This window comes from Oryx dammah, unplaced genomic scaffold (assembly GCF_014754425.2).
Source record: "Oryx dammah isolate SB20612 unplaced genomic scaffold, SCBI_Odam_1.1 HiC_scaffold_6, whole genome shotgun sequence".
NCBI classification, from domain to species: Eukaryota; Metazoa; Chordata; class Mammalia; order Artiodactyla; family Bovidae; genus Oryx; species Oryx dammah.
Window position 1 is genome coordinate 17,653,118 of NW_024070190.1, and position 144,179 is coordinate 17,797,296.

A 144,179-nucleotide genomic window follows, 5' to 3' on the forward strand; every position below is an offset into this window, starting at 1 on the left:
CACAGGTTTTGAAGTCCATTTGGGGCTCAAATTCTAATTCATTGTTTATAGTTATGTGTCCTTGGGCAAACTATTTTAATTCTCAGAGCCTCACTTTCCTAATCTGTGAAATGGAGATGACACTCCTCATGTCCTTAGGTGTGTGCATATGGAATCATACATAAGGTGTATGTGATAAAAAGCCTCGACACACAGCTGACTCTGGTTAAAGCAAGTGGTCTCTGGTCCTGCACCTGTAGGACCTCTTGTCATCAGTTATTCCCATGCTCTTGAATGCAGTTTCTGCCACTTTAGGAATTCTCCATGCATTTGATCCCTTTATCCATTTCCCAGCTAGGTGACCTTACCCAATTCATTTAGCCTCTCTGAGATTTAATCATCTTTTGGAAAAACAGCAAAAAGGCATTGACTTCACAGGGCTAGTGAACCTAAGAGAGACGAGTGAAACTAAATGAAGGAGAGCGTCTCTCTACAGTGTCACCGCGAGAACTGCCTGGGTCCTGTGTCTGTTGCTTTTGTCTTTAAGGGCACAAATACTCCAAATATCCATCCAATCAGTATGCATTTAATGAGCATCTGTTATGAGACACAGTCTTGATCTGGGTGCTGGAGGTGCAGCACTGTGGCAGAAACTCTTGGGTTTTCACCCAAGAGACACATACTCCTTTTTTCCCTCATCTCAGGGTCTGATCCATATGAACCCTTGGCCCATGGACTTCTCACTTACTGGGGAGAGGTGCCTTCAGAGAAGGGTGGAGTGGGTCTTCTTGTCTAAGTCTGAGTGGGGGACTTCTTAGGAGTGGATAGATGGTGGCAGGAAGGACGGCACGGCACCCTGTCATGTATCTGAAAGATACTCAGGTTTTGGAAGGAGGAGCTAAGACAAGTGGCTGGAGAAGCAAGCAAGATGCCTCCTGGACCCTTTGGAGGCAGTCAGGTGAGTCAAGGCTACAGAGATGGATTCCAGCTAGGGGTTCAGGGATGGGCCGATCTGCAGAGCCTTTGCAGAACCACCACCGTAAGCAAGACGCAGAACTATTCCATCACTACAAAGATCTCCCTCATGCCACCCCTTTATAACCACTCACCTTATCCCTAACCTTTAGCCACCACTAACTTGACTTCCATCTCTATAATTTTGTCATTTCAAGAATGTCATATATGTAGAATCATACTATATGTGACTATTTGAAATTGGCTTTTCCCACTCAGCATAATGCCTTTGAGATTCTTAGGCATTTTTCAAGGATTTTTCCTTGCTCTAATGTGGATGAGTGAAATCTTAACAGAGATAATTGTAGAAGGGGATTACTGCTGAGTGCTAACATTGGTACCAAAAAAGGTGAATGCGGCGGTGACTTGAAGCAGACCAGCCCATACCTGGGCACCCGCGATCCCTGCTGCTGTCTGCTCTACTGCGAACCAGCCACAGGCCTGGAGCACTTCAGGTTCTCTTTCTGAGCCTCAGTTTCTTCAATTGTACATAGTTGACCCTAATAAATTACTAAATAAAAATTGCCTAGGGCTAGCTAAAATACAGATGCCCCTGGCTCTGTCCTATAGATTAGGGTTCAGCAGGTCTGGGGAGGTGTTGGGAGATCTACATTTCATCAAGTTCTAATTTAAATCTGATGAGTTGACAAATTTGGGAGAAACAGCACAAGGTGGTTGTACTATGCTTTACTAGCTAGTGTGGAAAATGAGTAGCCTTGAGCAGGAAAAAGATAAATTTTGTAAAACATTATGTAATATTTATTAGTTTTTTTTAGAGCAATAGAACACAAGGGGAAAAAAATCCCAGAAATGGACAATAATTTCCCTGAATGAGTAATAACTAATGACTAAATGATAACAATTCAAAACACCCCAGAGCAACCACTGTTAAGTTTCTAGTGATTCATTCTAGAGTGTGTATATATATATATATATGAATACATAATATATATAACATACATCAGTTCAGCTCAGTTGCTCAGTCGTGTCCGACTCTTTGTGACCCCATGGACTGCAGCATGCCAGGCTTCCCTGTCCATCACCAACTCCTGAAGCTTGCTCAAACTCATGTCTATTGAGTTGGTGATGCCACCCAGCCATCTCATCTCATAATGTAAACAGTACTATATAAAAATAATATATTTTATATTTATATATATTATGTACATATTTACAATAAGAGGAATAATACAGGCCTATTCCACACCTTTTGTTTTTTCAAAGATCTTGGCAAGTTTTGAATGCCAGTACATATAGATATACCTGCCTCCTTGACATTGCTGTGTAGTTGATTTTCCACTGTGTATGAACTGTAATTTATTTAGCTGTCCACTATTGATTGACACTTTGGTGGCTTTCAGTTTTTCACTATTACATAAAACATTGTGATGAGCATCCTTTTTTATAGGCTTGAGTGAACTTTTACAGAATGATTCATGAGGTTAGTTCCTTGCAGCTGTGTTTATGAATGACATGTGCATTTACAGTTTTAATAAATATCACTCAATGCCCCCACTAAGAGGTTGCACTAACCTATATTCCCACTCCTGGCATATGGGACTGCTCACCAGGCATGCCCTCACCTAGCCCTGGGTTTCATCTAATGTCATTTTTAAATGGTTTGGTCTTTATATGAAGAAAAATGCATGGTTTCCTTACCTTTACAGAGCTACTGTCACACTAATCCTTGCTGTTCCCCTCTGTCTACTGGCTCCTTTTTGAACGTTAAGTACCAGAGAGTGACGGAGAAGGCAGTGGCACCCACTCCAGTACTCTTCCCTGGAAAATCCCATGGACGGAGGAGCCTGGTAGGCTGCAGTCCATGGGGTCGCTAAGAGTTGGACACGACTGAGCGACTTCACTTTCCCTTTTCACTTTCATGCATTGGAGAAGGAAATGGCAACCCACTCCAGTGTTCTTGCCTAGAGAATCCCAGGGATGGGAGAGCCTGGTGGGCTGCCGTCTATGGGGTCGCACAGAGTCGGACACGACTGAAGTGACTTAGCGGCAGCAGCAGCAACCAGAGAGTGTGAGAATTCCTTTTCTCCAACTGTAGTCCTCCTTTAAAAAGAACAAACATTTTATTGAGGGCTGATTGACATACAAAGAGCAGTCTATATTTAACAAATACAACTGGAAGCATATAGAGATCATTATACACCCATGAAAACACCACCACAATCCATGCCATAACCACATCCATCATCTCCAAAGCTCCTCCTGTCCTGCTGTTATTATTATGATATGTGTGTATCTGATGAGCACAATCCCATTTCTCTTGCCTCCCAACTGGCAGCTCCAGGTTATTTCTCATTGTTCTTGCATGTTTCTCTGTTCTTTTGGTGCAGGTCCAAAGGGCATGGAGAATGGTGGAGTTAGTGAAACTAAGACTCCGTTCTTGGCCAGCCCCTGGTTCTTGGCAGGGCTCCATTTATTGACTGGACCAGGAGATAAGGTGACATCATGGTCAAAGCTCCCGCTGAGCCGCAATCCCATTGCCTTCAGTGGCATCTAATCCAGTTGAGCTCTTAGAGGCTCTCTCGGATCACCGGCTTTGAGGACACAGACTGCTGGGGTGGCTCTGCCTGCTAACAGGCCAGAGGCTGCACGGGGCTCAGGGCAGAGACCAAGCCGCCGGAAAGGGAAGGGCCCTTGTTGACTCACTTGCTGGGCCACCGAGTGCTTAGTAACAAACAGTAGACAAAGGCAGCAGCTCAGGCGACAAGCAGCTTACGGGAGAGACAACGTCCCTGCTCCTTGTTGGAGAGTGTCCACGATGAAGGCCTAGACCAGGTCACGGAGACTTTTTGGATGCAGCCTTTGACACGGGACACAGGTACTTCTTGACGTCATTTACTTTTCTCCTATCAGTCTGCATCAAGGGAAGGGTAAACCCATGGGGAGTAAGGAGAGCTCAGCAGGGCTAGGCCTTGTGTTAAAGGCTCTTTGCAGTATTGTTTGAAGTATAATTGTTTCAGGTTACTTGTATGGACTCATTCGAAAACAAGTGAAGGTACATTTGTTTCTAACAAATAAAGAGTGGGCTCAATGGAGAATTTAGTTTAGAGTCAGACCAACCCTTGTTTGAATCACCACTTTGCTATTCAACATCTGTTCAAACTGAAACAAACGCTTTAACTTTGCTGAGACTCGGTTTCCTTACCTGTTAACTGGTGATAATAGTACACACTTTGTTGCAATGTTGAAGATATGTGAGATGATATATAGGAGGCAGGTGCTTGGAGGAAAAGAGTAACCCAATATATGATAACTGTCCCTATCTTCTAGGAACGAGTGTTGCAGTTATTCCTTACAGAAGGTCAGTGGTTTAAGGTAAAGAGTCTCAAGTCATGTCTATATAAAGTCCAGGAAACAATGACCAAAAGAAAAAAAAGTCAATAATTCATCTAATACAATATGTATGTTTAAAGGAAAGAAAAACACTCAGTTTTGGGTTTTTGACACTTTAAACAACCTTTGTTGTTAAAGCAACAACTGAAATCAGAGATGAGTATCTCCTGGCTAAATCCCACAATATGCTATAGGCTATTAGCTGAAACTAAGCTATGACCTTCTCAATTTAAGAAGCACTTACTCGTGTCTCCTGGGTGCCATGCTAGGTTCTAGGGTATCGGGAATACCTCTCTCTCTGCTCGGAAGATCTTCCAGGTGAGTGGAGGAGCCAGCGAGGTTAACTGCACAATAGCTTGTGGTGGAAGCAGGTGCTGAAGAGGCGAGGGCTCCTGGAAGAGGTGCTGACTGAGTACTGTTTGAATTCTAGGTGAGAACTAGCAAGAGATGGGAGGGCAGGAGCTGGGGAAAGGCATCTTAGGCAAAGTAGAGCTCATGTAAAGGCCTGTGCGTGCATGCTAAGTAGCTTCAGTCGTGTCCAACTCTGTGTGACCCCACGGACTACATCCGCCAGGCTCCTCTGTCCACAGGATTCTCCAGGCAAGAATACTGGAGGGTGTTGCCATGCCCTCTTCCATGGGATCCTCCCTACCCAGGGATCAAACCATCGTCCTTACATCTCCTGCACTGGCAGGCAAGTGCTTTATCGCTAACGCCACCTGGGAAGCCGGAAGCTGATGTAAAATTCCAGTGGCAGGAATAAGTTAAGCACATTCTGGGAACAGCAAGCAGTTTGGAATAACTTGAGTAAAGTGTGAGTGTGGGCATCTGATAAGAGAGAAGCCTGCAGAGGTGAACAGGGCAGGTCAAGAAAGGCCTTGTGTAGCTTGTCTTTCATTCAGAAGGTCCTACAGAGTCGTCAGTGATTTTAATGACAGGGATGTCGTGACTGCATACAGATATTAGAAAGATTATTCTGGTAGTGATATGGGTATGGCAAGAGTGACCCTGGAATAATGATGGCTTCCCTTGTGGCTCAGCTGGTGAAGGATTCACCTGCAATGCTGGAGACCTGGGTTCGACCCCTGGGTTGGTAAGATCCCCTGGAGAAAGGAAAGGTTACCCACTCCAGTATTCTAGCCTGGAGAATTCCATGGACACGACTGAGTGACTTTCACTTTCACTTTCAGCCTAACCTAAGGAAACAAGAAAGGGGGTGTCGAGAACCTCCAAGCACGTGCTGCTCACACCGTGAAAAAACCAATCGTGCACATATATGTACATACGTATATGAATTCATTATAAACATCATTGATGTGAAGAATGTGTATTGCACAATTCACAAGCGATGAAATACACAATACTCTCTACTGCTAATTCAGCATAGCCCAGGAATTCACAAGGAATGTATTCACTGATTTTTGCTGAACTCTTGTATCCTTTGTCAGCTTATGTTTGCAATTGACCAAGGTGTGTAGTTTCAACATTAACTGATATTTTTGTTTACATTGACAAGTAAAAACAAAGTTAAGCAATGAAGGTGAATGTGTTGTTTCTACTCATTGTCAATGAGGTGAAGGACTTTTGTGCTGAATTGGACAACAATTTTGAATTCTGGAAGACTATTTCCCCAAATTTTGTTCTATTTTCAATATAATAGCTACAGACATGACATACTTTCAGCTTTAATATGCATTGTTAATTTTTTTTTGACACTTTCTTAAGTCTTGTTGACTGAAAAAAAAAAAGCACAACCAGAAGTTGAGACTTGTGTTTTGTCTGAGGGTATTATTTAGGACGGTCGCCTGGGAAGGCAGCCTCTCAGATAGCTCTAGGGGACCATGCCAAAGAGGTAAGGGAGGAGCCAGGACACATAGGAGTTTTTGCTAAAAAGGAAAAAAGAAACACCCACGTAATTGAGCATTGAAAGATTACTGCTAAACACAAAAATCAGACATCTCAAGTTAATGATTTTAGTGCCTTTCTATGTATGTGAAGATGCAAGATTCTGGGCTCCTTGAAATTATTCCTTTGATTTGCCTCTTAACTATCTAAAGTCAGTAGCCTGTTTTTCTCTATCTTGAATTCCCCTCTGTGGGGCCCGTTGTCGGGGTGCCTGCAGTGGTGGACAACATTCATTGTTTACTGGAATTTTATTTTTGTCAACAGTGTAGACAATCAACAGAACGACAAACCAAGTTCTGATTTGCGGCCTTTGTTAATTTCTTTGGTGTAAATACCCCCACTGTGGCCAATTCTAAGTTTACAATGTTGTATCTCTGGACAGAAAGTCGGAAGAGATATGTCCTAGTACACCATCATGTGTAATTTCTATCATATATGTGGAGGTGATTTAAATAAGCTCAGGAACAGAGACTGCAGTATGGTATATAGTAAAATAATTAGGAAATGGTGGGTTTGAGCGTATTATTAATATAATTTATTTAATTGGAAGTTCCTATAACTTAATTTTTTGTAATATAGCTATGTTTAACAACCAGCTTGCAAAATTTCTGGAGATTTAATAGCTGGCTCTCACTAGTCAGTAGGAACATTCTTCAGCACATCACAGGATCCAAGAAAGTTTTAAAGAGGAACTTGCCAGGTGGTCCAGTGGTTGAGAGTTTGCCTTTCAATGTGGGGGATGCAGGTTTGCTTCCTGGTCTGGAAGCTGAAGGAGATCAGTCCTGAATATTCACTGGAAGGACTGATGCTAAAGCTGAAACTCCAATACTTTGGCCACCTCATGCGAAGAATCGACTCATTGGAAAAGGCCCTGATGCTGGGAAAGACTGAAGGCAGGAGGCGATGGGGATGACAGAGGATGAGATGGTTGGACGGCATCACCGATGCGATGGACATGAGTTTGAGAAAACTCCGGGAGTTGGTGATGGACAGGGAGGCCTGGCATGCTGCGATTCATGGGGTTGCAAAGAGTCGGACACGACTGAGCGACTGAACTGAACTGGAAGCTAAGATCCCACATGCTTCCTGGCCTAAAAACAAAACATAAAACAGAAGCAATATTTTAACAAATTCAATGAAGACTTTAAAGGATCTACATCAAAAAAAATCTTAAAAGAGAATTTAAAATTTTTTTTAAAGGAAGTTTTAAAGAGGCACAGTCCATGGGGAGGGAAATATGATTAGTAGGGATAGAAGGGGAGACAAAGATAGGAATTAAGAAGATTACCTGCTTCTCTCTACGGGCAAATACATCACTCATCAAAATAGGAAATACAAGAATGGATTCGGGGGTGCAAGTCAAGGCTGAACTCTTTGTAAAGACCAATATGGAAAGAGGACTATGATTTCAATATAGATCAGAGAAGGATGGGGAATGTTTGCAGCCTTCAAGAAATGTCACTGGACTTCAGATGCCTAGAGACACGGTGCTAACTCCCCTGGTGGGATCCTATTCTTTGAATTCCCTGCATCTGAACCCCCAGATCTGGCTCATCATTCAGTGGAGTTTATTTGGCCAAGTTGTTGGGCATTAACCCTTTTATTTTTTAATGGGATGTTCACTTTGCCCTGCTCTAAAATGAATTAATGCTACTCTTGTTTTTAGCCTAAAAGTGCCTGGAAAGCAATGTAAACCTCCCTGGAAAGACTCTTGGACCGTCCATCACTCATGCTGCCTCTCTGTCAGTCTTGCTCATTGAAGTTAAGGTTATGGAGGAAGGAGAGGGCTGGCTTAGAAGGGCCTGCTGACCCGAGAAAGTGCTGCTGGTAGTCCAGGGAAGTGTGGGCAGGGCACACAGCCTGTATGGGAACATGAATGAAAGCAGCCCTGTTGACCACTTTTCCCCTTCTCAACCCCCCTAGTCTCTGGCCCTGGTGGTCACTCACCCCGCCCCCCACTATCCTTTCTCGAAGTCTCTTTTACCCATAGCTTTCGTGTTCAGAAGCCTGCCTTTTGTGTTCACAGAAGCCTAATTGACATTGAGCATCTGGTCCTGGTTTTTTGGCCTCAGCTTATCCTCTGATACGTCCTTCACCAAATTCCTTCTTTTTGATTTGAGAGAGTAGTTACCCAAGTCACCCAGAACATTGACAAGCCCTAGTTGGGGGTCTCTTTGGTTACTTAACACAGCAATTATACCTCCACATTTTAGTTGACTGCAGGCATTGCCTGCTTGTCACTGGTTCTTCCAAACAAGCTAATGGAACAAGCAGGGCTCCATAGCTTGTAATGTGCTGTGAACCTCCCAGTGATCTTCGATGATTTTGTTAAAATGCAAATTCTGACTCAGGAGACTAGAGGAGGGCCTGAGTCCATTTATAACAAGCTCCCCGTTGATGCCAGTATTGTTAATCTGAGAGACCATGCTTTGAGTGGCAAGGAATGGGGTGTACAGCTTAGGCCAATGGCACCTGTAGCCCCACTGATAGAGCTACGTCTGTTCTCAAGTGTTGATTTTGTGAGTTTGTCCATACTTTATCCCTTGCCATCAGTGTTTACTCACCATTAATAATATAAATAGCTACCATTTCTTGAGGCGATACTGTGTCAGACACAATAACCAATATCGCACAGCTTCCCAGGCGGCATCAGTGGTGAAGAACCCACCTGCCAGTGAAGGAAGCGTAAGAGACGTGGGTCAGGAAGATCCCCTGGAAGAGAGCATGGCAACCTACTCCAGTATTATTGCCTAGAGAATCCCATGGACAGAGGAGCCTGGAGGTTATAGTCCATAGGGTCACAAAGAGTCAGACATGACTGAAGCCACTTAGCATGCATGCACACACAGAGAACATTAACTGCCCAAGGTAGACAACAGTCAATCCAACTCTGACTTTTGAACCTGCCCTCTCAGCCACTGTGATTTGCTAATCCTGTTTTCCTTCTGAGTTTTTTTGGCCCTGAAGTTAGTGTTCTTAGTTGCTCTCGTCCTGGAACTCTTCTTCCTGAGACTGGCTGACTCTCCTTCCCCAGACTTGGTTTCCGTTTTATTCTCGGTTACAGGCAGCTGTATAGCTAATTGCCTTATTTTTCTTGCCTTGGTTGTAGAACTTCTGCTTATACTTCCTTGAGTTTTAATGGTTATAATAGCCTAACATTATTGGAAATAGAGTGGGTAGCGAATAGGTAGTAAAAGGAAGCAGAAAGGAGATTTATAGAATGTTGGAAAAGTATCAGTTCATAGTGGGTTGGTGTCATTCAAGGGGAAGATTTTGAGACCAAGCCATCAGAACTTACTCTTCCACAAGTTGTTGTTCAGTCGCTAAGTTTTGTCCGACTCTTTGTGACTCCATAGATGGAGGCACCCCAGGCTTCCCCATCCTTCGCTATTTCCCTGAATTTGCTCACATCCATTGTGTCAATGATGCTATCCAACCATCGCATCCTCTGTGGCCCTCTTCTCTTCCTGTCCTCAGTCTTTCTTAGCATCAAGATCTCTTCCAGTGAGTTGTCTCCCGCATCAGGTGGCCAAGTATTGGAGCTTCAGCTTCAGCATCAGTCCTTCCAGTGAATATTCAGGGTTGATTTCCTTTAGGATGGACTGGCTTGATCTCCTTGCAGTCCAAGGGACTCTCAAGAGTTAAGGACTGTGTCTTTTCCAGCTGTTATTTTTTAGAAATCTTTTGGCCACGCTGCATGGCATGTAGGATCGTAGTTCCCAAACCAGGGGTTGAACCCATGCCCCTGCACTGGTAGCAGAAAGTCTCAACCACTGGACCATCCGGGCTGTCCCTCTGGCTGTTATGGTATGTTCTGGATGGATAAATTTGGCTGAAGGATGTATCTTTACCCCTAAAAGAATATTTAAAACAAAGTATTCATTTTGCAGAGTTTGTGACAGAGTCAGCCTCCTCTCAGCTTAAGTTGGGAGCCCACTAAAGTCCCTGTTCTGCCTCAGTTCTGTCCATCAGAGGTTGATCTAGTTGTCATTTTGAGACAAGAGGGGACTAAGGTCTCTGTGAAGAGGGACCTTTCTAGACTTGTCTGGCTCCTGGACCCCTCTGGAGGCAGCAGACTCCATCTAGCTAGCTGGTGGAGATCATTGCCCCCCCAGCACACTTAACCTCTCTCTGTTTCACATTTTCCCTCTCCCCCGGAGGAACGCAATCAGCTGAAGGAATCACTCTTTGTCTTCGGTTGTCAGGCAGAAATGGTTGAGTTTAGATGTAAAGCCTTGTTCCTTTTTACGGACCAAAGTGAACATCTGGAGAATGAGGACCAGAAACCTGACTTGTTAATGCCCATTCCGAGAACTTTGTTGCAATATTTATTTTAGTTTATATTTTAAATTTAATTGAGTTTTATTTTATTTTAATAGACTTTCCTTTTGGAGTACTCAGCATAATGCCCGTGAGGCCCATCCATGTTGCTGCAGGTGTCAACAGACCGCGTTTCATTGCTGAACACTTTTCTGTGGTGTGGCCATACCACAATTTGTTTAACCATTCACCAGATGAAGGACATTATGGTTGCTGATACTTTTATTTTTTCTCTGCATCTTCACTAGCATTTAGTATTATCACTTTTTCCTCTACTAACAGGTAGATAGTGATATTTCGTTATAGTCTTAATTTTCCTTCCTCTTGTGGCTAATGATGTTGAACCAGTGATTTTTCCACGTGCTTATTCACTGTGTCTATATCTACTTCTTAAAGTGTCTCTTCTTGTCTGTTGCCCATTAAACTGGAGGATTCATGTCAATGTATGGCAAAACCAATACAATATTGTAAAGTAAAACAAATAAATAAAACTGGAAAAAATAGACTTTATTTTCTAGAGAAATTTTAGGTTCACATAAAACTGAGCAGAAGATACAAGAGATTTTCCATACACGTTCTGCCCTCACTCATGCAAGAAGTGAAAGTTTCTCAGTCGTGTCCAACTCTTTGAGACCCCATGGACTATACAGTCGATGGAATTCTCCAGGCCAGAATACTGGAGTGGGTAGCCTTTCCCTTCTCCAGGGGATCTTCCCAATCCAGGGATAGAACTCAGGTCTCCTGCATTGCAGGTGGATTCTTTACCAGCTGAGCCGCCAGGGAACCCACTCATGCACAGGCTTCCCCTTTATCAGCATTCCCTGCCAGAGTGGTAGATTTGTAACAACCAAGGAATATTCCTTGACTTATCATCACCCAAAGTCCATAGTATACCTGAGGAGTCACTTGGTGTTACACGCTCCATAGACTTGAACAGATGTGAAATGACATGTATCCACCATTACAATGTCATACAGTACAGTTTCACTGCCCTAAACATCATCTTTGTTCCACCTATTCATCCCACCCTCCTTCCTAATCCTTGGCAACCACCGATAGTTTTACTGTCTCCATTGTTTTGCCTTTTCCAGAATGTCATATAATTGGCATGACACTGTATGTAACCTCTTCAGATTTTTTTCCCACTTAGTTGAGCAGTATGTATTTGTTTCTTCCATGTATTTTAATGGTTTGATAGCTCACTTCTCCTTAGCCCTGAATAATACTCCAGTGTCGGGAAATACCATGGTTTATTTATCTACTCACCTACTGAAGGACATCTTGGTTGCTTCCAGGTTTTAGCAATAATAAATTAAGCTATTATAAATATTCGTGTGCTGGTTTTTATATTGGCGTAAGTTAAATACTTGCTGGGTCGTATAGTAAGAGTACGTTTCGTTTTGTAAGAAATCCCCAAACTGTCTTTCAAAGTGGCTGTACCGTTTTGCATTCCCATCAGCAATGAATGAGAGTTTCTGTTCCTCCGCATCTTTGTCCGTGTTTGGTGCTGTTAGCCTTCTGGATATTGGCCATTCTAATATCATTCTGAACGCTCCCTTCTGAAGTACATACATATTAAGGATGGTCATGTCTTCTCAGAATATTAACTCCTTTATTATAATACTACGTAATTCCTGGCATGGTAATTTCAAGAGCTCCCTCTTACCTGAGCCTGGTTCTATCACTTGCTTTATTTCTTCAGACTGATTTTTTTTTCTTGCTTTTATCTATGACTTGCGATTTTTTGTTGAAACCCAGACACGATGTATTGAGTAATAGGAACTGAGATACATAGGCCATTAGTGTGAACACTTACATTAATCTGGCCGGGATTTACATTGTTTTCACTACTTGGTGTAGCCATAGGTGTCTAAGGCTTCAACTTCTAGTATCTTTGCTTTTGTTTCCCTGGTTGTTTTTGGGTTTCTCTAAAAATGACTTCCTGAATACAAGCCTTTTGCCGCCACCTTCTGTTTTTGTACAGGAGTCCTGTTGATGTGGTGATGTGTGGTAGTAGTAGTTGCTCAGTCATATCTGACTCTTTGTGACCGCATAGACTGTATCCTGCCAGGCTCCTCTGTCCATGGACTTTTCCAAGCAAGTACACTGGAGTGGGCTGCCACTTCCTACTCCAGGGGACCTTCTTGACCCAGGGATGGACCCCACATCTCCTGTGCCCCCCGCATTGGCAGGCAGATTCTTTGTCACTAGTTCCAGCTGGGAAGCCCCGGTGGTGAAATGCAGAAGACAAGTCATGTTGTATAATCCCATGATTAGGTCTCAGTCTCTCAGTAACTTTGTTGGCTCATTGGGCTGGGATCTTCACACATTCTTCTTAGCTTCCTTCTCCCCTGTGGTGGGACAGGCAGGCTGGAGGCACTGGATTTGGGTATTTCCCTTCCCTTATCTTGGTTAGACTCTGGTAAAGTAGTTTTCCTTAAGGAGGAGATCAGAATGCTTTTGGCTTCTTTTTAAATGGTTATGTTTTTCCTTCTCCTGCTGGAAAGCATAAGAGGATTCCCTCATATTCCCCATGAGAATCTGGTGGGACTCCTGGAGATAAAACTCACAAAATGTGGGGTTCCTCTAAGATGGGGCTCTGCAGAATTTTTAACTGTCAAGATAGCTAGTCTACCCTAAGCCTGTGCAGCTTGTCAATTATAGTCCGTTTTCCTTCCTGGTACTGATTCCAGCCACTTTTTTTTTTTTCTTATTGTGAGAATGGGAGTGATGATTTCCAAGCTCGTCGCATGCTGGAGCAGAAACTGGAAGACTGCCTGTTGCATATTTTAGGACTTAATTCATGTAAATGCCATACCAAACCTTCATTTTTTAAAAAATGTAGTCCAATATATCACTCGTCTTTCATAGATTTTGAATTTTTTATCTTGTGTAAGAAAGATTTTCACCATTTCATTTATAAATTCAGTATTATTATATCCTAAATCTCTCCCTTCCTTCCCCTCTTTTCTCTTTCCTATATAAATATATAATATTTAGTACTTTAATTAATTTTAAATATTGTGTGTGATATGAAGTAGGAATCTGAATTTATTTTTTACCAAATGAACAATTATTGTCCTAATATTATTAATTAGCCGCTGAATAGTCAGTTCATTGGACTATAAAGAAAGCTGAGTGCAGAAGAATTGATGCATTTGAACTGTGGTGTTGGAGAAGACTCTTGAGAGTCCCTCGGACTGCAAGGAGATCCTACTAGTCCATCCTAAAGGAGATCAGTCCTGGGTGTTCATTGGAAGGACTGAGGCTGAAGCTGAAACTCCAATATTTTGGCCACCTGATGTGAAGAGCTGACTCATTTGAAAAGACCCTGATGTTGGGAAAGATTGAGAGCAGGAAGAGCAGGGGACGACAGAGGATGATATGGCTGGATGGCATCACCGACTCAATGGACATGGGTCTGGGTGGACTCCGGGCGTTGGTGATGGACAGGGAGGCCTGGCGAGCTGCGGTTCATGGGGTCGCAGAGAGTCGGACACAACTGAGTGGCTGAACTGAGTCAGTTCATTAGTCAGTGCGTCTTTCCTCGTTGATTGAAATGAGTAAATTTTCTTATTCAGCTTGGTTTATCTTTATTTTATATTTTGTTAGTCTGTTCATATGTGAATACCACACTCTTTTATTCAAAGGGGTTTTATAATACAACTATTCTTTGTTTTAACACTGAGTGAAAAGTCTCTGCAGCTCCTTCATTTGCACTTTCAGCTTCACCAGGGAGCCTAGCATTGTGGAGAACGTAGCAGGTTTGAAGCTGCTAAATCAGCCACTGTGAACTTAAAGGATAATATACCTGCAATATTTTAGCTTTAAAGAGAAGGTCTTTATATGTTGCTAAAGATTTTTCTTTAATTGTGGATTTTTCCCTTGATGACATCTGCGTTTGATCTTTGGTCCCTCCATTGCCCTTATTATTCTTCTCATCTTCACTTAGATTTTTCTTTGAACAAAAAACAATCAATTGTTCCAGCTAAATAACTTTCTTTTATTTTTACACTGTCTCTAATTGTGTGCAACAATGTTAATGCCCTTGACTGAGTAGCTCAAGGGATGTCCTATGTTCTTTAATTCTTAAAAATGCTTTAGAATTCCATGCTTTTTTTTTTATTGTTAAAACTTGTCTTCTCTTACACTTGCCAGAATAAATATGTCACAGCATGGTTCTGTGACACTTTCAAACTACTTTGCATGCTTAATGTTCAGCATTCAACATTTGGCTAATGTTGCACAAAGATCAGAGAAATCTCTGAGGTGGAATACTTCTGAAGCAGAGTAAAAGAACACGTGAGTGAAGACGAGGTATAGGAAATGAGAGGGGATAGGAGTTCCGTAGCCTATCAGCTTGCTGAATGCAGTTCTTTTACTTAATGTAGTTTGTTATTACTTGGCTGTATGAAATATCTCTAGGAAAAAGACTAGTGAAGTGTTTTTCAATCTTATTTCCATATTATATTGACTTTATTTCCCCAATTTACCAATCATGTTATTTTTATAATAGAGACGTGTTTGTTGATTGGTGTTTATTAGAAGAAATATGTTCATGTTATTGTCCATCTTCAATATTTTTATTATTTTATCTTAACAAATTTCTAAGAAAAATGTTATTATCTCTTCCTATGATTGTCAATTTCTAAATTTCTCTGCACAATTTTGTCAATTTTTTCTTTTTAGATTTTCGGGTTGTATTTTTGGTACATTTAAGTTCATGATTGGTATTTTTTTAAGGATTTTCTTGGTCATAAGTTTGACCAAACTTTGAGTTCTGTCCTTTATTAAGATTGCTATGCTATTAATAGCTTTATTTTGGTTGGTGGTTCCATGGAAGTACTATACTTAATTCTATCTTTTCCACTTTTCTATTTTAGATAGCTTCCTTTAAACAATTTTAGCAGAGTTTCCTTTCTCCTCTAATCTGATAAACTCAGTTTTTAGAAAAGCTTCTTTTTGATATTAAAGATATATAAAGTACAAAAATCATAAGTGCTCATCTTGATGAATTTTCACAACCTGAGCATACTTGAGTAACCAGCACCCAGATCAATAAATGAAGTGTTACCAGAACCCTTACTTGTGCCTCTTCCAACATTATCCCTATCCCAGGTAACCTCTATCCTGACCTCTCATGATTTTTTGTTATCCTGAATGAACTCTGACAGATGTATTCATTAATTTACCATTTTATTTGGAAAAACTCCAAATGCCTTTCCGTGGCCTGAGCATTCCTCTAGGACATGACCTCTGCTTATCACCTCAACCTCATCTTGTTCCATTCTACCTCTCCTTCATTGTACATTAGCCAAATTAGCCTTCTGCAGACAAAAGACAGCAAGCGTGACTGATTGCTTTTCTTTGAAAAGCCTGCTTACAAGTTTAGCCCTTGGCTGGTTTCTGGGAATTTAGTTTTCAGGAAAGTCTCCACCAGTCTAACTGATAACTGACCTCCCCTTACCCCTCTTGTAAAATAACTATAGATTGACTCAGATAATGTACTCTTGTGCATGGCTTATTTTGCTCACCATTCTATTTATAGGTACATTTAGTTGCAGTTTGTTAGTCTCTTTGCTGTTGAGTACTTTATTATGTGGTGTATACACTAAGATTTATCTGTCGTATTGCTTATAGGCATTTGAGTAATCCCCAGTTTGGTGGTACCATGGATAGTGTTGCTATGTCCATTCACTGAGCGCCTTTCGGACATGTATATATGAAGAGTAGAAATCTGACTTCATGGATATGTTTAGCTTTTGTGGATACTGCCAATAGTGTTTTTAAATTGTTGTACTAATATATGGGGTTTCCCTGGTGGCTCAGGGTAAAAAAAAACCTGCCTGCCAATACGGGAGATGTGGGTTAAGTCCCTGAACTGGGAAGATCCCCTGGAGAAAGAAATGGCAACCCACTCCAGTATTCTTGCCTGGGAAACCCCATGGACAGCGGAGCCTAGCCAGAGAGCTACAGTCCATGCGGTTGTAAAGAGTCAGACATAACTTAGCAACTGAGCACTCAGCACTAATTTATATCTCTGCCAATGAAGTATGAGAGTCCCAGTTCTTCTATATCTTCATCAACCCTGGCTACTTTATGTCTTTTTCACTTAATTTCTCTGACACTTGTATAGTGGTGTCTCATTGTGATTCTAATTGTAATTCTCAGATGATTGATAAAGTTGAGCATTTTTTAATATGTTTATTGGCCATTTTTATGTATCCTCTTTTGTGCATCCTGCTCAAGTTTTGTCCATTTTTTTTTCTATTCTGTTTTTTTAAAAACTGATTTGTGATAGTTTTGAAAATACATTCTGGATACAATTCCTTTTTTAAATATATGTATTCTAGATATCATCTCCCCCTCTGAATTATCATTTTACTCTTTAATGGTGTTTTTTGGCTAAACAGAGTAAATGTACCAGCCTTTTAGTAGGTACATTTAATCTTTTTACATATATTGATTTCTGATATATTATTGATGTATTTGCCCCTATTTTGTGTTTTATTTATCATTATTTATCCTGTTTTTTCCTTTTTCTGCTTTCTGTTGGATTGATAAACTTTTTTGTATTTTTTTAATAATCCTCTGCTATTTGAAAACTATTGATTGGATTTCTATTTTTGAGATGAGTACTCTAAAGTTTTTTTTTTTTAGCTTTAAATGCTACTGTTAAGATAATTTCTAGGGCGAGTATAATTGCTTTATAAATGATCTATCTTTATATCTGATAACAGAGACTTTGTCTTTGATGTTCTATAGTGTTGCTGCAATGTGTCTAGGTGTGATTTTATTTTGATTTATCCATTTGTGTCTAAGGACTCATATTTCTTAAACTCTGGACAACCTTCAGCAATTCTTTTATTTCTTCAAATAGTCCTCCTCTCTTCCGTTCTCTTCTGGAACTGAACACTAGAAAAATGCTGGAGCTTCCAATTGTACCGCATACCCTGCAGCTACTGTGATCTTTCAGAAGTATGAATTCTATTCTGTCGGTCATGTTTGCCACTGTCTGTGCTGGACGTTTTCCTAACCACCCTCTGGACTTCCTAGCTCTTCAATTACTTATACAGTCAATTTTTTGTATTAACTTTTCCCCTTTTGAAAAACCTAATTTTTTGTTATCCTGGATGATCTCTGACAGATGTACTCATTAATTTACCATTTTATTTGGAAAAATTCCAAATGCCTTACATGGCCTGAATACTCCTCTATGATGTGACCTCTGTTTACCTCCTCAGTCTCATCTTGTGTCATTCTAGCTCTGCTTTATTGTACGCTAGCCAGATTAGCCTCATGTACAGAAAAGACAACAAGCACGGCTGATTGCTATTCTTTGAAAAGCCTGCTTATAAGTTTAGCCCTTGACTGATGTCTGGGAATTTAGTTTTCAGGAAAGTCTCCACCACCCTAACTGATCAGAGTGGTTATCTGTGCTTAGATGATATAAACAATATGATTTGTGCTGAGTACATGCTTTCCTTTTGGGACTCTGGAATTTTGCTACCTACTATGTGGAGGGTGCATATGGGGTCATTCCCCGGTAAAAACCTTGGGTAATGAGCTTCTGTGGTTGACAATATTTCACTTATGTTATTACAACTCACTGTTGGCGAGCACATCCTTTCTAACAACTGGAAAAGGACTCTAAATTTTGTGTCTTTTTTCCCCCAGGATTTGCCTTATGTACCTTTTGTTTTCACTGATTTAGCTTTGTATTCTTTCTCTGCATTAAATAATAACATGGTGAGGACTATATACAGAGTCTTTGAATCCTCCTACTGAATCATGGAACCTAGGGATGGTCTTCGAAATACCATTCACACACATCTTAGAGATCTGTGAAGGAATATGATATTGCATAGTATTTTAAAGTCCATTTTTAAAATCTCTTGTATTATTTCCAAAATTTCACAAATATATTTCCAAGCACACTTAATTTCAAGTTTAGAAGTCATAGAGATTATAGACTAACTATAAATGCAAATAAATTCCTAAATTTCACAAAGACAAATGCTTTAATATACATTTTTACCTTTAAGAGCATCTTTGGCTATATATTTTTAATAGATATACAGACAGTGTAAAGCAGTCTTAGTGAATTAGTTATTCACTATAGTGAATCAGTTATTACAGGACTGGACATACCTATGTATTTATGTGAATTAGTTATTACAGGCCTGGACATACCTAACTTCCTCTTGCAAACACTGTTGTCAATTTTGGGTGAAACAAACATGCTTCTCTATGGCAAACCTTCAAACAACTGTGATTTAATTTCCAAGCATACATAGTTTCAAGGTTAGAAGTCACAGAGATTATAGACTAACTATAAAAGCAAATAAACAAGTACTTATTCAGAACTTCCCTTTTAATAAGCTATAGCATAAATATAAATTTAACTTCAATTTTGCAATACCTCATAGGTAAATCATTAATCTCCTCCCTTATCTTTCTAACCTCGAGATTTCAAACTCTGGGTCAACAATTTGTTTATCTGAAGTCTTTCATTAAGCGTCATTAACTTTATCATGATTTCAACAGAAATTTTTAGTAAGGTTGTATTAAGATATTATACCCCCCTCCTCCACAGTTCCAATTCATTACTGCCATAAGGTTTTATGTCAGCAATTCTCCTCTGCCATCTTTTCAAGGCTAACTTCTCTATTGTTGTTCAGACCTCAGTTTGAATATTACCTCCTTAGAGAAATGTCTCTCTAAAAAAACTAGCTGTTTACTCTCGTTCACGGTTTTATCTTTGCAGAACACTTACCAACCTCTATTTTTATAGTTTGTTGTTTCTTTAGTCATTTATTTAATTTTTCTTCCTCACTAGAACATAAACTTCATGAAGAAAGGAATCTACTGTATTCCCAGTGCCTTTCGTATAACTGGCATGTAATCAATGTTCATGGGCTGAATGAAACAATAATGCTAGATTTAAAATTCTCCTGATATTTTAATCACTTTTAATGCAAACATAACGTACTGTAAGCATGCCCATGTAACCACCATCCTGGTCAGCAGAGGACGTGAACAGTACTTCAGGATTCTCCCTTCCTTTGTTTTTCTTCCAAGTCAGTATGATCCTCTCCCTGAAAATAACCGTAATTTTGACTTCTAACACTTAGATTACTTTGTGAACTTTATGTAAATAGAATCTTGTATTATTTCCCACTCAGATTATTTCCTTTAAATATATCTATGATACTTATCCATGTTGTCGTATGCTGTGATGCTAAGTTGCTTCAGTCGTGTCCGACTCTTTGCGACTCCATGGACTGTAGCCCACCAGGCTCCTCTGTCCCTGGGATTCTCCGGGCGGGAACACTGGAGTGAGCTGCCATTTCCTTCTCCATGTTGTATGGTATAGAAATAGTTTATTTTCTTTGCTGCCTAGCATTTTATTGTTAGAGGTCACATTTGACCCACTGTATAGTTGATGGCTAACTGTATTGTTTCCATTTGGGGGTTGTTATAAATAAGGCTGCCATGGACATGCTTGTACACACGGTTTGGTACACACACATATATTTCAGATAAGTATCAGAAGGTCGTAGCACATATATTTATTTAGTAGATCATTAAAATAAATATTCTAATGTGATTGCACCAGTTTCCAGTAAATCAACATTCTCACCAATTCTGGGAATTATTTTTAATTTTTGCCATTCTCAAGTCCTTATTGTACCATTAGCTCTTTGATGTCTTCAAATATATTTTAAAACTGTTACCCAGTATTTTCAGTTATTTTGGTGGGGGGTTGGTTTAATACCGGATAGTCCTTTAATCTTCCTTCTATAATCCATCAGTTCTTCTTATTTTTTGATGCATTTTGGAGAAAGTTACAGACATTATATCTAAACACTTCAACATGCATATCATTAACTAGACTTCAATGACCTGATTTAAATGTAATTTTTTTTTCGTGTACCAACTGTGAGCATTTGAGCATGTTACTTCAGTTCTCTGAGCTTTGGATTCCTAATAGGAAAAAATGCTGATATTAATAACTACCTTATAGGGGCTTGCTAGGTGGGTTAAATGAAATTATAAATGCTTGAACATATATGTACAGGGCTTCCCAGGTGGTTCAGTGGTAAAGAATCTGCCTGCCAACGCAAGAGAGGCAGGAGACGTGGGTTTGATCCCTGGGTTGGGAAGATCCCCCGGAGAAGGAAAGGAAACCCACTCCAGGATTTTTGCCTGGAAAATCTCATAGACAGTAGCGCCTGGCAGGCTGCAGTCCATGGGGTTGCAAAGAGTTAGACACAACTGACCACACCCCCACATGCATGTATGCAGTGACTTATTGACAAATGTTTATGTGTGCATGTCTATTTATAATTCTTGCTACAGGGGTGATATGAGTAGCCATTATTATTGTTATTGTTAATCTGTGGCCTGGAGGACAAGAGTAAGTTATTGTCACTGACCCTCTTTCCTGCTCACCTACATCGAGCTCTCAACCAGGAGGGCAATGCTGACAGGGAGCTGCTGAGGGCAGAGGAATGGTGTTAACACAACTCTTTAAGTATCATAGCATGATCTGTCCTCCTTTCTCTGGAATATGTAACCATGACTATTAAAGGCACTGCATTTCTGTGGACAGAAATTCTAGACTTGAGCTGTCTCCTTCTGTTCAGTAAGTTGATTATGAGAGAGTCCACCAAAGCCAAATTTTATTTCATATGCTGTGAAATTGTCACAGAATATAAACAATTTCCAAATAAATAGAAGAAGGCACTTTCCAAAAAAAGTGCCAAAGTGCCATAAGGGCTGAGTTCAAACATGGCCTGACTGTGGTCCCATGGGGTCTTCTTATTCTCTTTGCTTTCACTTTGCGTGGCAGTGAATGTGCCCTGAGAAGCATAGGCCTGTTAGGACAAGGGTGGTCTGTTTGAATATTCTCAGCCACCTGCAGGAAATTTAAAAACTGTGGAGAAGTGGTTGATAAAATAGATACAGGCGATAGATAAGAAAGCTTTATAAAGATAGTATAGTGTTTTAATGGTGTAACTTGGATGATAAAGCACTTAATTAGAGTCAGAATGAGCCAGTGAGGAATCCAAATGATGCAATTAAACATCATGAAAAAGTGTTCACTTCCAGTTTTAAGAGGTTGTGTTGTAGGATAGAAAAGCCCCAAAGCTAAAAGTTCAGCCAGTTATTCTGCGAAACCTTGACACATGTTCTGTCTGTTTATAACTCATACATAAATTAAATATTTAGACCTAGTAGCCTTCACTGGGGAAGTAAAAAAACATTTGGAAAGACAAAGAGCATTAATATTTGTAATGTTGTGTTAGGGATAAGTCTTCTAATCATGAAGAAATATATTTATATATTTAAGATATTTGAAATATCTAAGAAAATATGATGTATAAGAGAACACTCAACAACCTTGGTTTAATATGAAATTATATGAATGTAACTAGTTAAGTTTATATATGGTGACTATGTGTGGAAATTTAAGGGAGACACAATTCAAAAATAGTCAACTGTTCTTTGATGATTAGAATTTGAAATTATAAACATAATATCAATTGCATCAGCAGCAAAAAATTATGAAATGTTTAAGAAAACTTGCTTTATTTGATAGTCTACCTATATTCATTACATTTATAGGATATATATATATATATATAAGACTTGGACTGATAGGTTTTTAAATTTACTTTGGCCTAATTAAAAATATTAAAGTTTAAACTGCAGTTCAAATGTTCAAAGGAATTTAATTAACTAATTTTGAAAACAGAGTTAATTTTTTAGGAGTATTTAATATGTTAATCTGCCTTCCCTGGTAGCTCAGTTGGTTAAGGATCCGGCTGCAATGCGGGAGACCCAGATCGATTCCTGGGTAGGGAAGATCCCCTGGAGAAGGCATAGGCTACCCAGCATTCTTAGGTGTCCCTGGTGGCTCTGATGCTGAAGAATCCACCTGCAACGCGGGAGACTTGGGTATGACCCCTGGGTTGGGAAGATTCCCCTGGAGGAGGGTATGGCAGCCCACTCCAGTGTTCTTGCTTGGAGAGTCCCCATGGACAGAGGAGCCTGGCGGCTACAGTCACGGGGTCACAAAGATCTGGACATGACTGGAGGACTAAGCACAGCACGCAATATGTTAATCACAGGCATATGGTTGCTTTATGATGCAGCAACCTGGCTAGGCTATATTACCCGGTTACTCAATCAAATACTAATCCGGGTGTTGCTGTGAAAGTGTTTTGTAGATGTGGTACCCTAATCCATCCTGTGCTTGTTTACCCAGTTTTGAAACATGTAATTGGAATAGTATACACAGAAACTGGCTGAATACCAACACTGAGAAGATTTAAGTATTTAATACTTCTCACAGTAAGTATTTAAAATTGGTATCCTCTGAGTGGAGAAGGCAATGGCACCCCACTCCAGTCCTCTTGCCTGGAAAATCCCATGGACGGAGGAGCCTGGAAGGCTGCAGTCCATGGGGTCGCTAAGAGTCAGACACGACTGAGAGACTTCACTTTCCCTTTTCACTTTCATGCATTGGAGAAGGAAATGGCAACCCACTCCAGTGTTCTTGCCTGGAGAACCCCAGGGACGGGGGAGCCTGGTGGTCCGCCGTCTATGGGGTCGCACAGAGTCGGACACGACTGAAGTGACTTAGCAGCAGCAGCAGCCGCAGCAGCATCCTCTGAGTACAGATTGCATTATAGCTGGTCCTGAGGCTGTATAAAAGGGTAACAGAGAGTCCAAAGGACACACAGGGCCAAAGAGCAGAGGGAACACAGGCTGCGTTAATAATGTTGAATTCTGTTTTTGACATTTCACTTTGATTCTTCGGATTCTGTCAAGAAGAGAGTCTGCTCAGAATGAAAGCCCCTTCACATTTCTTGAACAAACTGCTCCTTTACAGTGAAAGATCAAGCCTTGGGCTCAGAGAATTTGGAAGGCAATATTATCTAGCAAGCATTCAATGATATAAAAAATTGGTTATAATTACCTTCTATGTCCAATAATACTAATTTTTCACTTCTTTTAAGTATATTATACATTCTTTCTAAAATGGGGCTTCCATGATGGCTCAGATAGTACAAGAATCTGCCTGCAATGCAGGAAATAGGATTCGATGCCTGGGTTGGAAAGATTTCCTGGAGAACAAAAAGTGTTACTTGTTTAGTCATGTCCGACTCTTTGTGACCCAAAGGGCTGTATCCCACCAGGGTCCTCTGTCCATGGAATTCTCCAGGCAGGAATACCGGAGTGGGTTGCCATGCCCTTCTCCATCTTCCTGACCCAGGGATCGCACCTGGGTCCCCTGCATTGCAGGCAGATTCTTTACCATCTGAGCCACCAGGGAAGGGAGTATGAAACAAATGTTATGAAGTTGAAAAAAAACAAAAACAAAACACTTGTCTCACTAGGACGGATAACGTGGGAATGTGGCAAATACTGGGGAAATGGTATGTAGAAGTGGAAGATGGGTGTAACACTACTTTAAAGTGCTCTGAAAGTTTTTCTGGACACTGATATCCATTCTCTTGTCTAGAAATGCAAGACCCTACCTCGGAGTACTGAGAAAGGCCGTCTGCTAGTTGGCTTTTTCCATTAATTTGCTCTGATTCTCACAGCCATCTTGTAAGGTAGGAAGCATCACCTTCCTTTCATGGATAAGGGGAACAAGATTTTGAGAATCAACTTATTCATGGTCATACTGCGTGGGAGCTGCAGCCAGTATTTAGATCAGGGAGGCGGCCAGGGTCTGTGTATAAAATGTTGCTTGAGGCCAGGTTAGCTCACTGTGGGAGACTTCTGGAAGATAAGAGCCCTGATCTTTACCTCTTTAAACAGAGCCCAGATGAAGCAGAATCTGTCTTTTCCTCCTGGAGGGGACGATGGCATTTGCCTTCTGCAAAGTTTTGCTCAGATTTCGGCCTGAGTGCAGGTAGACAGTTTTTAATGAGCCTTCAAGGGAAGAGAAATGAAGGGAGACACATGGAACAAAAGGGGGAGAGAAACAAGGATCATTCTGAACGCTCTGATTTCTTGGGGGCCCCACATCCTTCTCTGGTCCCTCCCTGGGTTGTCATTTTGGGGACACTGAGATATTTTGGGCTTTTTGCGAAGGTTGAAAATGGGAAGTTTATAGTGCCTCCGTCCTGGCAGACAGATGGAAACAATTAACACCATGCTTAAAAATCTCATAGTTGGAAGCTGCTCAGCAGCCCTGATGCTTAAAATTCCTCTCTGGGTGGTTGGAGCCGAGATGAAAAGAGAAGGGAAATAAGATGGGTTCAGCACTTTTTGCAAACAGAGCACTTTGGTATAATCTCCCCAACAGTTGCTTGAGGGAGCTGCCGTGATTAACCCTGTTACCCAGATGACAAAACTGAGGCTCAGAGGAGCTACACATGTGCTCTGTGCCCAAGCTCACGCAGCACAGTGTCCTGGCTGGGCATTCAACCTCCCCAAACTCAAGTCTGTTTTAGCCAACAGATAGAAAGCGTTGCATGAAAAAACCTATAGTAGGCTGAATAATGCCTCCCTCCACCCACAGTCCCCAAAAGATATCTGCATCCTGGTCTGTGGAACCTGTGAATATTACCTTACAAGGCACAAAGACTCTGCAGATGTGATGAAGTTAGAGGGTGTTGAGACGGGGAGGTTTTTCTCGATTATCCAGGTGGACCCTAATCCCATATGTCCTTTTAAGAGTCAAGCAAAGGGAAATTCAAATCAGACAGAAGAAGAGATGGTGAGGTGTCTACAGAGACAGAGACTGGGGTGATGTGGCCACAAGCCAAAGGATGCTGGCAGCCACAGACCCTGGAAGCGACAAGCAGCAGATTCTCCCTTAAAGCCTCCAGCGGGAGTGTGGCCCTGCCACACTGGTGTTAGCCCCGTGAAGCTGGTTTCTCTGAGACACTAATTTCTACAGACCACCAAGTTTGTAGTAACTTATCGTTACAACCACAGGAAACTCTTAGAGGATCTGAGATAGAACCATAAGGGACAGCATTTCAGGGACAGTGAGAAGGAGAAAGAGTGCTGGGAAAGGTAGGGGGAGCCAGGAATCTAAAGTAACAGGGAGAGTTTCCCGGAGGGCGTATTCCCCCGCTGGCTTGTCCCCGTGAGACCAGAGGCTGTGCGTTGTCCCCACTGGACAGCTCTCCTCTGCTGCCCTCACTTCCACGTTTATGCCCTCTATTCCTAGGCTGTAGTTTCGGAAACTCCAGTCACCTTGTTCCAAGTTCTGTCCCAATACAGGGGTGTCTTCTAGGGCATCGCAGAGGGTTAGGAATGATACTAACTACACATGGTTCAAGGCCAGAGATCATCATTGGTGCCTTGGCAGAGGGTGAGGGAGGGGAGGGAAATGAGGGCAGAATATTGGAATGTGATTAAAATCCCATAGCTCAAAAGCCAGTACGCAGTCAGTCAATAGATGATTAAGATTAGGAGAGATCCTCAGTTCTTTAGAAGCCAGCACTTTATAAACACTGTAAAATATCATGGCAACAAATTAACAAGGCACACCCTCAGGGAGTTGCCTTGACCCGCCAGCTGGCACTCGGTGACTGTCACTCAGCAGCTGTCTAGGTGACTCGGACATGGTTCTTCCCAAGGGGGTGGGAGGCAGATGTGAGCCTTGCCCTTGAGAAAAGCCATCTCTGCGTACAGAACTGGTGAGGGCTTCAAGAAGATAAGGTGTTAGACTCTAGCCCCCAGGCACTGTCACTGCCTCGGCTCTGCTCCATTCTCAGCAGCTTGGGTTGCATTTCTGCTGCAAGCTATTAAATAAATATTGATAATTTTGAACTGTGGTGTTGGAAAAGACCTTTGAGAGTCCCTTGGACAGCAAGGAGATCAGACCAGTCCATCCTAAAGGAAATCAGCCCTGAATATTCATTGGAAGGACTGATGCTAAAGCTGAAGCTCCAATACTTTGGCCACCTGATGCTAAGAGCTGACTCATTGGAAAAGACCCTGATGCTGGGAGGGATTGAAGACAGGAGGAGAAGGGGACGACAGAGGATGAGATGGTTGGATGGCACCACTGATTTGACGGACATGAGTTTGAGCAAGTTCAGAGAGATGGTGAAGGACAGGGACGCCTGGAGTGCTGCAGTCTATGGGGTCACAAAGAATTGGACACGACTTAGTGACCAAACAATAGATGTCCCCACACCAAAGGCATGTTGTAGAGCACCCCCTTGTCTATTTGTTCTGTCTAGCCTTCTCTCTGTGGAATAATTTTGTCTGTTTACCTATTTATTGTCTGCTTCCCGCCGCCACCCTGTCCTCCCTAGGATATAAGCCTCACGAAGGTAGAATGTTCCATCAGACCTACTAGTCTATTTGAGGCCAGGGTTTACAATATATAAATATTTGTTAAGTAAAGGGATGGCTGAGGCAAGGGTGTGGGAACAACATCACAGATGAAGCTCAGGGCTGCCGCCACCCATGGCCCATGTGAGAGGGCAGAAAAGCAGTCACGGATGGTGCTTCTGTGCCAACCAAGCTAGACCCAGTGTGAGGCTGCTGGAAGGTGGCAGGAGGGAACTTATGGAAGGGAGCCCTAGGAATCTTCTGAACGGGCAACGGGGTTTCAGGTGGAAAAAGAGACTTTTAGCTTATTACATGACCGCAGACGTCTTCAGAGAATGGAAGTCGATACAGAGGACTCAGGCAGTGGAGGTGAGATTTAGCAAGCTGCTTGAGAGATGAGGGTGCGGCCATGGAGCTTCCCGCTAAGGGCATGCCCATTGGCCAGACACTTTCTCCAAGCATCCTCATTGACAGGGTTCTGGGCTTATCTGTATGGCTGGATCCCTCCATCCTTTAACAGTTAACAGTCCCCTTTTTAGTCCATAATACAGCAGTAGCATGGACTCGCCCACCAGACTGTTTAGAAAATCTTGGAGAGAAGCCCAGAGGCATCGCAGCAAACTGGCGAAAGGCTGATGGTGACTGTTTCATAGCCCATTTGCTGTTTAGTTTAGTTACTTTCCTGAGTTAATTTTGTAAGTCTCTACTCTTTGTTCTGTGTGGCCGCTGAAGTCTCCACTCAATTAACTTAGAGGGTACCTAATGAGTGGACAAGGATTTCTCTAAGGGCTCGTAACCAACAGTTCTCCCAGTCTTCACTGAAGGGCTTTGTTTGATGTGAGAAGCTCCTTCAACACTCAGGCAGGCAGTAGACACTCCGCCTTAGCTGTCACTTTAGACTTGCTCAGGGTCTCATGGTCAGCCAGAGGTGAGTGCTCAGGGCCTTTTCTTGTCTTACAACCTTGGCCATGTACACAGCCCTATCTACACATGTGACCTTTAGCCTCTAAGGATATTTTGCAGCTTTTCAAAGATAAATAAGGTCACCTCACTTTCCAGTTTTCGTTTCTTTCTTTCTTTCTTTTTTTTTTTTGTGGCACTGCATAGCCTGCAGGATCTTAGTTCCCTGATCAGGGATGGAACCCATACTCTGTATGGTGAAAGCATGGATTCTTAGCCATTGAAATGTCAGAGAAGTCCTCCCAGTTTCTTCAAGATTTTTTTAAAATTAGCTTGCTGTTTGCCCAACTGTTATTGCTACCTCCAGCAGGTGCAACGTTAAACAATTGTTGTCGACTGTTTCTGAGAGATGTCCCCTGGGAACAGTCTGCATGCATGGGGCAAACTCTGAACTGGGTCAGGTAAAAGCAAACGTCGGGAGAGGGGCTTTCCATAGAATGGCCAGACAGGCCAGATAATGAAAATTCTCTGATTATGGGGCTTTGAAAGAGCTTACAACTATGCTTTGACCTTCACGGAGTCTACGAGGCTGCTTGTTTCTTCACTGCTCTTATGGAGGAGAAGGATTCTAGAGGTTTTTAACTTTGCCATTCCATTACCTCATTTTCTCCTTTCTTTTCCTCCTTTCCTCTCTCCTTTCTTTTTTTCCTTCTTTTTTACATAATTTATTTACTGAAGAACCCAGATACTTTGACTGACAGAGCTTCCCAAGTATGGATTTTGTGATGGCATACCCTCTGTGTAGCTCAATGTATTCTTTACCCTCTGAAGGTCATAAGATGGCAGTCAGATGCAGAGACCTGATCTGACTCAGGTTTAATCCCTTTGTAAGAATATGGCTGGTGCTGTGTTCCTTCTGTGGGAGACACAATGTATGCATTTTTAGGGCAAATCTACCATGTGAACAAATTTACTTTCAGACAGGATGGTAAACACATTTCCCTCCATGGAATTCTCCAGGCCAGAATACTGGAATGAGTAGCCTTTCCCTTCTCCAGCGGATCTTCCCAACCCAGGGAGCTAACCCAGGTCTCCCGCATTGCAGGTGGATTCTTTACCAGCTGAGCCACCAGGGAAGTCCAAGAATACTGGAGTGGGTAGCCCATCCCTTCTCCACTGGATCTTCCCGACCCAGGAATCGAACTGGGGTCTCCTGCATTGCAAGTGGATTCTTTACCAGCTATCAGGGAAGCTCCAAAATTAAAATAGGAGCAGAAATCTCATTCAACTATGCCTAAACCCTCTTAGCTGGCTATTGGGACAAGAAAACTTCAATGTGTTGGTTTGTTTAATATAGAATTTTTAGGATCTAAGAACATCTATATCTATAATAACTTTTATAATATTTCTATACAGTGTATTAATTCCCTATGAATATTGGGTTGGTGCTGCCCAGTAATAATCCTAAAAGTTATTACTTATGTATATAGTGCCTATTTGTGCTAGGCACTATCCTACCCCTGTTTAATTTTTTTTTAATGTATTTATTTTTATTGTGGCTGCACTGGGTCTTTGTTATGGCACGCAGGCCTCTGTAGTTGTGGCATGAGCTTAGTTGCTCTGTGGCATATGGGATCACAGTTCCCTGGCCAGGGATTGAACCCACATCCCTTATACTGGAAGGCAGATTCTCAACCATTAGACAACCAGGAAAGTCCCTATCCTACCCTCTTTTACACAGTGTGTGCATTTTTCATTTGTTTCTGCTTGGTTTATAGTAAATTGAAAATGTGGATACACACAGCTATATATTTAGCTCCTCCTATGCACATGTGTTGGGAAGTGTTGTCTACAGTATGTGCAATAATCACTGAGCCCCCACTTTCAGTCTCCTTATTTTAAAACCCTGAACAAAAACCTGTGATGGGCAAAATATTGTTCTTCTGCTCAGTTGTAGCTTTTCAAAAGGTGATATTAGAGTTTTGCCACAGGATATATCCACTGAAGAAGCGGACGTGGTAACATTCACCTCACACATATTTCAAATATTTCCTCCCAGTCTTTAGCTTGTCTTTTCATTCTCTTAACAGCACCATTCCGAGAGCAAAAGTTTTGAATTTTGATGAGGTCCAATTTATCACTTTTTTTCTTTTATGGATTGTGCTTTTGGTATCAAGTCTAAGAACCCATTGCCTAGTCCTAGATCCAAATATTATCTGCATTTTTTCTAAAAACATACAGTTTGATGTTCTACATTAATCTATAATCCACTTAGAGTTAATTTTTGTATAATGTGTGAGTTTTTTTCATGATGGATCCAGTACTATTTGTTGAAAAGTCTGCCCTTCCTCCATTCAATTACTATATTGGAAAGATGGTATTAACTAATTACTGCAGCCTTTCTATACATTTAATGCAATTTTCTTCTAGTCATAAAATAACTTGAAAAAACCATATGTGATATTTGTGTGAGATATTTGATTTTGATATTCAGAGGTCTCGTTTCCTATTTGAGAATCAATATCTTGTACCATTGGTTTTCCTTTACTAAGCAGCCTTTCATTGTGGTTATAAAGATTTAGAAAAACGTGGCACAGTGAGAATGCCCAGTCCATGAGTTTCCTAAGAAAAGTGTGAAAGAAGTCGGAGGAAGAAAAAAGAAAAGAAAGACAAGAGAGGGCCTGGATTTCAGCTTTGATTCCATCATTTTTTTCTTGGGTTCCCTTGGATTGTTTTCCTGCCTGTAAATGAGATCAACAGTTCCTCTTCACAGATTCCTTGTGATAAATAACATCACGTACAGAAAGCGTCTAGGTCCCGCTGCAGTGCCCTTTTCGGCCCAGGGGATAGATAGATGGACGAGCCAGACTCTTTCTTCTGGGAAGCCATGTCTCTTCCTGAGGCTGCAGGAGGCTGGTCTTAGAGGCATACGTAGAGAGCTGAGCAGCTGGCAAGTGGAGAGCTTGGATTAGCATGTTGGATAGAGGGATGGCGGGCCATAATGTGCTCCCCACCCCACCCCCAACTCTGCACATCCGCCCTCCGAGCTCAGCTGTGGAAGAGATCAATGGCGTAAATGGATTAGGGAAAGCCTGCCTGGCCTCTTCCCACTGCCCCCGCACCTGGGGCTCTGCACGGTGGAGATTAGTGGGTGGCAGCTTTGTCCAGGGGGACAGACATTTAAATGTCAGCTTTAAAGGAGTATATTTAAGGAGAGAGGGAAGAGGAGACCCTCCTTCCTTACCTCCTCCTCCTGCAAATCAGTTCCGTGCTTTCCTGTGAGTCTGCGCCTTTTCAAAACACAGGGCTTAGTATTCTTTCTAGTGATTCTCGCCCTTCGGGCAGGTGCTAGTGATCGTTAGAGACAGGGCTGCTCCTGGAGCCAAATCCAACTCTGCATGTGGCAGCCAGTGAGGAACAGACATGAATCACGTATTGGAGGCAAAAAAGGTTGTTAACCCACTTTCCCAGACTGAGAGGGGAGCAGGCGAGAGACGTTCCCCAGCAGGAAGCTCTGTGACAGCGCATGCCCAGCTCAGGGGGAGCCATCCTCATGGTTTGTTCATTCATTCATTTATTGACTTAACCCTTAATTGGGAGTTTATTTATTTACCGATGTGCTCATTCACTGAGAACGAGCCAAAGCCAGCCAGTCTCCCAGTGAACATTTCTTGAGCTTCTCCCATGTGCCTGGCCCTGCGCCCAGGCCTGGGGACCCGTGGCAAAACATGGGGCTGTTCTGCAGAGGGGCTGGACTGTGCCCGGGCTGGCGTGGCCACATGCTCCTGGGCTATGCGAGGGCTCGGCCACATGTGTGTCTTTGCAGGTATGAGCCCGGCCTCTGTGACCCTGGCCAGTGCCCTCCAGGCCCGGGGTGAAGCTCTATCTGAGGGGGAAATCTGGTCCCTCCTGTCCCTGGCGGCTGAGCGGCTCCTGGAGGACCTTTGTGACGGTAAGAGAGTGTGTCTGGGGCAGTTGAGTCACAGGGAGTTGAATGTGAAGCTTCCCAAACAGCTTACTGCTCTGTCATCCGAGGTGTTAGACTGAGCAGGCACGGGACACCCGCACCCCACCCCCATGGAGCTGCTCTGGGGGGGCAGCTCTGTCGCTTGGACCCGTGGAATGCCACAGAGTTGGAAGAAAGTCTTTTTGCCTTGGTATGGCAGCCTTTCCAGGCATGGTGCTTAGGGAGAGAGAGGCTGGGAGCTCTGTGGGGCTCTCTCAATACCTGGGCAGCTTGGGCAGAACCAGAGACAGGAAGGAGGCAGGGGGCAATCATCGTCCCCGGCCAGATGCTGCAACCGTTAGTAGATAGAACCCACACACTCAGTGGTCTAAACAGGGGAGGTTAATATGAAGAATTGTTAAATTAAGATAGAGGAGTAACGGTCAGATAGGAGAAAACTTGACATGGTCTCCTAGGACTGAGGGCACACCCAGTGAGGGACAAACTTTGAAGGAAGCCCCTCTCCAAGTTGCGGTTCAGATCTGCTGGAGGAGCTGTGCTTGCAGACCACGGTGATGGCGAAGTTCTCTGCTCAACCTGGCTATGGGTGTCTGCAGCCACGGGACACACACCGTACAGGCATCGCCTACAGGGGCAGGGTGACTCCCTGGATGTGGGCAGGCAGAGATGAGCCACAGCTCCAGGAGCTAATGCCAGCAGGAGGCCCGGAACCTGCTGTGTCTCTGGAGATAGGGTTGCGAAGCGATCACTTCACAAGGTCAGGCCGAGGGGTGGCCTAGGGACCCAGAGTCCAGGGCGTGTGCAGGAGCAGAGCGTCACTCTTCACGCACACACCGCTAACCCCAAAGAAACAGCAGGAAAGCCCGCCTCCCGTAATGTCTCTCCAGCGCCCTCTGCTGAGAAAGCTGTACATTACTCTCGCAGTGAAAGCCAGAGCTCTTGCAGTGAAAGAGGGAGCAGGTGTTGAAATATGGATTTGCAGTTTCCAGGCACTGAATTGATAGCTGGGACAAACACTTGAGCGCTCACACTCAGATGTCCTGCCAGCCCGCGGTGGAGTTTCCCCACGTGGGAGATCACACATACGCAGTCAGGGCGAGGACCCTGGCTGTGCCGCACGAAGGGAGGGCTGTGCCGCAGGAAGGGAGGCTGTGCGCCTGTACTTTAGGGTCCATCTTCCTCCTGGTCTTCACGCCTCTTCCCTGCCCTGGAGGCTTTAATGAGCAGCTAGAGTATGTTCAGAAGACCAGCTGCCTTGGTTTCTAAGTTGGCTCCAGAGAAATAAGACTTGTGCTAATTTCCAAGTCGATTCGATCGCTCTTTACCTTTTGCCTTGAGACTCTTGGGCCACCTGTGAACTAGTCTCCCAGCCATTGCTGCAGCCACGTTTTGTGACACATGCTCCCGTGCCTGCATGTGTCAGGGTTGAATTCCTTCCATTCCCTGGGCCTTGCTTACAGTTCATCTCAGAGAGGGTTCTGGAAGACACCTGCTGGGCACGCTCCCACAGATGGTGCTCCAGATGGTGGCCCTATCTCTACACCCCCATCCCTGCCTTGGTTTCAGATTCCTCGAACTATGTGGTCTGCCCCTGGTCAGTCTTGCTTTCTGCGACCGGAAGTCTTTCCTTCCAAGACCATGTTTCCCATATAGAGGCAGCTCCTTTCAAAGCCCCTGAGCTGCTACAGGGACAGAGCGAAGACGAGCAGCGTGACGCATCTCAGGTAAGACGCATGGTGTCTGTGTGGCATCCGTGGGCATGTCTGGGAAAGGCCTGGTCCTAGGTTATCCCCAGCTCCCAGCTCAGCCCCAAGGAATACTGAAGCAGAATGGATTTAACAAATGTTTTAATGAATTTTAAATGATTTTAAAAAAAATTCCCAGGCTGTCTTGCCAGTAATTTATTAGCTCTTAGGTGAGAACAAGTCAACTTCTCTGAGCCCCAGGTTCTATATCTGTAAAGTGGGGGTAATATGACCTAATCAATCAGCTTATTATAAATACTCAGAAAGAAGTGCTGGAAGAGCTGTGGGTAAGCGGTCTCGCAGCAGGTGGCAAAAGCCTAACAGGACCCAACAGATGCTCAAATGGAGTGCATCCCAAGGCTTGAGGAAAGACTGAGGTAGCTGCACCAATGTTTATCTGTATTGTTGACGTTAGTGACAAACTGGAAACCAGCTAAATGTCCAGTGAGAGTGGAGATGAAACAAGACAACATTACAATGAAACTGTAGAAACTTAATGACTTGAAAAGTAATTAAATATAAATAATATAACATATTATGTGTATATATTTACACTTATGTGATGTCAGTTGTGTATATACACACACACACACACACCCCCCAAGGTTCCAAAAATAAATGTCTGCATCGATTATTTCTGGATGTCATATCAGTGATGATTTTTGTTTTTCCATGGAGATGTTATACCATGCTGCTTTCTGAGAACTTATGATGCATTTTAACCAGGCTGAGTCATAGTATGTTATGTAGAGACAGTTTTGGCTACAAGAAACAAACAGCCTAAAATATAGAGGCTGGAACCACAGATGAGTTATTTATATAACAAGAAGTCAAGAGATTGGTCGTCAGCTTTAGTAAACGTCGTCATTTACTAAAGCTGTATATTTTCATTCTATCCTCCTCAGCTGTTGACTCATGGTTACATGATGGCTGCCATGACTCCACGTATCACATCAGCGTTCAAGACAGAAACAAGGGGGGAAAGAGTGGGACCAGATGCACGTGCTCCTGTTGACAGTAAAGAACAAACTTTTCCAGAATCCCCCGACCTCATGTCTCTCATAAAAAATGAGTGTCATGAGACTTTTAGCCTCTAGAGTAAGATGCAGCAATGTTTAAAGGAGTTGCAGATGGTTGTTGGGCTAGGCAGCCAAAAGTGTCTGCCACACAGGAAAATAGGTTATATTTCATTTACAGGACCGTGGAATGACAGAGATGACAGATCTAACCACGTGCTTTTTCTCTTGGATAGATGCATGTCTATTCTTTGGGAATGACTCTCTACTGGTCGGCGGGGTTTCACGTTCCACCAAATCAGGTCTGTGAACAGGATTCTCAAAGTCTTGCCAGGTGATGTCTTTGGATTTATTTAGTCTATTTTCCCAGGGCAGGGACCACATCTTTTGAGCTATGCACCACCACGCTGTCCTCCTGGGTTCTAGGAAGGATTGCCAATTGATGTTAAAGAACTGCTTCTGCTGAGTCCAGAAAGAACCTCAGAATCCTACTCAACATGGCACTCCAGGCAGCCACAATTTGGGACTGGCAAGCAAGATAAGGCTTATATGCCACTCTAGTCCAGAGGAAGTAGGAAGCTAGAGAAATTTATAGACGCTGAAGATACCAATTTATAGAAAAGGTCTTAAAGCAGCCCTTACTGAAGTGAGATGCTTCCATGAAAAAGGGTTCTGTGCTTAATCCATCTGGGAAAATGTTCCCTACAATGTCTTCTTGAAGATTTATCAGAGTAGTTTATTAAAGACTCCGAGAAGGCTTAAAGTGCAGAAACTTTTAAGCTTTATCATAGCATTTTATAAAAATTTTGACTACAGAATGCATACGTGTCTGCTTGTAAGTGTAAATATTCGTCTGACACTATGACTATTTTGTGGAAACTAGTGTAATGAGAGTGCACGTTGGAGAACTCTGTCCAGTCTGTTGGCCTCTCTCTTTCCTCCCTACCCTCCTTTCTCCCTTCCTTTTTTCCATCTCACCCTTGTCTTCTCCAATTCAACATGCTAGTGCTTCCGGTGCTCCTTCTGAAAAGAGACCTGGCCGCCTTCCTCTTCTGTGGAATTATTCACAGCTCTCCACTCCCCAGGGGGTTGCATTTCACTCCTCAGCACAGAGTGTGTGGCCTATGTAATAGCACACTGAGCTTGCAAGGGCCCCACACTTGACTTACTGCTCTGCATTAAAGTTCTGAGCCGTTTGAACAAGGGCATTGTCCTTTTGCCCTGGGCCTGGTTCTGCCCGTGGTCCCCTTCCTTCCAGACACGTGCCGCCTTTGCCCCCACTGCTTCCTCCATCTGTGGCTCAGCTCCCACCTTTCTCCCAATCTAACCGAGTGTGCTCTTTGATGTTTCTTTCAAGCTCCTTCCCCATCTCCCTCCTCCCTCCCCAGCATGGGCCAAGGGCCTTCCTCTGTGTTATGACCTTGTCTTGTACTTCCCAAGATTAAAGCCCTTGTCACCCTGTGCTGTGCTTGTCTCTTTGAGTGACCATCTTCGTTAGACTTTGAACCTCTTGAAGACAGTTACTGTCTCCCACCTTATATCTCAAGTAGCTGTGCAGTCTAGGCACATTAGAGGCCCTGTGATGTGCTGTACGAGTGTAGGACCCAGCAGTCTGCATACATGTGAGGACAGAGATTCACAGCTGACGCCCCACGGCAGGAGACGGTAGAACAGCCTTCATCTGAAAATGACTTGCAGTGTGGATGAGTGTCAGGAAAACATCTGGTTGTGAGTCGGAATTTGACACCCTTTGCATATACATGGTGGCCACTGAAACGCATGAGGAAAGTGTTTAATAAAATACCCATTTTTCCTTTTGCCTGATGAGTTCGTGTGACATGAAGTTCAGTCAACGATTATTGACCTTATGCTGACCACTGGCGATTCCAAAGTGAAAAAGCCGCAGTGCTTATGGTCTTGGAGCTCACATTCTAGGGGAAAGACCCAGTGAGAACCACATAAATAATTTGAGAAAATGATAGGCTGCCCAGGTGAATGTGAGTTAAAGGCTGATCCTGGTTTGATCTGGGTCCTTGGCATAGGCAGAAATCCACTTTGTCAAGCACCTTTTTTCGTAGGGATTTCAAGCATGTGTTTGGGCTCCCCAGGCACCAAAGGGCGTTCCAGATTAGAGAGCGGCAAACTGCTCACAGCTGGTGCAGAGATAATTGCTCTGCATTTTGTGGACTCGGCGAAGCAGCCCGTGTCCCTCCCTAAGCCACGCAGAAGGAGTGGGCATCTGTCTAGTTAATGAGGACGTCCGTTCTTGCTGCTCCCCGGGCACGCCTGACAGGACACTGCCCTCAGCGGCTGCAGCTCTGCCAGCCTCTCACAGGGCTGCCCGCTCTCCAGCCCCTGCAGCTTCACCAGCCCCTGCACTCCATCTTGCTGACCATGTGCGAAGACCAGCCTGGCAGGCGGCTGCCGCTGCAGTCTGTCCTGGAAGCTTGTCAGATTCACTGGGAAGAAGCGGCTGTCCACCCAACTTCTGCCAATCTCCACGTCAGACAGCTGGTTGGCTTGGTCCTGGGCACTATTTCTGAGGTCAGTGTGGATCTGTGCTTTTCAACCTTGGGGCCTTTCCCTGGCCATGTGCGACTGTTAAAATTCAAATGAGCTAAGTTACAGTTCATTAGAAGGAAATATAACATTCAGTTCCTCAGTCACACCTACCACACTTAAGTGCTCATTAGCCACTTGCAGCTGGAGAGGGCCGTGCTGGACAGGGAAGCTCTAGAACTTTCCTGTTATTGCAGTTCTGTTGGGCAGCGCTGGTGAAGACCTTTGGGGGAGCCTAGATTTCTAATGTGGCCAAGACCTTTGGGATCTTTAAAAGAGCCTCTTTGCATTAAAATGATTATATATATGACCCATGAGTTAGCTCTCTTATCAAAATTCAAATCCAGGCCTGATGTGAGAACACTCCCCTGACTGTGCCTGCATGGCCCCTGGTCCCTCCCTCTCTGCTGCCGTCTCATGCCTGCAGAGGACCCCCTTGCTGTGGTCGCCTCATTGTGCTGCTTGCCACGTTGTGTGACTGCACCCTGCGCGTGCTCTCCAGCATCTAACAAGGGGTCTGGCATGTACTAAGCATTTGGCTTAGGCTGGGATACCTTGAAGCAAAGTCAGGGCGTTTTTGTACAAGTCAGTTATTGGGGAGGTGCTCCTAGGAGAGGGAGTGATGGAAGGATGTGTGGGTGGGTCAAGCTGAGTAAGGGGGTGGTCTCAGGTGGAGACGGCCTCAGCCTGGTGTCATGGGTAGCCCCAGAGCAGGAATTGGACCAGCCGTGGTTCCCCTTGAGGCCAGGACAGAGCTGGGACTCAGGTGGGGCAAGTGAGCTGCCAGCTGTGCAGCGCTGTCCTGTAGCAGGGGGCGTGTTGGAGAATTGAGACCAAGACTAACAGGGAGCCATGTGGGCGGAGAGGAGGGAGTAGCTGGGGAAGCCGCCCCCAGTCAGTCAGAAACTGCCTCTCCCAACCTATCCTGCTGTCTTGAACTTCTCTCTTGACGTGTGAACATGTTACTCCTGTGCACTGAGCCACAGGATTCAGTGGGGAATGAGGGGCTCTTATTTGAAAAACACTAGAGCCTGCCATCCATCAGTGGGCCATTGTCCCCTGATGGACGCCGTGCTGAGGCTCAGCATTGTCATCAGAAAATTGTAAAGTGCTTTTGATCACTTATTCAGCTCTAACTGGGGCACTGAGCTGGGTGAGCTACAAGGCTGTGTAAAGTACACAATGAGGTCGCAGGCGGCAGACAAGCAAGTGAATTTGTTGCAACATGGTGTAATAGAGGCAGATGCGAGGAAAGTGCTGAGGGGAGCTGATGAGAAGACATTGGTATCAGCAGTTATGGAGAGGGCAGAGGTGGAGAGGACTAGAAGTGGAGACGATGGAGTTCTGAGTCTTGGAAGCACAGGAGCGATCATCCCGGAGCCCCTGGCCTGTGGTGGGGGCGCGTGAGCCAAGGCACAGGTGTGCGTGAGCAGGCAGGTTTTGGGGGGTGGGGGTGAGTATGTGGTTGGTGGGTGAGCGTGTGGGTGAGCTCGCCTTGGTGGCTACTGTTCTCCTTGCTGGACTCCCAATGTGAAGGACAGACTCTTCCACATTGACTCAAACTGATGGCCAGGCTGTATGTCTTTATGTAAGCGTTCCTTCTTGACCTTGGAATGTGGATGTGTGATGCACTTGGCCGTCAGGTGGAGAGGAGGGCCGTGGAGGAGAGCTCCTCTGGGCAGCGAGACAGAAGCCACCTGCTCAGGAACAGGCTGCATCGAGCGAGCTGTGAGAGCCAGGCGGCGTGGGCTCTGGGGTGTCCGCGTCGCTGCGGAGGTGGGTACAGCGCCCTGGCCTTCCCTGGGTAGGCTGATGATACCCACTGTATCGTTTCCTGCTCCCTTTGTTGTTTCATGGCCCGATGTCCATGCTTGGGCTCAGAGAAAGCCCGGGCAAGCCCCATTCTTCCAGGTTGCCCCTGGAGAGAAGGGACTGAGCTTAGGACTCCTCCTGTGTCCTGAGGAAAGCTTCACTTGGAGATATAATTTAGCTGAGTTATTTATAGCCAACATAGATTTTTTTATATTGGGTTTTAACTGTCCGAGTTGATAAAAACAAATTTAAGCAAACATCATGAAAGAAAATTGTTTCCTTTAATCGATTTCTAGGCCGAATGAAAGGAGAAGCAATTTATAAAGATTGTTTTTATTGTTGCTCTAAGTATGTTGGAAGAATGGCTTGTAGAACAATCTTCAAATCTTCTACTGTTCTCTACTTTTCAACTGAATGTGAGATTTGAAAAAGAAAATAACGTTGCTGTCTGTTGTCCCTAAAACAAAGTGCTCTTTCTTGTTAGGCTTTATCTCTCCCAAACTCCCCCAACCCGCTGTGACTGCTATTTCTGTTTATGTTTTTCGCATGAGGAAACAGAAAGTTCAAGCAGCGTTGTCGACATCACACGGCTGTCAAGTCATGATGCTGATATCCGTACCCTAAGTTGCTTAATTCCCTGGTGGCTCAGAGGTTAAAGCGTCTGCCTGCAATGCAGGAGACCTGGGTTCGATCCCTGGGTCAGGAAGTTGCTTAATGCAAGAAAACTGTGCTGTTTGCTCCTGCCCGTGCCTTTCACTATGATGTTTGGTTAGTTTCAGAGAGAAGCACAGAGACCCTGAGCTCCCTGGAGCCCAGACTGAACACCTCCGCACACGGGCGCTGTAGCGTTGCTGTGAACAGGTGGGCACAGTGCTGTGAGCTCGGGGTGGGGTATTGGCGTGGGAGCGGCTGAACCCTGATTCTTCTCTTTTTTGATTATTAATGAGAAGTCTCTTGCTTTTCAAGGAAAACCCCACCCTATTCCACTGGCAGGTGAAGAAGCCACATTTAAGCAGATATGGATTCAAGGTGATGAGGGGCCTGATGGCAGTTTGGCCGTCAGGGTGTGCTCTCTCCTCTTGGAACCAAGTTAGGCTCAGTTTGGAAACAGCATGCTGTTATGTAGAGACTGTCTACATTACATGAGCTGCATGACAAACAACCCCAAAACACAGTGTTAAAAACAATGATTTATTTAGCTTTTGATTCTGTGTTAGGAATTTAGGCTGTGTTCAGCCTAGAGGGAAGCTGTTTCCGCTGTTAATTGTGCTTCTTTTCTGACTGTTGGCCAGTGCCCTTCCAGCTCAAGTTCCCCCAGACCTTCAGGAAGGCCGACAGCTCAGCTCTGGTTCTGCTTTCCCGGAAAACTCACGGCCAGCAACTCCTTCCCAAAGGGGCTTTTTGCAGAGAAAGGGAAAGGTGAGCAACGAGGATCAAAGGTACTGCCACAGGCGGTGTGAGAGAGGAGCCATGTGTGGCTGACACGGCAAATGGAAATGGGCAGGATCCTGCTGAGGGCCAGCCTCCCCAGGCCGAGACCTACAGAGCTGGACTGAAATAACCTCCAACCTGGCAATTCAGGGCGATGGGTGTTGTGGAGTGGCCTTGCTATAAACTCTGTAGGAAAGCAGGTTGAAGGTGCCAGGTCCCACCGTTCAGGAAGTTCACGGCTGTTGATGTGAGGTGGGGACAGGACAAGCGAGGTGGTGAGAGAGTTGACAAGGCCGAACGTGCTTGGCAGGTGCCTTCTGAACAGGTGACGTGTGGAAACAAAGGAGTGGCTGGGGTAGTTCGGGAGAGAGATTCTCCAGGCTGGCTGGCACAAGAGCAGGAGAGTTGGGATGGGTGTGGGGAGCTGGGGCTCAAGAGTGGCAGGCTGGCTTGCCCTGCTGGAAAGTTCAGGCTGACAGGAGAGACCATGTCGGGTGGTCCCTGCTCATGGCTCTGGGGACCCAAGACTCCTAGAAGGCAGTCTGGTCTCTGCTGAGGGGCCAGCTTGCTACACCTGTGCTGGAGGGTGAGATTGGGGTGGTCCCAGGTTGTACCTTCTGCCCGAAATAGCCCCGGCGCCAGCAGTCAGAGCCACTGTTGGTGTTTAGATAACAAGCTCCCCTTCCTCCGTGTGCGATACTGACATTAGCTGGAAAACTAACCACACAAGGCCACAGCGGCCACGGGGATAGGCACCCCTGGGTCTGTGACAAGCCCTCCAGAGCAGGCTGTTCACGGATGAGGCCGCCTCTGCCTGGCCTTCTGTTGGCGCATCAGGAGTCCTTTGGGAATGTCAGACCCTGAAGCCCCCAGCAGGCTTTGTCTGCCTGTCTGTCTGTTGTGGAGATTTTCCTGACGTGCTCAACTAATCAGGGATGAGCGGAGCCTGGCATAGCCTCAGGACATCCTCTCCTGTGTGGCGATGAGCGCCATATTCTTCTCCAGCCCCTGCTGCCCTCCAAGACCACTCTCAGGTCCTCGTGAGCTTGGAGGGATGGGGGTCGAATGCTTCTATAATACTAGCAACTCTCTCAGGACATGCATTACCCCTGGCTGCACTTTTGGCCTCTTGAGACAGAAGTCCTGATGGGTACCCTTGGGGGACACATTAGAAGGCCCACCTAGGGACTTCCCTGGAGGTCCAGTGGTTAAAACTTCACCTTCCAATGCAGAGGATGCGGGTTTGATCCCTGGTTGGGGAGCTAAGATCCCACATGCCCTGTGTCCAAAAAAGTAAAACATAAAACAGTAACAACATTGTAACAAATTCAATAAAGACTTAAAAATGATCCACATTAAAAAAAAAATCTTAAAGAAAAAGGCCCACCCAATCCTGTGACTCGCTGGTGTTAGTTTGGGTGAATTCCTTAACCTTTTGGAACCTCCACTGCTTGCAAAAGGGGTTGAGAATGTGCACCCCACAGGATGATGGCTGGGTACAAATAAAAATGGCATCAAGGCATTTCCTGGGTCACAAGTGTGCTATGAACATGAAGTACTGTGATACTGAGAATAAATACTCAGGCACACTCCAATTCAACATCCAGAACAAGGTAAAATGTTTACTTTGAATCTAAATCTCAAAGTATTTTTGTTTTCAAAATCTTGTTGCATATATCTATACATACAATGTGCTGTATAATTTTGAGACATATAAAAGATTATATGATGATGCATGAATTACAACACTTAAAATGAAGTGGACACTCAAATGAGGAGCTAGAACATCACCAAAGCCACACCTGCTTGTTTAAGACATCTGCTCTGAGATGCCTAGCCGAGCTAGGGCCTCAGCCCAGTTGACCCCATGTCACTGAAACCTGCTTCCTGCTGGTTTTGGGGAAGGGAAGGCTGATTGTGGGCAGGAGGAGGTGAAACCATGGGAGAGGCTCAGTTCTGAAGCTGGGGCTCCAGCCGTGTGGAGCTTGACTTTGATTTCTCTTCTTTACCGAGAGTAACTGCCTGTTTCCTCAGTTCTCCAGGCCGGAGTTTGCCCTGATGGCTGGAGAGGCCCCGGTGACCTTGTATTTGCCTGGATCAATTGTGGTAACCGCTGGGTTAGACTGGGTGGGGCTGAAGGGTGGTGAGCAGCCAGCTGAGCAGTACCTGAGGCTGATCAAGCTCTGAGGGGCTTACCCTCTCCTCCAGGAGCCTGCCAGTCCTTGCTGGCACACTGCTACTTGGCATCCATCCTTTAGCATCCTCTTCCCCTTTTGGAAGAAACCTCTGTGGCTCCTCACGAAGTCCTGCTTGTCCTTCCAGACAAGCTCTGTCTTCATCTTCCTCCTTAGTCAGGAAATATTGTTGAAGCATCGAGTAGGTGCCAGGCAATGCTCCACACCCTAGATCTCTTAATATGAAAAAAACAGATATTCCTTTTCATGCGGAGTTTGTGTTCCAGCATTATGCGTTTATTTTCTGGAGAGGAAAAGTCAATCTCCCTTCCCTTGGTCTGCTGGCTCAACCCAGGCAGACCTGGATTGGGGGTGAGTGACAGGCTGTCTCTCCTGAGGCTCAAGGAAAGAGCTTTGGTGTTGTTAGTCCATTGTGGGTACAGCCACTGCCTGCCTTGCTCTGAGATGTTTGACTGGGACCCTTCCTGAACCAGCACTCCAGGGAAGAGGGGAGAGATGTTGGAATATATAACCGGGTAGCTGCCCTGAGTGAAGGTTGGCAGAGGTTGCAGGGTAGGGAGGGGGAGGAGGAAACTGGAAGGGGCCTGGGCACCAGGGAACAGAGAAGCTGGCAGCCAAAACGCATTACCAGAGGTGGGCAGGCAGGACCACTGTGGACCCAAGCTCTTTGTGCATGCTCTAATGGACGTCATTTAGAAAACGCACATTCAAACATACAATCATTACAAATTTCAAGAGGGCAACTGCAAAGCATTAAACTCAAGCGTGCCCAAGTGTGTTACCCAGGAAGCAGGAGACACAGGTGCGGATGAGCGGGAACTGGAGTGGCTTAGAGTGTGCCCCATGGCCGTGCCTGCCTGGGGTCACGGGGAATCCCACTCTCACAGGGTTCAGTCCAGTGCTGGGGAGTGGAGCTGCCGCTGGCTGTGGGAGGTCATGGTGTGGTGGCAGGCTTGGTCTCAGTGGAACTAAAGCCATCTGCGGTGTCCATCATGACTGTCTTTTAATGAAGACTTTCTGAGGAGGTCTGGGCCAGGCCTCAGGCTAGGCTTGGGGCACAGGGGATGCTCAGCCCTCATTCTTAGGGAGCAGGGGCCCTGAGCACTAGGAACTGGGGGACAGAGAAGGGAGTGGGTGGCTCAGCCTCCAGGTTGCAGACGAGAGGTCCTGAGCCCGACCTGGAAACCCGGTAGGAACTTGCATGAGAGGATGGAGGGGAAGGGCACGAGGGCAGTAGGCAGTGTGTGCAGAGATGTGGCAGACCAGCTTTTGTGGAGTGGACCGATGGGCTCTTCTGGGCGGCTCGGCGGGGCTGACAGTGGTCGGGGTCGGGTGACAGAAGCAGATGCATCTGGAATTAATCTGAGCAGGGTAAGGGACAGAAGGCAGACGCTGCCGCACATCCTTGCATACACCTCTGCCGATCAGCTTCTCGGTTCACAGCAATCCCTAAGCTGTAGCCCTCCCTCCTCCTTGGACAGGTACCCGCCCAAGTTCTCTCTGCCCACCCGAGTTGTGCTCTGTGATGGCCTGGGGTCAGTATTGCATTGCTCACTCCTCTGGGGGTGTATGGTTCCCTGTGGTGGCCCTGGGCAGTCCTCTTGGGAAGTGGAGCCCCGGGGATTTTTGCAGGGGAGAGACATCTGCGACATGAGCGCCCCCAGCCTTCCTGGCCCCTGCAGAGCCTGGCAAAGAGCAGGGATTTGAGTCCAGTTCCGCCTTTTACTAAGTGCAACTCTGGGCTGGTCCCTTACAGTCTCTGAACCTTGCTTCTCATCTGCTGAACAGGAATCATGAACATACTCATCTCTTAGGTTATTTGTCAGTTAAATGAAAAAAGACGCGTAAAGTGGTTAGCACAGTAGCTAGCCTGTGGTAAAGACTCCATGTCTTTTAGTTATTGTTATGGTTTATACTGTTCTTGTTTTCAGACCAAAAAAGCAAAGTCCTACTTGGCTCTCAGGGGCCTCTGTGTGGTGTTGCTGAGCGGGCAGTGCCTGGAGGTGAAATGTGACGTCACATCGACCGTGGGCGCCGTCTTTCGTGCCATTGCACCCTTTGCCAACCTCGGGGAGCTCACCTACTTTGGCTTGGCTTCCCTGAAAGGTGAGTGGCTCCCAGGCTGGCCTGATGCCTCAGGTAGCCCTGGTGTCTCGGTGTGTGTGTGGTGAGCGTGCTCAGTCACACATTTGTGTCCGACTCTTTGTGACTGCATGGACTGTAGCCCACCAGGCTCCTCTGTCCATGGAATTTTCTAGGCAAGAGTATTGGGGCAGGTTGCCATTTCCTACTCCAGAGGGTCTTCCTGACCCAGGGGTTGAACCCTAGTCTCCTGTACTGGCAGGTAGATTCTTGACCACTGGGCCCACCTGGAAAGCCCAATGTCTAGGTCCCTGAGTTCTATTCCTTCTAACAAAACTGCTTGAGACTAGGACGCTGCACTTGCACACACAGATACAGAGCGCCCAGCCCATGACAGAAATGGAATAAATACTCAGTTTTGTGTTTTTAAATTTTATTTTTATAAGGTGGTCACTGGGAGGCAGATGATAAGTGATATCTCCTCAGATAAATATTCATATTTTCTCTTCTGGGTGCCAAGTTTCTTTTCACTGACACTCTCGTCTTTGTTCCCTCTTCTTGGCCCCTCGTGGACCCGACAAAGGTCCTGTGGCACTAAATCCAGACAACTTGCTTCCTGCTCTCTCCCCTAGACTCAGCCGGCTCTTGTCTCACCCTTCGGGCAGAGCTCAGGGCTGTGAGTCTGATGCGTGGCGCCTGCCTGGCTGCTTTCCCCTCTAAACACTCTCTACTTCCATTTCAGGTAAAGAGTTCTTTTTCTTGGATGCTGAAACCAGGTTGTGCAAAATAGCCCCTGAAGGCTGGAGTGAGCAGCCCCAGAAGAAGAGCTCCCCAAATACCTTTGTGCTCTTTCTAAGGATAAAGTTCTTCGTGAGTCACTATGGGCTGCTCCAGTGAGTGCTGCAAACTTCTTGGTTTGATCCTTAGGCCGTTTATGTCTGTCCAGGCTGACATTAGAGATAATGGGTGGGCAAGTGCTTGGCAAATTAATGTGTGCGCACATTACAACAGTTGCTGTGTCTGGTCTTCTTTTTACTGGATTCCAATATGACAGAAGAGGGGGAAAGGTCAGTGTTTGGGGACAAGCCTGGTCAAAATGAAAACTTTACCCTTTTGTTTCAAACATATGCCGGTCAAGGTCAAGTTCTCCCTCCCGGACCCCAACATGCCCCACCTCCCAGCAGCTCATTGACAAGGATGGGAGAAGGGGGTCACTGCTTTGGGACTGGATCACTCTCTCTATTCCTTTGTTTATTAGACATACCATCTGACTAAGCATTTCTTACTTGAGCCACAAGAACAAACACCTCCATGGATATTGTGGGAAGTGAGTAACCCTGTGTCTTGGGCACAGAATAGCCTCAGCGAGTGACAGGAGGCATGGTATGGATAAACAAGGTCACGCTTGTGTTACTGGCGTTGCCCTGTGGGTTCTACTCTCTTGCATCCCATCTTCTCTCCTTTTTCCGCTTCACAGACTGAGGAGACCCTCTGGCTTTAGTGCTCTCCTTTGCCCTCAGCATTCCAGTAACCTTTATTCCTGCATCTCTTTGGCAGGCACAGCTGGACAAGGCACCAATTTTACCTGCAACTTCGGAAAGACATCCTGGAGGAGAAGCTGTATTGCAATGATGAGACGCTGTTGCAGCTGGGGGTCCTTGCTTTGCAGGCTGAATTTGGCAGTTACCCAGAGGAGGTAGGCATGGAGATCAGGGGCCCTTGGCGGGGGGGTCACTGGAGAGGCAGTTATGGGACAGTGGGGAACTGTTGTGAATGTGAAGACAGCCTGTGTTCTTAGCACCTACACTGAGATTGGGGTAAACTGCATCCACCCACCCACCCATGCATCCATCCATCCACCTATCTATCCAACAACTATCCATCAAGTGTTCTTTGCTAGGCTCTGGGGATACAAAAATGAACAGGTCAAGTTTATACATTGTAAGGTAGTTCTAATCTAAAGTCTTGCCTACAACCAGTAATGTACTAATTTATTGAGCTCATCATCACTGGCTTTCAGATGTTTTGTGCCATGACCCCGATTAAAAAAAAAAGAAGACAAACCTTATAGCTCAACCTGTACACATGTGTCCATGTAACAGAAGTGAGGCAAAAGTTTAGGAAATGCGATGGACTTATGTGATACATACTGGTATTTCCTGTTCTAGTCTAGTTAATTTATAAGTGCTGGTTATGAACCACTCACAGGTCACCCATGGATTACAGGCAGCAGTTTGGAAACCATTTTTCAGGCTTCACCAATATCTTGCTCTCTTCTCCGCACATCTGCAGAAGTTGCCTCTGCGTCTGGAGCCGTCTGAGTCCCTCTTCATCCCCTTGCATTTTTCACCGTCTGGTATGGAGTATCCATCTCCTTATCAGCCTTGCTGTCAGTCTCTTCATTAGAATGGAGTCCACCAGACGGTGAAGATTTTGTTTGTTTGGTTCTGCCATTTCCCTCACGCCAAAGCAGAGCCTCAAACACGGGGAGTTTGGTCAAGAGCAACTGATCTGAGGAGTGAGTGGATGAACTGAGTACAGGCTCTTGGCTGGATAACACTGTGGTTAAAAGCCATCCATCAGGAAAGTCAGCAACGTGCTTGTCAGGGAAATGTCGTTCAGCTCCCGACACCCTACCCTTCTCTGACCCTCACTTTCCTGTTCCCACTGCACCTACAGGGACTGAGACCTCACTTTCTTTTCTTGGCACGTCCCCACCCTACCCCCTGCCTGGGCAGGCAGTCTCCCAGGGCCAGCCTAGCCCACATAACCCCTCCCTGCCGCTTTGACGAAACTCCAGGCCTGTCACTGCTTGGAGCCCCTTCGTGTCTCCTTGGCTCCAGAGCTGGAGTCCTAACCATGCCTGGGCCTGCTCATTCCTGCCCTTGTGCTGCTACTTTGAGGGGGTCTTGGGAGGAGATAGATGGGGAAACAGTGGAAACAGTATGAGACTTTATTTTTGGGGGCTCCAAAATCACTGCAGATGGTGACTGAAGCCATGAAATTAAAAGACACTTACTCCTTGGAAGAAAAGTTATGACCAACCTAGATAGCATATTCAAAACCAGAGATATTACTTTGCCGACTAAGGTCCATCTAGTCAAGGCTATGGTTTTCCCAGTGGTCATGTATGGATGTGAGAGTTGGACTGTGAAGAAGGCTGAGCGCCGAAGAATTGATGCTTTTGAACTGTGGTGTTGGAGAAGACTCCTGAGAGTCCCTTGGACTGCAAGGAGATCCAACCAGTCCATTCTGAAGGAGATCAGTCCTGGGATTTCTTTGGAAGGAATGATGCTGAAGCTGAAACTCCAATACTTTGGCCACCTCATGCGAAGAGTTGCTTCATTGGAAAAGAGTCTGATGCTGGCAGGGATTGGGGGCAGGAGGAGAAGGGGATGACAGAGGATGAGATGGCTGGATGGCATCACGGACTCGATGGACATGAGTCTGAGTGAACTCTGGGAGTTGCTGATGGACAGGGAGGCCTGGCGTGCTGCGATTCATGGGGTCGCAAACAGTCAGACACGACTGAGCGACTGAACTGAACTGAACTGAACTGGGAGGAGAACGGCCCAGGCCCATGGAAGGTGCTGTGAGCCACGGGTGCCCGGGCGAATCAGTCGCCATCCTTGTTGCGGCCTCTAGCCCAGCCCTGTGATGGCCCCTACAGACAGGGAAGTGTGGCCTCCCAGGGCAGTGTTGGGCTGACCTTAGCAGGCTCTATAGATTGAAGGAGTTTTTGAGTCAGACGGAATGAGGTCCAAACCCTGCCTCTTTTGTTAAGTAGCCACGTGGCATTAGATATTATTTCTCTGGCTCAGCTCTTTATCTGCAAAGCGGAAATCTGAGATAAGAGTAGGTCAGAACTACTGTGAGGGTGGCGGGTGGTGATGTATCTCTGAGGCCGCACATGTCGCAACTGCTGTTTGTAAGTTTTCCTGCCCCACCCCAGACTCAGGAGTGCTCTGCTGGAAAACAAAGACCAACTTTCAGTCTGTGGATTCAGACATACAGTTTTCAACCTGATACCCTAGCTCTACTGCTGGCAGCTGACAGAAACAGTGGGCCAGGTCCACTGAACGCAGCTGGACGCACACAGGCCCAGCCCCTTCCACACGTTCTGCAACCCGGGCCAGGGCCTCACCCTGGGTCCCCCATTCTGGTGCCCCGTGTGCCCGTCACCTGCCCAGTTCCTGACTGGTCTCACCTAGTTTCTGCCTCAGCCTGGATCTCATCCTTCACCTTCAGCTTCTACTTCAGATCCTGTCTCCCCTCCACCTCTGCATCTGCTCTGGCCTCCAGTGTGGTTCCAAGATATTCTCTGCTGCCCCCATGTGGCCCCTAAAGGCAGACCTTTTCCCTTTCTTGCACGCCTGTGTGCATGCATGCATGTGTGTGTGTGAAAGCAACAGATTACACATACCCGTTCATTTCAGCATCTACTCGCTCAACCCGAATTTATGGCGGGCTTGCTCCTTGCTTGCATCGTCTAAGCCTGTGTCAACCCTGCAAAGCTGGTGTTATTTCCATTGCGTTTTATTTTAAAATTTAAAACATAATTTTATTTTTCTATTTATTTGTTTTTGGCTTTCCTGAGTCTCAGATGCTGTGCAGACTTTGCTCTAGTTGCGGCGAGTAGGGGCTACTCTCTGGTGAGCAGGTTTCTCCTCGTGGTGGCTTCTCTTGATGCACTTAATGGGCTCTCGGGTGCGAGGGCTTCAGGAGACTCGGCACGTGGCCTCAGCAGCTGCGGCTCCCGGGCTCTAGAGCACAGGCTCAGTAGCTGTAGCGCGCGAGCTTAGTTGCTCCGAGGCATGTGGGATCTTCCTGGATCAGGGATCGAAACACTGTCTTGGGCTTTGGCAGGCAGATTGAAGAACTGTGCCTCTTTGAGGTTAGGTAGCATTTCTAGGGCCTTGCTATACTATGTGCCAGGCACTGCGGTGGGCACGTCAAAGGGCAAAAGGAGGTCTCAGAGTGCAGGCCTCTCCCTGTATCTGGGTCACTGAGTGAGCAGAAGGAGGAGGCTGGCCCGTCCAGAGCTGCAAGGATTTCACGGCAGCCTTAGTTAATGGCCCTTGAGGCTGGGCAGCGCTGCCAGTCAGATCCAGGAAGGAACCTCGTGGGCCCTTCTAAGGGGTGGATATTTTGTCTGATAAATGGTTCTGGTGCCGGGGAAAAAAACATGATTTGGAAACCACTGCAGTGGAAGACTGGAGGCACTGATGAATTCTAAGCTGGGAAGTAAGTAACATGATTACATTTGCATTTTAAAAAGGGAGACAAAGACAGTTTGGTACAAAAATAAATCTCCTTAATCACATCATTGCAGCAGAACAAATTTCCTCTGGGTGCATTCTCTTCCAGCCTTTGATCACACATGGGGATTTTATGCAGTTGTAAACGTTGCCACATTTGATTTGCAGTCTGCTTTCTCACTCAGTAGTCCGTCTTCCCCTGGCCTTCCTAATGAGTTTTTGGGATAACCACGTGGTATGCCTCACGAGGGCCGGAACTTGGCTTTCTTACTTGTTTTCCCTCTCGTGGGCATCACCCTCTAGGCGCCTCTAGCGCCACGCAAGTGCTCATAACCACTACTGCTATTGTTCCAGTTGCTTCTCATTTTCCTTTTTAAAATAAATGACAAAGAAAGAAATACTTGTGCTGGAGCTTTTTTAGTTTCATGCTGACTTCTGTTGATCTGACTTCTCTAGTTCTAGCAAAGGGATGGCTGGGTCAAAGGTCCTAAATTTTTAAAAATGTTTAATGTCCTAAACAATTTAAAAACGCGTTTAATAGACTTCTGTTTTAGAACAGTTTGAGGTCCATAGCAAAACTGGGTGGAAGATGCAGAGATTTCCTATATGCCCTTTTGCCCCCACAGATGCTTCCCCCACTATCACTGTCCCCCACTATCAACTGCAATTTATTGCAATTGATAAGCCTACACATTGATATCCTTATCTTCCAGAGTTCACAGTTAACATTGGAGTTCGCTCTTAGTGTTGTACATTCTATACGTTTGAACAAATTTATAATGACAGATATCTACTCTTACAGAATCATACAGAATAGTGGTGTTTTTTGGGTTTTTTTTTTGGCCACACCACGTGGCTTACAGTATCTTAGATCCCCTACCAGGGACTGAACCTGGGCCCTGGCAGTGGCCTAACCACTGGACCACCAGGGAATTCCATAGAGTAATTTCATTGCCTTGAAACTCCTCTGTGCTCCACCCTCCTCCTCCCCTACCCCTGGCAACTGCTGATCTTTTTACAGTCTCTGCCATTTCCAAAATGTCATGTAGTTGGAATCGTATAGTATGTAGCTTTTTCAAACTGGCTTCTTTCACTTAGTAATCTGCATGTAAGTTTCCTCCATGTCTTTTCAGTGTGATAACTTATTTCTCTTTAGTGCTGAATAATATTCCATTGTCTGGATGTACCAGAGTTTATTTAGTCATTCACCAACTGAAGGACCTCTTTTGCTTCAAAGTTTTGGCAACTATGAATGAAGCTGCTATAAACATCCACGTGCAGATTTCTGTGTGGACATACATTTCCAGCTCCTTTGGGTAAATACCAAAGAGATGATTGCTGGATCATATGGTACAAATTTGTTTAGTTCCCTAAAAAATTGAAGAACTGCCTTGCCAAAGAGGCTTGACCATCTTGCACTTCCACCAGTAATTGAATGAGTTCCTGCTCTTCCACATTTTGCCAGCATTTGGCGTCAGTTTCTAATAGCATTCTGAATGCTTTTTTGTGTACTGGCTTACCAAGCAATTTCTTCCCCTCAGTGTCTCTGAGCTGAGCTCAGAAGTGGCATGGGCCAGCCCTAGGCTGGAGGATTCTGTCTCCAGCCACATGGGGACTCCTGTGCCAGACCAGGAACATGGGGATTTAGTGGATGCTGTCGGACCCCTCGTCAGACCGACGGGCCCATTCCCAGCCCCGAGAAGGCCAGATGCTCCCAGTTTCCGGCTGCCTCCCTCATGGACAGGTGCCCTCAGCTTGCGTCTTGCCCGAGATTAGGCTGGTATTGGCTTCCTGAGACTAGGATGGGCTGATTCAGGAATACCAGGGAAGGGTCAGCTTCTCTATCTGCCAAGTTCTACCTTCCTCATTCCTTACTGTGAACCTTGAGACCACTCCTCCAAAATGTCTGTGTCCCTCTCCGTGCCCCAGAGTCCATACCAGGGAACTCAGTTTTGGGCAGTGAGTGATGACGAACCATAACGATCTTCCTGCAGCAGCTAGTGGGGCTGCAGCCTCAGGTTTCCAAAAGAGTAGCCGGTGAAAGCTCAGGCCTGGGGCGGGCTATTGGTGTCAGATCTTCTCTTGTTCGGAGGACGCTTCTTGATCACCTTGTTGTGAGGAGATGGTGCCATAGACAAGGCCCCGCTTGTGAGAGGGGGCAGTGTGCTGGTAGCACGTGCAGATAGACGTGCAGAATGAGTACACAGAAACACTGCTTTAGAGCCAGGATTTCACTGTGCCATTTGGGAAGTGGCGTGACATTGTGGAATGGGTGAGGGCTTTGCTTCCATCACTTCCAAATGGTGTGAACTTAGCTCTGTTAAATGACTTTCTTGCTCATTCATTTGGCTCATCTTGGCAATGACAGCAATAGTACTGTCCTCTTAGGATTACCTTGAGGATAGAAGGAGCTAATATGTTCTGGGGACCTCCTGGCATACAAAAGGGGGTCAAAAACAGGTGGCTTCTTTCCGCTTTCCCTTCTGTTTCTGTTATATGGTTTGGCTCAATCTCTAATATGGTAGAATATGATAGCCCAGTGGGCACTTCAAAAGAGCATCTTTTCCCTGGGGCCCTAACTGAGTTGTGACTGCAGACAGGCTTCTGTTCTGCACAGAATCTTATAGAAGATGTCTTGGCTGTGTCCGTTTTCTTCTGCATCTTTCCAGCAGGTAGAGAACAAAGCCTATTTTCAAGTTGAAGATTATATGCCCGCAAGTCTCATTGAGAGGATGACGGCTCTCCGGGTCCAAGTTGAAGTCTCAGAGATGCACCGTCTGAGTCCTGTGCTTTGGGGAGAGGATGCTGAGTTGGAGTTCTTGAGGGTGAGGCCTTTGGACTCTTGAGAGGGCATGTAGTCAGCAATACCCTCCAGAGATTTCTCTGGGGCTGGATGTGCTCAGAGCCACAGGGAGGTACAAGCACACGACTCGAGACTTTTGGAAGTAGATGGCATTAGAAATGATCCCCCAAATGAGTAGGATTTATTGGGCCAGGGTGGATATGGCCGGCCCTTTCTTCAACCTTGAATCTCACACAGTCGATATTCTGTGAGTGGGGGTAGGCCACATTTCTCATAGAGACATTTTTGACATCTGAAGTACAGACTTGAGTGTGAGCCACAAGCGAAGTCTCTTATGCTTGCTGGTGCACAGAGCCTCCAATGAATAGCTTTTGCTCAGTTCACAGCTTAACACCCGCAGTGGACCAGGCGCTATAGGAAATAGAGACAGGGAGGACGTGCTTTCTGCCTCTGGGGAGTTTAAGTTTTGTAGAGAGGACAGAAGGGGACCCAGAGGCACGCAGCACTGTGATAGCTGAGAGCTGCCCCGTGATAGCTGAGAGCTGCCCCGTGAGAGCAGCCACAGTACCAGTTACTCTACGTCAGGATGGGAGGGGCTGGCCACTCTGCCTGTGCAGATAGAGCTGGGGGTGGGGGAGAGACACGTGGGGGGAGGCCCCCCAGCATCCCCAGGGTGGTGTACCTGGCGAGGCTTCTAGAGTTGGGGAGGGAACTAGAGTTTCAAAAGGGAACTCCAGGGTTTTTATATTTCTTCTTACAATGTCTCCTGAGACAAAAATATTCTGTGTTTTCTAGCTTTTGATAGAGACAGTACTTTGAAAGCAGAACTGCTGAGGTGAGGGCCATCTTTTTTTTGGTCAGTCACTTGGAACTTTCTGCAGCACTTAGTCCAGCAGAAACACTTGAGCGTTTCACGTGAGCAGCTCTGGCAGAAAGGCGCTGTGTGTTCCCTAATCCAGCCTTTGTTCCGGTTCCTTGCTAAGTGGAAGCAGCATTCCCTTGACAGTAAACAAGGGAGGACTTCAAAGCCATCAGCACACCTCTGGTGGAGAGAGGGTGCAAGACTGCAGAGCCAGCAGAGAGCCGAGGATTTGGGTCTGCAGGCCTCTGCACAGCCCTGGCTCAGTGTGGCGGGCTCACTGTGTCCCTTCTTCCTCTCACTGAAGGATGACCAGTAGTTGCAAAGGAAGCCACCAACTCTAGGAAAAATGTGAAAGTGTTTTTTGGGGGTTATCTTTTTCAAATTAAAGTCGTTGATTTACAATACTCCATTAGTTTCAGGTATATACAGCAAAGTGATACATATATATATGGCAGCCCACTCCAGTATCCTTGTTGGGATAACCCCATGGACAGAGGAGCCTGGTGGGCTACAGTCCACGGGGTCGCAAAGAGTCAGACATGTCTCAGCGACTAACACACACACACACACACACACACACACACACACACACAAATAGGCTTCCCTCATGCCTCAGACAGTAAAGAATCCGTCTGCAATGCAGGAGACCTGGGTTAGATCCTGGGATCACAAAGATCCTCTGGAGAAGGGAATGGGTACCCACCCCTGTATACTAGCCTGGAGACTTTCATGGACAGAGAAGCCTGTAGGGCTACAGGCCACGGGGCTGCAGAGACAGACACGGCTGAGTGAGCAGCACGTCCCTTTCCGCGTCGTCCTTCCCTGCTGAGACAGCTCAGCCCATCTGTGTGAACCCATCCTTCCCTCTCGCCTGTGCACTCGCGTGTGTACGTGCATTTGTGTTTAAAATTGGATTTATTTTATATGGTCAGTTTTGTGGGCTGTTTTTAAATCTCATCTCACTAAAATTTTGAAACTTTCTTTTGAATCAACACATGAGGTACCCCAAAATTTTTTCTCAGTATCCTGTTGTTTGGCACATAAATTATTTTAAATATGGGACTATTTTAAACAACACTGAGATTCATATTTTTTCTGCATATGTCTTTAGCTGCATTTCTGCTTAATTTCTTAAGGATAGACTCTCATTAGTAGAATCACAGGGTCAAAGGTTAGAAACAGTTTATACATTGTTGGCATATATTGCTGACAGTCTACATCACAGACATTTCTGTTCATTTCTTGTCCCTTCTTCTAGGTTGTAAATGTCCAGAGGGCCTTGGATCCCCAGAACTCAGCACAGAGACCAGTTACTCCAATAAGCATTTACTGGATTATTTAATTATAGCTCCTGTGGCTCCCTTTTTCATTATCAGATGAAACCTCTTGGCCTATGCTTCACTGATGACTAATCCTGCTAGTTCATCAGATTTGGCGAAAGTCCATTTGGGTACCGCTGATGGCAAGGTTCTCACCTATATTAGCATATTAATCTCAGAACAACTTGTTCAAGGTTAACTTGGTGTTTTCCAAACTTCTTCAACCATGGAGCCATTTTCCCACATATCTAGGGATTGCCATATGCTGTTAAAATATTTTCTTTTTGTGGTTGAAGTCATACTGATTGTACCTTGTATTTTTTCCCACTTAGCATTATATCCTATGCATTCCCCAGACGAATACAAATGCTTTGTAAATATCCTTTGTAAAGCTTGCCCAACAATCCCTTTTAAGGTAGTACTTTTGTGTTTAGTGGCTCAGTCGTGTACAACTCTTTGTGACCCTATGGACCCACCAGGTTCCTCCATCCAAGGGATTTTCCAAGCAAGAATACTGGAATGGGTGGCCATTACCTTCCCCAGGGGATCTTCCAGACCCAGGGATCAAACCAACATCTCTTGCATCTGCTGGACTGCAGGCAGGTTCTTTACCTCTGAGCCACTGGCTTCCCTTACCTTTAGGTGGTATCTTTTTAGGTGGTGGTTTAGTCACTAAGTTGTGTCTGACTCTTGCAACCCCACGGACTGTAACTAGCTAGCCAGGCTCCTCTGCCCGTGGGATTCTCCAGGCAAGAATACTGGAGTGGGTTGCCATTGCCTTCTCCAAGTCCTCTATAAGGCGGTGGTGCCTTTAGGAACATTTATTGCAAGGAACTAGTTTTCTCAACCCAACTCTGGAAGTCTGCACCAACCATCACTCTGATCAAAGGGTTTTGATCTTGGTCATTTAGTATATTTTCTTAGGACAGACTCCCAGAAGTGCAATGATAGGGTCAAAGGAGGGAAGGCCTAGGAAGCTAAAGGTTTTCTACAAACGAGAAGCATGTGAAACAGACTGGATAGGGAAGTCTGTCCCAGGAAAGCCCGTAGGGTCCTGCTCTGTTACAGAATGGCACTGAACCATTTTAAGAATTTTGTGCCTCCAAGTACTTCAATATCTTATCCCTTTCTATACAACTAAAAAATTAAAAATTAAAATAAATACGAAACAATTTAAAAAATAAAAGGAAGTCTAATAGAGGCTATTCTACTGATGAATAGAATCTTCTATTGATGATGAATATTCAGTAGAATTCTATTCTATTGACTATTCTATTCTATTGCTTCATCATCTATTCTAATGATGACTATTTTAGTGCTTTAATTATTATTATTTTGTTTTAGAAATATCACATCAAATTCTTTAAAAGAATTTACCCAGTTGTTTTGGGTTGGGCCTGCTCTGTCATACTTTAAGTACATGCTTAGTCTGGCCGTTGGATATTTCAGCACTAATGTCCAATAAATACTGTTTCAGATGATGGTGACAGTGATGATGATGGTAACGATGACAGGGTCTTTCCAAAGTTAAAAGAAACAGCGAGATTCAGGCTCCAGAAATGTAATCGAGATCTTTGTGACCTATCTGCACAGATTACTTATCAGTACAGGGAGAAAAGACAGAAAAGGGCCCGAGAAAGGAGCTCTCCAAAGCTGTAATTTGTCCTCATTTTTGTGACCCGACCTGAGGATGAGAGAGATTGGGCAGGCGTTTGTCCCCTCTGCTCTGGGGTAGAGATGAGCACCGGATCTCACTGCTGAAACCCTTCTGAGAGAGTTTCAACTGTGTGGAGAACACATGGACACATTTTGAGCCCACCTGCCTTGAGCCTGGGCGCACTGACCTTCCAGTAAGAACTGGAGTCTGCTAGGTGAAGATGAAGATGGCAGAGACCAGAACAGAGACGTGGTTACCATTCAGATAGAAAACAAATATATTTGTATTAGGTTTACGCACCAGTCTGTGAAGATTTTGGTTAGCCTGATGCAGTTCCCAGCTCGGGCTGACCCTCAGGTCCCTGACAAAATTCTGTCTCCTAAACTGGTAAACTGAAGACGGCTCTTGGGCTCTGGGGACCCCACCAAATCACTGCCACACGGGGAGAAATGCCAGGGGTTGCTCCTTTTTTCTGCAGGATGTTATCTTGTTGTAATAGTGCTGCTGATCATTTGGAAGGCTGCTTTCTGTGCCTGGGCCTCAGTTTTTCCATCTGTAAAGTGAAGGGGTTGTATCAGATAGTACCGCAGCAGGCTTTAGAAAAAGAAATCCCAGTGAGATGATTCAGAAGAGTCTGAATTCTACAAGCTTGTTCAGGATATTGTTATTTTCTGGTATCACTTTCATAATTAATATCAGTGTTCCCAGTGTCTCAAGGTACTTCATTAGGGAAGGATTCCTTCATTCTATTAATAAAATATAACAACACTATCATATTAGAGGTGCAAAGAAATGCTGTAGTAAGGAGATATGTTTAGCTCAGTGTTTCCAAAACTTATTTGGCAATCTTACTCTTTTTTTCAGAACATCTGTTAAGGTTTTTTTTTTTTTTTTTCTCACGGAATGCTTTGAAATCCATTATTTTAGACCCGTGTGCCTGTCTCTTCTTAATTGGCCTTGTTCTCGTTCTAGGTGGCTCAGCAGCTCCCAGAATATGGTGTGCTGGTATACCGAGTTCTCCCAGAGAAGACAAGGCCGGAAGGGGAAATGGCCTTGGGGATTTGTGCCAAGGGTGTCATTGTGTACGAAGTGAGAAACAACAGCAGGATTGCAACCTCACGGTTTCAGTGGAGAGAAATTGAAAAGATTTTGGCTTACGTGAGTGTCACTCTGTTGACATGACCCCGGCTTTGTTTTCCTTTGATCTCTTACCCCTTTAAAGGAACAGTAGGTCCGGTGAGCTTCTCCTAGGAAAATAAGCTCACAGCCTGTCAGCTAACCTGTACTCCGCTGACTATGGCATGTTGGGAAGAAGTCTACCAGGGGATTTGAGAGGCCCCTGGAGGCCATTTCTTCTGCCATCCCTCCCCCCAGGCCCCTGTCACCTCCACGGGCAGCCACTAGACTAAGGACTACACTTTCCCTCTGGCTGAAGTTCTTTTAGTTTGGGGAATCTATTGATTTTGAGTGCAAGGTTGGGAGTGGCAGATGGGGAAGGAGAGTTGGAAGTAGGTGCAATGGAGTCTGCATGCTTTTGAAACATTTTCCTTGCATTTTAATTTTCCCTTTGCACACACAGTGTGGAGGCATCTGGCCTGTCTCCCATGGACTACAGATGTGAAAACATTTGTCAGTCATTAAAAAAAATACAATAACAACACACCTATTAAATGTACAGTTTTTGAAATAGCATTTGAACACTATTTATTTAAAGTTAGTTACAACTAATCTTCATACTGTTCATGGGGTTCTCAAGGCAAGAATACTGAAGTGGTTTTGTTGCAGGAAGGCAGACCCCTTCCAGGGCCCGAAACTGAGCTCTTGTCTAACACTTGGAAATGAATTGTCCGAGGAGACACATGTGCTGACAAAGCAAGAGATTTTATTGGGAAAGTGCACCCGGGTGGAGAGCAGGAGGGTAAGGAAACCCAGGAGAACTGCTCTGCCAGTGGCAGTCTCGGGTTTTATGGTGATGGGATTAGTTTACGGGTGGTCTTTGACCAATCATTCTAATTCAGAGTCTTTCCTGGTGGCTCAGCCAAGATGGATGCTGGCGAGAGGGATTCTGGGAAGTGGACGGACACGCGGTGTCTCCTTTAGACCTTTCCCGAGCTCTTCCGGTTGGGGGTGGCTTATTAGTTCCGTATTCCTCATCAGGATCTCCTGTCATAAAACAGCTCATGCAAATGGTTACTATGGTACCTGGCCAGGGCGGGCGGTTTCAATCAGTGTGCTTCCCCTAACAGTTTGACCTTCTCATCTCCAGTGGACCATGTTTTGTCAGAATTCGCCGCCACGACCTGTCTGTCTTGAGTGGCCCTACACACCGTGGCTCATAGTTTCTTTGAGCTAGACAAGGCTGTGGTCCATGTGATCAGTTTGGTTAGTTTTCTGTGATTGTGGTTTTCATTCTGTCTGTCTTCTGATGGAGAAGGATAAGAGGCTTATGGCAGCTTCCTGATGGAAGAGACCGACTGAGGGGAAACTTGTTCTAATGGGCAAGGCCATGTTCAATAAATCTTTAATCCAATTTTCTGTTGATGGGCGGGGCTGTGTGCCCTCCCTGTTGCTTTACCTGAGGTCAAAGATGGTGGAGGTAGTGAAGATAGTGGCGACCTCCTTCAAAAGGTCCCATGATGCACTGCTGCACTTAGTGCCTCCCGAGTGCAGCCTGAAGCAGGTGACCCTGAAGCAGCCACTACTGACCCACCCCTCCGCCGGAGACTCCTGGACGCTCACGGGCATGTCTGGGTTACTCTCTTGTGGGGTCACTGCTCCTTTCTCCTGGGTCCTGGTGTACACAAGGTTTTGGTTGTGCCCTCCAAGAGTCTGTTTTCCCAGTCCTGTGTAAGTTCTGGTGGTACTGTGGTTGCTGACCCATACCTCCACAGGTCAGTTTTCATTCCAGTCCCAAAGAAAGGCAATGCCAAAGAATGTTCAAACTACCGCACAATTGCACTCATCTCACATGCTAGCAAAGTAGTGCTCAAAACTCTCCAAGCCAGGCTTCAACAGTACATGAACCATGAACTTCCAGATGTTCAAGGTGGATTTAGAAAAGGCAGAGGAACCAGAGATCAAATTGCCAACCTCTGCTGGATCATCAAAAAAGCAAGAGAGTTCCAGAAAAACATCTCCTTTTGCTTTATTGACTATGCCAAATTCTTTGACTGTGTGGATCACAACAAACTGTGGAAAATTCTTAGAGATGGGAATACCAGACCACCTGACCTGCCTCTTGAGAAATCTGTATGCAGGTCAGGAAGCAACAGTTAGAACTGGACATGGGACAATAGACTGGTTCCAAATAGGGAAATGAGTATGTCAAAGTTGTATATTGTCACCCTGCTTATTTAACTTATATGCAGAGTACATCATGTGAAATGTCAGGCTGGATGAAACACAAGCTGGAATCAAGTTTGCTGGAAGAAATATCAATAACCTCAGATATGCAGATGACACCATGCTTATGGCAGAAAGCAAAGAAGAACTAAAGAGCTTCTTGACGAAAGTGAAAGAGGAGAGTGAAAAAGTTGGCTTAAAATTCAACATTCAGAAAACTAAGATCATGGCATCTGATTCTATCACTCCATGGCAAATAGATGGGGAAACAGTGGAAACAGTGACAGACTTTATTTCTTGGGCTCCAAAATCACTGCAGATGGTGACTGCAACCATGAAATTAAAAGACCCTTGCTCCTTGGAAGAAAACTTATGACCAACCTAGACAGCATATTAAAAAACAGAGGCATCACTTTGTCAACAAAGGTCCATCTAGTCAAAGCTATGGTTTTTCCAGTAGTCATGTATGGATGTGAGGGTTGGACTATAAAGAAAGCTGAGCACCAAAGAATTGATGCTTTTGAACTGTGGTGTTGGAGAAGACTCTTGAGAGTCCCTTGGACTGCAAGGAGATCCAACCAGTCCATCCTAAAGGAAATCAGTCCTGAATATTCATTGGAAGGACTCATACTGAAGCTGAAACTCCAATACTTTGGCCACCTGATGTGAAGAACCGACTCATTTGAAAAGACCCTGATGCTGGGAAAGATTGAAGGCTGGAGGAGAAGGGGACAACAGAGGATGAGATGGTTGGATGGCATCACCAACACAATGGACATGAGCTTGAGTAGGCTCTGTGAGTTGGTGATGGACACAGAAGCCTGACGAGCTACAGTCCATGGGTCGTAAAGAGTTGGACATGACTGAGCAACTGAACTAAATTGAACTGAGCAATAAATTTGGCATCAAAAACGTTTTATATGTCCCCACAGCAGAGAATGGTCCAGTAGCTAATCAACTTTCCTGTTCTCTGAGTCCATGTCCCATACCTTCAGCAATGATTTCATCATAAAACATGAAGTTCTTTGACATGTGGCTCAGTAAACATTGTCTTTTTTTTCTACTGAATTTTCTCTTGTGGTTTTCAAATTTTTCCTACTAACAAGATTTCTTTTACATTTTCTGATTCTTTCGTTCTTATTTTCATTATCATTATCTTATGTTAGAATTTCCTAAGTGGAATACAATAGGTTTTATTCGTTTTCTCAGTGTTTTTTGTTTTTCTCCCATCTTGGCTGTTGAAGTTGACATTGTTAAAGTGTGATTCTCAATAGAATTTCATAATAAATTATTATTTTTACTTAGGAAAAAAAGCTTACATCTAAAAATAAATAAGAATTGAGCATAATTTTTATTATTAAAGTGGCCTTTACGATATCAGAAAACTGACTTTTTCCCAAATATTTTTGACTTTATCTTTAAAAAAAAGTAATTGATATTTATAGTTGTGGACTTTTCAGAAATTTAATGACTCAAATGACTTGATTTCGATTGAAAGATTATCTGGAGAAACCAGTCCATTCTAAAGGAGATCGGTCCTGGGTGTTCTTTGGAAGGAATGATGCTAAAGCTGAAACTCCAGGACTTTGGCCACCTCATGCGAAGAGTTGACTCATTGGAAAAGAATCTGATGCTGGGAGGGATTGGGGGCAGGAGGAGAAGGGGACGACAGAGGATGAGATGGCTGGATGGCATCACTGACTCGATGGACGTGAGTCTGAGTGAACTCCGGGAGATGGTGATGGACAGGGAGGCCTGCGATTCATGGGGTCACAAAGAGTCAGACACAACTGAGTGACTGAACTGAACTGAACTGAACTGAATTATTGAACGAGGGTTACCCTGGTGGCTCAGATGAAAAAGAATCTGCCTGCAGTGCAGGAGACCAGGCTTTGATCCCTGGGTGAGGAAGATCCTCAGAAGAAGGGAATGGCTACCCATTCCAGTATTCTTTCCTGGAGAATTTCATGGACAGGGGAGACTGGCAGCCCACAGTGGGGTCGTGATTATTGAATATTCAACACTGTTATTACTTCCTATTTTCTCTATCTCATTTTTGATTGTTCAAAATTCTCAATTCTCAGTGTAATTTCTTTTAAAACATTTGTAGAAGTGCAGACAACCTACCAAGTAATTTTGAAAAGTAGAATTTTTGAAGCCATACATTTAACAGCCCCCTTAAGTATTTTATATTTAAGTTGGTTTAACTTTTACAGATATTTGTTTTCCCCATGACCACAAATAATTTCTTGTTTAAAGCTGGAAAGTCATCTGGTTCACAAAACAAACTAGTAGCTTAAACACATCCAGTGACTAATTAGGATTTCCGTGTTCTGATGACCAGTCTCTTCCTCAACGTAAATATCCCTTTTTATGGAAAAGTCATCATGGGAAGTAACATCACCAGCTGCTTGCCACAAACCCAGCATCTTACACAGAAAATGACTTGAACTTTTCATGCTACAACTTAGGAAACTAGTTTCAGATTTGCTTAATTACTAGAGGAAGCCAGAATGCTTCAGACAATTGCTAACATTTGTTTTGTCAACCTGAAGAGAGGTAGCCAAGGAAATAGAAAAAAAAACCTGCCATTTTTCCAATGAATATGACTTGTAGGTACATTGGCAGCCCGCCTGTGACAGAGACATCGATTCAGAAGATTATTCAATCACAAAAGCATTTATTGTGCAATGATGAACTTACCCATGCTAATAACTGTTCTTGGATATTAATAGTAGTTAAAAATGTCTGGAGAGAAAGGCATGAAGCCTGGGAGGATACAGCATTTGTAGGGCTCTCTTTAAAAACAAGGACACAAATTTCCAAAAACAAACAAGGTTTTAAAGTGACCGCTCATGTAGAAGGAGAAAATAAATCACCACAACTCTTGAATTTTAAAAGATCAACTACTGCAAAATCCCCAAAGTAAAAAAGTTAATATTCTTATTAATGAATTTCCAGATAAACTCTATAATTCTTTTTTTTTTCTCTTTCAAAGTTTTGGTGGCATACACTCTGTACTTTTCCATAGGAGGATACTTTTGTAATATCTTTTTTTTCTAGAGAGAAGAGAAATCTAGCAAATCTGATTGAAAGTTGTTTTTATTGTTGATGAAATCCATAAAACATGCAGCTTTGCGACAGAGACATTCTTGCTCTTTGAAGCGCCACTGCAGGTTTCTAGGCTCCAACACAGGAAAATCAAATAAATTTCATATTGTGTGATTCCCATCAAAAAAGAAAAAAAAAAGTGCACTGTATTGATAAGGCAGTATGTGTACAATTACAAAGTACATTCCTGATAGGATAAAAATTCCACTTAATTAGATGTTTTTGAGAATTAAATTACAGGTTTTCATTTCTGATGACTGAAAATGTTTCCTGCAGACTGGCCTCTGGCTCTGCATTTCAAATCTTATTCCTCTCTGGCGCCGACACCACATACTTCTGAGGCTGGTTATTGTAGGGCATAGTCAATTTTACATGACTACTGACCCTATGTCTTTATGCTGAGATTTTGGGTGAGTTGGTCCAATGGAAGGAGTATTCTGGGATGGCTGGCAATAAACTGTTGCAGAAGAGACTGTAAATCACATAAATAAATCCCATTAACTCTACATTGCAAGCAGCCCCATTCATTTCCGCCTCCCCTTAGTGGGGTCTGTATCTCCATCATGCAGTGTTAGCTCTGGTGAGAAAAATAAGGCTGAGTTCCAGTGGAAAGAAGAGCCAGTGATTTTAATTGATTGTGGTGAAAACATCTTTCTTTCTACATTTTATAAAAACACATGAAGCTCTTGCTGGGTCCCTTCCAGGAAATGGCCTTCCCAAGTAGGGGTCTGGAGTTTCAACTTCCTTCGCTGGGCGCCTCTGCCTCTGTCTGAGAGAATCTTATCCTGCAAAGATGTGTCAAGCCAAACAAATAAATGACCCCGCAAAGGAACCGAAGCAACAATAAAATTACTAGGGAAGAAACATTTGAAATGATAAAACGTGCTTTGAAACAAACATGGTGTTACAGAAACACCAAGTATTTTTGTTCTGTAACAAGACAGATGTAAACACACTTTTTGTGTTTGTGCTGAAAACCCTGAGATTCAAGTTACACATCGTTTTATTCACAGAGCAGTTTGCTTGTGTGGAAGTTGGCTTGAAGACATGGATTTCCCATTAAACGATGTTATCAGAGTGGGAAAATAAAATCTAAACCACTACAGGCAAGACTGTTTTCAGCTTCATGCCAAGAAATGAGATAGCAATTCTACTCTCTGGGGTGTTTAATACCTTAGGGCACTGGGGTCCAAAAGTACGAGAGTTTGGCAAGAGTTTATGGTCTGAAAGAAAGATGTGGTATATATGTGTGCATGTGTGAACAATTCTCTCTCTTTTTTTAGATTTGTTAAAGAACAGTTATTCAATTTTAAAAAATGACTTATCTAAGATTTTTAATACCTGAGTGAACTTAATATAAAATTGTCATGACTGTATATAAGGATATCAGTGCATACTGACAAAGTAGATGGATTCTAGGCAAATATTCAACTTTGGAAAGTATGGATAAAATGATCAGCCAGTGGAGTTTAGACATTATAATTTGAATACTGAGGAAAAATTAGTAAGGATAGTTAGATAGCATCTATGAATGTTTGAGAAAATGCATTAAATAAAAAATACTAGATATAATTCAGTTGAATTCAAAATCCATTCACATTAGTATAGATTCAACATTAATTTGTTAATGAAAGTAAAGGATATTTAGAGAATGCTTAAATTATCTGAAATTAGGTTAATGGTAAAAAAGAGTTTTTTAAACGGGAAGCAATGAACAGTTGTCACCCTTTGTTAATATCTGATTGTGTGAATGGAGGTTCTTGGGAATGGCAACTATCAAAAATTAAAAGGGATTAGCCTTAAGGAGGGAGAAGGCAGTGGCACCCCACTCCAGTACTCTTGCCTGGAAAATCCCATGGATGGAGGAGCCTGGTAGGCTGCAGTCCCTGGGGTCTCGAAGAGTCGGACACGACTTCACTTTCACTTTTCACTTTCATGCATTGGAGAAGGAAATGGCAACCCACTCCAGTCTTCTTGCCTGGAGAATCCCAGGGACGGGGGAGCCTGGTGGGCTGCCGTCTATGGGGTCACACAGAGTCGGACACGACTAAAGCGACTTAGCAGCAGCCTTAAAGAAGTTCAGGAGTTTCAGAATGCCCTTTCAAGCATAAAACCTGTATTTATAAAGTTACCTTTATAGGAGCAAGCTCAAGGTTCTTATGAAATACCTAGAATAGAGATTTTATTTGGAAGTTATATATAAATTTGTATTTAATATAATTTCTATTACTGTATATTTCATTGTTCTTATTAGAGTTATATATTGCAAACATTTAAGGATCTTTTCCTGGAAGCTCCATATAGATAGCCTCATATAGATACACCTCTCCAGTTTATCTCAGTGAGCAGTACAAAAATTATCCCTTTGTGCATGGGCCTTGAAGGTATAAACGTTGAGGAAGTGTTTCTTGGTGATATGACCTCAGTTCCTGCTACATTCTGAGGAGTCTCCGTCTGCTTCCTCACATGTAGAATAAGGATAATGATGGGACTGCTCATTCTGCAGCTCCTAGGATGAAATGAATTAAGACACAGAGAGGATTTAGAACAGAACCTGGCACATAACAGCATGAAAATATGAGATTACTGATGTGATTTTATCTTTTCTATAAACCTCCTAGCTGAGATTTTGCCTTCCACGTCTGAGAGTTTGGACAATGCAAACTATACGTATATTTAATGGCCTTTCCCAATGCACATGGAAATTAACTTCTTGCTGACGGCAATGCCTGTACTGAACTCATTTCATATTCTTTTCAGCAGCAGCAGCACAGTCCTTGGCAGATAGCAATTGCTCAATAAAGAAACATTTGATTTATAAATGAAGGGGGAAAAAAGAGGGATTGTATTAAAACTGAGAAAAAATATTGGGCCATAGTCAGACAATATCTGCCATGCCCTTCTGGATGCCTACTACACTGGTATCCAACTGACAGCTCTTGTATTTGCTTATTTTCTGGATAACTGTGCTTCGATGGATGGGTAAGAATGATCAGTATATTAAAGTCAGCGTTTGTTCCCCGCAGCGAAAGAAGTTCATCATCACAAGCAGCGTCACTGGGAAAAAGCACGCATTTGTCACTGATTCAGTCAAGACCTGTAAATATTTGCTGGGCCTGTGCTGCGCCCAGCATGGGTTTAATGCTCAGATGAGTTCTCCTGGAGTTACAAGTGGTGAGTAGACACTATGTTCTCAGCCTAAAGCTATTTGGGTTTGAAGGCTGGGTGTATCATATTTACTGTTGAGCTCTCACCATTATTTCCTATTCATTTATAACAGGGAGCAATATAATCTAGTGGTTTCACCATCCATATTCCCAGAGTGGTCTCTGCGTGTACATCACGTGGGAGCCGGCTAGGGAGGCAGAATCTCAGGCCCCTAAGTCAGAATCTGCACTTGTAAAAGACCCCAGGGGTTCTGGATGCAGAGGAACCCCAGGCTTGGAATGTGGACGCTGGGGTCCAACAGACTCAGAGCTATGCCAGTTACTAGCTGCGCGCCTTTGAACACTCACTTGCCCTTTCTGGGCCTCGGTGCCCGTCCAGCAGGTCCGTGCTGTGCCCCAGCAGGACAGGCCGTGCTGCTTCTCACTCATCTAGAATGATGTCTGGTGTTCACGGCTCCATGTGACTAGTTACGGCAGCTCCTACTCGAGGGGGTTTTGTTTGTTGTTGTTCAGTCGCTCAGTCGTGTCCGACTCTCTGCGACCCCAAAGACTGCAGCATGCCAAGGGGTTTTGTTTGGCACCAGTCAGTTCACAGGGGAGCTGCGTCACTGGGTCCTGGCATCCTGGGGTTGGGGATCAACCAGGAAACAAAATTATTGAGCATTCAGAGGCAGAACCAAATACAGAAAATGGAAGTGGCCTATTATTGTCAGCAAAACCAGATAAATATGTAAATATGTCTATGAAGTCACAGAGTAGCATTTCTATGATGTTTCCAGGGAGCTAGAAATAACGACTGTAAATTATGTCTTACCTGCTGTTGCTGAAATAAAGTGCGAGACATCATCAGTATCTATTTTATTGCCTGATATCAATGAGCATAAAATATTTATAAAGACTCTATGGGCTTACTAGCAAAATTAGTCCTTTTAAGCCTGTTTTGCTCTTGATACACTGTTTTCTCAAACTACAAATTCTACCATAATAGGGATTTTGGGGAATCTAATGTTTGCGTGGCCTCTACTTGCCGTGCTCTTCCAGGCTCAGACAACCAAGATAAGTCTGATTCTCTAGGAATAAGTTCAAGGACAATCCGCTCCTTGCAGTCCTTGCCGGTTAACTGCCTGTGTGCTCCCTTCCCATATGGAGCTGCCTGCTCCTGCCTCCTCACATGTGGCATTCAGCCCCTTTTATTTGGGATGTGTCTGCCTCCACTTTTCAGTGAGCTGGGAGTTCCCAGAGGGTAGGGAGAGGGTCCCTGCCTTTACTGTTCCAACATGAAACAGAGGTGTATCAAGTGGGAGATGGTTAATATTAATGCCTCTGTTTTGAATGAATGGATGGAAAATTGGTGTGAAAATGCAGCCATTTAATTAATTGTGCCTCTATTTTGATTTTATGTTTCCTTTCAGTTTCCAATATCATAAATAATATTGCAGCAAACAACAGGGGAAGAAAAATTTTTTGTATCTTGTATTATTTCTTTAAGCTAGATTTCATTTAAATTTGGGATGCAAAGGCAGGGGCATTTTCAGGGCTGCTGCTGTTTTTCTGAGAGCCATTCCCATGCCCAGTATCACTGTGCCTGTTTCATTGCATCTTTGCTGGAATAGATATTATCATGTTTATCTTTGTTCATTTATAGGGAGAAATGACTTCTTGGTATTGTTTCACTTGACATTTCTTTGACTGTTGGGAAGTTGGACATTTTCCAAATGTTTCTTAGTCATTCTTCTGTGAATTGTCTCAATAAGCATATTACTTTATAGTTATATTTGATTCCCTGGGGCGAGAGAAAAATCACCGAGCTTCTACAAGTGCATAAATTCAGGATTAAATCAGAGAGCATCTGTCAGCATCGCAGAGGGGGCCCACAGGCCTTTTCTCGTCCTTTCGGACAGATGGCCACAAGCTTCAGGGGTGCTTGTTTCCCTTCCTCAAGCTTGTGGCTGTCAGACTCCACAGATCTGCAGTGACCAGCCACCGTCCTGCCCTAGTTCTCTTTCCCGTTTCCTTGTGGCTTCCTCTCTGGTGCACCAGTGCTCTCCATCTTCTGCTGGGGACAGAACTCTGCTGGAAACTCAGGCCCTTGGTGATCTTTCTCCTCTGCTACCTTCTGGAGCCTTCCTCTCTTCTTCCCATACCGCCAACCTCTATACATAGGGTTCTTTGAAATCCACAAAACCTTTCTGAGCTGAGTCCCTGTCATCACTTTCTTTCTGTACAGTGTCTCCCTGTGAGTATTAAATATCCACCATAATTAGGGCTAAGGTGACTGTCCCCTTAGACCTTGGCAGTCGGAGGGGTCTGGACATGCTTCAGATGAATCTCCTGTGTGTTTTTATCTCCACGTCCTCGGCACATCCATTTTCTGGTGTGGGCTATAAAGTCAGCTGGGTGAGTTTTGCTCTACCACCTACAAGCCCTGGGGACCTTGAGCAAATTGTCAACTCTCTCTTAGCCTCACTTTTCCTCATCTATAAAGTGGGTATAATAATATCTAACCCACAGGGTTCTCGTGAGGATTAAATGAGTCAATACAGATAACATGCTTACCACTGTGCCTGGCATGTGACGAGCACACAGGATGGGCAGGCTGCTAGTGTGGATGTCACTATCATTGCTGCTGTATCATGTTCTGATTGCGTTTAGTCTTCTTTTCTTCCTTGCCTGTTGTTGTTCAGTTGCTAAGTCGTGTCTGACTCTTTTGCAACCCCATCTGTCCATGGGACTTCCCAGGCAAGAATACTGGAGTGGGTTGCCATTTCCTTCTCCATCTCCCTTGCCTGCTGTATGTGAACGATGGTACTGAATGCCTCCTAGACACAGAATGTTCCCCAAAAGTATTTTTTTAAAGACTACGTTGGGACTTCTCTGGCAGTCCAGTGATGAAGATTCCTGCAGGCGGTGCAAGTTTGATCCCTGATCAGGGAATTAAGATCCCACAGGCCATGTTGTGAGGCCAAAAAAAAAAAAAAAAAAAAAGAGCTACCTTTTTCAGTGGGTGCATTGCTGATAGTGAACCAGGCCCATTGTAGGTTAGGGGGATTGTCTACTGGAGGAAATAAGTGCTCACGGACAAGCTCTCACTGAAGGCACCTCACTGTGCTTTGGATATGAGCACAGACACACACGCTCACTCACACAACAGGAGCTACACAAATGCCACGTGCTGAGCATTCTTTTCTTCTTGATTGTAACAGGGTCGTACCATCTGTTGCTAGTCAGAACACAGTCCTCATTTTCTTTTTTCAAATTACAAACTGGGCTTTGTATAAATCCTAGTTAATTTAAGGAATCCATCTATCAAATCCAGTTTCTTACGAATGACATAAAGAGTGACGTGGTGAGAGTCACTCATGTTCCTGGGCTCACGTCAGGGATTTCATGAAAATCATCTGTTACCTCTTTCTGCAAGAAGGGAGGGAGGGCGTTGTTAAAACTGGAAGACAACACATCTGACCTATTCATATTTCAGAAAATAGGATCTTAAATCTTATTAGCAAGGAAACTAAGCTGTGTAGAGATGAAAGACTGCGTTCCACAGGGCAGAGAGTAATCTTGGGAGCTCAGGTAATCTGCACACCTATTTGTTAACGTTTGGAGGATGGTTTGTAAAGGCAGCGGGCAGAACGGGGGGTGGCAGTTAATTTTACACAAGGCTCTGCTGGCGCCGTGACACCGCTGTGAGCTGTGGCTCAAAGTCCTGTCAGCCGCCGGGGGATGGAGGGTATCCCGTCTCTTCTACCTGTGTGTCTGAGCTTTCTTTCCTTAGTGAGTGCTAACTAGGCAGACTTGGCATTCTCAGGGCTCATCACAGCAGCTCCACGAGCCAGCATGAGGAAAAATAGGTCCCTCTGAAAAAAGGGAAAAGCCAGGAGAGCACCGGGGGCCTGTGATGCGTTGCTGCCGTAAGAGTGATGGCACCAGCACCATTCTGGTGGGTATTTATGTTCATCTGTTTCTGCCACATTTCAGACTCCGATAAGTGTGTGCAAATGGCCAGTCTGAGTCTTGCACACCTGCCCCAGTCCAACCAACTCACTTGGATTCAGAGACTGTCGTGCTCAGAAAACGCGCTGTTCATACCTGGGTTGGAGGATGCCGCGGGAGGCCTGTTGCGCAGGTCACTGGATAACTTCACTATGGACACCAGCAAGGGGACAGGGGCACAAGGACTCAGAGGCAGGTGGGTTTGACACCTCTGCTCTCTGGGCCTGAACCGCCATGTACTTGGTGCTCTGGAGCAATCCCTATGTGAAGACCTTGTTTAAAGGAGGTCAGATGTCTCCAGGAAGTATGCATTCATTGGGTAATTATCAATTAATTCCATAGAGGTTTCCCAAAAGCTGTCTGTGGGCCAGATCGATGCTAAACACTCTAAGGCAGGTATCCCATGTACCCCTACTATGTTGCTCTATCTTTTGGTGGAGAAAGAGCCAGGTGATGATATGAAATTGATGAGGACAAAATAAACAAGTTGTACTAGCCTTTTCGGGTTTGTCATGAACCAGGTACTGTTCTAAACACTGTACCCATCAAAGACTTTAGCCTTCACAACCCTACAAAGTGGTTTCTCCCATTTTGAGACTTGAACCCCCACAACTGGCCCTGGAATCTGCACTCCTAACTGCTACCCTGCTGCTTTCTTTGCTGATGAATCTCTTGTAATGTAATTTGCAAGGCAAAATAATGAGCTTATCAACAGAACTCTACATTATAACACAATGATCCATAAATTTTAAAATGGCCTGTAAGTTGGATTGCACTAACATGGTAAGTTCTATAAATAGCACAGATTCACAGGCAGCATGTGATGTTATAGGAGCAATGAAGATGTTAGAGGAGCTGTTCTTTGGAATGAGTTATACATCTGTTTCAGCAAGAGGAAATGGTGGTTGATTTGGATTGTGATGCATATATTATATCTTAAAGCAATTCATAGAAAATTATGGCTCCCAATCTGTTGATGCAAATATGCTTCACCATATACTGCAAACCCAATCAATAATGATGAAGCAAAACTATCTATTACTGTGTAACAAGCAACTCCAAAGCACAGTGGCTTAAAATAACAAGCATTTTGTTATTCTGTTTCACACTTTTCTGGGTTACAAATTTAGGGCAGGGCTTGGCTGGTTACTTCTTCTCGTCTTGATGGTACTCATCTGGACTGGTCTGAAGCCTCCAAGACTGTGTTATTTACGTGACCAGCCCACTGGTGGGGATGACTGGGATGGTGAGCTCAGCTCAGAGAAGCTGATAGATTAAAAGTTCAGAGAAGCCATGACTGACTCGAGGCCATCTTGAGAATGTTTTGACTGCAAAATACCCTTCCAGCGACCTAAGAGGTGTACATGCCCATGAGGGGACTGGCAACGTTGCATGGCAGCCAGCCTTCTCAACCGAAAGCTGAATCAGAGTCCTCAGCAATCTCCTCTACTTTTTATGAAAGCCAGATTTTCACAACCCTAATGACTCACATCAGTCAGTCAGTTCAGTTGCTCAGTCGTGTCCGACTCTTTGCGACCCCATGAAACGCAGCACGCCAGGCCTCCTTGTCCATCACCAACTCCCGGAGTTTACCCAAATTCATGTCCATTGAGTCGGTGATGCCATCCAACCATCCCATCCTCTGTCATCCCCTTCTCCTCCTGCCCTCAATCTTTCCCAGCATCAGGGTCTTTTCAAATGAGTCAGCTCTTTGCATCAGGTGGCCAAAGTATTGGAGTTTCAGCTTCAACATCAGTCCTTCCAGTGAACACCCAGGACTGATTTCCTTTAGAATGGACTGGTTGTATCTCCTTGCAGTCCAAGGGACTCTCAAAAGTCTTCTCCAACACCACAGTTCAAAAGCATCAATTCTTCGATGCTCAGCTTTCTTTATAGTCCAACTCTTACATCCATACATGACCACTGGGAAAACCATAGCCTTAACTAGATGGACCTTTGTTGACAAAGTAATGTCTCTCCTTTTTAATATGCTGTTTAGGTTGGTCATAACTTTCCTTCCAAGGAGTAAGCGTCTTTTAATTTCATGGCTGCAGTCACCATTTGCAATGATTTTGGAGGTCCCCCCCCCTGCAAAAAATAAAGTCAGCCACTGTTTCCCCATCTATTTGCCATGAAGTGATGGGACCGGATGCCATGATCTTTGTTTTCTGAATGTTGAGCTTTAAGCTTATTTTTTCACTCTCCTCTTTCACTTTCATCAAGAGGCTCTTTAGTTTTTTTCACTTTCTGCCATAAGGATGGTGTCATCTGCATATCTGAGGTTATTGATATTTCTCCTGACAATGTTGATTCCAGCTTGTGCTTCTTCCAGCCCACTGTTTCTCATGATATACTTTGCATATAAGTTAAATAAGCAGGGTGACAATATGCAGCCTTGATGTACTCCTTTTCCTATTTGGAACCAGTCTGTTGTTCCATGTCCAGTTCTAACTGTTGCTTCCTGACCTGCATATAGGTTTCTCAAGAGGCAGGTCAGGTGGTCTGGTATTCCTATCTCTTTCATCAGAGGTTACTGATAACTTTCCATGAAAAGGGAATAACCAGATCAGCCTTTGACAGCATCTATGGATCTGCTGGAGAAGGCAATGGCACCCCACTCCAGTACTCTTGCCTGGAAAATCCCATGGATGGAGGAGCCTGGTAGGCTGAAGTCCATGGGTTGTGAAGAGTCGGACACGACTGAGCGACTTCACTTTCACTTCTCACTTTCATGCATTGGAGAAGGAAATGGCAACCCACTCCAGTATTCTTGCCTGGAGAATCCCGGGGATGGGGGAGCCTGGTGGGCTGCCATCTGTGGGGTCACACAGAGTCGGACACGACTGAAGCGACTTAGCAGCAGCAGCAGCAGCAGCAGCAGCATGGATCTGCTGACTGATAGAGCATGGGACCACCACACATACTCTGAATGGTGGGAAGTTGTCTCCCAGTGGCCTCTTGTCTAAACTTGTTGTCTTTCCCCACAGCCCCTGCCTTGGCCGAGAGCAGCTGGAGCGCCTCTGTTTGATTCAGAAGCCAACAACTTGTGACCCTCTCTCCGGGCAGCCTGCTCAGAGCATGTGCACAGGTACAGGCCAGCCATCAGCCGAGCAGGGGTAAAGGAAACTGTACATGTTATGCTTGCTTTCAGCCTTTGGCGGTCACTTCATGTTGCTTCTCCAATAATGTTCACAGTCTTTTTGCTTTTCCATGAATCTCAAAACTTCTTATGGTTGAGAAGAGCCCTTGTCCACTCGTGGCTTGCGCTGGGCACATTGGTCTGAAATGTGTGAGCACTGGCCAAGATTCTGAGCACTCTGGTCCAGTGTGAGGAATACCTGCCATGGAGAGGCATGGTTAGAAAAACACTTCATCCATTTTTGTTACAACTCTTCATGCAGTCCCAGAATATCGCCTCCCACTACTTACCAGAAAGTGAATTCCCTGGTGGCTCAGATGGTAAAGAATTTGCCCACAGTGCGGGGGACCTGGGTTCAATCCCTGGAAAATTCCCTGGAGAAGGAAGTGGCAACCCACTCCAGTAGTCTTGGCTGGAAAAGTCCATGGACAGAGGAGTCTGGCGGGCTACAATCCATGGGGTTGCAAAGAGTCAAACATGACTGAGCAACTAACACTTTCACTTTCTCTTACCAGAAAACACATACAGGGCAGGCAGCCTCCCTCTTTGTCATCTATCCTCTAGGAAGGTCCCCAGTGGGACATAAAGAGTCCTGAGTTAGAGGAGATATTTATGTGGGATGAGCATTAAGCCTGGGGGCTGGATCTGGAGTCCCACCCGGTGGCTCTTTACATGACCTGTGTGCCAGTCCCATGGTAGTGCCCTGTGAGAGTGAGTGATGTGGAAATCCTCGAGGGGCGAGTTACCGTTTGGGGATTTTTCCATGTGGTCTGTGGTCAGCGTTGGAATGCCCCTTAAGGCTCTGTCTTGAGTCCCCTGCAAGACCCAAGCTGGGGGAAAACTTGCAGGGTGCCTCCGCTGGACTTCAAGGCCACATCACCCCTGGTGGTGAGGGCCCAGCAAGAGGAAGGCTTTGCTGTCTCATCTCTGTGCTTCAACTTTAGTTTTAGCTTTCATTGTCAGCAAGGTTGTACAGGCTCAGTTGCTCAGCCGTTTCCGACTCTGTGTGACCCCATGGACTATAGTCCTCCAGGCTCTACTGCTCTTGGGATTCTCCAGACAAAAATACTGGAGTGGATCACCATTTTCTCCTGCAGGGGCTCTTCTCGGCCCAGGGATCAAACGTATGCCTCCTGCATCGGCAGGCAGATTCTTTACCATTGTACTCCCTGGGAAGCCCTGTCAGCAAAGTCATCTCTGCTCACATTCTGTCTTATCCTAAGACCAGTGCAGACAAAGAACAGCTGTAGTGAGTCATGCAGAACAGCACATGGCCCGCCCTGCCTTGCCTCTGCTTTTGAGGAGCCACCGCTGACCCAGTGGCTCATCTGTGTGTGTTCAGTGATCCACGCCCAGCATTAGGCGTGCGCACATGCATATGTGTGTGAAATGCTGGTCACACCCTTTGCATTACATCTCAGATCATTTTGGGGAAAAGCACAATGTGAGGCTTTGTTCCCATATCCAGGATCACGAAATAACAGGAGAAGGAGCTTTATAGCTGAACCAGACGGGGAAATTGTGCACGTGACGCTGAACCGGGACCCACACCGCGGTTTTGGTAAGAGGGCCCCCGGGAGAGGAGTCCCAGTCTCCCTCTCTGGGCAGAGAGGAGGTGTGCACCATCTTCCCTTTAGACTTTCCTACTCCCTTTTCCTGCCTGTCCTCTTCCAATTTGCCTTTTTCCAGTGATCACTTCTTTTTCTTCCCTTTAAATATCCCTAATGAGTAATGGGACTTTGGGGACAGAAGTTTCTTTTTAGATCCTATAAGATTTTGGAGTGCATATCTTGAAAATCTAAGAACAAGGTAGAAAAACAATTTTTCACCTAACACCATTTCTTAGTATATTGAAATTCTTGGTGATGAAGAATAGACAATATTTTTTACCTCTTACAATTTACCACATGTGAAGACCCCTAAGAACCTTATTATAACCTTACAAGAAATAAGGCACTGAGAGAAGTTACTTGATTAAAAATCATCTTTTTCTTATCTCCGATTATGTACTGGAGCAAAATCCATGTGCACTGATGGGCTTTAGCTGTGCTTCTGAAAGGGAGACCATCTACCTTTCTCCATGTGTCGTGGCAGAGTAGAAAGAGCTGTTTGAAGATTGGAGGGCCTAGGTACAAATATCAGCTGCATAACCTCAAGTAAATAACCTAACTTCTCTGAGCTGCAAAATCATTATCATCTTCTTTAATATAATTGGACTATAGGTTTTGTGATTAATGAGGGGGAAGATGTCGGCAAAGTCGATCCTGGCATCTTTATATCTTCTATTATCCCTGGGGGACCAGCTGAAAAAGCCAAAAAGATCAAACCAGGTATGTCTTTTTAAATTGCCAGAGATGCTGCTTTAAGGAATTGCTCTTTTTCATTTTCTTGATGGGATGATTGAGATGTCTTATTCTTCCAGGAGGGCAGATACTAGCCCTGAATCACATCAGTCTGGAGGGCTTCACATTCGATATGGCTGTTAGAATGATTCAGAATTCTCCTGACACCATAGAATTAATCATTTCTCAGTCAAAAGGTATGTCTTCACCTGCTTTCAGAAGCTGGAGAGTCCTCTTTATTCTCAGGAGTGCATCTTTACCTTCTGGGGCTGGGAGTTTAAGTCACGGAGGTCTTGTTTGTTACTTTCCCCGTGGGAATGGCTTTGGCACAAATCAATAAACTCCGCAGTTTCCGGGCGAGCACAGGCTCTGCCATTGCTTGTCCTGCTGAGTGGGGGAAGCCTGCCTCAGTTCTTTATCAGACGCAGCCGTTGTGTGTTTTGCTGCCACTCTTCTTGCACGACAGGGAGGATCTGCTTTCTGTCACCCAAGTCCTTATTGAAAGTGGCTGCTGCGGGGTTTCTGCATAGTTGGGGGCATAGGTGTGGCAATCAGAAGGGAAGGAGATGGAGGTGGGGGGCTACTCACATAACAGGCATTCTGTTCTTTCTTCGTCAAGGCTCAGCATGTTACAGATCAATCAAGAGAGTAAAGGTTTGTTTTTCTTTTTTGAAGATGTTTTTATTCATCCTTTAGATAACTGTACGACAGTTATCTACTATCAAAAAACAATATTACTACGTTTATCTGGGGCAGATTTAGTGGGAGCTTGGTGGAAGTAATGGGGCGATATTAACATCTCTTTCCCTCCCAGTTACCTAGGCCGTCCACTGCTTTTTGGTTGGATGATCCTGCAATTTGCCAGCAGACTGCCGACAAAGCAAGGCTCACACTCCAGGAGCTTTGTATAATTCCCTCTCCTGTACAGCAATGCTTCCAGCCACACCAGCCAGCAGTTCTGGGTCCTAAATGTCGTTGCCCCCTTTGCCTCGCCCACTGAAAAATCTCTCTCATTCTTGCATGTGTGCACACCATCACCAGATGGCTTTCCCGGGTGCGGCAGCTCCCCCTGGTCCAGAAGCTACGGGGAGTGGGAAAGGGGGCAAAGCTGGGGCCTCAGGCATGTGCCTTTCATCCTGTGTTTAGCGCTGACCCAGGCGCCTGCCCAGCCCTCACGAAACACCAGCCGCAGCTCACTGCTTTAGTGGCTTTTGTACATTGTACTGTCCTTCCCACATTATTTTAGCTCTCCTTGGCCTCCCTCTACACGTCCCACAGGAAGGACAGAGAGGAGAATCACATCATCCTTTTCTTAAATCAAGAAACATAATGCAGTTGAGCTGGAGTCATTTGTGTCAGGGTGCCTGCTAGGATTGGGGGGTGACCAAAAGTGGCGCCCCAAATCTGTGAGGCTCAAAATCACAGTCTCATATTAGAATTTTAGGTGATAGAGGTCCCACTGCTGCTGCTGCTGCTGCTAAGTCGCTTCAGTTGTGTCCGACTCTGTGCGACCCTATAGACGGAAGCCTACCAGGCTCCTCCATCCCTGGGATTCTCCAGGCAAGAACACTGGAGTGGGTTGCCACTTCCTTCTCCAATGCATGAAAGTGAGAAGTGAAAGTGAAGTTGCTCAGCTGTGTCCGACTCTTCATGACCCCATGAACTGCAGCCTACCAGGCTCCTCCATCCATGGGATTTTCCAGGCAAGAGTACTGGAGTGGGTTGCCATTGCCTTCTCCGAGAGGACCCACGGTGCCTCTGAATTACATGTACTCTCATCCTGGGAACCTGTCACCTGTTAGTAACTCTGCCTGGTCACAGCTGGAGTTCCTCGACACAGCTGCTACCTTTGTTGGAGGAAGATGTTTTCACAGAGACTCCTGCTGGTCACTGTGGGCAGAGGCTTGATCGCCAGGAGTTTCTATCTGTTTGGGGGGCCGTTGGGGGAGGGGCTCTAGATTGGAGGTCAAGAACAAGACAGATATCATTCCCTCAGGAGCAGTCAACACCATCTACAATAAAATGAGTTTTATTTACGTAGAAGGTCTCCTAGCTTGTATTTCCATTAGGCAGGACGTACGTTGCACAGCTTGACATTTTAATGCTATCATAAGTCCTGTCCTCATCTCTTGTCAAGGGTACAGAAGAAAATGAACAGATGCTTCCAACATTGCCAGAGGATAATGACAGTAGAATCTGAATAAAATGGCCAGAAATAAGGCATTACTAAATGGTGGCTCCACCACTCTCTACTGAACACTTTTAGGATTGAACAACTTCTATTCTAATTCATTACATTAAGTTCATTCATTGGATTTGGGCACTTTCTTGGGTCGTAATGAGTCTGTATCAAAAGTCTTAAACTTACTTGTGTGTCTATATATCCAGATTTAAAGAAAATCTGTGTTCCTTCCTCCTATATACTGGGATCTAGTTGAATCACTGATACTAACATATGAATAGTAAATACATGTATCCAGGCTCTTAGTACCAAGTACTAAGCTGTAATCTCTCTCTCCCTCTCTCTCTCCATATATAAACATCTTTCTCTGTATATAATCTCTAAGCCAACCCTGTGAAGTAGTTGATATTATTTCTATTTTAGATATAAGGAAGTTGAGGTCCAGAAATGTGAATTACCTTGCCCAGGGTTTTACCTATTGATTCTTCTTCAGGTTCTTTCCTCTGCTTTATGTCAGCTCAAGGGAAGACATGGGGTAAAAAGGAATCAGTGGCCCAGTCTTCCCCCGAAAGGAGTCCACCATCAGTTAGTACAAAGCTGCTCCCAGTGACTGTGCACTTTGATCTTTGGATCATAGGGTGATTACAGGTGCAATCAGCAGGGACCCTGGAAGAGGCCAGCTTTAAGAGTGCCGCCGCTTGCTGGTTATGGGGTCTTGGGCAAGATTTAATGCTTTTCACTTTGCTTTCTTATATTTGAGCTGGGGTCACACCTTCCTGGTAGGCATATAAAACAGATGGAAAGATACATATGTATGTGTGCGTTTGGTTCTCATCGCATGACAAGAGCTTAGTAAGGGGGAACTGCCATTATAACTGTCCGTTGCTCCTGCGTTTTCATAATTGGGTCACACGATCTCTATTTAAGCTTCCAGAATCCTCCCTTCCTCTACTCTAAATGCATCATCTTTCATTGAGGTGCTAAACTCACATGGCTCCCAGCTGCTATGAAAGACCTCTCCATCATTGGAGGAAAACATGGTGCCCCATATAGAAATGCCGCTGAGACATCAGCCTTTCTCCAGGCTGTCAATTTCCTCTTGGCTTGTTTTTCTAGGTGTTTGTGGCAATACCTCAAGTGAGGAGAAGAATAGCACAGCCAATTCAGGGGTATTCTCTACAGACAGCCTGAGCAATGGGCCCCAGGGAAGTTTTTCATCACACACACAAGACCGGGAGAGAAATATCGAAGAACTGGAAGTGGCTCAGACTCAGAGCGTAATGCCCAGGTTGAGGCCTCAGCTGTCTGCTCTGCTGTTCAAGGTAATCATCCTCTTGCTTCACTCTAGAACCCAGAGTAAAGAGAACAGGCTGTGGCCCCCAACAGCCTTGGCTCAAAAGTTCTTCTTTGTTCTCTATTGGCCACGTCAGGCGGATAGCCAACACACCAAGGAGGAAGAGACAAGGGCTGGCTCTGGGGTGTAGAGAGCTGTCTGCTTTAGTTCCCGGGCCGCCCCCTCCAGCTGTGTCTACGGATGGAAAGGCATCATTGCCCCACAGACCTCTTCCCCTTGCTCTGGGCCCCATGGAGCGGCGTCAGCTGCATGGCTTCCGGCTGACTCCGCCTCAAAGCCCTGTGTCTAGAATGAAACCCTGTTCTCCTTTCTCTCACACACCGCGACCCCAGTTGTGTGGGCTTTCCACATCAAGCGATTCTGACACTAATGGGCTGGAATTAGCACCAGGCCCCACAGGTGAAGGACTGGCTCCTTGAAATGGCTCCACAATCAAGGCGTTGGTCCCCAGGTTACCCACACTCCTGTCCGACTTGGCTGCAAACTGGAGTTCTCTGTAACCACCTGCTTGGGTTTGTTAATTTCCTAGAACAACTCGCAGAACCCAGGAAAACAGTTTCATTCAGAAACGGTTCAGTTTCAAACAGAAATCAGCCATTGCTGATTTATTGTAAAGGATGTTTTTAATGGAACCTGGCCCGTGAAGAGATGTACAGGGTGGAGTCTGGAAGGGTCCTGAGAGCGCGACCTTCTGTCCCTCTGGAGTGCGGGTGTGCCATACTTCCTGCGTAGATGAGTTTATCAACACAGCAACTATGAATCCCATACTTTTAAAATGATTGTGGAGGCTTCAGCACATAGACATGATGGATCATTAGCTCAACCTCCAGCTCCTCTTGCCTCCTCAGAGGACAGGGAGTTGGGTGGAGCGGAAAGTTCCAAGCTTCTAATCATGGCTTGGTTTTCTGGTCACCAGTCCCCATCCTGAAACTGTACAGGAAGCCAGAGTCCGCTCTTTAGAACCAAAGACATTCTCCTCACCCAGAAAATTCCAAGGGATGTGAGAGCTCTGTGTCAGGAACTAAAGTCAAAAACCAAATATTAGTACCAGAGATTTTTTTTAGCTTACTTCAGCCTGTTTATCTTCTATGTGCTAATTGTATTTTCTGACAAGGCAGACCAAGAAGAAACTAGGTCAAGGAGGCAGATAGGACAAAAGGCTGGGGCCCCATCTTCTTGGCACAGTTCATTGAAAGATCCTTCCCCATTAGAAGTAGTTCAATACAGGCAGGTGTGTCTTATCACTGCCATCTCCCCAACTTTCACAGTACCTGCCATATAGGGGGTGCTCAATTAACACTGCCTGATTAGAAGGATGGCTCAACATATGCGTGTCACAGCAGTGAGCAGAATGCCTGGGATGAGGTAGATAATTTTCTCTTGTGTCCTTCCGTCACGCAGTCACTCACTGTAGAGTAGAGACCCATGCAGCTACTGTTGCTCAAGATGGCTGAAGAGCCTCCCGAGGTTTTCTTCTGCTGGGGAAGCTGCTGCGTGTCTGGTATCCAGCATGCCCTCCCTTGGATGGAGTCACGTGTGTAGGAAGCGTCGGAAAGACTTCAGTTCTCATAACAATATTTGCATCTCAAGTAGAAACAGAAGGGAATCTATTGAGTCCTTGTTCGGTGTCGGGCATCATTCATTCTCCCTGTTAGAAGGAGATTGCTCATTCCAGGTCTGTGGATTGGGAAACAAGGCTGGAGAGACCAGGAGACAAGTCCAAGTTTCATACAAGGAATCCTCTGTTGGCCCAACCCTGAAACTTATGATTTTTTTTAGTGTGTAACTTTTTTTCTCTAGCTCCTGAGAGTGAGGGAGAGGTAAGAGATGCCATCTGCTTAGGCAGGGCCCGTGCCTTCACACCTTCTCTCTTTCTGTTTGTTTGTGGCAGGGTGCTGGTTCTTCCTGTCCTCCGTCACCTTCAGAAACCCCTGCCAGCGAAATTTACTTCGTGGAGCTGGTTAAAGAAAATGGGACACTTGGATTCAGTGTGACTGTAAGAATTTCTAAGAGAGTTTGAAAAGTAAATAGTTGAAAGGTGTTCATCTGGAGCCTTGGTGGGCATTGCACTCATATGCCAATCTCTAATAACCCAGTGCCCATTGGGTACAAGCAGCATACCAGAAGTGATGAACCAAGAAAATCTGTGGGAGCCTCAGTGAGGAATAGGAGTTGAAGGTGAAACTGGGGGACTAATGACAAACTTGGGATGAGCAGACACTCCAAGGAGCATGGCTGGAATTAAGGTTACACTGGACAATAATGAGAGGGTGGCAGGGTGGGGATTCAGGGACACAAGCCAAAGATGAGTGCGGTTGTCTCCAGTCATCCGCAGCAGGGACACAGTGCGGCTTCATGCTCCCACGTTCAAGGCCAGGACAAAGTCAGGTTGGCAAGACTTCTATTCAGGATGGACACTGCATTTGATTCCGGAGCTCCATCTGGTGGACCCTGGAGGAGTGAGGATAAAAACTGTACATAAATGATATAACCCCACTGAATCTTTATATGTATGTACATACATGCATGGAAAAATTAGAAGAAAAAGGGTTAGATCTTTGTCTAGTGACAGTACGGACCTTAGTGATCTATTGTTAAGTTAAAAACATAGTGATTTGCAGAGCACTGTGTAGTTGAATTCTGCCTTTGCATATGGAGATCGACACACAAGCGCATGGGACAGGCCAGGCACCAGCCTTTTGGATCATAGCTGTATCCACTTTTGCTGGCCTCTGCTTATGGAGACACAAAGTGATACATTGATATGATTCATTTCTGAGCATCTGCCATGGGCCAGTGCTGGGCTGGGTACAGCACAACTCTCTCATCCAGCTCATATTGTTATACTTCTTATGAGCATCTAACCTTCCTGCTCAGTGGATAAGATAAACAAACAAGTGAATATATAAGATGGTGTCACATGGATAGGAGGTGATAGGCAAAGTTGCACGGCAGATGGGGGCTCTCTGAGTCAGGGAGGTTGGGGAAGCCCCTTTAGGAAGGGAGCAAATGGCTGGTGAGTTTTTTATTGTATTTTCCAGGGAGGAATTAACACAAGCGTGTTCTGTGGAGGTATCTACGTGAAATCCATCGTTCCTGGAGGGCCAGCTGCCAAGGAAGGGCGGATCCTGCAGGGTGAGGGATGGGCTCTGCGTTCTGTGGTGTGAGGAGCCCTGGCCTGGGGGTTGCAGCCTGCAAGCCTTGCCCAACTCTCACTCTGTTGCCTGTACAAATGATTGTTTCTCTAGCTCTCAGCCTCTTCACCTGGAAAAGATGATTTAGCCTGGCCCACCTACCTGACACGTAACATGGGGCTCAAAATACTTGGGAAACACAGGTGATTTAAAAATACGAGATTTTGAAATAAGCTTGTGGCCACTTGGCTTTCATAGGAGTAGTGCTCCAGCAAGCCTCCTGTCTGCCCTTCCTCAAGCCCACTGCTCTGAAGGAAGGGGGAAGTTTTCCCTGCTCTCCAAAATGGCCAGAATGGAGCTAAAAATGCACTGAGATCTTACCTACATACATCTCCCCTAGAATTCCAGTGTCCCTGGCATCAACCGGGTCTCCCTGACCTTTTTTTGGAATAAAAACTATCCTGGAGAGAGGAATGTTCCCTGTAGGAGACTTGCAAAAACTTTAAAAATAGTCTCACAGGAGTTGAGAAAAAGCACAAGGCTGTTCTCGTTAGTAGGCTTAACTACTCTGAGCCAATGACAGAAGTTTCTAGACCACTGAGTGTGGAGGTGTTCACAAGGGGCCAGTACTCAGGCCCAGTCGGGGCTCCTCCCAGCTTAGCTCCCTGTTCCTCCTTGAGGCTGCATGGAGAGGGTCTTTCCCTGCTGGGCAGGATCTCCCCAAAGAGTCCTTCCTGCAGCTTGAGGAGCTCGGGGACATGACATCTTCCCCCTCCCAGGTGACCGGCTCTTGCAGGTGGATGGAGTGAGTCTGTGTGGCCTCACCCACAAGCAGGCCGTACAGTGCCTCAAGGGCTCTGGACAGGTGAGTGCAACATTACTGGTTATTGGGGAGCTTCCCATCCCTCCAGAGATTTCCTGGCAACATCGGAAGCTGCAGTTGCCTCTGGGTGCGAGACGGGTAGGCAGGAAACAAACGAGACTTTCTTTTTTTCCTTTCACATCTACCTTTTAGCAGCACTTTTCCCTGGAGGTGTCAAAGTCAGGAGGAAGCAGGCAGATGTTCCCAGGCAGAGAAGCTCACCTCCCATAGAGAGCCCTGAAAATCTTACTGTCACTTGCCTAGAGTCTGGAATCAGACAGTTGGGCTGAGCTGATGAAGCGAAGGGACTTCTCCTGACTGACTCCGGCCGTCCTCTCATACCCTCAGCTCCAGCTGTAGCTGGCCAATGCCTCCATCTGCTCTCAGGGCCTCTCAGCACTGGCCTTGGCACACACTGACACCTCACCACAGCCCAAGTTCGTGACAGTCACATCACCTTGTGCAATTATAGGACACACTGCCCTGGGGGTCCTTTAATGACAGTGATGAGGAAACCAGGATGCCCAGAGCATTAACTTTAAGTTCTCTTTCTGTGCAGTATGCAGGCAGCATCTGGATGTTATTGTTCTCTGTCCAATCCTTCTCCTGGGAGTGGGAGCCTCTGCTTGCCACAGTGTCCTAAGCCAGAGAGCAGGGGTCTCCCTCTTGGCAACTGAGCAATTAGCAGAAATGCAGAGAACCCCTGGGACCCTCTGGCAAATAGAGGCAAGGAAGGGCCTCCTTTTGCTTCCTTGCCCAAAGCATTCTTCTAGTTTGTGGTGAGATTTACTTGTCTTGGTGGCCATGGTTGGCATATCTTGAAAACAGTCATCATTTATTAGTATTCTCTATTCTTTAGAACTTTGCTAGTGGGCATGCTTAGGGAATGTATTTGGCCAACCTACTAGTGGTGATGACATTAGCGACTGTCACTCTGGGGTCACAGGCTTGGTGCTGAATGACCGTTGCTGCAGGAGGATGTTGGCAAGGTCGGGTTCCCTGAATGGAAGCTTAGAATCAAAAGCTTCCAGGTGATGGGATCATGCCCTGGCTAATGGGAGCATACGGTGTGGGGGAGGAGGGTGGGAAACTGAACCAGAAACAAAGGGGGAGGGCCGGATCGACATGAGCCCAGGATACTGTCCCCAGGGGTTGAATTTTAGGTGATGGAAAACACTGGAGACTTTTGATCAAGAGTGTTGCACGTTCAACTCATGTCTTATTTTAATCCACCAATAACCTTGAGGGGAATGGACTGAAGGAAGAGGAGGTAGGGTCCAGGACATCAAGGGAGAGGGTACTTGCTCCAGTTCCGCTGGCCATTGGCAACAGGAGGGGGAATGGAGAAGGGAGCATCGCGGGGGATGTTTCTGGTGGAGAACTTACAAGCCTTGGAAGCCAGATGCGTATTTGGAGGGTGAAAGGAAGAGAGACGGGCTACTGCAAGTGTGGCCCCTGGGAGGTTAGCTGAGGGACAGGTCTGGGTTCTGAGAGAGCAAAGGCAAGAATAGGAGTGTTTTAGGCAGAATGAGGCGGGGGCAGGGAGGGTGAGTGAGACGAAGAAGATGATTTGGCCTCGAATATACTGAAATGGAAGTACATGCGTTACTTCCAGGATCATTTGTCCAATAGACAGTTGGAGATGTGGCTCTGGACCCCAACAAATAGGCTAGATTGGAGATTTTGATTTGAGATTCAAATGAGGCAGCTACTGGGAGTATCAAAAAAATTATGAAGCATTTGCAGTGTGGAGGGAGAGCCTCCTGGTTTCCATATGAGGTGTAAATTGAGTTCATCCACCCACACTTCTAGGTCGCAAGACTGGTCTTAGAGAGAAGAGGCCCCAGGATTGCACAGCAGCGTCCTTCTGCTAATGACAGGATGGGAGAGGAGTGCACGGCTGTTTCCGTGGCAACAGTCTCGCCTGGAAGGCCCGCAAGCAGTGTCTCAGCGACAGATGGTGAGAGGAGAGAGAACTGAGTGTTGCTATTGTCGTGTCATCCTATGGTGCTTTTGAATCGTCATCTCCAAAGGGAGCGCAAGAAGGCTTCATCTGGGTTCTCAAAAGATAATGGGCAGTGGTGGTTATAATGGGGCCGACTTTCTGATGTGCTGGAAGGCAATCTAATGAAATATTTCTGGGGAAAAATGCATTGTCCAAAATATGATGACCAGGGATAATTCTGCCCCGAAGCCTTCGGGGGTTTTCTGATCAGCTGCTGGAATGCTTGTGTATAAGTATTTGGGGTTGAAATTGAAATGAAAGGGTCATGCCTTTTCTGACCAAATGTCCATATTTCAGCCAAGATTTTTTTTGGCAAAATCTGAGGAATGCTTAAGTGGGTGAGGAGAGGAAGGTGCTCAGAAACCTAGCCTAGTTATTAGCATTTAAAAAACCCATGATCAGTTTACAGGGACACTGTAGTGTTGGCTTTCTGACTTCCCTACGGTTTTGTTTCCTGCTGGGAAGACACTTATTCCCTTAAAATATCATGATTTGGAGCTTAACTGCTCTTCAACCCCTTTATGGAGATTTTTCTGAAGGCATAAGTCAGGTCGCATACACGTGGTGGAGGGGGAAGGCGTGTGCGTAAAATAAGCCCGTCTGCTCTTCCATCGTTCCTCAGCTCACTGCACGGAGGACCTTTGAGAAACTGACTACAGAGTGAGCTACGGTGGTCAGATGCTGCTGCTCCTGAAATTGGTCATGTGACATCCCCAAACCTAATTGCTTCAGACACGTTCATTCTTGCCCCAAGTCCAAGTTTATAAATTAGTGCTCTGCCCCTCTATTTGGGGTGATCTAGGCACACTAGGGGAGGCCTAGAGACCTCTTTGGCTGCCCGACTATAAAAGTTCCTGAGTCGGTGTCCACCTTGGGTGCCCAGAAGCAGTTGTTTTGTCTATGGTCAGTTCATAGGGCCAAACAAAATGGCAGCAAAAACATTTTCATAGAGTTGGCCATAATTACTGTCATGATCTAGTTATTCCAAAAGTTTTTTTCAAGTACACTAAAAGATGACTGGGTTTCTAAAGGGGTAACAGGAATATATGAGATACAAGTTTTATTAAATGATATGGGTCTATTGTAGATGGCTAGCCAAAATCACTGCAGATGGTGATTGCAGCCATGAAATTAAAAGACGTTTAGTCCTTGGAAGGAAAGTTAAGACCAACCTAGATAGCATATTCAAAAGCAGAGACATTACTTTGCCAACTAAGGTCCGTCTAGTCAAGGCTATGGTTTTTAAAGTGGTCATGTATGGATGTGAGAGTTGGACTGTGAAGAAAGCTGAGTGCCGAAGAATTGATGCTTTTGAACTGTGGTGTGGGAGAAGACTCTTGAGAGTCCCTTGGACTGCAAGGAGATCCAACCAGTCCATTCTAAAGGAGATCAGTCCTGGCTGTTCTTTGGAAGGACTGATGCTAAAGCTGAAACTTTGGCCACCTCATGCGAAGAGTTGACTCATTGGAAAAGACTCTGATGCTGGGAGGGATTGGGGGCAGGAGGAGAAGGGGATGACAGAGGATGAGATGGCTGGATGGCATCACCGACTTGATGGACGTGAGTTTGAGTGAACTCTGGGAGTTGGTGATGGACAGGGAGGCCTGGTGTGCTGCAGTTCATGGGGTCGCAAAGAGTCAGACTCCACTGAGTGACTGAACTGAACTGAACTGATACATTGTATCTTTACATCTAACTTGTTGGCTATCTATAATTACTCTGTCCAATATGGTAGCCACTTGCCCATGTGGCTATTGAACACTGAGGTGTAGCCAATCCAAATTGATAAAATACATACTCAAGTTTTAAAGATTTAGTTCATAAGAAGAATGTAAAATACCTCATTAATAATTTTGTTCACATTGATTGCATGTTGAAAAGGTAATATTTTAGATATGTTGGGTTAAACTTTGAAATTACTATGTAGGTTGCATATGCAGCTCACCTCTTTCTATTGGATGGCATTGACCTATAAAATGTATAACAGACTCTGTATAAAAGTGAACAAAGTGAAATCTTTTAACATAAAACAGAAATAATTCATCTATTTGACAATTTGCATTTTGAGGCTGGCAAATTTCATCTGTAATTTACTGAAGGATGAATCTCATTCACATCCCATGATACAGGCCCCAAGTTTGAAGTCAAGCTAAAAAAGAATGCCAGTGGTTTGGGATTCAGTTTTGTGCAGATGGAGAGCGAGCACCGTGGCCACCTCAAGAATGATCTTGTGATGATTAAGCGGCTTTTCCCTGGACAGCCGGCAGAGGAGAATGGGGCCATCGCAGTTGGTGACCTTATCCTGGCTGTGAATGGAAGGTCCACGGAAGGCCTGGACTTCCAGGTGGGAGCACATGAGGGGTGCAGTCCTGTTTGTGGACTAAGGTTTGTGGGCTGAGGACGTTCCTTTCAGGGCCACCCTGCCTCAGTAAGGAATACTCTGGGCTCCTGGAGATCACACCTGGAGTCTGAGCTTGAATCACATAAAGAGAGAAACTGGCAGAACACCCTCATATTAAAATTTTCATCTCCATTCTTAAGTATCTGACCTTGAGGAAGCCTTGTTTCGAGTTAGGTTTGTAATGAAACTCGAGATAAAACTTCGACTTCTGTGCTAAAGGTCTCCTAATACTCCCGGAGGTGGGCATGAATCAATGGGCCACTGTAGGCCCTTTTCTCCTCTCATTCCCATTTCTCTATTAAATTTACAGCATTGACATGTAGAGTTGTGTAGGTTGTTGTGTTTATGATAAAAAACATAATAAAAAAGAGAGTAAAAAGTGAACACTAAAGGAGAAGAGGGCAGCAGAGGATGAGCTAGTCAGATGGCATCATCGACTCGATGGACATGAATGCGAGTGAACTCCAGGACACAGTGAAGGACAGAGAAGCCTGACGTGCTGCAGTCTATAGGGTCAGAAACAGCTGGACACGACTTAGTGACTGAACAACAATGATGTTTATGGCATAACGTCTCAGTGAAATGTTGTACGTATCAGTCAAGGTCCTGGCAGAAATTGGACCATTTGAGAAAGCTTAATAAAGGTGTGGAGGTTGTTGGGAAACTCAAGGGAGAGTGTAGAGCCCTGGGGCTGAGAGCAGTGGATGCAGTTATCTAGCCTCTCCCCCAAGTCCAGAGGGAGTGGGTAGAAGCAGTTACAAAGCGCAGAAACTGAGTGAGCTGGGTGAAGTAGACTCGCTGACATGGGCTATGAAATTAGCTGAGGGATATCATGATTCCGTGATAACCACATAGGCAGGAAAGCCAACCTGGATGTCCCCCTCTTCCTCAGATCTGACCCCTGCTCACCTACTCGTTGGCCAAACCCAGCAGAAAGCTTCTCTGTAGCCCACAATGCAGGTCCACCTCCAGGGCACCGAGCAAGGTGCATGAAGGAGGGATGGGGAAGGATGGAGAATCCTTGGAACAAGATTAGAGGGGGGATGTCTCCATCCATCCTGCACCCTTCATCTGATCCAGGAACTGTCCTCTGAGAATGGCTGCTGGGCCAGCAACTGTATGAGGAACTGGAGACACACAGATGGACAGTTTGTAGGGTCTCAGAACTCATGGGGCTGGTGGGATAGACAAGAACAACACTCACTGCGGGAAGTACGTGAGAGAGAAAAGCCCCGCTCCACTACTTGCACAAGGGGCTAAGAAGGAGCCCCTCCTGTGGCAGTCCATTGTAGCTGGGGGCGCTGAGTAGGATCCAGACCAGTGGTTCCCAGGTAGGGGTGAAATTGCCTCTTGGAACATTTGGTAAAGCCCAGAGACGCTTGTGGTTGTCATAGCTAATGGTATCTCATGGGTAGAGACCAGAGACATTGCTCGACATCCTGCAATGCACAGGACAGCTCTGACAACAAAGTTATTCAGCCTAAAATGCCAGTAGTGCTGAGATGCTGAGAAAGCCTGGTCTAGTTAGGTCATAAGAGCTCCTCAGGCAACCTCACGCGTGGGGCTTCGAGAGGCTGGCTTGGAGCAAGAGGGTCACTATGGTGGGAGCTACAAATGTGGGGGCAGAGAGGAGAAAGTGGGAGAGAGGCAGCAGGTAAGACCAGGTTCTGGGTGCTGTGCTTATGCTGAGGGTGAGGTGAGCCAGAGAAGGGGTTCGGCAGAGGAACCTGATGATATCTGCATTTTGGGACGATTGCACGTTAGCCATGTGGAGGGAGGGAGGTGGGTGAGGGTGGAGGAGCCAGGGAGCAGAGAGGGGGTCACTGCAGTGTCACAGGTGAGAAGTTCCGAGGGCCTGAGCTGAGCCTGGGCAAGCTTGGGGCTGAGGGTCAGGCTTTAGAGATTGGAGTGGTGGCGTTTATGTGACCAATAGCTCCTGATATGAGCAGGGTAGAGAAGCATTGAAATGGGAAGAGTCATTTGCTAGAATCACTCTTTCTCTCTGAAGAAGAGGCATCCGTACTGGCAGATGCTGCTGTGCAAAGGCCCTGAGCAGACCTTGGTCATTTAAAGCTCAGTGTTGGCTCATCATTTTGTGGCCTTGGATCCATGCATTTGGGGAAGTCAGGCCCACAGCAGTGCTCTCCAAAGTTCTCTGCAGCCAAGACACAGGACGAGGTAGGGAGAGGAGGGGCCAGAGAGATAGTGGGGAGCACAGAGGAGGACACCCCCACAGCCAGGCCAGCCCCACAACTAACCATAGATTTTGGGTTCTGGTAGGAGGTGCTCCATTTACTTCGAGGCGCTTCACAGGAAGTCACGCTCCTGCTTTGCCGACCCCCTCCAGGTGCGCTGCCTGAGATGGACCAGGGCTGGCAGGTAAGAGGTGCTGCCCTCTGCTCTCTCCACTTGCATCATGTTCAGGCTCCCCTTTCTTGTCTGGTGGGTCCTGAGAAACCCAACTTTTGCCTTCAATAGGGTTCAATGCCGTCTTATTTCATTGGGGCAGGAACATAGCTCACTAACCTCAACTAGTCTGTGACAAGCTCATAAGGCCCTATCTCTCTCTTCCTCTCCCTCCTTCTGCCTCTCCCAATATTTGGGTCTTCCCATAGTTGGTTACATATTTAAACCTTGACTGTGAAACTTCTAGAGCTGGGTTCTCTGGCATCAGAGGCAGCCAGGCATCAGAGAAGGGGAAACCAGGAACAAGGAGAGTGCATATAAAACCAGATAAAGGGGAGGTAAGAATTTCTGTTCTGAAGAATGAAATGGAGGGGGAAATAGGAAGGATCTAAGTCCATCCTTCTAAAACATGGATTAGGCATGTATAGTTTGGTGCAGAGAAGACAGAGATTGGAATCTGGAAAATTCAGATTGTTATGTTGATGCCTGTATTAGGTTCTTGGGAGAAATATAACAAATAGGAAATGTGTGTGCATGTGTGTAGAGAGAGAGAGAAGGATAGAGAGAGAGATTAAGGAACTGACTCGGGTAATCATGGGGCTTCAGTTCAGTTCAGTCTCTCAGTTGTATCCGACTCTTTGTGACCCCATAGACTGCAGCACACCAGGCTTCCCTGTTGTGGGGCTTGACCAGTCTAAATTCCGTGGAATAGGCTGGCTGACTGGAAATCTAGCAGAGAGTTGATGGCACAGTGTGAATCTTAAGGCAGTCTGGAGGCAGGACTCATTTTTTCTTGGGGATCTCAGTCATTTTTCTCCTAAGGCCTTCAACTGACAGAATGACACTCTCTCACATTATAGAAGGTTATTTGCATCACTCAAAGTCTACTGATTTATAGACAACTCTCTCATTTAAAAAATACCTTTAGGGTCACATCTCGATTTGTATTTGAACAATTATCTGGGTACTCTCCTGGAGAAGGAAATGGGGACCCACTCCAGTCCTCTTGCCTGGAAAATCCCATGGATGGAGGAGCCCGGTAGGCTATACAGTCCATGGAGTCGCAAAGAGTTGGACACAACTGAGTGACTTCACTTTCACTTTCTATGGCCTAGCCAGGTTGACACTTAGCGTTACCCATCACATTGCCACCTGCTGAGCCTCCAGGACACAGTCTGTGACAGAGCCTGGAGTGCTGGAGGTGGATGGGGATAGCTCTTGGGAACACCCTTGCGAGGGTGAGAGAAGCAGGGCTGGGCGGAAGGGGAAGTAAGTGAGCTTCAGCTGCAATAGGGGCTTCAGCTGAGCCCAGAGGGAACTCTGAAGCTGAGATGGCCCCTCAGAGCTGTCCTTAACTGGAACAACAGAGCCTGTACCTTTGCTATCTGCATCAAACAGCAGTGGGGTGTGAGCTGCCCAAGGGAGGGGCCTAACTGGCTGAGGCAGTTCCCTTAAGCTGAACACAGTTCCTGGGAGGGGCTTGCTGTGAGCCACCAGCAACCAGCAGACCTCGCTCATGGAGGAGGGTCTGCGTGGACACCTGGAATCATCTGTACCTGCTCTGTTTGCTGCCAGGACCTTGGACACTTGCCTAACTTCTCTAGGTCTTATGATTCCTCATCTGAGACGTGGATAAGCCATGTATAAAATCAATCACTTATCACTGAGGGTGACAGTTGGTAGAGACAGCACAGGGACTTGGTGACCCATGTATTCTAGATGCTTGGACTCTAAGAGGTCATTTTATACCAACTTTGGTGAGACAAGAGCTATAGGAAGGAAATCAGAGAGCTGCTAGTTTGGAAAAGAAGGTAGATGATAGCAATTGTGTTAAGCAAGTGAACAGGTTGGGAGAGGGTCAAATTTCACACACTCAAAGATCATCAGGCCAAGGGGCTGGTACCCTGGGTCTTTGTTCAGATATCTGGTAAATGCCAAGGAAACAGTTGTCCTGTCCTGGAGAAGAGCTTCTACTAGAGAACCCAGAAGTGTCCAATGGAGAGGGTTTGAGGTGTGGAATGGTAGGCATGCTTCTCTCCTCATGCCTGAGGGCCACATGGAAGAAGAATTTTCATTCACTCACTTGGCTCCAGAGGTCTGATTGAAGACCGAGGAAGGGAGACTTTGGTTTAGAATTAGAATAGTTACAAGAAGGAGGCAGCTATGCAAACATCTGGAGTTGGTCATTTCAGGCAGAAGGAATAGCAAGTGCAAACGCTCTGAGATAGGAAAGACCTAGATTTTTGAAGGACACAAAGATAAGGATTGTGCTTGGGCAGTAGTTAATGAAGGGAACTGTGGAAGGGGAGGAGCTGTGGAGGGGGTTGGGAGCCGCGTCATGCAGGGCTTGTAGGTTTTGGTAATGTGCTGATTCCATCCTGGCTGCCACGGGAAGCCACTGGGCTGGGGAGGTGGGAGCATGAAGGGTGAAGCAGAAATATGGCCTCCTCTGGCCCACACTTTGGAGAGGTCACTTAGGTTGCCGGGAGAGATGAAGTAGAGCAGGTAATCTGGCAGTGATTCAGGTAACATATTGTGTCTTAGACTCGGGCTGTAGCCAGATAGCTGTAAGAAGGAGTCAGATTGAGGATGCTCTGGGAGGTAGAGCCCATGGGATGATGTTTAGACTAGTCACTGGTGTGAAGGCCGGGAGTGGACTTGGCTCAAGTAACTGAATGAATGGTGGCACCACTTACCAAGACAGGATGTGCTTGGAGGGAGCAGTTTAAGGTATGTGGAAAGAAGCAGTAGTTCTTGACAGCATGCAAACAAATGTGTATAGAGCATTCAATGGAGATATCTGCTAGGGCTGGAAAATGTGAATTCAAAATTACCAGCAAATGATGCCACTGAAAGCTGTAAATTTGATGAGATAATCTCGGGGAGGAATACCAAAAAAGTCAAGAAGAGGGCTGAGAAGTGAGTGATGCGACACCCCAACATTGAGTAGTCTGGTCCAAAGAAATGAGATAATGCATGAGACTGAGAAGGAGGCTTGGAGGTGATTCGGATAAGGGTGGAGCTTAGGGTGAACTCAGTGTTTAAGTAGAGTAAACAAGTAAAGGACATTCTCAGGAAGGAGGAGGGTCCAATTATGTTGAACATTGTTGAGAGTTAGAGATGAAGCAGAGAATCATCTTTTGGCTTTAGAAAGATGTAGGTAACTAGAGATCCTAATTAGACATCTTTCAGTTGAGTGATGGAGACAGAAGCCTGGTTCAGGTGGGTGCAAGGAAGAAGAAGAGGTGGACACAGAAATAGCAAGTCTAGGCACGGAAGAGCACGGAAAGGGGTGAATTGGTACCAACTGCGGTACCAACTGGTACAAAAGCAACATTTAGATTTTGCTCAGTGTGCACCATGGATCCAATAATCCGTAGTATTTCTTTCAATAGACACCTGTGCTCGCAGAAGACAAAGAATTCCCCAGGGCAGCATGTGCTGACTTGGAGCAGAGCCCCAGCCTGGATCAGGGGGACAGCCGGAGGGACAGTGCCTCCCCAGACACAGGGGAGGGCCTGGGTCTCCCGCCAGAGTCTTTCCAACAAGCCATCCAAGAGGCACAACGGGACCAGGACACAGAGAGACCCTGGGCCACTTCCTTGACTGATCCTCGGGATTCCTTCCCTCATCTATGCAGACTTCCCCAAGAAATGGAGGCGTCAACATTGGCTACCTCTTTGGAGAAGGATTTGAAGCAAAACTGTGATTCAGTTTGTGATATCGGGAGACTTGGAAGGTAAGGCTCAGTCCATTTGCAGACATATTGTAAATTGTATGCATGTCATAGCTAGAAATTACAAGCAAACAATTAATAACATGGCTCAGATGCTTGCTGGGCCAGGAGGGTTCTGGGCATTTGGAGGGGAGGATGAAAGAAGAGAAGCATGAAATCTGGAGCTGAGGTAATCACAACTTGTGAGATTTTAGGAAAGCAAACCCCACCCCGTGGTCCTCCAGTATCCTTGGAGACTACAGACGGCAGGCCTTGGGATTTCTTCCTCGCATACAAACCTTTGTTCTGCATCCCTCATGGCCTCTTGAAGCTTTGTGATAAGAAAGAGTTTCCCTTGTGTGCACCATCACTTCTATAGCTAATATGATGCTTTATAATCAACAGAAGCTTAAAAGAAAAAAACTACATCTTCAAAACCAGACTGAAGCCTTCATTAAAAAAAAAGATTATTTAATAGCATTTTTTGGCAGTGGTGGATCTTTGTTGCTGTTCGCAGGCTTTCTCTATTGCAGTGAGGCGGGGGCTGCTCCTTCCTGCGGTGCGCAGAGCTTCTCAGTGCAGTGGCTTCTCTTGATGCAGAGCACGGGTTTCCGTAGTTGCAGCTCACAGGCTCCGGAGTGCTGGCTTATAGCTGGGGTGCCGGGGTTTATTACTCTGAGGCATGTGGGATCTTCCTGCATCAAGGATCAAACCAGTGTCCCCTGCACTGCAAGCCAGATTCTTAACCACTGGACCACGAGGGAGGCCCTGTAATGGTCATTTAAATAGCCACCTGTTTTTACCTTGGTCTGCACATTTGTGCTCATCCACCCCTGAGTATTTGCACTTCTCAGTCCTGTTCTGATGGAAAACAAACTCTTTCATTCAGTTTGATGAGTATTTACTACACATATCCAAGGTGTTTGGAAACCTGTTAGGAGCAAAGAGAGGGGTACAGATATGGAGAGAGGGTATGATATTGCCCCTAGGCATGTTGTTAGTTAGGTGCATGGGCACAAAGCAGCCAAACAACAGGGAACAATGTTTCATGTTTGACACTGTGTAAACCCACTGACGTTAAATGGCTCTTAATTGTTGGCATCCTAGAAGGCTGATAAGGATAAATCTATAGGGGCTAGAAGGTGACACGAACTATAAAGCAGCTGGGGTAATGCAATTAGACAGCGTTCGATCTGTGACAGACAGAAGCCAGGCATGTTTCCCAGAAGCATCCAGATAGAATTTTTTTAAAAGTATACTGTATTGTGCCGGCCAAACAAAACTAAACTGCGTCAGCTTCTCCTCCAATAGAACCTTAGCTTGCACTTAAAACACGTATAGTTGGTGGCTTCCCCTACAGGAGGGAAACCATGGCACATGACCAGCAGTCTCTGTTCCCCCAGCCCCTGGGCAGGGTCAGAATTAGGATTCCAAGGTGGGGTTGTGGTTCTTTGTGGATCTCCCTTGAATGTCTGCAGTTCAGTTCTGAAGTGACTGCCCCAGGTAACTGCCTCATTGCTCCTGGCATCCATGAGTGAAGTTTTCTTTCAGTGGTTTAGATCAAAAAGACCACTGACTTCTTGATCATATAGCCTTGGTTTCAGCTCTGTTACTTACTAGCGTGTCTGGTGAATTGATCTCTCTGAGCTTGAGGCTTCTCAAATGTCAATGGAGACCTCGGCAACTCCAAAGTGTGCTGTGGCCTTCAAAAGAAATAACACATGCAGGGCGCTAGCCCAGAGCCTGGCACACAGCAAGAACTCTACACAACGCAGTTTTCCTTCGCTTTCCTCAGCCATTTCCAGCTAAAGACAGATCCCAATCAATTGAAATTCCCAGCAAACTGCCAGATCTTACCATCTACCAGGTGGTAACTTTCCACAGTCAAGTGGCTGCCAGCACCCTTGCAAACCCAGAGTGTTCATGGAGAAGATGAAATTCTACTTTTCTTGCCCTATTCTCTTCTTTTACCACACTGTACACATACTACTGCCATATAGTAGTAGATCTCTGCAAAACATGTAAGAAAGCAACACAGTATTTGACTTCCTATGCCTCTTCTTGCCTCACCTTTCTTTTCCCACACCCACAAGCAAACCCCAGGTCAGAGCTCCAAGAGCAGTCAGGAGCTTGGGTAGAAGGGTGGATGGAAAGGCGGTGATTCTCCCTGAGGTAAGAATGTCACCAGAACAGCCAGAATGTCACCCTGGAGATCACTAACCCTTCTCCAGACACCCAGCAGCTTTGCCTCTTGCCTCTCAAGCTGATGGCTTCCCTGGATCTCTCTCCTGGTGGGGCCAGCAGCTAGAGCCCCAAATCCAATCTGGAGAGCGTGGAGATTATTAGAAAGATTGGAGTCATGGAGGTGAAGTGTGGACAGCCAGGCGTTGCCCTGTTGCCACCTGCTTCTTGGCAGGGAAGGTGGGACAGGTTGGCTGCTGACGAGGGTGGGGGAGGGGAACAGAGTGGGCCTGGGCACCAGGCTGGATTTCTTGTCCTTTGGTAAAGCGTCCATGATGTTCCCTCCCTATATTTACAAAGAAACACATTTTTCTACACAATTTGGTCCAGTAGTTTAAGGTTTTAAACCAATTTCTTAAAGTGCTTAGAGATTTTAAAATATTTTCTTAAAGTGAATGTCCTTACGGAATAGAGACCCTTTTTAAGCACATGAGAGTGGTTTACATGAAATGCACATTTACTTGAACCCTGTATCTCTCATGAGCAGAAAGGATGTCTCTTTGACAGCAAAACTCAGATTGAGACAGCTACTCTGGCTGTACCAGAAGGAGGGCCACCTGTATGGGTGTTTGGGAGCTCTTGGCTATAGGGAGTTGCCAGCGCTGATTTTAAGGGAAAGACATATTGCAGGAAAGGGAAGGGGAGGGCAAGGGATACTGACAAAACCAACCTGTTGATATGGGGGTGGGTAAGGAGGCTGATAAACAAGGCCTTGCGTATTTGGCACAAAGATCAACCTGTCTGCATTTCTTGTAGATTTTCTTACTCATCTTCTCTAACCAGACTCTCTACAGATATTTTCTGAGTACCTTCTTTGCATGTTGGAAGCCCTGTGCAAAATGCTCTGTCATCTTCATGCACTGCTCTTTCTAATCAAAACGGAGTGTGTGGTGACTTTTGGAAACCCCTGCATCTTCGTCGCCAGACAACGAGCCTCGCCGTTCACCTGCTTCCTATGTCACGCAGGGAGTAAATGTCACTCCAGCTAGCTACCTCTCCAAATAAGCACTTTCGAAATGCTCAGAAAAAGACCTGATATTTGAACAAAGTGCTTTGAAGGTCACCTGCTTGAATTGTTCTGAGCCTCTTGCTTTGGCCCTTTCCATCTAATTCCTCTGTTGAAAGAACTATAATCGTAGTAGTTATCATGGCCTCCTCCATTTACTGAGAACTTTCCCTGTACCAGGAGCCATGGCTGGCTGTATCAGAATTATTTAACTTAAGCATTCCAACACTCCTATAAGTTTCGTGACCTTCCCATTTTTTCAGATGAAAATCTGAGGCTCTAGAGAAGTTAATAAACTTGCCTGAGGTCTGACTGTCTTCCCATATGAAGCATGGGTCAGACCTCTGCTTTTGATCTGTGTCCTCTGGAGAGTACCCCCACCATCTCCTGGACTCAGCAAGGAGCTCGCCCACTCTCATAACATTCTGTTCTGTAGCACTAACTACCTGATTGTAACATCTGTTCACTGCTCACTCTTCCCATTAAATCACGGACGCCTCAAGGTCAAGGGCCGCACCCTGTTCACTGTTCACCTCCTGGCCCCAGAGGGGTCTCTGGCAGGAACTGTCTGAAGCCTGGCTGGCCTGCCTGTGACATGTCATGACAGCATCCTGAAGGCAAGGGAAGGTGGGGGTGGGATTTGTGATCAACCCTGGAAGACACGTGGATTTCTGTTTTCTAGTCCTGAGCCGTACAGTGATAATGAGGAACAGGACATGCACCACCCACCTGGGACCCTTTCTCCTGCCTCGGGGGATGAAGTGTGTCTTACTATCAACCCTTCACTGGGAGACCAGCTACCCTGTGGAGAATGTTTGGAGGCAGAGTCAGGGACCATTCCCTTACCACAGTTCTGTTCCTGGGGTACTTTCTCACAGTCTTTGCCTCCAGAAGTGTCCCATGAGAGTGAGAGCGAGTGGGAAGACTTCAAGGAGGCTGAGGACGCAGATGACGGCCCCTCAGGTGGGTAGCACTCTGGGTGGAATGAGGCTGGGCTAGATTCTTCTAGAGGGAGTCAGTGTCTACTCTGGCTGGGTGGTGGTCCATGGGCATTACAGCATTCCCCTTGCTTCCCCTCTGGGGTCAAACCTCTTCATGGAACTTATCATATTCCCTGTTCCAAGGCGACAACCCTGTGCCCTGACACTTCATGCTATACCGACGGCACATTCAGGACTTTCCCAGGGTCATCAGTAAGTAAGTGACGGAGTCGGAATCCAGCCCCAGGTCTCCCTCTTCAGGACCCGTTCATGGACCTCTGCTGCCTGCAGCATGCGGCCAGGCCCACTGTCTCTCCTCAGCGCTCGCTCAGTGGTTACTTTGTGCGGTTCTGCCTTCCCGTGGGCTAAATGTATTTCAGAGAAGAGTCTTAGTGACATGTGATGTGGCCCCTCTCAAGAGCCCCTGTGGTTTTAACACAGTGAGCTCTCTCTTGATCAAGAAAGCCAAACCGTTCACACGAACTGCTACCAGAAGCTGGGATGCCCAGGCTGGAGTCAGATCAGACTGATGAAGACACGGGAGGAGTAAGTGTCACAAAAACTGTCAGACTGCAAGTGGAGAGGGTCACACTCTCGAATTCTGTTCACGTGCCGACAACACAGGTAGTTCCAGTATTTGAAAAACGCTGAATGTTCAAGAAGCTTTCGCATCAACGCGTTTTCATGACACACTGAAACTTACCGAGGCACTGGCTGTGAAGATTCAGGTATAATTGAAACACGCTCTTTCACTTTCATTTACATTGTGTTCCAGCTACATTTTCATCACAAATAACTGAACTGGGCTCTCAAAGGACAGTGGCAGGCAAGCCGATAAGGTGGGTGGATATTTGAAATTCAAATATGACAAATGGGCTGGCTCTTATCTGAAATAGGAAGCAATGCGTTAATAGAGAGGATGACACGGAGGCTTTGAAGACCCTGCATGCCGTTTATGGGAAAGTTGGACACTCTGACAACTTTAGGAGTGATGCATTGCGGGTTCACAAAAGTGTAAAGCAAGCAGAGAGCAGCTTATACGTGGAGGGCAATCTTCCTAGAGGGGGCTCCTCAGGGCTGGAGAGCTGAAAGAAAATAGGGTGAGCAATGCTTTGGGGATCCATGGGGAAACAGTTTAGGACCAAAAGTGTCAGTACTTATGGAATGTCCTAGGAGATCTGCGGTGCCCTGAAGGGAGGAGGCAGAGATCAGAGTCATGAGAGCACAGCTCCAAGCTAGGCTCCGCCACTCACTGACTAAATGACCTGCAGCAAGTAACTTTTAAACCATCTGGTGAAATGAAGTGAAGTGAAGTGAAAGTCGCTCAGTCATGTCCAGCTCTTTGCAACCCCATGGACTGTAGAGTCCATGGAATTCTCTAGGCCAGAATACTAGAGTGGGTAGTCTTTCCCTTCTCCAGGGGATCTTCCCAACCCAGGGATCGAACCCAGGTCTCCTGCATTGCAGGCAGATTCTTTACCAGCTGAGCCACAAGGGTAGCCCCTTAAAACCATCTAAGACGCAGCTAACTGACTGCCATGTGGAGATAATGAAATCCACCTCGTGCTGTTCCTGGGAGTGTTAGATGACAATCTGTGTCACGTGTTTAGCACACTATGTGGCATGTAGTAAGAACTCTAAAAGTGTTAGCTACTTTTAATCATAAATCATAAAGGAGGAAATTACAGCAGTGAGATGACACAGCCTTATTAATGCATTCAATACACTGTCTTTCTTTTTTCCCTTGTAGACAAAGAGCTTGTGCCCAAGCCAAGCATGGGGTGTGAGGTGGGGTGAGGAGAAGCACTGGTTCGTGGCAGAGATGTCAAGATTCAGGGTGGACTGACTAGCCCTCCAATGGATGATGACTTGGGATGTAGTTAAGCTGAGTCCTGTCACGGTCCCTTATTCTCCCTGCCGACAGAAGGTGGGCCTGTGGGCGGTGAGGCTCAAGGCGTGAGTTCCCAGCCTGGGCTCCATGGAGCTGCCCACAAATGTGCTTCGAGGCAGGTGGGGAGCTCTACAGTTAGAATGTTGACTTGCCTCATCTTTTGGAAAAAGTAACTTTTAACATTCTCCAAGTTCTCCAGGAGAATAAATCTCCCAAAGGTTAAGGGCCTCTGCTGTATACATTTTCTCTTTCATCCTGGAAGTACGGAGCCATTTTGGAGGGTATAATGGGGCTTTGCTTATGGATGGCGTCATGCATCCTTTAAAATTGTGTAACAAATTATTTTATTTGATTCTTTTAGATATCAAGACAGTAATAGTATATAGGTACTTTCTATAAATGACTTCATTGAATCTTCAACTTTGAGTGGTATTCTTATTCCTCTTTTTTAAATGGAGCTTAGAAGGTTTATTTAATTTGTCTGAGATCATGCAGCTATGAGGGGCAGATTCACACCGCTGCTGTCTGATTACCCTTTTCGTGCATTTTCACATTTCCCCTAGAATGTGCCTGTCCACGTGGACTTGTATAACACACACGTCTTTCCATCACATGTCATGCATCCTCCTGCTTCTCTCTTCTGAGGCTAAGACAACCACTGCTGTCCAGTAAGGTTAAAAAGACAATTGAACTGTTCTGCTTAGGGAAGGCTGCTGGCCAAATGGCAAAGCAATCCAATAAAAGCTGCTATTGTTTTAGGTGAACAGAAAAAGTGGGACAATCTCCAGAGGCAGAACCTGAGGGTTTCTGCCTGGACATCCTTCTGACCCCGATCACATGGAAGAGCCTCAGATGTTGGTCTAAAGAATGTACCCACATACTCTACAATCAGGAAGGAGGTCAGCAGGGCTCTGAAGGTCTGGCCCACCTAAGAAGCAACTTCAAAAAAAAAGTCTGTCACTTCTGAAACTCATTTTTTGAATAGTGATTGCGACCCTCTTTAGTTCTGGGGTTTATGTTGAATAAAGCTCTGCGTGTGTGTGTGTGTGTGTGTGTGTGTGAATGCAGGCGCACGCACGTGCCCCTGCGAGCTCAAAGTGGGACTTCCTCTGGTGAAAGAATTTGAGAATCAACCTCTCACATCAAGATAAACCAATAAAGGGTACATTCTCACTGTACCGGAGTGTGCAGTGGTCACACTTTCTGGGACACATATTTGTTGCCGCTGATACTTTTGGGTTCTCCATTGGTTGAAGGAATTTCCATGGTATTCAAAGTGCCCCCAGATCCCTTGCAGGAATCTGATGAGAGACTTGGCTCAAAGGCTATGGGAGTAATATGTTTTGTTATCTGTCTGGGTTTTCCCCATGCAATTCCAAATGGTTATACATTCTATTAAGAATATTTTCCTTTTTGGGGCTCCGATTCTAAAAATTATAGGAAAGAAAAATAAGATGGGACCCGCTAAGAAAAAAGGGAGAGTGAAATGGCAGATCCACTATTACCGGATAGCCACCACCAGAGCAAAAACTAAAGTCCTAGAACTTGAAGCTACCAAGCGTACACAGGAAGCAGGCTTGGTGGGCCGCAGTGTGAGCCAAGGAACATCCAGCGCTACACGACAGGGGCTTACGGCAGTCAGTGCGGGGGAAGAGGCCAGCTCCGCAGGCAGAACTGAAACAGCTGGAAAAGATGACTAGGTTCCAAATTCACTTCATCCACTAAAACTACATACAGTTTGATTTTAAAAAAAAAGCATAGGAAAACTGGAAGAAAACAGACTCTGGTTTTATCAGATCTACAGAGGCGTTGTAACTTTCTCTGGTCGCCTGCAATAGACAAAGCGTGTAACAAACAAGAATTGCAAAGTTGACAATATTGGAAAAGTTAAAACTTCTGTTTAGTACCAATGACAAAATTAATGTAAAAATAGGAGCAGTGGATAGGGAAACATGTACATAACTGTGAATACAGATTAATGTCTATAATATTTAGAAAGGTCATTGTAATTTATAATAGAGCAATATAGTATTTAAACAGACAGTGTATATGATAAAAATACAAATGGTAGACACATTCTAATAAAAAATAATGAATGCCAATATATATATTTGCATATACCACATTTGCAAAATTTAAAAAGTACTATCCAATTTTGGCAAAATTTTGGTGAATTTGGTATTCTCAGAAATACCAAAAGCCATAAAGATACTTACGCCCAATGACCTAACAATGATATTCCTGAGAATTTATCCCAAAGAAATAATTCAGAATAAGAAAATATCTGTTTAAGATGTTTGTCTCATTCTTGAGTAAAACAGCAAACTAAAAATGGTGGGAATGCCTTAGAATATATCAGTAATAATATTAAAAACAATTATTTTTGGTTAAAAAAAGAATAGAATAGAAATGGTAATAGAATAAAATATGGTAATACTAAAGACAACATGGTGAAAAAGAGCAGTTCTAGTATATTAGCACTAATGAATATTACGCAGCCAAGAAAACAAGTAAATTAAATACTGAAAAGTCACAACTTAGGAAAATGTTTGACATAACAACTCCAAATTGTATGCTAGTTGAATAAAAAGCAACAGAAAAGTGTGTATGCACAGAGAGGAATACAATGAAGAGCAGGGAAGGTGAGCCAATGGAATATTAGTGGAAATTGCCCAGTGTTTGGGTGATGGAATTAGGGGAATATTTTGTTAAAAATTCCTTTACTTTATATATTTATTACTTAAATAATGAATTTTACACTGAAAATTAAAAAACATTGAAACAGCAGAGAGAAAGAACAAACAAGAAGACACAACTGAGTGACTTCACTTTCACTTTCTTTTATAATAGGAAAGTCTGAAAGGTTATTTGGAAAGAAGTTTACAGGCATCTGAACAGTCTTGCTTCCAACACTCTCAGGGCTGGAGTCAGCTCCATTGGGGCCCTATTGCACAGTTTCATGGCCTCAAGTTTAGGGGATTAATCAAGTAGTCAATGAAGTGAATAAATAACAGTATTTACAACTTTGCAACTGCTTGCAGTCCTCTGAACTCTGGTTTCTTATTTTCTCTTTGGAAAAGAAATGGGTGGCTACAGTTTCAAAATGAATCTACTCTTTCTCCTTATAGGAAAGGACCTTCCCCCTCCCTCCAAGGCTGTTTACACATTTTGAGCCATATTTCTTGAAGAACTTGTTCATTTGCCTTAAGTGAACTTGATTTCAGCTGCCACTTCCTTTGTTTCAGGGCAAATATAAAAAAGAACAGTGTGGTCCTAAGGGGCTCAGCTCATTGCCTGCAAACTGCTTCCAAGTCTAGTTTCTGTACTGTGTGTTCTCAAACCTGATTGTACCTGAGAATCAACTACAGAGAATGTTAAAAATAGAGGTCCACTGGCCTCAACCCTGGAGAATCTGAACCAGCAGGGTCGGCTGAGGTGAAACCCAGAAATCTGTACTTTTACTGTCAGCAGAGGATTGTATGTGTGGCCAAATTTGGGAACCACTGATGCAAGCTTTTCAAGATTTCGCCAGGCTCTCCCATCCTTCCTTTTCGCCAAAAATATTTATTAAGCTTTTATTATCTGCCAGCACACTATTTGTATTAGGTTGCTCAAACATACACACATTCATCACTAAACTGCAGAGCAAAAATGTCCTTCCCAACTCAACATAGTAAAGATGTCAATTCTCCCCAAATTAATTTACAGGCCTAATGTGATTCCTATCAGATTCCCAGGAAAGCACATTGTAGACATAGATAGGCTCATTCTAAAATCCATTTTATAAATTTTATTTTATATTTTTATTTTTAAAAATGTTCTGAAAAGGTGCAAACCCTAGAATAGCTAAAATAATCTTGAAAAATTAGACTGAAGCGAGAAGAATCACTGTACTAAATAATAAGGCTTACTATATAGCTACCATAATCAAAGTATAATCTATACTTTGTCAGTATAGTCTATCAGAGGGATAAACATATAGTTCAATGGGACAGAATAAAGAATGCAGAAATAACTCTGCACAAATGTTCCCAATTAATGTTTGACAAAGGTACAGGAGAAATTTAATGGGAAAAAATGGCCTTTCAATAAATGAACATATACACCAAAATAAAAAAAGAAACCATAACAAAACAACAACAGAAATCCCCCATTAACCCTACTGATCTTACACCTTAAACTAAAACAAACTCAAAGTGGATCACAGACTCACGTATACATGTAGAATTTTAGGAGGATAAAAGGGAAGGGCTGGTTCTTGGGTTGTTGCGTTGCGTGCATGCTCAGTCGTGTCCAGCTCTGCGAGGCCATGGACTGCAGCCCTCCAGGCTCCTCCGTCCATGGGACTCTCCAGGCAAGAGTACCAGAGGGGGTTGCCATTTCCTCCTCCAGTGGGTCTTCCTGACCCAGGTATCAAAGCTGGATCCCTTGTGTCTCCTGAATTGGAAGGCAGATTCTTTACCACTGTGCCACCTGGGAAACCCTGGATTGGGTTCTAGGGCTAGGCAATGAGTTCTTACACTTGTCATCAAAATCACAATCCATAAAAGGAACAATGAAAAATCTATCCTTTTCTCTGTGAAAGTTTCTATTAAGAGGATGAAAAGACAAACTGTAAGCTGGGAGAAATTATCTGCAATCTATGTATCCAACCAAAGACTAGTATCTAGAATGTAACTCTCAAAATTTAAGAGTAGAATACCAAAAATCCAATTAGAAAACAGCAAATGAACAGATATTTCACTGATGATTATATATAAATGAAAAGGAAGCATATGAAAAGGTGTTAAATCTCATTAATGATTTGAGAAATGCAAAGTCAAACCACAGATATCTTTATACACCTATCAGAATGGTTGAGTAAAAAATAATTACAATATCAAATGCTGGTGAAGATATGGATAAACTGGTCATTCATACATTGCTGGTGGAAGTATAAAATTGTACAGTCACTCTGGAAGACTGGCAATTCCTTATAAAAACGATACAATTACCATAGGACTCAGCAACTGCATATTAGGCATTTATCTTAGAGAAATGGAAACAAATTCACACAAAAACTTGTACATGAATGTTTATAGCAACTTTATTTGCTATAAAACTACAAATAATCTGGATGCCCTTCAGACTACCATGCAGGTGAATGGTTAAACAAGCTTTGGTACATTCACACCAAGAGGAGTAAACTATTGATTCAGGCTTGAATGCCGGAAAAAAAGTCAATCGCAAAAGTTTTCACAGCATGATTCCATTTATATAGCATTCTTAAAACGACAAAGTTATAGAAATGGGGAATAGATTTGTGGTTACTCTAGATTTAGGAGGAAGCAGGGGAGGAGGGCGGAGAAGGCAATGGCACCCCACTCCAGTACTCTGCCTGGAAAATCCCCATGGACGGAGGAGCCTGGAAGGCTGCAGTCCATGGGGTCGCTGAGGGTCGGACACGACTGAGCGACTTCACTTTCACTTTTCACTTTCATGCTTTGGAGAAGAAATGGCAACCCACTCCAGTGTTCTTGCCTGGAGAATCCCAGGGACGGGGGAGCCTGGTGGGCTGCCGTCTATGGGGTCGCACAGAGTCGGACACGACTGAAGTGACTTAGCAGCAGCAGGGGAGGAGGGGCAGGTAGGAGGGAAGTGGGTGTGCTTATAAAGGGGCACCATTCTGATGGTGATAGACTGTTTCATATCTTGACTGTGGTGGTGGATACACGAACCTACTCCTGTGACAAAATTGTGTAGAACTTTTTCAAAAAATTGAAACACAGCTGATGTACAGTATTATGTATGTAAATTTTAAGTTGTATAGAACTTAAAATACACACATAAAAGTGAGTACAAGTAAAATAAAAGAAATCTGAACAAGAGGGATGGATCCATCAATGTCAATATCCTGGTCGTGATGTTCTGCTAGTTTTGTAAGATGCTACCATTGGGGCAAACTGAGTGAAGAGCACAGGAGACCATCTGTATTGTTTCATACAACTGCATGTGAATCGACAATAATCTCAAAATAAAAAAGCTTAATTTTGAAAAGTGGTCTTCTTTACTCTGCTTCAACCATGCCATGACTGCTCGTGTATTGGCAGGGCGTGTTCTATAGGAAGTTTCAGAATGACACGAAGGTGGCCCTCTTCATTTGAAAAGAGGGAGGGCATTATAAACAACTGGTGAATGGCAACATCACCCAAGCCATGGAGCTGCCCTTGGAGGTATCTCAAAAAGGAATTCTTGAGGAAGTTCTTAGGGTAAGCCCAGGATTTTCTCAGAACAAACAGTCAGCAGAGGGCCCTGTGCTGGGTTCCAGATGCGCAGGTGTCAGACGCTGGGTCTGGAGGGTAGAATGTGGGTGTGGATTTGGGTAAGAAAGGAGAAACTGAAGTGCCCACTTCCTGTGCCTATTTCTAGCCCAAAGCAGTCCTGGCCTCAAGACAGAGAGAGCCCAAGAGTTAGATAAGAAGTCAGAGGGAGTCTTACACTGAAAAGGACTGTTCTGGGTGCTCAAAGTTATAGACCTGCCCAAGGTTTTATATGCAAGACCCGCGGGGGGAAAAATGCATCTGAGCATTGAGTTTGAAAGACATTAGAAAAGAACAAAGAAGTTGCCTTCTGCATGCACCCTATTCTGTCCAGCTAATAAGATGCAGTAAGATGGCAACATCTGGGTTTTTGCTGCAAAGCACAGGGCTTGGCACAGACCAAGAGGACCAAATACATGAGGCCTGAAAGGCATGCGTCCAGCTCCTCTCTTAGAATTTGGCAGTGTTTGCAATTCACTTTCTGCCACATCATTATTTGACTCTTAATAAGCAGAGCTGGAAGTAGAAGGCAGGGCATTGTGGCAGGCTCCCCTGCCAACTTAGCAACTCTCCCATCAAAGCCTAAGGACTCTCTCCTTAGGCTTGTATGTGTGTGCAAGCAGAGCGGTAGACCGTTGCTCTGCAGATGGGTGAGCAACCAACTAATGGATCGATCAATTAATATTTTGGGGGCATTGACCATGTGCCAGGCCCAGGAACTAGGCAGCTGGGAATCCAGAACGAGGTAAGTGCATGTTCTTCGGCTTTTTAAATAAACTAGTGTTCAGCTTCCACTGGGATTTTTATTGGCCTTGTACTTTCCACAATTTATTTTTATGGAGTCTTTTATGTGAAGTATCTCAGAACTGAACAGAGAGAAAGAAACACACAGAAAAGGCCCGACAGCTTCTTCCAAGCTCACAGTCCCCATTGACTCACGTTTGGTAGTGCTCGTGTGAAGAGCACCATCCAAAAATAAACCAGGCTGTAAAGCAGAGGTCTGTGCCACGACGAAGCCTGTGGAAGGGTAGTGTGGCTGAAGTGATTTTTTTTTTCTTTTTGTCAGCGTTGCTTGTTCTTAATTATCGGCTCTTCCCTGGCCCCAAGAAAGGTTTAGAAAACCCTGAACTTGAACATGGGCGTTGGGGGCTGTGAAGACATGACTTTGGGTCCTGAGGTTCTGGGTGTAAGCTGTTTCCTGGGATCTGGGAGGCCCTCAAGGGCCCTCGTTGATTGTGTCTGGAGACTCACAGCTTGAGATGAGTGGCCATTTGGGCAGTAAATTCTTGCAGCTGAAAGGAGCAGATGGGTCTCAGCTCAATGGAGAGCAGAAGTATACCTGGCTCTCAGAGTCCATCCTGAGGGAGCCTGGGTGCTCAGACCAGGGTCAAGAATGCAGACTGAGGTTCCAGAATCTGCATCACCTCTGTGCTGGTCACTGCTGCTACACTAGTTGAGCTTCCCCAGGGATCCACCTGGAACCGAGCAGGATATGGAAAGGTGGTATGTGGGGGCAGCAGGGAGGGGGCAACCAAGCTACTCCTCAATCAGGCTAGAAAGGGGACCTCTCAGTAGCAAAGGAGGGACTTAAATTTTGGCTTGCAAGACTCCTTGTAGTTCTGGGGATAGCAAGACTGCCAAAGAATGGCAGAAATTTTGATGAAAAACTAACTTTATAATTCTTCAAATTTTCACTGGTGAAAACAGAAGCAGCCTCTTGGGTATGTAACCACTGGGAACAGGATATGGTTTAAGAGAAAGCTGAGGGACAGGATGAGACCTCAGGGACCACTTCCACCAAGTGTTCATTCAGTCTCCATTCAGTGATTTCCCTATGCCATGGGTGACACTTCTGTGTTTCCCCACGACAGCCATGTAATATGTAGGAACACATCAATAGAACATTCTGATTCACCTGTGCTGCTCAGATTTGTGAAACAGTGATGGTGCACAGACTTTAGGCATTAGACACTATGAGAACTACAGAAACATCAAACAGGAGCCCAGCTTTTAAGGAGGAATCCTCTCCTGATTGGAGGGAGCCGTGGCTGCTGAGGGATGGCCAGGCCTCTGGTGGAGAGTAGACAGCTGTTGTGACTCACCAAGCAGGAAACTGACCCCTGTGCCTGGACAGAGGGTGACTGGGTTTGCTCAGTGCCAGCTCAGTTCAATGATATGGCTCCCCTGGACCAGGCTGTGGGCTAAGTGAGGCAGGTCTCATCATGCCTTAAGAGAACTGGGTTCACCGGAGTGGCTCTGGTCAGGACCAAATGAAGAGAGGTGCTCTTGTTAAGATGAAACGATTCTGGCTTGTAGTACTGAGACAATGTCTATAACTGAATTCCCCCTGCACTGACCACCCTAGCTGAAAGTGTCTCACTCGACTTAGCAGCTAAGTGACCTCACATTCTGGCACAGGCTAGTCACTCCTTTTGCAATAGTCTATCCTGTGGGAAGTGCCTAAACACTACGTGCCTTATCCTGACACTGCAAACCAGCACCCTATCCTGGCTCCTCTCCGATTCAGTAGGAAGCTTAGGGGCAGATGTGAACCAGGCGATCACCCCCAGAGACCACAGTCCTCAGTGGTTCAGTGGATGTGGGCATAGCTCAGAGAGTTGCCGGCATTGGGAAGGAGCATACACAGGGCAGCGGACCAGGGACCACGGGAAGTCCACCACGCGGTCCGCGGGGATCGCAGCAGTGCTTCGGCAGGCCAGCAGAGGGAAGCGCTGCGAGCAGAGGGCTCTGGGGCGGGGGGCGAGGCTCCGTGCGCAGGCCCATGGGAGCCCCCGGGATTGGATGGCACCGATCTCGCCCGGCCTGAGAGCTCCCGCGTGAACCCAACTGGCAAGGGAGGGGGCTGGGGGCGGGCGGGGCGGTTGGGGCAGGCTGGGCGGGGCAGATCCAGGTGAGGAAAGTAGTGGGCGCCAGGCGGGACGCGGGGGAGGGTGGAGGGGCTGCTGCACAGGAGCGTGAGAGGGCAGCCTTGGGTCCAGCCAGTGGTCTTGAGAGGGAGATGCCACTGGTGCCCACTGGAGTGGACTGTGGCCCCAGCCACCACAGGGAGGTCTTTTGGGCTGGATTTGGGCAGGCCCTGGGCAAAGTGAGGTCCGAGGCCGCTGAGTCCTTGGGGGAAGACAGCCTAGGCAGTGTGATGCCCAGCTGCGCTGTGACATGTCATGCGTCCTGTGTGTACAGGTTTGGGACAGGAGCCACGTTGGTTCCGTGGTAAAGAAAGGCGTTGAACTCTCGCTGACGAGCATGGAACTGCTGTGATTGGTAAGAAGCCATAATCGGGTCTTAGGACCCAGTTAGCAGAAACTGGGCTGGGGCAGTTTGGAGGCCAAGAGCGCCATTCTCACTCAAGGACTAGGGAGGCTTGTAGGACTTAGAAACAGAGCATTAATTCATGATTAATTCCACAGGTATTTTTGAACACCTCCTGTGTGCTAGGACTTTGCTAGATGAACAGCGTCCTTGCCTTCATGGAATTATATTCCAGGTGGGAGAGAGCCACTCAAGGCTGAGTTTTGGGTTTTTGCCTTGCCTCCTTTTGCCTTGCTATTTAATGAGATGGGAGAACGCTGTAAGTGGATGGAATCAAAGATTGTTTTGAATATTTTATGTTGAGACTCCTAACATAATATGTTAGGGTTATGTTGGGGTTTTTCCCCAGCATACAACATATGAACAATATACTTGGAAGGATTTTACAGTGAATATGCTTACCACCTAGACCCTATTATTATTTAGCTATGCTTGTTTTTCATCTCTCTGTCACTCTATCTGTCAATCACCTGGTAGATTTTTTAACTGTGGTAAAACATACGTAATATAAACCACCTAGTAGATTTTTAAGTTGGTATGTCAAATATGCCATTGGAAATTTGAGCCTAAAGTCCTAGGGGATTTTAGGGCTAGAATTGGTCTTTGGAATCATTAGCACATAAGTGGTATTTAAATTAAAGGACTAAGTGAAACCACCTAGGTTGAGAGTGTAGATAGAGAAGAGGAAGGGAAGCCAGAGGGAGATGGTGGCCATCCACGGTGAATATGCAAGAATAGTTTGGCAATTAAGAGGATTTTCATCATTTTAACAATAAAAACTTTGGTAGAATAGAGGGGTCTTAAAGTCAAGTGGAATTTTCTTTTAAGATAGGGGAAACTAGAATATGTTTATGTGCTAGTGGGATTGAATTCATAGAAAGGGGGAATGATGCAGATGAGAAAGGGGAACATTTCGGGGGAAGTACTTGAATACCTCAGAGAGGAGACCCCAGTGCTGCTGAGCAGTTGGCTTTGAAATGAGTAGGAACATATATTCCGCCGTATCTAGAGGGGAAGCTGAGGAAAGTACAGATGCAGACAGGTGGTAGAGGCACCATCTGTCTATGAAGGCAGCCACTGGCTGAGAGTAAGGACAGCGGGGGAGAGGAGAAGAGGCGTTAGGAGAGCCTTCTGGAGAGTGGGAAAGTGAACTAAGGGAAATGGAATTGGATTGCTAGGCAGCGCTGAGTGCCTGCTTGAGATGTGTAGTCGTGAACTTAAAAGTGAGATTAACCCAATGGGGTTGTTGACTTCCTGGGGGTGGGAAAAGTGTTGTGAAGATTAGGTGAGGTAATACATGGAAAACGTTTAATACAGTCACAAGCATATGGTGTGGAGAAGGCAATGGCACCCCACTCCAGCACTCTTGCCTGGAAAATCCCATGGGCGAAGGAGCCTGGTAGGCTGCAGTCCATGGGGTCACTAAGAGTCGGACACGACTTCACTTTCACTTTTCACTTTCATGCATTGGAGAAGGAAATGGCAACCCACTCCAGTGTTCTTGCCTGGAGAATCCCAGGGACGGGGGAGCCTGGTGGGCTACCGTCTACGGGGTCTCACAGAGTCGGACACGACTGAAGTGACTTAGCAGCAAGCATATGGTGACTGTTACCTGTTTGAATCCTTACTTTCTTTTTCTTTTATTTATACAAGCGTGACTGAGGAAAGTGACATTTACCATCGGAGGGGAGTCTTCTCCTGTGACATATTCTCTAACCAAAGTCCACCACAGTCTGCAGCTACTTGAAAGTCTAGCTCCTGGTGCGGTTACATTTATACAACTTGATACTTGAGTATGTTTTTCTAAAAACAGCCAAACTATAGCAAATAGAGCTTTTCATTTCTAGACTAACTCATAATCTTGGACTGGAGGGGCTGGGGGTTTTCCTCAGTGACAGTTTAAGATTTTGTGAATTATCTATTATTACTTGTTTCATTTGCTCTGCTGTAATGGGAATCTACAGATCTAAGATCAGCAGGGAAAATTTTCAGCTTCATAGGTTTTAATTTCTCCCTGACTGCTTGGGCTGATACAGATAATAATAATGGCTGACACTGAAAGCTCTTAAAAGTGCCAGGCACTGTTTAGAAGCACATTATATGCATGGTCTTGTTGAATTGTCACCTCAACTCATCGAGGCAGGTACTATTACGATCTCTATTTTTCAGATGCAAAAGTAGGCTCAGAGGGGTTAAGTAACTTACCCTAGGTACGCATGGTCTGATATCCAGTTTCTGCTGCAGACTTCAACTTTTTTTTTTTTTTTTTAAGAACTTAGCCATCACTCATCTATACTGAAGTGTGGAGTAGGCAAGATAATGGACTGGAGCAGGTTGACTGGATTCAGAAACTGCCACCTACTAGCTATGTGACTTTGGGCAAAATATTTAACCTCTGTTCCTTTTTTCTTTTTATCCATGAAATAAGAATAATAATACCTATATATAGGGTTCTTGTGAGGATCATATGAATTAATATGCTTAATAAATCTAAACTGATGCCTGGTTATGTGAATACTGTACTACGATCTGCCTGATAGTGCCGCCATGGTGGTGTGTCTACTGACTGATTGACACCCCTGAAATCATTTTCTAAGGTTTTTGCTGCTGGCTTTAGGTTGAGTTTGGAAATGCTCTTAACTCAGGGATCATCTTTGTTTTCCCTACTTTTATGACCTCTCTGAGGGAAGGAAACATACCAGTTTTCTTCTCAGTGTGGAAAACAACTTGAATTCACTCAGATTCATTTGACCAGCGATATTCATTTAATTTGTCCAGGCATTGCAATGCCGTTTAGAGGGAAATAAAGCTTGGGGAGTAATGTGATTCCATGTTGTCCTTACCAGACCAGCAGCCTCTCACAGGGATTTGGTCAGAAAGGACCATGGACTGTGTAGCTAGTGCTGGGTACAGTGTATGGGAAATGACTGGGTCAAGGGGCATCACATGAGCTTGTTCTAAAAAGATCTGTAAAATCTAGACCTGCTGTGACGTGTCACTTCACGTGCTGACTAAAAGCCACTGAGCAGGCTTGGCGCAGGAGACCGGTGGAAGTTCTAAATGATGTTTTCTGGTGGACAGCAAGGAGACTGAATGCATGGCAGAAAGTAACGGCTCCCAGTGGGTCTGCACCAGACTAATTGGTTCCCAGTGGGTCTGCACCAGAATAATTGGGGGAGTTTTATGCAGCTTTGCAAAATGATAGGCTCTGCATCCACAGGTTGTGAATCAGTAAGTCATGATGGGGTTCTGGCCTCAATCTGTTTTTATAGAGCTCCCCGAATGACTCATATGTGCAATTAGCATGGGATATCATTAATGCAAATCAGTGCTTTTCAGGCCTATGTTTTAAAATCACTGTTGAGTTAAACTTTTTTTTAAAAATACTGATGTTCTAGACTCACCCCAGAGATTCTAAGTCAGTTGACTTGGGCCAAGACTGGACATTTGGTATTGATATTTAAAAAAAAAAAGTCTTCTTAGGTAATTAACCTACAGCCAGGTTTGAGAATCATGTGGCTTCAGACATCATCTTATCAGGAGAGTAAAAAAAAGTTTGTATTTTTAAATGTATGCAATGCAGATGTTCAGTTTAATATTCAAGTAAGAAAAATATGGATTGATGATTGCTGTTGCTCAGTTGCTGCGCCTTGTCTGACTCTGCGACCCCATGGACTGCAGCCCGCTAGGCTTCCCTGTGCTTGACCATCTCCTGGAGTTTGCTAAACTCATATCCACTGAGGCGGTGATGCCATCCCACCACCACACTCTGTTGCCCCTTCTCCTCCAGCCCTCAGTCTTTCCCAGCATCAGGGTCTTGTCTAATGAGTTGACTCTTCACAACAGGTAGTCAAGGTATTGGAACTTCAGCTTTGACATCAATCCTTCCAAAAATTATTCAGGGTTGATTTCCTTTAGGATTGACTGGTATGATCTCCTTGTAGTCCAAGGAATTCTCGAGAGTCTTCTTCAGCACTACAGTTTGAAAGCAGCAATTCTTCAGCTCTCAACCTTCTTTATGGTCTAACTTTCACATCCATATATGACTGCTGGAAAAACCATAGCTTTGACTATACGGACCTTTGTTGGCAAAGCGATGTTAACTGCTTTTTAATATGCTGCTTAGGTTTTTCATAGTTTTTCTTCCAAGGAGCAAGTGTCTTTAACTTCATGGCTTCAGTCACTGTCTGAAATAAGTTAATGATTGAATTAGCATTTATCACTGGGCAGTGAAAATTTCATCAAGTTTTCCCTGGGGAGGAGAATTAACATTTACTGAGAACTTTATCTGTAGTCTTAATTTTAGACAATGACTCCGGGAAGTGTGTATTGTTTCCATTTTGTAGGTGAGAATTTTGGGGCAAAGGGAAGTTAAGTGGCTTGTTCCAGATTTATACCCCCATACATGCAGCTCTGTAGTTTAGGTTCCATTTCCTCAATGGTTCTCAACTCGATTTGGTGTAGGGATCGGCATTTTGCAGAGCTCTCCAGATAACTCTGACATGCAGCTGAAGTTAACGGTCTCTGCATGTGGCCTTCTGGTGATCGAAATCCGTTTTCTTTTGTAACAGCACGCTGTCCCTCTGCAGTGTGCTGTGACTGGGTCCCTCGCCCCCACACGTTCACTTACCTGAGTGTCCTTTCTTTCTTTCCCGCCTCTTAATAAGTATGTTTTGAGTGCCCAGTTTGTGCCATCTTTCTTGGTGTGGAGATGACTAAAATGGTAACAAGACTGCCCAAGTCACCAGCCGCATGGTCCTTATATTGACTGAGATGCACAGTAAACATATAAGCAGATAAATTTAGACTTATTCCATACATAGGTAAGCAAATTTTAAGGTAATGACAGGTGCTTCTAAGAAAAATAAGCAGGGTACTAAGTGATCCAAACAGCAGTAATGAGCATTCCAGTTGCTTTACATTGTTGCCAAAACTACTTTCTGTTTTGTGTGTGTATGTTTCATTTCAGCCATTCTAACAGGCATGTGGTGATATCTTAGTATTGTTTTCTTTTGCATTTTTCTGTTGGCCAGTGGTGATGAGCATCTTTCCATCTGTTTGTGTACCTACCATTTGTATTTTTTCCTTTGTAAAAAAAATGTTTTTTTTGAAATTTTTTGCCCATTTGAAAAAACATTGGGTTGATTTTCTTTTTGAGTTGTAAAACTTTTTATATGTTTGGGATATGTTCTTTTTTTAAAATTCCCCTCTTTTCTTTCCCACCCCTTTACTAGAATTGCCTTTAACATCTGTATTTATATATTTAATTTTAAAAAAATTAAATTCTTTTTTTTTTTGACCATGCCACACAACATGTATGACCTGGTTCCCTGACAAGGAATTGAACCTGGGTACCCTGCATTGGGAGCATGGAGTCTTAGCCAGTGGACTACCAGGGAAATCCCTAACATTTGTATTTGCATCAATAGTGTTTTTAAGGCAATCCAAGTTCTTTCTGTACCTCAGAACTCTTCCGTCTTCTATTCATTACCTAATTCTACATTTTTAGGTAATTATTACATCAGCACAACATTCTGGTGCCATAATATATATTACTTTCCTAGGTTTTCCATAATGGAATACTACAAACTGGATGATTTAAAAAAAGAAAAATACATTCTTTCACATTTGGAGGCAAAATTCTGAAATTAAGTTGTCAGCGAGCCTTGCTGGCTTTAAAGTCTCTATGAAAGAATCTTTCCTTGCCTCCCTCTTTTCATGATTGCCAGTAATCTTTGAGTTCCTTGGTTTGTAGACATTTGACTCCAATTTTTGCCTCTGTTATTGCATGGATTTCTTCCTGTGTATCTGTGTCCAAATTTCACTTGTCTTTTAAGGATGTCAATCATTGGGTTAGAAACTCATCCTCACCTGGTTATACCTGGAAATGCCCTGTGAATTCACATTCACAGATACTGGAGGTTAGGACTTTAAAACAGCTCTTTAAAGGACACAGTCACATAGGAGAAATCTAGATGACCTTGGTTTTGGCAATGAATTTTTTAGCCACAACACCAAAAGAAAGAAGAAAAAACTTACAAACTGGACTTCATTAAAATTAAAAATTTCTGTGAAAGATATTGTTAAGAAAATAAAGACAAGTTGTACACTAGGAGAAAATGTTTGCAAACACCTATCTGATAAAGGCTTTATCACAGAGTTGGAATCATACAGCCAATCTGGAATCATACCTTTTCAGACTGGCTTTTTTCCCAGAGCAGCATTCACTTAAGATTGCTCCATATCGATTTCTGGCTAGATAGCTTATTTCTTTTTATCACTGAATAATATTTCATTGTGGATATACCATAGTTTATCCATTCTACCGTTGAATTACATCTGGATTACTTCCAGGTTTTGCTGATTATGAATAAACCAACTGTGGTCATTTGAATGTACGCTTTTGTGTGGACACAGTTGCAGATCAGTTGAGTAAATAACTAGGAGAACAATTGCTGGATCATATGGCAGTACTATTTTAAGCTTTGTAAGGACCTGCTGAATAGTTTTCTAGAGTGACTGTACCATTTTGTATTTTCAGCAGTGAATCCACATTCTTGCCAGCATTTAATATTGTCATGGTTTTGAATTTTAACCATTCTGATAGCTAGCTCTTAACATCTTATTGTAGTTTTATTTTGCAGTTCTCTAGTGACATATGCTGTTGAGCATCTTTTCATATGCTTGTTTGCCATTTGTACCTTTGTTATTTTTGGCCATACCGAGTGTCGTATGGGATCTTAGTTTCCTGACTGGGGATCAAACGCGTGCCCCCTGAAGTGGAAGCGTGGGGTCTTAACCACTGGACTGCCAGGGAATTCCCTGCCATCTGTATATATTCTTGGGTGGAGTGTCAGTTTTGCTTTTTTTTTCCTATTTTAAAATTGTTTTGTTTTCTTATTGATTTTTACAAAAATACTTGTTTGTTTATCCCACTCCTGGGCATATATCTGGAGAAAACTTTTAATATGAAAAGATACATGCATATCAGTGTTCATAGCAGCGTTATGTACAATAGCCAAGACATGGAAGCACCTAAGTGTCCACTGACAGATGAATGGATAAAGAAGATGGTTTATATAAACAGTGGACTGCTGTTCAGCCATAAGAAAGAATGAAATAATGCCATTTTCAGCAACATGGGTGGACCTAAAGATTATCACGTTAAGTCAGACAGAGACAAATATGTAATGTCACTTGTTTGTGGAATCTAGAATACACAGATGAACTTATTTATAAGACAGAAACAGACTCACAGACAACAAATTTATGGTTACCGAGGGGGTGACCATAAGGCAGGGATAAATTAGGAGTTTAAGAAAAACAGATACAAACTACTCTATATAAAATGGGCTTCCCTGGTGGCTCAGATGGTAAAGAATCTGCCTGTGATGTGGGAGACCTGGGTTCATTCCCTGGGTTGGGAAGATCTCCTGGAGGCAGGCAGGCATGGCAGCCTGCTCCAGTATTCTTGCCTGGAGAATCCCCGTGGACAGAGGAGCCTGGTGAGCTACAGTCCATGGAGTTGCAAAGAGTTTGACACGACTGAGCGACTAGGCACAGAGCAGCATTTATGAAATAGACAGGCAACAAGCGTCTGCGGTATCGCACCGAAAACCATGCTCAGATCCTGTAAGAAGCTGCAGTGGAGAATACTCCGTGTGTGTGTGTGTGTTTATATATAATTGGTCACTTTGGTGTATACCAGAAACTAACACAAGGTTGTAAATCAACTATAGTTCAAACAAATTTTAAAAGATTGCATCATTTAAAATATTTTCAGTCATATGTTTGGGAGGCAGAAGCTTGGGCATCATTCTTGGTGGGTCTTATTTAACAATAAGATGTTTGACTTTTCAGTGTTATTTCCAGAGGGGGCTCATCACTTACGTCCACCACCTCAGTATCAGTCACAAGGCCACTGCTGTCCTTTTATTATTTTTTTGGCTTTATGGCATGTGAGACCTTAGTTCCCTGACCAGGAATCAAACCCATGTCTGCTGCTTTAGAAGTGTAGAGTCTTAACCACTGAACTTCTAGGGAAGTCCTGATGTCCTTTTAAAAAGAAGAAATCTACCCCCTCCTTCATAAAAGTAGAATTTTCAAAAAATTTAAAATGTAACTCATTAAAATTTGAAATGAAACCGTGTTAAGGATTTTATTCAATTTGTTTATTAGTGAAGCAGCCGGGAAGGTGACAAAGGTGGTTCTGAGAACATTTTGAGGATCTAGGTTTTTATATGTATTTTGAACAAATGTTACAGTAAGATTGCTAGGTCAGATTTTAAAAGCCTGGTTTATGTCCAACAGGGCAATAAATTATAATCTTTGGTATTATCTTTCTTTATCTAGAAGGAAATTATTTGTATCCCTACAGGATGAAAATTTATAGGTTAACATGTATTCTTACTAAGTCTAGGACTTTTAATCAACAGTAACTAATGAGTTGTACAAAGTACAATCCCTTTATATTATTAAATAATCCTTGGGAGGGCCTTTTAAACACCATTCTCAATAACATTGAAAGGATACGCCACCTATGATTTTGCCTTACTTCCATGTTTTAAATAATCATTCTTAACATACTATATCACAAAGAGGGATGGTACGGGGAGGGAGGAGGGAGGGGGGTTCAGGATGGGGAACACGTGTATACCTGTGGCCGATACATGTTGATGTATGGCGAAACCAATACAATATTGTAAAATAATTAACCTCCAATTAAAATAAATAAATTTATATTAAAAAAATAAAATATGGTTCAAAATAATAACTTTTAGGTTCAGTTATAGTAACTTTATTTCTGTGGTGGAATGGTAAAGAATCTGCCTGCAGTGTAGAAGATGAGAGTTCGATCCCTTAGTCAGGGAGATCCCCTGGCATAGGAAATGGCAACTCATTCCATTATTCTACAGAGGAGCCGGGCAGGTTATGGTTCATGGGCTGGCAAAGAGTCAGACATGACTTAGCAACTAACACTTTCACTTTATTTCATTTGCAAGTAAACGAATGATAAAAGTCTCCAGACCAAAACAACACAAAACCCTCTAAATTTTAACCAATAGGAACAATATAACATTATCTTACAGGCCTACTATGGTAAAGATTAGAAGAGAAAAAAATGTTTATCCTATGTGGACTGTTTTATAGGTTGAAAATGAACTTCTTGAAGACAGGCTCTGAACTTAATTTTTATCCTTCAATAATGAGTCCCCAGCACCTAATTCAGAATAAGTTCGGCATAAAAGAATTAATTCGCTGAATCGGTTCAGTTCAGTCACTCAGGTGTGTCCGACTCTGCGACCTCATGGGCTGCTGCGTGCCAGACTTCCCTGTCCATCGCCAACTCCCGGAGCTTCCTCAAACTCATGTCCATCTATTGAGTCAGTGATGCCATCCAACCATCTCATCCTCTGTTGTCCCCTTCTCCTCCCGGCCTTCAATTTGTTGAATAACAGTGACTAAATAAATGAGTAATAATATGTTAAAACTGTGAGAACTCGAGTTGTCTAAAATTCCTTTACCTTGTATGTTTGACCAGGTGAAAAACAATTGTGTGCCAGCCCCAGGATATTAATTAGACTGTCTATCTAACCCTCAGAACACAAGGCTCAGTACCTGGAGAAACCTTTCACGCATCTCTTGGGAATGACGACATGTCTTCACCGGAAAATGCTGCGGCAGAGTCTGGTAGGTTCTTAGGCACTTTGCACTGTGGCGGGTGTGGGGAGCAGGAGAGTCAGGGCAGTGCTTCTCAGACTGCAAATATGTAGGACCCATCTGTGAATGTGTTAACCTGCACATTCTGATTCACTGAGTCTGTGGTGGGGCCCAAGATTCTGCATCTCTTAACAAGCCACCGTGCTGAGAATAGCCAAGATTAGACTCTTGTGTTTTATTTTACTCTGATTAAATAATGTTTATTTCTGATTGTACGTGTAATATATATATATTACAGAAATACCTATGTACTTTAGAAAGTATATAAAAGCACAAAAACGCAAAGAAAAAGGATTTTGTATATGATACTAGCGCAGTGTTTTCATTAGATGCTAACCGTCCCCAGCCGACCCGTGTTGTCACTGTTGTGCGTGCCTCACACACTGGTAGCTTGCCATCAGTTTTCAACATTTCTCTTGCACCTTTGTTCATTCCTTCCTTGTTCAGCTTAGCCCTTGGCTGCTCTTCTGCGCTGCCCCCCTGTAATCAGAGTGGGTGTTGCTCCCTCCAGCTAGAAGTTTAAGCCAGAGCTCTACAAAGGGTGTTCCCTGCCAGGCTGCCGCTCTAGCCTTACAGGTCTGACTCCAGAAGTATTCTGGTCCTGTTTGCAATCTGAAAGGCCTGGAGGCTGCTTTCTTTCTCATTGTGATATTACTTATCCATAACATGTATGTTGTTTCCAGTTTTTGTTCCCTTGGATTATAAATACTATTATTGATTTATTAATAATATTTATAGATTTTGTTCTTTTGTTGAATTATTTCTTTAGGACGTGTGCTAAGTTGCTTCAGTCGTGTCCAGCTCTTTGCAGTCCCATGGACTGTAGCCTGTTAGGCTCCTTTGTCCATGGGATTCTCCAGGCAGAAATACTGGAGTGGGTCACCATGTCCTCCTCAAGGGCACCTTCCTGACCCAGGGATCAAACCCGCATCTCTTAGGTCTCCTGCATTGGCAGGCGGGTTCTTTACCACTAGCGCCACCTGGGAAGCCCAATATATTCTTTAGGATAAATTCTCCAGATGGGGATCCTTGAGCTAATGGATCTGAATTTTGTATTAGTTTTTATTATTAGAAGAGTTTAAATCACATTACCAGCAATATATTGGTTATACTGTAATCTCACCATATTTGGTGTTATCATAGCAAAAAGAATTGTGGTTAATTTACTTGTTTTGAAATGATGCCTTGAGCTTCCTTTAATTTACATTGCTGTGTTTACTGTCCAGGATTATTTATTTCCTTTTGTATAATCTGATTTTTTAAAAACATCTGCTTGATACTTTTCCCATTTTTAGCTAACTGTGCACTAACCGTTCTGTCAATTATCTTCTGACCTTCTATTTGAGAACCTGCTGAAATTTAAATTTTAAAGGAATCTTTTAAAATATAATTTGACTCAGCTCTTTCCTATTAAATCCTACACACTCCATGACTTTGTTTTAGCGTCTGGGCAAAGAACAAAAAACAGTATACAAAGAATATTTGTCATTAATTTTCTTAAGACACTTGCAAATTAATATGCAAGTGGCCCGACTTGGGTGTGCTTTCTTGAAGAAGTTAAAGTAAAATTAGCAATTCTCATATTTTATTGGTAAAACTTTTCAGATTCTGAATGTATTTTTCTATTTTCAGAAAGAACTACATTATGTTATAGTAATTTATAGTTTTATTCTTTATTGCCACTTAGTCAATTGTCTCTTTTCTCAAGGAAAGAGGATGCTCTGTAAAATTGAAAAGTTAAACATATGGATGAATTTAAAATCCAAAATAAGAGAGACGAAGCAAGAGCCAAACCACTTTATTATTTTAAAAATTTTTATTGGAGTATAGTTGATTTACAATATTGTGTAGTTTCAGGTGTACAGCAAAGTGAAACAGTTATACATATATCCATTCCTTTTTAGATTCTTTTCCTACATAGGCCATTACATAGTACTGAGTGGAGTTCTCCATGCTATACAGTAGGTCTTTATTAGTTATCTGTTTTATATATAGTAGTGTGTGTGTGTCAGTCTCAATCTTCCAATTTACCTCTTCCCCCTACTCATCTCCAGGTAACCATAAGTTTGTTTTCTACATGCTCTATTTCCGTTTTGTAGATAAGTTCATTGTACTCTTTTTTTAGATTCCACATATAAGCAATATCATATGATATTTGTCTTTCTCTGTCTAATTTCACTCAGTATGATGGTTTCTAGGTCCCTGCATGTTGCTACAAATGGCATTATTTTGTCCTTTTTTATGGCTGGTAATAGACATCCTGGAATGTGAAGTCAAGTGGGCCTTAGAAAGCATCACTACAAACAAAGCTAGTGGAGGTGATGGAATTCCAGTTGATCTATTTCAAATCCTGAAAGATGATACTGTGAAAGTGCTGCACTCAATATGCCAGCAAATTTGGAAAACTCAGCAGTGGCCACAGGACTGGAAAACGTCAGTTTTCATTCCAATCCCAAAGAAAGGCAATGCCAAAGAATGCTCAAACTACCACACAGTTGCACTCATCTCACATGCTGTTAAAGTGATGCTCAAAATTCTTCACGGTTCAGCAATACGTGAACCGTGAACTTCCAGATGTTTAAACTGGTTTTAGAAAAGGCAGAGGAACCAGAGATCAAATTGCCAACATCTGCTGGATCGTGGAAAAAGCAAGAGAGTTCCAGGAAAACATCTATTTCTGCTTTATTGACTATGCCAAAGCCTTTGACTGTGTGGATCACAATAAACTGTAGAAAATTCTGAAATAGATGGGAATACCAGACCACCTGACCTGCCTCTTGAGAAACCTGTATGCAGGTCAGGAAGCAAGCAACAGTTAGAACTGGACATGGAACAACAGACTGGTTCCAAATAGGAAAAGGAATATGTCAAGGCTGTATATTGTCACCCTGCTTATTTAACTTCTATGCAGAGTACATCATGAGAAACACTGGGCTGGAAGAAGCACAAGCTGGAATCAAGATTGCCAGGAGAAATATCAATAACCTCAGATATGCAGATGACACCACCCTTATGGCAGAAAGTGAAGAGGAACTAAAAAGCCTCTTGATGAAAGTGAAAGAGGAGAGTGAAAAAGTTTGCTTAAAGCTCAACATTCAGAAAACGAAGATCATGGCATCTGGTCCCATCAGTTCATGGGAAATAGATGGGGAAACAGTGTCAGACTTTATTTTTTGGGCTCCAAAATCACTGCAGATGGTTATTGCAGCCATGAAATTAAAAGATGCTTCCTCCTTGGAAGAAAAGTTATGACCAACCTAGATAGCATATTGAAAAGAAGAGACATTACTTTGCCAACAAAGGTCCAGCTAGTCAAGGCTATGGTTTTTCCAGTGGTCATATATGGATATGAGAGTTGGACTGTGAAGAAAGCCAAAGAATTGATGCTTTTGAACTGTGGTGTTGGAGAAGACTCTTGGGAGTCCCTTGAACTGCAAGGAGATCCAACCAGTCCATTCTAAAGGAAATCAGTCCTGGGTGCTCATTGGAAGGACTGATGCTAAAGCTAAAACTCCAGTACTTTGGCCACCTCATGCGAAGAGTTGACTCATTGGAAAAGACTCTGATGCTGGGAGGGATTGGGGGCAGGAGGAGAAGGGGATGATAGAGGATGAGATGGCTGGATGGCATCACTGAGTCGATGGACCTGAGTCTGAGTGAACTCCGGGAGTTGGTGATGGACAGGGAGGCCTGGCGTGCTGCGATTCATGGGGTTGCAAAGAGTTGGACACGACTGAGTGACTGAACTGAACTGAGCTGAGTAAACGGTAATAGGATGTAATAAATATAAGATGTAATGAGTGGTGATAAAGATGGTGATACTCCATCTTATACACGTGCCACATCTTCTTTATCCGTTCCTCTTTTGATGGACATTTATTGTAGGTTGCTTCTTGTATTCCTTTTAAACCACAGAAATCTTTCATTCAGCTCCTTTCCTAGATTTTCATTTGTTTTGATTATACTTGAAACATATCACTTTAAAAGACTTGGTTAATGCCAACATCTAGAACTCCTGTATGTCTGTTTCTGTTATCTGTTATTTCTCTCATTTCAGTGTTGAGGATGTATTGGATGGATAGTAAGTGTGAAAATCTCAGGCTTGTTAAGAGGCAGTGGCAGTAATTAAGACAAATGGTGACAACTTGGACAGTGGCATTAGAAGAGGAGAGCAATATTCAAGAGGTCAAAAAATAAGGCTGCTCCCATAGTGGGGAAGGGAGCAAGAAGCGCTACCTCCTAGAGGAGGGAGTAATATTAGTATATGTATATTATTTGGGATTACCTTATAAAGATTTGTTTCTACTCCCCTACTTATTTATTTATTAATTTGCCTATATCAGTATCGGAGAAGGCAGTGGCACCCAACCGACTCCAGTCCTCTTGCCTGGAAAGTCCCATGGACGGCAGAGCCTGGTGGGCTGCAGTCCATGGGGTCACTAACCGTCGGACACGACTGAGCGACTTCCCTTTCACTTTTCACTTTCCTGCATTGGAGAAGGAAATGGCAACCCACTCCAGTGTTCTTGCCTGGAGAATCCCAGGGACGGGGGAGCCTGGTGGGCTTCCATCTATGGGGTTGCACAGAGTCGGACACGACTGAAGCGACTTAGCAGCAGCATATCAGTATGGACTCATGCATATGTATTTTATAATTTATATTATAATCTAGTTATGTTATTTACTTGGTTCCAGTTGTTCCAGTCTGGGCCTTGGGAGCTCTTTCAGGTTGACTCCTGTGTCTCTTTGATATAACCCATCTTTTTGTTTTCTGAGTGTATAATGGCTTGATTGCGTGATAAGATACTCCAGGCTTATCTTACAATATCTGAAAGTTGCTGTCACATGTACTTCTGTCCTGTTTTCTGGTTGTGAATAAGTTTTGCAGCACTAACTCCCTCATAGGCAGAAGTGAAAGTCAGTGGTAGGTTATTCTAATTTTCATTTCTTTATTAACTGATGGTGGACAGTTTTTCATACATTTATTAGTGTTTAAGTATTCTTCTTCTATGAATTGCTTGTTAATAATTCTTCTAGACATTTTTTTCCATGTAACTGACCTCCATAGCATTTGAAGCTCCTTCTTAGGTTTGCAGAGCTCACTGTTGTTTAAATCTTGATATGAAGCAATAGTGGCAGTAATATCCAATGTCAAGGGCTTTAGGAAGCTATGGTGCAATTTTAACATTGATTATCAGGAGTGTTAGGCTTGTATCCCACAGCATTCAGAGGACCATATTTTATTGCTCCATATGAGTTGTTGTGTTTTTTTTTTTTTTTTTTTTTTTAGTGGTTAAAGGAGTTTCCCAGAGGACATGAGGTAAATTTTCTCTATTCTCAAATCAGTAATAGTTGGTTGCTCTTCTTATTGAATTTTAAGAATTCTTTATATATCCTAGATAAATTTTGTCATCAGTTATATCATTTTCCCCTAGTAAATGCTTATTTTTTTGATACTATCTTTTAAATGAATATTCAAATATAAGCTTTTTCTTATATAAATTGTGCTTTCATGATTCCAAAATCTGTCTGTACTCTGAAATAATAAAAATAGTCTCTTTTCTTTTGTATATTTTGATTTTGGATCTTATTCAGTGAGGAAGGGATATGATCTTTCTTTTATGGTAGTTAAACCAATTGTCGCAGCCTCATTTATTTTATTTTATTTTTCTGGTGTGGAGCCTATACTTTATTTTTTTATTTTAACTGGAGGCTAATTACTTTACAATATTGTGGTGGTTTGGCCATACATTCACATGAATCAGCCATGGGTGTACATGTGTTCCTCGTCCTGACCCTCCCTCCCACCTCCCTCCCCATCCCATCTCTCAGAATCATCCCAGTGCACCAGCCCTGAGCACCCTGCCTCATGCATGGATTTCTGTGTGTTAATTTTATATCCTGCAACTTTACTGTATTCATTAATCAGCTCTAGTGATTTTCTGGTGGAGTCTTTAGCGTTTTCTATGTAGAGGATCATGTCATCTGCAAACAGTGAGAGTTTTACTTCTTCTTTTCCAGTCTGGATTCCTTTTATTTCTTTTTCTGCTCTGATTGCTGTGGCCAAAGCTTCCAAAACTGTGTTGGATAGTAGTGGTGAGAGTGGGCATCCTCGTCTTGTTCCTGACTTTAGGGGAAATGCTTTCAATTTCTCACCATTGAGGATAATTTTGCTGTGGGTTTAGCATATGTGGCTTTTATTATGTTGAGGTATGTTGCTTCTATGCCTGCTTTCTGTAGAGTTTTTTTTTTTTTTTATCATAAATGGATGTTGAATTTTGTCAAAGGCTTTCTCTGCATCTATTGAGATAATCATATGGCTTTAATCTTTCAATTTGTTAATGTGGTGTATCACATTGATTGATTTGTGAATACTGAAGAATCCTTGCATCCCTGAGATAAAGCCCACTTGGTCATGATATGTGATCTTTTTAATATGTTGCGGGATTCTGTTTGCTAGAATTTTGTTAAGGATTTTTGCATCTATGTTCATCGGTGATATTGGCCTGTAGTTTTCTTTTTTGTGTGGCATCTTTGTTTGGTTTTGGTATTAGGGTGATGGTGGCCTCATAGAATGAGTTTGGAAGTTTACCTTCCTCTGCAATTTTCTGAAAGAGTTTGAGTAGGATAGGTGTTAGCTCTTCTCTAAATTTTTGGTAGAATTCAGCTGTGAAGCCATCTGGTCCTGGGCTTTTGTTTGTTGGAAGATTTCTGATTATGGTTTTGATTTCTGTGCTTGTGGTAGGTCTGTTAAGAGTTTCTATTTCTTCCTGGTTCAGTTTTGGAAAGTTATACTTTTCTAAGAATTTGTCCATTTCTTCCAAGTTGTCCATTTTGTTGCATATAGTTGCTGATGATGTCTCTTATGATCCTTTGTATTTCTGTGTTGTCCCCATTTATTTTAGTACTTTCCCCACTCTAATCTGCACTGCCATTGTTATCAAATGGCAGACGCTCTTACATGCTTAAGACTGTTTTTGAATCTCAGTTCCTTTATAGGGACCTGCTTTTCCATCCTTACACCAATTCACACTGTTTTGATGACTTTTCGTTTATAATAAGTATTGCTGTCTTATAGGGCAAGTATACCCAGTCTGTTCTCCTTTTCCAGAATTGTTTTTCCTGTTCTTATTCTGCTTCCTAGTTTGCTTACACATACACACACATACATATGTACACGCAAATACCCCCACACATCCTACTTAAATATTTATCAGATTTGCATTGAATCTGTGGTTTAATTTAGAGGATACTTACCATTATTATGATAGGAGTTTTCATTTGTATGAAATATAGGTTATTTATTCTGTTTTTGTGACTTTTAACAAAATGTTGCAATTTTCACTATATATTTTTGGTTTGGTCTATTTCTGGTTACCATGTATTTTTATTGCTGTTGTGAATGACACATTTTCCTTTGTTGCAGTATCTGGTTGTTGGCCCATGAATGATCCTAATTTATTGATCTCATGTCCACTCTTCCGTCAGACTTTCTTATTATTACTAGTATTTGACCTTGGAGTCTCTTTAATTTTCTAGGTAGACAATTACAATATTTGAAGATAACAATTTACTTGCTTTTCCCCCAGATTATGTCTTTAACGTTAAGTAAGTAGTAGGCTTTCTTATATTTTCTTTATTTTTATTTATTTATTTATTTATTTCTTATATTTTCTTTGAAACAATGAGAGTGTGTCTAAAATTTTGCCATTAAGGATACTGTTGGTTCAGCATTTTGATTAAATAAACTTGTCTATAAATTAAAGAAGTTTTCTTCTGTTTCTACCTTGAAATACTACTGAACTTTGCACACGATTTCTTTATGTTCAGACGGTAACAGGGTCTCTGTCCTTTCTTTTGTCACAGTTCTCACTGTGCCGCTTTGCACTGACAGACTTCCGTGAGCCTGAGCTTTGCGTTCTGGACACGACTCTTCGTCTGCGTTTTTCCCACTGCATCACGTTGCAGTGTTTTATTTAGGGCTTTTGCAGCTGTGTTCCTTTTTGAACTTGGCTTATAATTTTTCCTCCTTGTATTTTACATGCATTGTTTTCATGTCAGGATTTGCTAACCTTTTAATATAAATGAAATATCAGTGCTTAAAATTTTTGTTAAAACAATTTGCCTAAGAAAGAGATTTTTGTTCATTGGAAATTTGATAAAATATCATCTGGGGATTTGTTTGGGTCCAGATTCCTTTTTTCCTCCAGGATGTGAGACTTTTTATTATTGGTTTAACTTTCTAAATAGTTACACTATTCAGACTTTCTGTATGTTCTTGAGTAGATTTTGATAATTTATAATTTTATAAAAGTTTCCATTTAATCAAGTTTAATTGAATTTTCTTCTTAGTTCTTAAAACGATAGTTGGATTTGTGGTTGTGCCTTTTTTTTTCATTCTTGCTATTATAAGGTGTAGTGAAACAAGTTTGTATATTTTTAAGTCTTTGATTTCAGAGAAACAACTTTTTGATTTGTTGATTATTCTGTTATGTTAGCTTATTTTCTGTTTGTTATTTTTCTTTATGATATCTTTCAGTTTTGCGAGATTTCCTCAGTTATTCTTGGCCTTTGTTATTGAATACAAAACACACTTTTGTCATTTCTTCTGTCTTTTAAAAACTGTTTTTTGAACTATACATTTCCCATTTAAACACGTCCTTAGCTACTTCACATTAGTTTCAATATGTTGTCTTTCATTGATATTTCTTAATATATACTTAGAAAATTAATTCATGTTATAGTTCATAATTTCTATTTGATTTCCTTTTTTGACACATTCAGAAATGCATTTTTCCATTTCTACAGTACTTGTTTACTATGCTTTACTTTTTATTGTTGACTTTTTTTAATATGCTATGTTATAAATTTCTAAATCATACTCTTTATCGAGCCCATATTTGCATGAAATGTTCCCTTGTTATCTCTAATTTTTTTGAAAAGATCTCTAGTCTTTCCTGTTGTATTCTTTTCTTCTATTTCTTTGCATTGATCGCTGAAGAAGGCTTTCTTATCTCTTGCCATTCTTTGGAACTCTGCATTCAGATGCTTATATCTTTCCTTTTCTCCTTTGTTTTTCTGCCTCTCTTCTTTTCACAGCTATTTGTAAGGCCACCCCAGACAGCCATTTTGCTTTTTTGCATTTCTTTTCCATGGGGATGGTCTTGATCCCTGTCTCCTGTACAGTGTCACAAACCTCATTCCATAGTTCATCAGGCACTCTGTCTATCAGGTCTAGGCCCTTAAATCTATTTCTCACTTCCACTGTATAATCATAAGGGATTTGATTTAGGTCATACCTGAATGGCCTAGTGGTTTTCCCTACTTTCTTCAATTTGAGTCTGAATTTGGTAATAAGGAGTTCATGATCTGAGCCACAGTCAGCTCCTGGTCTTGTTTTTGTTGACTGTATAGAGATTCTCCATCTTTATCTGCAAAAAAGATAATCAATCTGATTTCGGTGTTGACCATCTGGTGGTGTCCATGTGTAGAGTCTTCTCTTGTATTGTTAGAAGAGGGTGTTTGCTATGACCGGTGCGTTTTCTTGGCAAAACTCTATTAGTCTTTGCCCTGCTTCATTCCGCATTCCAAGGCCAAATTTGCCTGTTACTCCAGGTGTTTCTTAACTTCCTACTTTTGCATTCCAGTCCCCTATAATGAAAAGGACATCTTTTTTGGGTTTTAGTTCTAAAAGGTCTTGTAGGTCTTCATAGAACCATTCAACTTCAGCTTCTTCAGCATTACTGGTTGTGGCATAGACTTGGATTACTGTGATGTTGAATGGTTTGCCTTGGAGACGAACAGAGATCATTCTGTCGTTTTTGAGATTGCATCCAAGTACTGCATTTTGGACTCTTGTTGACCATGATGGCTACTCTATTTCTTCTGAGGGATTCCTGCCCGCAGTAGTAGATATAATGGTCAGCTGAGTTAAATTCACCCATTCCAGTCCATTTTAGTTCAGTGATTCCTAGAATGTTGACGTTCACTCTTGCCATCTCTTGTTTGACAACTTCGAATCTGCCTTGATTCATGGACCTGACATTCCAGGTTCCTATGCAATATTGCTCTTTACAGCATCAGACCTTGCTTCTATCGCCAGTCACATCCACAGCTGGGTATTGTTTTTGCTTTGGGTCCATCCCTTCATTCTTTCTGGAGTTATTTCTCCACTGATCTCCAGTAGCATATTGGGCAGCTACTGACCTGGGGAGTTCCTCATTCAGTATCCTATCATTTTGCCTTTTCATACTGTTCATGGGATTCTCAAGGCAAGAATACTGAAGCGGTTTGCCATTCCCTTCTCCAGTGGACCACATTCTGTCAGACCTCTCCACCATGACCCGCCTGTCTTGAGTTGCCCCATGGTCATGGCTTAGTTTCATTGAGTTAGACAAGGCTGTAGTCCTAGTGTGATTAGATTGACTAGTTTTCTGTGAGTATGGTTTCAGTGTGTCTGCCCTCTGATGCCCTCTTGCAACACCTACCATTTTACTTGGGTTTCTCTTACCTTGGGCGTGGGGTATCTTTTCATGGCTGCTCCAGCAAAGCACAGCCTAAGCTCCTTACCTTGGATGAAGGGTATCTCCTCACCACTGCCCTTCCTGACCTTCAGCGTGGGATAGCTCCTGATGGGCTCAATAAAGGACAGAAATGGTATGGACCTAACAGAAGCAGAAGATATTAAGAACAGGTGGCAAGAATACACAGAAGAACTGTACAAGAAAGATCTTCATGACCCAGATAATCACTATGGTATGATCACTCATCTAGAGCCAGACATCCTGGAATGTGAAGTCAAGTGGGCCTTAGAAAGCATCACTACAAACAAAGCTAGTGGAGGTGATGGAATTCCAGTTGAGCTATTTCAAATCCTGAAAGATGATGCTGTGAAAGTGCTGCACTCAATATGCCAGCAAATTTGGAAAACTCAGCAGTGGCCACAGGACTGGAAAAGGTCAGTTTTCATTCCAGTCCTAAAGAAAGGCAATGCTAAAGAATGCTCAAACTACTGCACAATTTCAGTCATCTCACATGCTAGTAAAGTAATGCTCAAAATTCTCCAAGCCAGGCTTCAGCAATACGTGAACCGTGAACTTCCAGATGTTCAAGCTGGTTTTAGAAAAGGCAGAGGAACCAGAGATCAAATTGCCAACATCTGCCAGATCATCAAAAAAGCAAGAGAGTTCCAGAAAAACATCTATTTCTGCTTTATTGACTATGCCAAAGCCTTTGACTGTGTGGATCACAATCAACTGTAGAAAATTCTGAAAGAGATGGGAATACCAGACCACCTGACCTGCCTCTTGAGAAATCTGTATGCAGGTCAGGAAGCAACAGTTAGAACTGGACATGGAACAACAGACTGGTTCCAAATAGGAAAAGGAGTATGTCAAGGCTGTATATTGTCACCCTGTGTATTTAACTTATATGCAGAGCACATCATGAGAAACACTGGACTGGAAGAAACACAAGCTGGAATCAAGATTCCCGGAAGAAATATCAATAACCTCAGATATGCAGATGACACCACCTTTATGGCAGAAAGTGAAGAGGAACTAAAAACCCTCTTGATGAAAGTGAAAGAGGAGAGTGAAAAAGTTGGCTTAAAGCTCAACATTCGGAAAACGAAGATCATGGCATCCGGTTCCATCACTTCATGGGAAATAGATGGGGAAACAGTGGAAACAGTATCAGACTTTATTTTGGGGGGCTCCAAAATCACTGCAGATGGTGATTGCAGCCATGAAATGAAAAGACGCTTACTCCTTGGAAGGAAAGTGATGACCAACCTAGATAGCATATTCAAAAGCAGAGACACTACTTTGCCAACTAAGGTCTGTCTACTCAAGGCTATGGTTTTTCCTGTGGTCATGTATGGATGTGAGAGTTGGACTGTGAAGAAGGCTGAGTGCTGAAGAATTGATGTTTTCGAGCTGTGGTGTTGGAGAAGACTCTTGAGAGTCCCTTGGACTGCAAGGAGATCCAACCAGTCCATTCTGAAGGAGATCAGCCCTGGCATTTCTTTGGAAGGACTGATGCTAAAGCTGAAACTCCAGTACTTTGGCCACCTCACGCGAAGAGTTGACTCATTGGAAAAGACTCTGATGCTGGGAGGGATTGGGGGCAGGAGGAGAAGGGGACGACAGAGGATGAGATGGCTGGATGGCATCACTGACTCGATGGACGTGAGTCTGAGTGAACTCTGGGAGTTGGTGATGGACAGGGAGGCCTGGGGTGCTCCAGTTAATGGGGTCACAAAGAGTCGGACACGACTGAGTGACTGAGCTGAACTGAAGGGAACTGAAACCATAATCTGATACAGGAAACAGTATTCTCCGTGCTCAGTTCTAAGGTCAGAGTGAAATAACTCCCTTGGTTTCTGTGGAGTGAAATTAACAGAGTAATTACCAAAAATCTCAAAGCCAACAGTGAGTTTCCTAGGGATGATTCATAGGACATGCTTCAATGAAGTCTAAAACAACTTTCTATGTACACTAACATATTTCTGACTTACTATTAACAATACAAAATATAAAAAGGAGACTTACATAACACACTATTCTTTATCCAAGAAATAGACTCTGAAATACAGAAGAATTGAATGCTATAGATCCCAGTGCACAGGTTCTGTAGGTGGTATATATCTAGAATTTTCCTGCAGAGCACTTTCCTGAGCAATATGGAAGGAGGAACAAAGGGACTGCTCAAAAATCCACTTTCTGAGGAAAGCCCCGGAGGCAGGGTCATATTTGCTAAGTTGTTTTTTCAAAGCAAGTTGAAAAGCGATTAATATAGGAGATTAAGATGAGGTGACTCTAAAATGGAAAAAAGTAGATGAAAGTTCCCGTCATGTAAGTGGACTTCTCTCACTAAGTTTCCACCTGTCCTCTGTAACCCTTCACATTTAAGCAGTTCTTTCCTTTTCTTTGTTCGGGAGAAGATCAGAAAGGAAAGGACTCTGATCTGAAACACCTGAATGTATCTTTGCCTGTATCACCTCATGACGACCTGCCCTCATCAAGTCATGACGACCTGCCCTCCTCAAGTTATGAAGACCTGCATTATTCGCCATGTCATGACGGCCTGCACTCGTCAAGTCAGGAACCCACACCGAGACTAGTGAGTAATCAGGTAAACCTACAAGAGGGATCTCTGCTAATTGGCTGTGTTGTTGTTGTTCAGTTACCCAGTCATGTCTGACTCTTTGCCACCCCATGGACGGCAGCACACCAGGCCTTCCTGTCCCTCACCACCTCCTGAAGTTTGCCCAAGTTCATGTCATTGCATCAGTGATGCCATCCAGCCATCTCATCCTGTGACACCCTCTTCTCCTGTGCTAGATCTTTCCCAGCATCAGGGACTTTTCCAATGAGTCAGCTGTTCCCATGAGATGACCAAAATACTGGAGTTTCATCTTTAGCATCAGTCCTTCCAATGAGTGTTCAGGGTTGATTTGATCTCCTTGCTGTTCAAGGGACTCTCAGGAGACTTCTCCATCACCACAGTTTGAAGGCATCAGTTCTTCAGTGCTCTTCCTTATTTACAGTCCAGCTCTCACAACCAGATGTGACTACTGGAAAAACCATAGCTTTGACTAGACCTTTGTTGGCAAAGTAATGTCTCTGCTTTTTAATATGCTGTCTAGGTTGGTCATAGCTTTTCTTCAAGGAGCAAGTGTCTTTTAATTTCATGGCTGCAGTCATCATCTGCAGTGATTGTGGAATCCAAGAAAATAAAGTCTGTCACTGTTTCCATTGTTTCCCCTATTTGTCATGAAGTGATGGGACCAGATGCCATGATCTTAGTTTTCTGGATGTTGAGTTTTAAGCCAGCTTTTTCACTCTCGTCTTTCACTTTCATCAAAAGGCTCTTTAGTTCCTCTTTGCTTTCTGCCATAAGCGTAGGGTCATCTGCATATCTGAGGTTATTGATATTTCTCCCAGCAATCCTCATTCCAGGCTGTACTTTATCCAGCCCAACATTTCTCATGATGTACTCTGCATATAAGTTAAATAAGGAGGGTGACAGTACAGCCTTGATGCACTTCTTTCCCAATTTGGAACCAGTCCATTGTTCCATGTATGTTTCTAACTGTTGCTTCTTGATCTGCATACAGGTTTCTCAGGAAGCAAGTAAGGTGGTCTGGTATTCCTATATCTATAAGAATTTTCCGGTTTGTTGTGATCCACACAGTCAAAGGATTTGGCATAGTCAATAAAGCAGAAGTAGATGGTTTTCTGGAATTTTCTTGCTTTTCTGTGATCCAAAGGATGTTGGCAATTTGATCTCTGGTTCCTCTGCCTTTTCTAAATCCAGCTTGAACATTTGGAAGTTCTCAGTTCACGTACTGTTGAAGCCTACCTTGGAGAATTTTGAGCATACTCTGCTAGCGTGTGACATGAGTGCAATTGTGTGGTAGTGTGAGCATTCTTTGGCATTGCCTTTCTTAGGGATTGGAATGAAAACTGACCTTTTTCAGTCCTGTGGCCACTGCTGCATTCTCCAAATTTGCTGGCATACTGAGTGCAGTACTTTCACAGCATCATCTTTTAGGATTTTAAACAGTGCACCTGGAATTCTGTCACCTCCACTAGCTGTGTCCGCAGTGATGTTTCCTAAGGCCCACTTGACTTCGGACTCCAGGATGTCTGGCTCTAGGCGAGTGATCACACCATCATGGTTATCTGGGTTATTAGATCTTTTCTGGATAGTTCTTCTGTGTAGTCTTGCCACCTTTTCTTAACATCTTCTGCTTCTGTTAGGTCCATGCTATTTCTGCCCTTTACAAAAAGGGAAATACATTTTCATCTTGTGGGTGCCTTGCACTTTTTTCTTATCTGATCTATTGGAGCTTTGGGACTTCAATCATGGTGCTGTCCTCATATTCACTTCCAGTAGGTTCCAGAATTAATAGAGATAAAAATCAGTACCCAGAGCAGGAACTGTCTGCCCCACTTTCCCAGTTTGATTGCCACTGCCACCCAGGGCTGACAGGTGTGCTCCTGCATTGAAAAAAATCAATGTAGTTTGATTGTTCTCTCATGTAGAGGTCTGTCCATTCCTCTGTGACATGTAAGATGATCACATCAAAGCAACCATCACATTTGTGGCTGTCAGTCTTTCTTGGTGTAATCCAAGGTTCTCAGTTCCGCGGTTGATACTTCTCTCTGATCTGAATGATTTTCTACTTGGAGAAATATGTGGAAGTGAGAAACTTCGTAGAATGTCTTGAGTAGATCCTTTACATAACAATACTTGACTGCCTCCTAGAACTGACTGTCTTATTTTTTAAATTTTTTAAAAAGTTATCTATTTAAAGAAAATGTATATGATTTTTTTTTGAGGAACTGAGTATATTTTATGGTTTGGATTTTTCCTTTGTGTTTTATGACTTGACTTTCCTAGGATGAGTTATGATACTCTTTAAAGTTTCCTTTTAGAAAAGAATATCTTAGAATACTTCCAGGTGTTTTTAGAATATGTTGTGAAAATCAGCTAGTTTTATTAGAGTTTTCCTTGCTTACATTTCATGAATTAATTTGGTGTTATAGTCACTTGATAGCCTTTCAGTTATGATGCTGTCCCTAGGAATTGTCTAGACTTCATAGACTTGTGCGTTGATGATTAGATTTAGTAGATAGATAAATAAATTTTTATTCCAACACTCATTTTAAAGGTGAAAAAACTAAGTCCCAGGGAGCTGAAATGATTTGTCTGTGATCATACAGCTCTTCAAGTCACAGAAAAAAGACTAGAAGCCAGGCTTCAGTCTCTTAGCATGACTATTGTCAAGTTTCACTCATAAATCTCTGGCATATGTAGTGCAGAACAGTTGACTTAGGCTCCTTGGGAAAATGTATCCAATCTTTTTTTTGATATTAATTTGACAAAAAGAGCGCTCTCCAAAAAGACCTAGCATCTTGATAATTTAAAATATTTCTCTTTGTGCCTTCTTGCCATTGTTAACCAAATCACATTTCATTCCATCAAAGACATGTTAGAGTCCTGAGTGAACCTTATTTGAATTACAGCTATCTAGAACAGTTTGCTTCTTTGATAAATATAATCTAGTTTATTTTCAAGCATGGCTTGAAGTATATCTCAGGTTTAAATTATGCTAGGACTTCTCACTCAGGGGATGTCACTTTTTCTCAGCAAATGAGTTGTATACAAATGGTTTTTTAGCATGTCTTTTTGGAGATGAGAGGGATCTTGTCGAAGTGTGGCCCCATTTCTTTTTTGCATTTCTTTTCCTGGGGATGGTCTTCATCTCTGTCTAGTGTACAGTGTCACAGACCTCTGTACGTAGTTGGTCAAGCACTCTTATCAGATCTAGTCCCTTAAATCTATTTCTCACTTCCGCTGTATAATCGTTAAGGATTTGATTTAGGTCATGCCTGACTGCTCTAGTGGTTTTCCCTACTTTCTTCAATTTAAGTCTGAATTTGGCAATAAGGAGTTCATGATCTGAGCCACAGTCAGCTCCAGGTCTTGTTTTTGCTGGCTGTATGGAGCTTCTCCATCTTTGGCTGCAAAGAATATAATCAATCTAATTTCAGTGATGACCATCTGGTGATGTCCATGTGTAGAGTCTTCTCTTGTGTTGTTGGAAGAGGGTGTTTGCTATGACCAGTGAGTTCTCTTGGCAAAACTCTATTAGCCTAAAGAATAGCAAGGAGAGATAAGAAAGCCTTCCTCAGTGATCATTGCAAAGACATAGAGGAAAACAATAGAATGGGAAAGACTAGAGGTCTCTTCAGGAAATTTAGAGATACCAAGGGAACATTTTATGCAAAGATGGACTTGATAAAGGACAGAAACGGTATGGACCTAACAGAAACAGAAGATATTAAGAGATGGCAAGAATACACAGAAGAACTGTACAAAAAAGATCTTCATGACCAAGATAATCATGATGGTGTGATCACTCACCTAGAGCCAGACATCCTGGAACGTGAAGTCAAGTGGGCCGAAGGAAGCATCACTACGAACAAAGCAAATGGAGGTAATGGAATTCCAGTTGAGCTATTTCAAATCCTGAAAGATGATGCTGTGAAAGTGCTGAACTCAATATGGCAGCAAATTTGGAGAACGCAGCAGTGGCCACAGAACTGGAAAAGATCAGTTTTCACTCCAATCCCAAAGAAAGGCAATGCCAAAGAATGCTCAAACTACCACACAATCGCACTCATCTCACATGCTAGCAGAGTGATGTTCAAAATTCTCCAAGCCAGGCTTCAGCAATATGTGAATCATGAACTTCCAGATGTTCAAGGTGGTTTTAGAAAAGGCAGATCAAATTGCCAACATCTGCTGTATCATCAAAAAAGCAAGAGAATTCTAGAAAACTATCTACTGCTTTATTGAGTATTCAAAAGCCTTTGACTGTGTGGATCGCAATAAACTTTGGAAAATTCTGAAAGAGATGGAACTACCAGACCACCTGACCTGCCTCCTGAGAAATCTGTATGCAGGTCAGGAAACAACAGTTCGAACTGGACGTGGAACAGCAGACTGGTTCCAAATAGGAAAAGGAGTACGTCAAGACTGTACATTGTCACCCCGCTTTATTTAACTTATATGCAGAGTACATCATGAGAAGTGCTGGGCTGGAAGAAGCACAAGCTGAAATCAAGATTGCTGGGAGAAATATCAATAACCTCAGATATGCAGATGACACCACCCTTATGGCAGAAAGTGAAGAACTAAAGAGCCTCTTGATGAAAGTGAAAGAGGAGAGTGAAAAAGTTGGCTTAAAGCTTAACATTCAGAAAACAAAGATCATGGCATCTGGTCCCATCACTTCATGGCAAATAGATGGGGAACCAGTGGGAGACTTTATTTTTGCGGGCTCCAAAATCACTGCAGATGATGACTGCAGCCATGAGATAAAAAGACGCTTGCTCCTTAGAAGGAAAGTTATGACCAACCTAGACAGCATATTGAAAAGCAGAGACATTACTTCGACAACAAAGGTCCATCTAGTCAAGGCTATGGTTTTTCCAGTGGTCATGTATGGATGTGAGAGTTGGACTGTAAAGAAAGCAGAGCACCTAAGAATTGATGCTTTTGAACTATGGTGTTGGAGAAGACTCTTGAGAGTCCCTTGGACTGCAAGGAGGTCCAACCAATCCATCTTAAAGGAAATCAGTCCTGAATGTTCATTGGAAGGACTGATGTTGAAGTTGAAACTCCAGTATTTTGGCCACCTGATGTGAAGAGCTGACTCATTTGAAAAGATCCTGATGCTGGAAAAGATTGAAGGCGGGAGGAGAAAGGGATGACAGAGGATGAGATGGCTGGAAGGCATCAGCGACTTGATGAACAAGAGTTTGAGAAAACTCCGGGAGTTGGTGAGAGACAGGGAGGCCTGGCGTGCTGCAGTCCATGGGGTCGCAAAGAGTCAGACAAGACTGAGCCACTGAACTGAACTGATATCATATTAACGGATAATAAGACAATATAATGAAGATAACAGTTTTCCTTAATTTAAAATGCAAAGTTAATTTAACCTGGTTTTAATACAGATTTCAAATTTGTGTGTTTGTAGGTGAGGGAGAGAGAGATTTAATCAGCTGAATCAAACTTGGGGAAACAGAAGGCCAAAAATATGAAGTGCAAGGAAAGGAAGGCAAAGTGTGTATGTCGTGGACTGGGAGCTGGGGTAACTGCAGATTATCAAGACTCATTATAAACCTTAAGAATCGAGGAAATGTAGTAATTTAGGAAGTGGCAAATAAGACAGATAAAACTGCTTAGAGATTACAGAAGATGACCTATGTATATATGGGAACTTTTTCTGTGACAGGTGGCATTTATGGTGTGGGTACAATTGGTTATTCCAAGAGGAAAAATAGTGCTTTGAACTGCTAAGACTAAAAACTCATATACAACAGCTAGACAGTGGTGATAGGTTGTACTGAAAGGGTTTTTCTTGAAAATTTGGGGTGAAGGTGTGGCAGAAAAAGGTAAAGTCCCATTTACTAATGAAATCACAGCATGACGAATTCAGGGACTGGCTAGCAATGCAGTTCAGTTCAGTCGCTCAGTCGTGTCCGATTCTTTGTGACCCCATGGACTGCAGCACGCCAGGCCTCCCTGGCCGTCACCAACCAGACCAGCTTGTGGTTTATCCAGTCTGGCATTTTCCCATGATGTCCTCTGCATATAAGTTAAAAAAGCAGGGTGACGATAAACAGCCTTGTACTCCTTTCCCAATTTTGAACCAGTCTGTTTTTCCATTCCAGTTCTTACTGTTGCTTCTAGACCTGCATACAGGTTTCTTAGAAGACAGGCAAGGTGATCTGGTATTCGCACCTCTAAGAATTTTCCGCAGTTTGTTGTGATCATCACAATCAAAGGCTTTGTGTAGTCAATGAAGCAGAAGTAGTATTCTTCTGGAATTCCCTTATTTCCTCCATGATCCGACGAATGTTGCCAATTTGATCTCTGGTTCCTCTGCCTTTTCTAAACCCGGCTTGTACATCTGGAAGTTTTCAGTTCGTTTACTGCTGAAGCCTAGCTTGAAGGGTTTTGAGGATAACCTTATAGTATACGAAACGAATACAATTTAGGGTAGTTTGAATATTCTTTGGCATTGCCCTTCTGACCTTTTTCAGTCCTGTGACCACTGCTGAGTTTTGCAAATTTGCTGACATATTGAGTGCAGCACTTTAACAGCATCCTCTTTTAGGATTTTAAATAGCTCAGCTGGGATTCCATCACGTCCACTAGTGGTTATTTATGTGAAGTTAAAACTTAATAAGTTATATGTTTTGACTTATACTGCAAAATGAATGTGCTTGATAAGAGTTCTAGGTAGTTATTCCATTAATATGCTTGCATTTAAAATTGATTGTGCTTGGGTCCCTGTTCTAGAATGTCAGCTGTATATATGCCCACAAGCATATATATACCCACAAGAAGTATTTCACGTCTAGGAAATTTTGTGGAATTAAGCAAAACACATACACATGGATATGGACTAAGAAGAGGGGAAAGGATTAATGTGTCACAAAATAAGAATCATCAAAAGAGATGACGCTTCAAAAAAGATGACAGAACATAACACAGTGTATGGCTGGAGACGCTGCCTAAGAAAAAGCTGGGAGCTGAGGGTGGAGAATTAGGCAGAGGCCAGACCAGGCAGGCCTCCTGGACTTCGGGCCCGCTGTTCCTTCTGCTCAGGATGCTCTCCTGTCTCTTTGTCTAACTTTCCTTCTATCTTTCAGGTACATGGTGATTCGGTATCACCACCCTTGGTTACTGCACTATTATTTATCACAGGTGTAGCTTTTATACGTTTGCTTGTGTGTTTTCTCTTTCCCCATGAGAATGTATACATTCCACAAGGGCGGGCACATCGGCGTCTCATTCAGTGTTTTATCTGTGGCACTTAGAACAGTATTTGCTTGTATTTGCACCCCAGAAAAGAACTGTCGGATGAGTGGGTTAATTGAAGCAGAATTGAGGGCAAAAATATTGATTACTGAATCCTTATTTTAAGGTGTTTTTTTTTTTTCATTTAATTATAGTCAGTTTATTTACCCGTGGTCTGGGTACTGTACAGGACAGTGCAAAGTCAACAGTGTGGACTAAAGCCCAGTTAGTAGTACAACATCTCAGGGCAGAGACATGCCTAGAATCACTGGATTAAATTACACAAGCACTGAAATAAAGATGAATAATCTTTATTTGTTAGTGTGTTAGTGATCTTATATTAACAATAAGCTAAATGAGATAAGCACTCATCGTAAGAATCTCCTCTGGGCTGCAATAATAATCTTTTTTTTTTTTAGAAGAAAAATAAGCTTTCTTTTAATGAACTTTTAGAAAATAATTTGGATGATTAAAACTTGAGTGATTCAATAGAAATAATTTATATGTGCGTGGTACTCTACACGCTCTTTTGATGGATTGGAAAATATTGAAAGGGAGATATACATTTCAAGTGATTTTCTAAGAGTCACACCATGATTGTGATTTCATAATATTATTGAAGATCTTATTGCTCTTCTTGAGAAGCTATAGAAATCATTTTCTCTTAAACTATTGATTCCTAAAATATAGCTATAATTTTTTTCATATGCCTGTAGGTTTTTCAGAATGAAGTTAACTCAAGGAAGCTAAAAGTCTTTTTTCGAGATTTCCAACATAGTGATGGTTTTGAAGATCAGTTTAAAGATGAGGCTGAAAGGTATAACTCATATACTTATTTAGTAAGTTTTCTGCTTATTCATATTCATAGCTAGACCTTTGAGTGGAGGCTGAATAATGGCCCTCAAATGTTTGATTAATTTTAAAAATATAGTACTTTGTAGTAAGTACAATCTGACTTATCTAGAAATAGGATGTATTTATGATCTCATAAATATGATATTAACACAACAAAAAGGTATTGCTAAAGAATTCAGTTTCTCTATCATCTCAACAATTACCGTTCCTAAACCTTTGTAAGTGTGTTTTGAGTTCTTGTATGGGGCAGTGTACTTGAATTAAGGTAAAGCTTAGTACACAACTAAGTTCTATAAGACATTACATGTTTCCAGAAAGAAAATAATGTATACTAGAAATGGAACTATTAGCATGGTGAATACTATATATGAAAAAAATTTAAAAACTCGGAGAAAAAGTAAATTTCCATTAGAAACAAAGGAAACAGCAACTTTAATGCTTATAAAATATTCAAATTTAGGTGTTATGTACAAAGACATTAAATAAGAAAATATTTTATTGAGTCATATTTTCTTAGAGATTTGTAAGTAATATTAGCTACAGTCACTGGAAGAGCACTGCATAATAACGTGTATAGTATACAGCTGTATAAACAACTTTCAGAAGTGCATTAGATGAACAAGAAATAACACTAACTCAAAAGTGTTTTGAGATAATATTCTATGTTACTAATATATACTAATTATTAGATACTAATTACATGCTAAGCACTGTATACAAATACAAAATATTAATAGTTCTTGTTCTGTAGTTTACTGTTGGGGCCCAGACACATAAAAGGCAAAGTTAAATACAGTAGTAAAATATTGTTATAGAATCAGAGTCCAAGGATTGTGGGTACAGAAAACAAAACTGTGCAAGGGGGAGAGTTCCTTTGCTGAAAGGAGATTTTGGTTGGGTTTGGGATCTTACATAAACAGAGATTCAGCAGGTGAAAGCAAGGGAAGAAAATTTCAAGCTGTGGGAAGAACTGAGCAAAAATAAGGAGACGTGAGAATATCTGATCATTGGTGAGAAATGTTATGAGTCAAGAGTTACAGGGTATGCATTTCTTCGAATGCCAGGAAGCTTGGGAAGATGAGAGGCAGAACAGAAAATACAATGTGGGCCATAGTTTGAGTGAACTGGATATATGTGAGACCAAGGAGTACACGCTTTATTCAATCTGTTAGAATGAAAATGAAGCACAGATGGAGCCTTTTTGCATCTTCCTGTCTGTCTATCACTCCTCTATCTATCTGTTATCTATCAGGAAGGAGGCTTGATGGTGAAAGACAGCTGGTAGGAAATGGAGAGCAAGTGGATGTTTACAGTAACTCAAGAAAAGGGGGAGGAGCAAAGAGTGAGAAGCCTGATATTACCCACAGAAGCAAAAGGGAAAGGCAGTTACTTTGTTGAGGCTGAGGCATAAAGTACATAAAGGAAGTTAATAGAGATGAGGACAGAAAAGTAGGCAAGGGTGAGACTGTCAGCCTCCTGGATTTATGAGTTCAGTGAGGAGCCTGAGTTTATCCTGAGGTTGGTGGGCAAGTATAACACTTAAGTTTTCATTTAGGGAGAATTTTCTCAGGAATTGGAGAGCAGACCCAGAAATCAGATTAGGAGCCTTTTGCTAAATGGGGTTGCAAATGAAAGTGCAAAAAGAGCCAAACTGATAGCGTAAGTGAGTAAACTGAGTAGTGGGAAGTTGGAAAGGAAGCAGAAAGGAAATGTGGGCTAGTATTTGAGAACCTGTTAGAGTATATAGAACAGTATTTCGACGGAGATAGAAAGATTAAAGGGTTTCCTATTTTTAAGGTGAGAGAGAATCAGTTGATTCATATTTATTCTTATGGAAGAATTTGTAGGTAGGGAGAAATTAGTTATATTTAAGAAAATATTCAACATTCAGAAAACTAAGATCATGGCATCTGGTCCCATCACTTCATGGCAAATAGATGGGGAAATAATGGAAACAGTGACAGACTTTATTTTGGAGGGCTCCAAGAGCACTGCAGATGATGACTGCAGTCATGAAATTAAAACATGCTTGCTCCTTGGTAGAAAAGCTATGACCAACCTAGACAGCATTTTAAAAAGTAGAGACATTACTTTGCCAACAAAAGTCCATCTTGTCAAAACTATGGTTTTTCCAGTAGTCATGTATGGATGTGAGAGCTGGACTATAAAGAAAGCTGAGTGCGGAAGAATTGATGTTTTTGACCTGTGGTGTTGGAGAAGACTCTTGAGAGCCCCTTGGACTGCAAGGAGATCCAACCAGTCAGTCCTAAAGGAAATCAGTCCTGAATGTTCATTGGAAGGACTGATGCTGAAGCTGAAACTCCAATACTTTGGCCACCTGATGCGAAGAACTGACTCATTGGAAAAGACCCTGATGCTGGGGAAGGTTGAAGAGAGGAGAAGAAGGGGACGACAGAGGATGAGATGGTTGGATGGCATCACCGACTCAATGGACATGTGTTTGAGCAAGCTCGGGGAATTGGTGATGGACTGGGAATCCTGGCGTGCTGCAGTCCGTGTGGTCGCAAAGAGTCGGACATGACTGAGCGACTGAATTGAGGTGAACTAAACTAAAGAAAACATAACTCTAGAAAAATGTCTCGGAGGAGACAGCATAGAGTTGAAAACCTGAAAGGATTAATTCTGAACATGGAGAAAACAAGGAATGATGAAGAATGTCGATGCACTTAAGTTACATTTTTAAAGAGAGTAAGTTGAGAGAGTTCTTACTTTCTGGCTTACATTTCATAGAAGGGGCTGCATTGTTACTAAAGCAGAGCATCGGGAAAGGTAGTACTTTCGAATGGTAGTTCAGAAACTAGGAATGGTGGAGGAAGCAGACTAGAAACATACCAGTGGTTTCCAAATGGTTCTCTGCTGATGCTAGAAAGCCCAGGGACCCCAGTACTTTTCTTCTACCACAGCCCAAAGGACGAAAGAAATGAATAGGGGGATTGATCCAAGGCGGCTGGTTTGCAAGCAAAGTGAAAGCTGAAGTTGGAGTTTGTGATCAGATGTTGGGACTTTGGAATTCTCTCTTTGAAAGTGGGCCAGTTCCTGGGGTTGACAATGGAAGTGGGTGGCTGAACTGAAGTGGAGGTGAATGTCAATTGAATAGTTAATATAGATTATCAGAGATTCTCTCTTAAATACACATGCATTCTCTAAGCCAGGGACAAATATAAATTTCTTTTCTAGTGAGAATGACGGCACCTTGCGGAAAACCAGTAGCTTCTTTCTAAAGCAGAAGTCAAGCAGCGAGGACAAAGAGCTTGCAGGGCCTTCCCATCCTGAGATTCCTACACTTCAGGGTATGACCTCATCCCACTTCATTAGCAGATTCTTGATGAGGCTATATTTCAGAGGTATGCACAAAGAAATTTCTAACAGTGATGCAGGAAAAGAGCTAGGAAAAACTTTTTCAAAAGAGAAAAAGATGATTTTCCAGGATTTTCCTTTAAAAATGAAGAAACTGTTCCATACCTCACATTAATAAAGGGTACATTTCTATTCTTTCCCTGTCCTCCATCATCTCCCTGAGCTTGTGCAAACTCATGTCCGTTGAGTCGGTGATGCCATCCAAATTACTTACAATTGTATATAGCATACAGAGAGATATGTTATACATTGAGTCTAGTGCTATCAGTTACATAGATCCTCTTAATCCTTGTGATGTGTGTGTGTGTGCACAGGTGCATGCTTGGTCTGTTTTAGAATTAGAGTTAGAGGTGTGTTAGACTCTGCATATCCTCTCATCTCAGACTCCAGGGTCCGGGGACTTGTAAACACTTGGCCCCAAGAGGACAGAAGTTCTTTCTTGTCCCCATCCGTGC

At 43.9% G+C, this 144,179-nt stretch overlaps 1 protein-coding gene across 4 annotated transcripts; it reads left to right on the forward strand.

Annotated features, from left to right (window-relative positions):
- Positions 1–3,512: 3,512 nt before the first annotated feature.
- FRMPD2 (FERM and PDZ domain containing 2) lies at positions 3,513–100,180 on the forward strand. 4 transcript variants are annotated; one of them, XM_040242624.1, is made up of 29 exons: positions 3,513–3,829; positions 31,610–31,735; positions 33,317–33,474; positions 34,748–34,813; positions 36,864–37,055; positions 38,714–38,846; positions 39,656–39,743; positions 40,175–40,301; positions 42,348–42,419; positions 44,440–44,614; positions 45,333–45,483; positions 46,148–46,286; positions 52,518–52,673; positions 57,462–57,647; positions 65,969–66,116; positions 70,088–70,298; positions 73,090–73,190; positions 74,710–74,802; positions 75,464–75,571; positions 75,664–75,780; positions 78,882–79,087; positions 81,011–81,115; positions 82,161–82,254; positions 83,033–83,118; positions 84,928–85,075; positions 87,250–87,464; positions 89,802–89,900; positions 93,323–93,666; positions 97,768–100,180. In XM_040242624.1, exons 1-29 carry the CDS (start codon positions 3,805–3,807, stop codon positions 97,886–97,888), a joined length of 3,990 nt encoding a protein of 1,329 aa, XP_040098558.1. In that variant the 5' UTR covers positions 3,513–3,804; the 3' UTR covers positions 97,889–100,180. The 4 variants fall into 4 exon arrangements, 3 of the variants coding, with proteins under 3 accessions (XP_040098558.1, XP_040098556.1, XP_040098557.1); XR_005721379.1 differs by lacking the exons at positions 3,513–3,829; positions 31,610–31,735; positions 33,317–33,474; ... (2 more) ...; positions 38,714–38,846; positions 39,656–39,743 and having other exon boundaries at positions 39,794–40,301; positions 97,768–98,708; positions 99,620–100,180; XM_040242622.1 differs by lacking the exons at positions 3,513–3,829; positions 31,610–31,735; positions 33,317–33,474; ... (2 more) ...; positions 38,714–38,846; positions 39,656–39,743 and having other exon boundaries at positions 39,794–40,301; positions 78,948–79,087.
- The last annotated feature ends 43,999 nt before the right edge of the window (positions 100,181–144,179 follow it).

Excerpts from the sequence above, each read along its gene's own strand:
- FRMPD2 (XM_040242624.1), top strand. The coding sequence starts at position 3,805 with ATGCAGCCTTTGACACGGGACACAG. Across the intron at positions 34,814-36,863 it reads TTCACGTTCCACCAAATCAG|CCCCTGCAGCTTCACCAGCC; the intron begins GTCTGTGAACAG and ends CCCGCTCTCCAG. Across the intron at positions 75,572-75,663 it reads AGCCAAAAAGATCAAACCAG|GAGGGCAGATACTAGCCCTG; the intron begins GTATGTCTTTTT and ends TTATTCTTCCAG.